Raw genomic sequence first — 144,179 nt, forward strand, 5'->3', positions numbered from 1 at the left:
TCCTTATACGAGATCCTTCACCTTTGTATGATAATAGGTTGCTTTGATCAAGGTTGAAAAATGATGTTGGGGGTGGGCTATGTTCGGCCGAAGTCAACAATGGGGGGAAAGAGAGAGTGCCAATTTTGTTGGTGATTTGTAAATGTGAAGGTCTAGACTTTAGATTAATTTATAAACCATAACCCTTTTAACCACAAGTTAATATGCCCCCTAGATATTAAGCAATAGGATTAAAATAAGCAAAAGAATGTGATGTGTGTTCCCTTGGGGGAATCATTTGGTTCATGGGGGGGGGGGGTGGGTTAATAGATGGTTTTCAACTAACTAGTTAAGTATTAGTTAGTTAATTAGGTAATTAAATTAATTATTAGAGTGTTATATATTATAACGGGTGTTAGGGTATTCGCGGACCCTAACTGGCTCAGAAAAAGAAAAACAATGTCAATGACAATATTTTTATGTCCCGGGTTAAGTCCGGTCGTTCGGTTGGATACTGATCCGTTAAAGTGCTTAATAAGCATTTAAAGTGTCTTTATTATTATTTCTAGTGACACAAAGAATTCCCGACACTTTGGAAAGTGTCTAGTATTATTTTCCCATGTTTTTGCACTTTACTAGTTAGCTAATAATGCTGAATTTTTGTTTTAAAGTGCAGGATTTTGTAATTAACACATGTTTTAGGCACATCCGGTCACCATAACTATCTCCTAGTGACGCAGTTCTACAACCCTCATTTCCCTACACTCTCTACTAGTGTAGTAAACTATTCCTGGCTCATACAGGCCTTAGAGGCAGTGTCTGCCTGGTGCTGGCTATGTCAGCACGTTTACTGGGTTATCCATTCATTGTGCTACTATGCTTTTGTGCATCAAGTTTGTCACTAAAGTTCTGTATGTAAATAATGGAGTGACAGTTAATAAAGTATGATGCAAGTTTGTGTATGTATCAGTATTCAAGTAGCAGTTTATCCACAATTTCAAGCAAGCACAGTAATTAAGCAGTAATTAAATATTAATTAAGTTGTACGGATACCTGATTTGGTGAGGGTTGTCACATTCTCCCCCCGTTAGAAAATTTTCGTCCCGAAATTTTATGTTCTGCTCCTAGATGCAGGAGTCTTGGGAAATGAGTGGGGGTACTTTTCTTTCATTCGGTCCTCACGCTCCCAGGTGTGTTCAGGACCATGTCTTGCATTCCATCTAACCATGACGAGCTTGACACTGCTCCGGCGGGTTTTGTTCACTTTCCAATCCGTAACCTCAACCGGTTCTTCGACAAAATGGAGCGTGTCGTCAATATGAATCTCGTCTGCGGGAATAACAATAGTATCTTGCGTTGGACTTTTCTTCAAATTTGATACATGAAATGTATCGTGAACACCATTCAGTTCGGCAGGTAAGTCCAGTTTGTATGCCACTAACCCTATCCTTTCTAGAATCTTGAATGGACCAATATACCGCGGATTCAACTTTCCACGCTTCCCAAAGCGTGCCACACTCTTCCAGGGTGATACCTTTAACAATACCATATCGCCTACCTCAAACTCTAGAGGTTTCCTTCTTCTATCCGCGTAGCATTTTTGTCGATCGCGAGCCGCCTTGATGCGATCTCGGATCTGTGCAATCTTATCTGTGGTTTCCTGGACCACATCAGGACCAACCATTTGTCTATTACCTGCATCAGACCAACAAAGCGGTAATCTGCACTTGCGGCCATATAGGGCTTCAAATGGTGTGGCACCAATACTGGTGTGGTAGCTGTTGTTGTATGAAAATTCGACCAAGGGTAAATGCTTATCCCAGCTACCGCCCAAATCCATAACACATGCTCTCAGCATATCTTCCAACGTTTGTATCGTTCGTTCGCTTTGCCCATCGGTCTGCGGGTGAAATGCAGTGCTCAGATTCAATTGCGAGCCAAAAGCTTCTTGGAAGGATTGCCAAATCCTTGATACGAACCTTCCGTCTCTATCAGAGATGATCGAGAGAGGCACTCCATGACGTGCAACAATTTCTCTCACGTAAATTTCAGCCAATTTGCTCGTGTTATCTTTCTCTCTGATAGGTAAGAAGTGTGCTGATTTCGTTAATCGGTCCACTATTACCCAAATAGTGTCATGACCTCTTGGCGTTCTTGGCAACTTTGTAATAAAGTCCATTGATATTTGTTCCCATTTCCACTTGGGAATCTCAGGTTGTTGTAGAAGTCCCGAAGGCTTCTGGTATTCAGCTTTAACTTTAGCACATGTTAAACATTTACTCACATAAACAGCAACGTCGCCTTTCATTCCAGGCCACCAATAATAATCTTTAAGATCTTGGTACATCTTATCCGCTCCTGGATGGATAGAGTACCGCGATTTGTGTGCCTCATCGAAAATAACTTTCCTCAAACCACCAAACAGAGGAACCCAAATCCTTTTCATAAAACATAACGTTCCTTCCTCGTTTGGCACTAATTGCTTCTCCATCCCACGGAGATATTCTTCTTCAAGGTTTCTTTCCTTAAGAGCTTCTTTCTGCGCGGCGCGAATGCGCAACGAAAGGTCTGTTTGAATAATCATCTCCAAAGCCCTAACCCTTATGGGCTTGATCCTCTCTTTTCGACTTAGGGCATTGGCGACTACATTCGCCTTCCCCGGATGGTACTTTATCTCGCAGTCGTAATTGTTTAACAACTCGACCCAACGTCTTTGTCTCATATTCAGCTCTTTCTGGTCGAATATGTGTTGTAGGCTCTTATGATCTGTGAAGATTGTACATTTCGTACCATATAGGTAATGTCTCCAGATCTTTAACGCAAATATCACTGCGCCTAGTTCTAAGTCATGCGTGGTATAGTTCTTTTCATGTGCTTTCAATTGGCGGGACGCGTAAGCTATAACTTTCTGGCGTTGCATGAACACGCAACCCAAACCTTGGCGTGAGGCGTCACAGTATACCATGAAATCCTCTGTACCCTCTGGTAATGCTAAGATTGGCGCATTGCAGAGCTTGTCTTTTAACAGCTGAAACGCTTCCTCCTATTTGATTCCCCAATCAAACTTCTTATCTTTCTGCGTGAGGAGTGTCAGTGGTTGAGCGATTTTTGAAAAATCCTCAATGAACCTTCGATAATACCCAGCCAAACCCAAGAATTGACGAATCTTGGTTGGCGTCTTTGGGGTTTCCCAATTCTTTATTGCCTCAATCTTTGTGGGGTCCACATGAATTCCATCTCCATTCACCACGTGTCCAAGGAATTGGACTTCGCGTAGCCAAAACTCGCACTTAGAGAATTTGGCGTACAGCTGTTCCTTCTTTAGCAACTCCAGAATGGCTCTTAAATGTTGTTCGTGTTCAGCCTTCGTCTTTGAAAAAATCAAAATATCGTCGATAAACACAATCACGAACTTATCGAGGTACGGCTTGCAAGCTCTGTTCATCAAATCCATAAAGACTGCAGGTGCGTTTGTCAACCCAAACGGCATAACTAGGAACTCGTAGTGTCCATAACGAGTCCTAAATGTTGTCTTCGGGATACTTTCCTCTTGTATCCTTAACTGATGGTAGCCTGATCGCAAATCGATCTTAGAGTAAAAGCTCGAGCCTTGCAGCTGGTCAAATAGATCATCGATCCTTGGCAGAGGATACCTATTCTTGATCGTCAGCTTATTCAACTCCCAGTAGTTGATGCACATTCGAAAACTACCATCCTTCTTCTTGACAAACAGGACCGGAGCTCCCCAAGGTGAGAAGCTTGGTCTGATGAATCATTTGTCTAGTAACTCTTGAAGTTGTGTCGACAATTCCTGCATCTCTGACGGTGCAAGTCTATAAGATGCCCTAGCTACAGGTGCGGCACATGGAACTAAGTCAATGTGAAACTCCACTTGTCTCTGGGGTGGCAATCCGGGCAAGTCTTCTGGGAAGACTTCCAGATATTCCCTCACGACAGGGATATCTTCGATCTTTGGTTCAGCAGCTTTCTTATCTACAATGTGTGCCTGGAAGGTAGCACATCCCTTCTGTAAACACTTACGGGCCTTCAGGCAGCTGATGGTTCTTAAAGGCGTATCTCGCTTTTCTCCATGAACCACAATTTTTTTGCCATCCTCGGCTGTGATGCGAATGACCTTTTCGTGACAAACAATTTCTGCCTTGTTACTCGATAACCAATCCATTCCTACTACCACGTCGAAGCTCCCCAGCTGGACTCGTAGTAGATCTAAAGCAAACTCACGCTCTCCCAACTCGATTACACAACCTCTGACCACTTCATTTGCTTCGACTAACTTCCCATTAGCCAGCTCAATTGAGTAGGGAATATCTAATTTACTAGCGGCTAACCCAAGCATATTCTTAAACTCTAACAACACGAAGCTATAATCGGCACCCGTATCAAATAAAACGGATGCAAAGCGTTGGTTTACAGGGAACGTACAAGTGACAACATTGGGATCCTGGCACGCTTCCCTCGCTTCGATATTGAAAACTCTTCCCCGTGCTTGGTTCAATTCTGGGCAGTTCCTCTTATAGTGCCCAATGTCACCACAGTTAAAACAACCCGGTCTCTGCCCGTTTCCACCTCCATTCCCAGCTTGATTGTGGTTTTGGTTTTAGTTCACAGTACCAGCTTGATTCACAATGTTCCCTCGGTTTCCATTTCCTCCATTGTTCCCTTGTGGGCGATTCCCATTACCACCACGATTATTGTTTCTATTTCCAAATTCTCCTTGTCCTCCCCGGCCAACAGTGGCCCAGCAGGTATCCTTCGAGTGACCAACCTTTCCACATGCTTCACATACTTTTGACCCACACCGGCCAGAATGGTGACGCTGGCAGGTGCTACACTTGGGATGTGTACCCACATATCCCTTTCCTTTCTTTCTAGTACCAGTTGTAGCTTGGACTGGTGCGCTTGGTTCTCCTTTCTTACCATCATTTTTCGTGCCTTGTTTGAAGTTCGAGAATTTTCTTTTATTACCCCCGGACGACTCTACGTGAGTCTCCTTCTTCTTTGGCTCATCATCAGAAAACTTGTTTAGGCGGATAGCCTCCTCCGTGAGATCTACGCTTAGATCGATCGCCTCAGTGATTGTTGCCGGCTTTGAAGAAGTCACCATACTTATGATTTGAGGAGCTAAACCCCAAATGAAGCGCTCAATCCGCTTGAATTCTGGTGTGACCATATAAGGTACCACATGTGACAGATCGTGAAACCTTTGAACATACTCTGCGATTTTCGGACCTTCCATCTTCAAATGCCAAAACTCAGTTTCCAACCTTTAAATTTCAGCGCGAGAGCAATACTTTCTACGCATGAGCTCTTTCAGCTCGTTCCATGTCATTGCGTAGGCTGCGACTTCACTAAGGGTTTGAACTTGTAAATGCCACCATGACAGAGCTCCGTCCAAGAATAGCCCCGAAATGTAGGTAACATGCTGGTCTGGAGCGCATTTGCTCATGCGGAGAACTGACTCTGTCTTTTCGGCCCAACGAACAAAAGCAACAGCACCTCCGGTGCCGTCAAAGTTTACAAGTTTGCAGTCTAGGAACTGCTTGTAGGTGCACCCTGCACATACGTTACAATATATGAATGGCATTAACAAACTTGCTAGAGATATCCAATTGAATCATGGTATGCCTTAATGACTTAGTATTAACATGAGGCGGATTGTTGTTGCCATTGTTGTTAGAATTACTCCCGCTAGTTCCTCCTTGAGAGGCTGCGTATTTCGCAATGGCGGCAGCGATGACCTGCTGAAGTTCTGCCTTGTTGGTAGGCATGCGTGCTTGGCGTCTCGGTGGCATCTTCTAAAAGATGGTTCACGTTGGTCAGGTCATAGTAAAGTGTACGTATATAACGATAATAGTAATACATAACATCTCATGTTAAAACAAACCAATCACATAACATCCCATGTTATAAATAAATCAATCACACAATATCCCATGTTATAAATAAATCAACCACATAACATCTCATGTTATAGAACATAAATAATCAATCAAACATCACATGTGATGAGAATACTGCGATTGCATTGCCATAAATCGAGACCATAATGTAAAGTGTACAAGTACGTAATGTATCATACAACATCAAGGACTAAGGGCTACATCACCCCAGTCCAAAATATCAAATCAGTGTCAACAATATCCAATATACATAACAACCAAAAGTCAGGATCAATATGCAGTCTCCCAAAAGCTGTGCAATCTGTGCAATCGCCGTCTTCTCAACAAAAGTCCATCCGTGTCGTACAATATAGCCCTACGCTAATGGCGGTGGAGGAGGGGGAAAATGGGAAAAGAACAAACAGTGCATGTGAAGCTAATCCTCCTCCATGGCTCGATGAGAACACAAAAGATATGCTAGCTGCTGCTCCTGAGTCCAAAAACGAGCAGCAGAATCGGGAGATAATGGACGAGGAGGGTGTGATATCGCAGGGTGATTCTGGCCCTGGCACTGGCATGGTGGTCGCTGTGCTCTCTCAAGATCCTGCACGTGACGTGTCAGTGCCTCCTGCTGGATCATGAACGACCTGAGATTATCCTCTACAGAATAACCCATGTGATAAGGATGATAAGGATCAGATGGTGGCATGATAGGCGGTGAAGTCCAGTGAAAAGGCTAACTAGCTGGAGCAAAGGATGGCACAGTAAACGGTGCAACAGGGGGAACAGCAGTGTGATGAGGGATCTGCGGTACAAACTGATCTCCTCCAGTCAGAAAAGGTGCATGGCCAAAAGATTGACGAGAAGAGCCCTCTCCAGGACGTGGCGGAGGGATCTCCTGGAGAAATGTGATAGGCAGGTCTGCGCGATGGGCATCAGTGGTGTGTGCAAGAAACAAAGGTGCACCAACAGGAACTGAAGCGGGTGCTGAAGCAGGTGTAACAGGTACCACAATAGGCGGGTAGTCATCATCATCATCTATCCACCCATTCCGGGTGTGCGCATAACGAGGGTCAACATGGGTAGCAAAAAGTGCATGATCAGGCTCTATAGGCACTGGGTCAGGAAGAGGAGCAATAACAGGATCAGTAGGAATATCAGCAATGTGAGGGGCCTAAATATGAGCATCAATAGCAGCATGATCATCCACCAACTATGGAGCAACAATAGGATGATCATCAACAGGTACATCAGCAATCAAAGGATCAACAGCGGGTACATCAGCATGAATAGGGTCATGCTCGAATGCGGGGTCTGGAGCAACTACTGGCTCGGGGGCCACAGCAGGCTCCGGATCGTCAAACTCCATCTCAAATTCTGCGGGATCAGCAAACATAGGGTCAACAGGAGCCACGGGATCCTCCATGGGCTGATCCAGGTGAATAAACTCAATCTCCTGGTCTGGATCAAAACCAGGTGGGAAAACGGGGTTAGAATCATCATCAATGTCATGATCGATCGCAAAACTCGGGGCAGGGGCTGGTGCAGCAAACGACGCCCTATCAGGGTCTGTATCATGCGAATAGTGTTGCGCGCCCTGCGCGTGTGATGATGCAGATGCCACAGACTCAAAGGAGTCTAGGACGAGTGAATGAACAGGTGACTCCTCAGAAGGAGCATCCGCGAGAAGTAAGAGATCGCCAGCAGCTATGTGGGCCTCGCCCTCAACATCATCCTCTAGTGGATCCTCGTCAAACAAGTCGACATCGTCGTCTGCGACTACGTCAAGGAGCATATCAAGAACAGGGTAAGAGGCAAGAGGTATAGGGGCAGGGATCACCACGAGCGGCAAATCCCCGGCAATAGGGCCATCAGCGGGCTCAGCAATGACATCGGGCAACGCGAATGGCTGAAAATCATCATCATCCGTGCTGGTGGTGTTCGAAGTGTGCACCTCGTGCTCTGATGGCTCTTTGTCGTCCGACACTATGGGCATAGGGTCAGTGGTGTCTGACTCTCCAGTGCCGGATGAAGGCATATTGTTTGTAACACAAACACACATATGCACAAATAATCAATCATATAGTAAAATAAGCACATTAGTCACCAATAAGCAATCAAATAGTTCTCTTAGTCCCACTAGCCTCCTAGCCTCCCAGAATGAGTCCCTAGTCCCACTAGTCAACTCTCCCAGCCTCCCAGACTGACTCCCTAGTCCCACTAGTCAACTTTCCCAGCCTCCCAGACTGACTCCCTAGTCCCACTAGACAATTCTCCCAGCCTCCCAGACTGACTCCGTAGTCCCACTAGACAATTCTCCCAGCCTCCCAGACTGAGCCTCAGCCTCCCAGACCGAGCCTCAGCCTCCCAGACCGAGCCATAACTAACAAATAAAATGTGCTCAACTTTTGTTTGTAAAAACGTTTTGGATCTGGACTTAGTGGATGCAATGTAAAAATGTTTTCGTGGGAGCCCTAGTGATCATAGTCTAGACTCGAGAAGGAATCCTAGTTCGCTATGATCAGAGCTCTGATACCAAGCTGTCACACCCTGGCTTTGCGGAAGCGTGGGTTAATTTGGTGTGACTTCTTAATACCATAGCTTAATCACAACAAAGCTATATGAATTTAAAACCATGCAGATCATCCATTAAATATTGTCTTAAAAACAAAATAACACAACATTGTCTTAAAGCGTTGACACATGCAATGGAAATTACAACCTAATAACATAAAAGCATTGTTTGAAAGACACGACCACAAACTTAAAATAAACACCGTTTAAGACTTGCGACTCGTCCAGGTAAAAGTCGCAATCCCTAAACGTGGATGATCCCGTAACTCTAATGCAGCGTGAAAACGTAACATACCGTGCCAGAATCCTTAGTTCCCTGAAATACATGTAAGTTGGAAAAATCAACAAAAATGTTGAGCGAGTTCATGTGTAGTGAGTAAGTAAAACCTTCGTAAGTATAAAAATCCCTGGTATGTAGTAAATAAGGAAAAAGAGATCACCAATGATTTGCAAGGCCATTGATATGTGTGAAGTGCAGTAGGAAGACTCAAACCTAGCAGATTTTTGCGTTGGGTACAAAGTCACCCCGAGGTCCGTTCTGATTGGCCTGGGGCTGGGCTCGCTACACCCAGATAAATCTACCGCTACTGTCCCTCGGTCCTACAATGAGGACTAATGGCCTTCAGTTCCCGCCTACCCACTCACATGATCTAAGTAGTAACCCTCCTTACGCTAGTCATACCATGTGTAAAAGTACTCATAATCATAGTAACATGTATTTCACCCCCGCAGTTTAGAAAACTGAAAACAGTTAAGAGAAAAGGGGGAGCATGAACTCACCTAAGTGCGTCTCTAAAAAGTATCTCCTAGACAATCTGCTGTGCGACGACCAACACGTACTAACTTCTATTAGACGGACGGCCGTGCCTTAGCTTAAGGTTTAAGTTTTTGGGAAATAGTTAGGCAACTATTTCGTAATTACACTTCGTAATTATTTGGTAAATATATACCTTCCCAAGGATGAGGGTTTTAATACATGCGTGTTTCTGTATCTTCAAAATATATTATTAAGTCTCACTTAAAATATATTTTAATTCTTTCTCCAGAATATAAATATTTTCCCAAAAATATTATATTTTATTACATATAATTTTCCCAAAATAATACTTTTGTCCAAAATACGCGTTTAAGAGTATTTTCTGAAAATACGTAAGTTACGGATAAAGATCGGGTGGTAATAATAATACCGTTGTAACTTAAATATTTATTGTGAGGGCGTTAGAATTATTTTGGAGTCGTTAATATTCAGTAATATTATTTTTACCCTAAAAATAATATTTACGTAGTTCACAAAATAATCATAAAAATTTACACAAGTGTTGTTATGAAAATATATGTTCTAAATATATATTTTAGCAAGTTTTATTTACCAAAATCCCACCTCCGACACTTGGTTATTTTTGTAATAAAAATCGTGGAGAAATTTATTTGGAAAAACAAGTTAAAAATATATTTTAAAGCACTTGTTATGAAAATAATTCTAAGTGTTATTTTCTGGAAAAATTTCGCCAGAGTTTCCTCTGTAACTGGAGGTGGCCACGCTTTCAAGCGTATCATTTTCTTTTATAAATTCAATCAACAATGTTCCCAACATCAACAAACGATGTTTCAACATCAACTAGTTAAAAAAATATACGTAAATCGCAAACATATGAACTTGTGGGTTATGTATAAAGGGCAATTGTCACCAAAATTTGCCACCGAAAAAAAAAGATAGCAAATTTAGGAACCGATTTCTCACCAAAATGAAAATTAAACGCGCTTATTATAATATGGTAGCTAAGTGGTGACAATTTTTGCCCTTTTTATTTTTGGTCACAAATTCATAAGAAAAATACAATTTTGGTGGCTAAAGCATGGCAAAATCATAGGTTTTAAAAGATATGATTGAATTGCCACCGTTTCAACGGTGATAAAATATGAAAATTAATTAACACTTTGAATGAGCGGGCAAATATTTCCGCTCTCCACGTTTTGGGGTTTTGAATAGTCTCAAAATTACTCGCTGATTCATATTCCACCTTCCTTTTCTCCCTTGCCTTCATTCACTTCCCAAACCCTAATTTCGTATCCCTCCCTCTAATTTCATTAGTCGTGTGGTTAGGGTTTTGTGTTTGCTTGTGACGGGGAAGGGGCGAACGATAGAGAGAAACGACACTCATGGCGGAAGCATAGGATGGAGAAACATTCCTTGAGGTTAATTTCTGATGAAATCAACGCCATCAAAGACATAGCCATTCCACCTTCTTGAGGTTAATTTCTGCACTAGGTTAATTAAATGAGTTGTTGATAATGAACTGTTATCTATTTTGTCCATGGCAATGATTGGATCTTTGGAGGTGGTGTCTTTTTGTACGTGTTCTATGAATTCATTCTAACATTGGATTCAAATCACAATTTTTGATGAATCTGAGAACACCGAGCTAATTATGATAGATTTGCAACAATGATGTATTGGTATAGAAGGGGGTATAAAAGTGGGGATATTGTAATTTTGTATCTTTGGTTGCAGGTTAGTGAGCATAAAAGTGGGGATACGATGTTGACCAGAAGAAAGTTTTAGTTTTCTTCTTTGGAACACAAGAAATGTGAGTTTACCTTTTGAAAGTTTGTTTTGTGGAATTGTGGTTTTTGAAAAAATTTGACGTTTTTTCGATTTCGTTACCGCTTATTTATAAAACGTTACGGCTTGGCAGATTTTCTAGATCCGCCACTGTGCTTCAGTGATGTGTATGGGAGCAATGGCGGGTGCCTATATTCTTACACTATTTTCGGTATAAACGCCGCTAGTCGTTATAAACTTTTGACTGATTTGCTTCATCATGTTTGACCGATTATTAAACTTTTTTGTTGCAGATAAAATATAGTGAAAGAGTAAGTGGTTTGATACTTGTTTACCCTCTATGCAGAGAGTAGCTTCTTGGAATGAATGGTTTTACAATAAGGTTAGTTCTTTCATTTTTTTTTTGTTTTCAATATAGTTATCACTTTTTTTTGAGCATTTAGAAAATGTTGAAACAAATCTATGATTTTGTAAACATATTCTTGATTTGGTTATGCACGGTCACAATGATCTAACCAAAGTTTTTATTCATAGTTCATGTCGAAATTGCTTCAATATTGCGTTATGTGTGACATGTTAAAGGAGTTATTGATTCACAGATACTTCAGTAAGGTATATATTATTCAAACTTTTTACCTTTGTAATACTTTCCCATACTCTAATGGGCCTACCTAATTCACTATATAACTTTGATCACAAAATTCTATGGGTTAAATCAGGCGGTCTGTGGTAGTCTAGAAGTCCCAGAATCAGAAATCGTTCGAGCATACAGGAAGGTTAGTTGTGAATTTGCGATACTACCTTAATTGGCCTCGGACATCTAATTTAGCTTCGATAACTAATAATAACAGGACGTATGACTTTCAAAAAAAAAATTTGCTACGCCAATTATAAAGTTTTTAGTTTATAATTGTCGGTCCCAAGCCCGGATAAAGGAGGAGGGTTTTGTTACTAAATATGCTGAAAATGATAATTTTGCAAAAGCGCCACCACTTCGTAGTTCGATTTGGGCCTCCGAAAACAGAGGAACGACACTTTATAGAAATCAGAGCAAGTTCAATTTATTTTTTACTATTTCAAAACGTTATTTATATATAAAGAATTTCCCACTCCCAATACTTATGAACTGTCATATATGCAAACTTACATTAACTGTGAATTAACTTAAACCTGTGCCGGAAGCGCCTGTAATAATACTAGTTTCGTTAATGATGACTTTTTGATTTTATTCAGTGGTTGTTGGTTGTTTTGTAGATTGAAAAGTTGAAATTGGTTATCAAGGAGTTCTTTAAGGAAAAGGATGAAGAAAAAGAAAGATTAAATGGAATTATTGTTGGGTTGTTGTAAAAGCAAAAGATAAGGTGGATATGGATACCATGCTCAATAGGATGTCATAAGTTGAAGCGATCACAGTTCGAAAATATGCTATAAACACTTGGTTTTGAGTGTTTTGATGTTTATTGTATTAGGATGGTTTTGAACAGAGATGTTCTATATACATTTTTGGGTTTGTAGTTTTATTGAGTGTTTTATATAATTGTAATTTTATCGAAACATACTTTTAATAAAAAAACAGGGAAATGAGAAATTTGTATGGTGTGTTTGAAAATAATCAATCCAAGTGGTTGCTAAATGGTAGCATATGTGTAATGCTACTGGCTAAATAGTTGCAACTAATTTTCAATGAAAACGGTGGCTAAATGGTATCAAAAATGGTGGCAAAACTTCAATGAAAGAGGTGGCTAAATGGTGACAATATAGGTGGCTAAATGGTAGCAAAATGATGACAAAAAATTCATCACAACGCGGTAGCAAAAAGACCCGGTAGTGTAGTGAACAAGTGGCGGTCGCAAATAATTTTGACGGTTTTTGTGGTGGCAAAAATTTGGTAGCAAAATATAAAAGTGGTGGCTATTTGGTGGCAATAGACCAATTGACACGGGTGTTTTTTCCACCGCATATTCGGTTGCAAAATGGTGGCAACAAGGCAAATGTGACTGTTTTGCAACCATAAGTGCGGTGGCAAAAGCTCTATTTTCTAGTTGTGATGAGGGTTTTAATACATGCGTGTTTCTGTATCTTCAAAATATATTATTAAGTCTCACTTAAAATATATTTTAATTCTTTCTCCAGAATATAAATATTTTCCCAAAAATATTATATTTTATTACATATAATTTTCCCAAAATAATACTTTTGTCCAAAATACGCGTTTAAGAGTATTTTCTGAAAATACGTAAGTTACGGATAAAGATCGGGTGGTAATAATAATACCGTTGTAACTTAAATATTTATTGTGAGGGCGTTAGAATTATTTTGGAGTCGTTAATATTCAGTAATATTATTTTTACCCTAAAAATAATATTTACGTAGTTCACAAAATAATCATAAAAATTTACACAAGTGTTGTTATGAAAATATATGTTCTAAATATATATTTTAGCAAGTTTTTTTTACCAAAATCCCACCTCCGACACTTGGTTATTTTTGTAATAAAAATCGTGGAGAAATTTATTTGGAAAAACAAGTTAAAAATATATTTTAAAGCACTTGTTATGAAAATAATTCTAAGTGTTATTTTCTGGAAAAATTTCGCCAGAGTTTCCTCTGTAACTGGAGGTGGCCACGCTTTCAAGCGTATCATTTTCTTTTATAAATTCAATCAACAATGTTCCCAACATCAACAAACGATGTTTCAACATCAACTAGTTAAAAAAATATACGTAAATCGCAAACATATGAACTTGTGGGTTATGTAAAAGTGTGTAGTAACTTCCCAATATTTTTAGTAGATCTTTCTATCCTTAAAAATAAAATCGGTTTCTTGAAATCTTTATTTTTAAAGAAAGTGGAAGTTCACAACTTCTTGGTCAAAAATTATAAAAATATTTCTTTGTTAAAACCTTTTGTTACATAAGTGTCTACACACTAGTTTGTTCACAAAAACACCTTTGTTTCAAGAAAGATCCGGCTTCTAAACATGATTTCATTTTACACTTGGTTCTTTGAAAATACCACTTGTAGATCCTTAGATCTACTAGTTTAGAACTCCATTTCATAAGAAAAATTGTTTTTACACAAGTTCATGTTTATGTTTGAAAGGGTTCGTCATCTAATAACTTTACGACTTAACATAAGGCTAGTTCATGTTTCATGAACATGATCTGGCGTGGTTTGATGACGATCCATTCCAACACTAGCAATCAACAACAATAAATAATCAAAACAAAACTAGTTTCAAAAGTTTTACACTAATATTCATCCATTAACCACCTTGTTCATCACTTTTAGTAGACTTTAAACTTTGATCTTATATGTTCGTAATTTTTATCCGATAAATTTCTTATTAACCACTTTAGATAAGCTTAAGAAGGTGTTTAGAATCACTTACTACTAGCTCATGGCTAGGGAAGAAATTAGACGAAAAATGGGTGGTTAATAGCGTTGTGGTGAGGTCCTTGGCAATCCGTAAGCACCGAGCCTCCTTATACGAGATCCTTCACCTTTGTATGATAATAGGTTGCTTTGATCAAGGTTGAAAAATGATGTTGGGGGTGGGCTATGTTCGGCCGAAGTCAACAATGGGGGGAAAGAGAGAGTGCCAATTTTGTTGGTGATTTGTAAATGTGAAGGTCTAGACTTTAGATTAATTTATAAACCATAACCCTTTTAACCACAAGTTAATATGCCCTCTAGATATTAAGCAATAGGATTAAAATAAGCAAAAGAATGTGATGTGTGTTCCCTTGGGGAATCGTTTGCTTCATGGGGGGTGGGTTAATAGTTGGTTTTCAACTAACTAGTTAAGTATTAGTTAGTTAATTAGGTAATTAAATTAATTATTAGAGTGTTATATATTATAACGGGTGTTAGGGTATTCGGGGACCCTAACTGGCTCAGAAAAAAGAAAAACAATGTCAATGACAATATTTTTATGTCCCGGGTTAAGTCCGGTCGTTCGGTTGGATACTGATCCGTTAAAGTGCTTCATAAGCATTTAAAGTGTCTTTGTTATTATTTCTAGTGACACAAAGAATTCCCGACACTTTGGAAAGTGTCTAGTATTATTTTCCCATGTTTTTGCACTTTACTAGTTAGCTAATAATGCTGAATTTTTGTTTTAAAGTGCAGGATTTTGTAATTAACACATGTTTTAGGCACATCCGGTCACTATAACTATCTCCTAGTGACGCAGTTCTACAACCCTCATTTACCTACACTTTCTACTAGTGTAGTAAACTATTCCTGGCTCATACAGGCCTTAGAGGCAGTATCTGCCTGATGCTGGCTATGTCAGCACGTTTACTGGGTTATCCGTTCATTGTGCTACTGTGCTTTTGTGCATCAAGTTTGTCACTAAAGTTCTGTATGTAAATAATGGAGTGACAGTTAATAAAGTATGATGCAAGTTTGTGTATGTATCAGTATTCAAGTAGCAGTTTATCCACAATTGCAAGCAAGCACAGTAATTAAGTAGTAATTAAATATTAATTAAGTCGTATGGATACCTGATTTGGTGAGGGTTGTCACACACGTACTCCTAATGGTTTCACCTTGGAAGGGGGTGATCCGATTCGGCAAGAAATGAAAGCTAGCGCCACGATACCTTGATCCCTTTAAGATTCTGGAAAGAATTGGCAAAGTGGCCTACCGACTCGAATTACCGGAGGAACTTCGCAACGTACATCCGAGTTGCCACGTCTCGAACCTCAAGAAATGCCTAGCCGAAGAAAACCTGCATGTTCCTCTCGAGGATTTGCAAGTTAACGAAACTCTACACTTTGTGGTAAAGCCAGTAGAAATCATGGATCGAGAGACCAAGAAACTCTGACGCTCTCGCATTCCTATAGTGAAGGTTCGCTGGGAAGGCAAACGCGGCGCCGAGTTCACTTGGGAACTCGAAAGTGATATGAAAGCTAAATACCCACATCTCTTCGTTACGCTTGCGCCTTAATTTCGGGACGAAATTTCCTAAAGTAGGGGAGGCTGTAACAACCCGACTTGCCGGGTCATTACTTGTATCTGTCTTTTCTTGCTTAATTACTTGTACTCTCTAGATTCCGATTATCGCTACGGGTTAACTAATTTAAACTATACTTTACAACGTGTTCACAACGTTGGAAGATATGGTCTAAAACATCAAAAGGGGTGTCAACATGTCTCGGTAAAAAATGTATCAATCAACTTCAACTTTGTATACAGTTCTTAAGCATCAATATCGGTCTCTCCTTCATACTTCATCTACGTTTACATTGTCTTCACCAACATTATTGTCACCCATGTTAGAACTAGAATTTTGAGTTTCTTTTGACAAAAACTTGTGTATTCGGTTTTGTTTTACTTCGTTCGCCTTTCTTTTCTTTTCCTCTTGCTTGTTCTTCTTACGTTTTTGATGGCCGGATAGGTGTTAGTATTTAGGAACGGGAGGCATAATTTCTAAATATAACCAAAAACATTCATTCAATCACACGAAGTCTAAACATACATAATACATTTAAAGTATTATACATCAATCAAAGTTACTAAACACTAGCATTTAGGGCCCTAAACATATGAAATTAGAATCACACAATAAGACTAAACGTTCTAAAATAAAAAAAATTATAAGAATTTTATACCTCAATCTCAAGAGTATCCACCCCACAGAACCCTGGATTCGCCCTTTGAAACACCTCCTGTGTCCATGATGATGATATCCTTGAACCTTGATTTCTCACTCGATGATGATGATGATGATGATGATGATGATGATGATGATGAAATCCCCTCCTCTGCTGCGAGCCTGCGATGATGATGAATCCCCCAAGTTTCGTCGTCTGATGTTTGATGATGACGATGAATGTGAATGTTGACAGTCGACGTTCTGTTTTCCCACAATTGGGGTATAATTTTTGAAAAACTGTTGTTTATTAGTTACTTGGTCCTGGGGCTGAGCTTGTTAGTTGAGTTTATAAAATTTTGGGCATTTTAAGCAGGCCCTTAATTATAAAACTTTTAATTGGTTTTTAAAATTCTTATACACACCCTTATTTATAAAAAATCTAGATCTTTTAAGATTGGACATTGAGTCTTTTAAGCAGACTCTTATTTAAAAAACTTTAATTGGATTTTAAAATTGTTTTACAAAGGCCTTTATTTATAAAAACATCCAGATTTGTTTTAATATATATATCTATATATATATATATATATATATATATATATATATATATATATATATGTATATTAAATATTTTTTCACTTATCTCATTTATTATCATCTTTGACTAATTAATTAGTCATAAAAACTATCATCCTTCACACTAATGTTTTTTTTACTACACACATCAAAAGTTACCCTACACCTTTCGAAATTTACCCTACACATGTTGAAATTTATCATACACAACTCGTAAATTTATCATATACACATTGTAATTTATCCTACACTCTAAATTATTTTATTATATTTTTTTGAAAAAATATATATTTTGAAAATAAGTTACAAATTTTAATGTAGTTAGCTATTAAAGAGAAATACTAGTAATTAATGATCTTTGTAGGTTTACCATATTACCCTTATAGTAACATTAAATACTTATATTAAATGAAGTAAAATGAAACATTCTTATTGGTTGAAATTTCTTTTTTTTTTCTTCTTTCAAAAAGTTTCTTCTCATTTGAACTCTCCACTATATATATATAGGACAAAGATCTGTTAGAAACCACCCTTTATTGCGAGAACCGCGAGAACCAATGTGAACACAACCAAAAATGCCTAAAAATAGGTAAAAAACAAATAAAAAATTTTTTTTTTAATATTTTTTATAAAAAAAATCGCTACTTTTAGTATAAAAAAAAATTTTTTTTTGGTTTTAACATAAAAAATATTAAAAAAAATTTTAGATTTTTTTTTATTTTTTTAGATTTTTTTTTAGATTTTTTAGGTTTTTGTGGGTTTAGTTTTTAGCATTTTAGCTTGTGGGGGGGGGGGGGGGTGTTTAGGTTTTTTTTTTTGGGGGGGGGGGGGGGGGTTAGGTTTTTTGGGGGTTTTTTGTTTTTAGCATTTAGCTTGGAGGGAGGGGGGTTAGGTTTTTTTACGGTTATTTTAGGTTTTTTAGCTATTTTAGGTTGTGTTCACATTGGTTCTCGCAATAAAGGTGGTTCTCGCATGAATCTTACCCTATATATATAATATATATATATATATATACATATATATATATATAATTTAAAAATTTTTCGAGCCCTGTATTGATTTGGGCCTTGAGCGCAGACCCACCTGCATTTGCTTGTAGCCGGATCCTGTTCTTCACATCTCTCATATGCACTCCACAAGTCAATATTTACTTGTATGTCATTCAGTATTAATACAATCCAAATTTAAGTAAAATGACTTGATAACACTAGCACTATATAAATTTCAATACCAACTTTATACACATAAGTAATTACATGTACAGGAGACTTTTTAACAACAGAAGCCATAATTTTACCTCAACATGATATTCCCCCATCGACCATATTAGTTTACATGTTGATAGTATTCCCCCAGACACGTTTACGGTACTCCCCGAGTGCCCAAAGTGGAAATATGTTTCTGTATTGTGCATAAAGCAGCAGGCAATTCTTCATGTAGACTCCCGTAATTTCCTGTGTAAATGATGTAATGACTAACTAAACATAATTTTTTTAACAAATTGGTTGGTGATATTATTTACTTTGGATTCATTTAATAGAGGTTACCTGTTGAGGAAAATCTCCATCATCCATTTGAGCGTTAATCAATAGCTTTGCCGCTTTGTGTAAAGGTGTTGGATCTCTTTCGACCTAGTGGTTTAGAAAAAAAAAATTAGTATATGGGTGCATCAGTGAATACTTAGAAGAAATATCATGGACACCAACATACTTGTTCAGCAAACATAAGACCAAGCATAGCCCAGGATGTTTGCACTAGATTTGTTCGGTTTCCTTCCAACGGTGTATATACCTTGAAAATTAGTAGAAACACAAAGGAGAAGTAGCAAAATTATTTAGTAGTATTTTACTTTTTCTTTGGATTAGTGCATATAGTCAAAACAAATGTGGGTTTTTATATATTCTTAGATGATACCACCATCATCATACTCTAACCGTTAAGAATAGAGAGACTGCTTTTAGTGAGACCCTCGGCTCGATAGTAGTTTTGCATCAAACCTTGGGCATAACGCACATAACACTCAGCAATTAAGAAAAAAGCCGATTAATGTATGTACTACTTGTCTTTCGGTTATCAACGCCATATGATGCATGATTAATTGATTTATTATCCACCTCTTTTAACGTTATTTTCACGAAATTAGTAAAATAACTTTAAAATTAGTGCACTTTGACTTTTGCCCCCCGGGCGCCCACACATATATACGTTATATGTGCATACCGCCAGCTGGGCGTTAACCAATATATATTGTTGATTGAACTTTTTGGTGAGTGATGGTAACCAAACAGACCTCAGTAGGGCAAGATATGTGACTTTCTCCCCAACCCCCTTCTTCATTCTGTGTAGAAAGTAAGAATTTGACGCCTTTCCGCACTGCTACGCTGTTTTCATATGTATTTCCGGTGGAACTTAAGCCCCTTAAGGCAAAAAATGTTCCATATATGAAGCATACACCCCAGTAACCATACCTATCAAGTCAACCAAGTGAGAAGAGATAAGCAAATATTAGACAAACAAACCACCACACGTCAAATCTAAACAAGCTAGCAAACATCCAGTAAATGCTGAGGATAGGCATACAATGTGTAGTCTAATGATCTCACTATAAGTGATCATTTGTTTATAGGGCCAAAAGTTAATCCTGTAATCCGGTCCCTTTTCTTAAAAAATAAATAGTATTCGCTTAGAATCTTAATACTTGGGAATATGATTACACATCTAAAAGGCATAAATCCTATTATTTAGATATAAAATTTGTGAGATTGTAAGTTTTGAGGAACTAGTGACCAGAGACAGAGAATTTAATTGGAATCGAACAAACTCAAACGCTAAAAGTATTGGGGCCCTTAAACGTGCTCCGAGCTACAACTTAATTTTTTTACAGTCGAGTTGCCCCTGGTTGTTTATTACCCCTTCAACATGTCGCTAGTTGTATAACCTTTCTCAAAGACTAGCTTTCTAAATAAACAAGAAATCATATCAGCTTAATTACCATGAACCATCATGCCATTGTGTCTCCTCAAGATATCGTACTCCATTTGAAATGGACAGTTCTATTTCTTCCTTTCTGTGTCTTGTATGGACACGTGTGAATTCTACCAGAGCTCCAATAATGGATGCTGTGGTTTCCACATGCCTAAATCAGCAAAATATTTAATTAAGTTAAATATTTTTAAATAAAAAAATTCTTACTTGTTATTTCTTTTCTGTTAATTATTTTTCATGCAAACATTTTTCTTTGTGTAGTTATTATTAAGCACAAACAAAAAATCAGCCATTCGATCCACACATTTTCTGAAAATTCCTATAAAAATGTGTCCATTAAAATTTAAAATGATGAGATGTGTCTAGCTCGCGCCATATCCGTGCTAAAATATGGTTTATCATGACCAGCCTGAACCAAGTTAACGCAAAAATTTGGGTATCTTGAGTCCAAAGATATAAAAAAAATTGTAAACCAAAAATGTATTAAAGCTTAATTTCTAATCTTTTTATTACTTAAAAGAATCAAAACCTTTCTGAAAGTATATAAAAATTATTTTTTTAAAGAACATTGTTAAAGCATGGAAACTTAAAATTATTTAAAAAAAAATACTTTTTAAATATTTAAAAACATATACTTAATAAAATTATTTTTTAAAACTTAAATTTATGAAAACTTTATATTTTTAGAACTATTTAGAAATACTTAATTTCAAAAGGTTAGTTTTAATATTTATATGACCAAGGGGTGTGGGGATCGTCCCCCGGCGCCGGGTCGTCCCCCTTGTCCCACCCCCCCCCCCCCCCCCCGGTCGTGTCGCAAGTGGCCCAATCCAGCCGTTGGAGACGAGCGTGAAGTTTGAAAAGTGGGCCCCATTCAACGGCTACTTTTATATATATATATATATATATATATATATATATATATATATATATATATATATATATATATATATATATATATATATATATAAAACCCTATCATTTTAGTAGTCAAGTTGGTCAATTTGGTGATTTTCCTTGTTATAAAGAAATCACTAACCAGAAGAGTTCTATGAAAAAGTGTTAGGAGATTTACTCTTTCTCAACAACAATATCTGCAAAAATCTCTGAAGGGTTAAGAAGCTGTAGAAATGGTTTTGGAATTGGTGGCTCCCAAACAGCAAATCCTCCACTTATAGGACTCTGAATGTAACCAAAGAAATGTTTTAATTGTGTGTTTGTGCTTATTAGCTTTTTTCACTGGAAATATATAAGTAAATATGTCATACCTGCATGTAAAGAAGCACATTCACTGCTTCATAGAGTCGGGCAGGCTCATCCTTGGCTCCAGCTATTTCTTTTGGCATGTGTGATAGTAAGAGTAGACACTATAGGCAAAGACAAATTATCGTCTATATAATATAAACCGAAACTTTAAATGTATATAGGATGTCCCAATTCGAACCACGTTATACCCTTAGTGCTTCCGATGTACAGTCTGAGACAGTCCATCCGTGATCTTGATCAGCGAAAGTCCATGAACCTTTGGTGAACTGTCGACACATTTTAGTAAAATCTCCAGAAGGATTGTCTTTCACCTACATATAGTTAAAGTAGTAAGTTAGAATTCCATTAGAGTTTGGATATTTAATCATGCATACTTTAAAGACAACCTGTGATTCTTTCAAGTAGAAGTGGGCCTTTTTGAGACAATCTCCGTATTCTTCTGCCATATTACTTGCGGTAATCGCTTGAACTGCAAGAGCACAATCCCACACTTGACTACCAAAACTGTGCATTGTCATTCCATCTTCTGCAATCCATAAGTAATCCGGTACTCTAGCTAGGTGATATTTGAACTCATCCCCATTTGGATTCTCTGCCCACCAACACATCATTTGTAGACTCTGTCCAAAAGGAGAATTTATGGTTATGGTTTTTAAGATAGCAATTCCCTTTTATTTCTTTCTTCTATTAGAAACGCTAGCTTACTTTTTCGACGCATCCTATGGTCATGTATCTCGTCTCTTCTGATTCATATCGCATTAGTTCAACAACTCTATTAATAGATCTCTCTCTAAATTTAGAAAACGGCCAATACTTGAGAACTGGCTCAGTAAGGTAGTGAAGACTGTGCCACAAAGCATCTTGAAGAAATGAATGTGGATAGTAGAAATCCTCCTGCAAACACAACACATACACCCTCACACCCGAAAGATGGTTCATGTTTTATCCATCTCGAACCATTAATAATTCAGATAGTAGAATAACTTTAACGGGTCAGAGAGGTTGTAAGATATTTTTCAGAAGTTTTAGGAACTAGCCATTAGTCAAGCTAGTTTCTAAGGGGGGTAGGGGTGGTCATCACTCATCACTCACTCACAACTTCCAATCAAGTTCCGCCATGTTATCAAGCATTATTCCATCACTCACAACCTTTTGTAGTGGAAATGCCAATCACTCACCACCACACCCAACAATTTACCCACAACCAACAATTTCCCTCAAACAATTAAAACAATCACGCGTTAAAAATATAACACGTTCTACGTTTGACGTGTGATCCATTGGAGTGGCGGTGGTGTTGTGTACAAGAGCACGCGTTATACAAATTCATCACGGACAAAAAGACAACCACCCCGGGTGGCCTAATGGATTTTTCTTTTATGTTAACTAGTCAGCACTAGTTTTTCTATTTAAGCATTGTAGATTTTTTCGCTTTTAGTCAATGCAATGAAATACATCTGTCTCAATTACTTGGTATATTACTTTTGAGTACTTAATCTATCGCATACTAACAGATAAAAGATATTGAGATAGAATATAATTCTTGGTTAGCTAGTGTATAGATCTATTGGCACATAGGAAAATTTCACCTTGATGTTCTAGGGTCAATTAAAGGTAATGATACATTGATACCAGCACCAACCTTACAGCAGTTATTCCGTTGTTTATTCCAGTTAATATCGTCAAAGGGTGTGGGGTGGATTTCTTTTCGCAAAGCCGAAACAAGCGGTGTTATTGGTCCTTGGATTCTTTTCCCATATAAATACGACATGGGCATGTAGGTTGTTCGACAGTAGCACCACATCTCAGCTGCATTAACCAAAAGGATAGAGAGACCGAAAACAATATGAATAGCATATGCAAACTGTTATTTTGGAAATATATATATAATTACCTGGATGAAAAGGGAATGAAGATGGGAAGAGCCAAAATTCTGGTGGCAACGGATTACAGCCCTCCCATTCGTATACTCCAAGAACCTACATATTGTAAATTGTTCCCAGTTGGACCAAAGTGCATATTGTATAGATTTTTGGAATTACAATACGATTGTGGAGTTAATACTTACCGAAAGATAAACCTTTCCCCAAGAGGGTATAGATGATGCACCTCCATGGTCAACTATCCACTTACGAGCTCTAGCGATTGCACCATCTCCATCTTCTTCTCCCTCTCCTAGTATTCGTAACGCTACATAACTCAACGCTGATCCGATCATTGTGCTGTGGCCTTGGATATAAAATCCCCATCCCCCATCATCATTCTGCAGTTATACAACACCTTCTTGTCTGTTAATAGGTACTTCATTTAGTTTTGCTCTTTGTTGGACTGCTAGAAAGTAAAATTTTAAAAGATACGGATTATGAAACCACAAATATATATATATATATATATATATATATATATATATATATATATATATATATATATATATATATATATATAGGGGAAGGTTCAAATGAAAACCACTAGTTATTGTGAAAACTAGAAAACTAACTAAAACCCACTAAAAAGGAGGGAGGGAAGACTTTTAATGAAGGAGGGGTAAAATTGGAACAAAAAATATATAACTTTTCAAACATTTCCCATTTCTCCATACGTTATCATTTTAAAACAAAAATGACACCATAAGATCACAAATTTTCTTATCTTTCATTCAAGTATATTCGAGCATATTTTTTATGACATAAAAAAAGATTTATGGTGTCGTCTTTTTTCAATACTATTATTATAGTAGTGCACATGTGCAATATAACATGTACTACAATGTGCATTACATGCTTAAAATAAGTTTTTTGATTCTAGTTTAGCTTTTAGGGTTAGTTTTTTTGGAGGTTTAGGATTAGGATTAGGTTTTTGGGTGTGGGGGGAGGGGGGTTTAGGTTTTTGGGGGGTGGGGGTGGGGGGTTAGGTTTTTTTCGGGTTTATGTTTAGGGTTTAGTTTTAGGTTTTCGGGAGGGTGGGGGGTGGGGGGTTTAGGTTTTTTTTTTTTTTTTTTTTTTTGGGGGGGGGGTTAGGCTTTTGGTGGGAGGGTGAATTTAGGTTTTGGGGGGGGGGGGGGGGAGGGGGGGGGTTTAGGTTTTTGGGGGGTGTCGGTGGGGGGTGGGTTAAGTGGTTTAGGCTTTCCGTATTAGTGCACATGTGCAGTACAACCAAAAAGTTTTTTTTTTTTTTTTTTTTTGAAATTTTTTTTCCATATATAAAAAGTAACGATTTTTCTAAAAAAATTGTAAAATAAATAAAAAAAAATTTTGTATGTTTTTTAGGTTTTTTTAGTCTTTTTTAGTTAGTTTTCGAGTTTTCACAATAAAAGTGGTTTTCATTTGAACCATCCCCTATATATATATATATATATATATATATATATATATATATATATATATATATATATATATATATATATATATATATATATATATATATATATATATATAACGTAAGTATCTATAGAAAACCCACTTTAATTTAGAAAACCCGGGAAACTCAAAGCTCCCGATGTTTTTTTTTGAAAAAATTTACACATGTTATATACATGTTTTTAAGGGTTTTGGGCAAAAAATTTTTGGCCAAAACCCTTAAAAACATGTATATAACATGTGTAAATTTTTTCGAAAAAAAATACATCGTGAGCTTTGAGTTTCCCGGGTTTTCTAAATTAAAGTGGGTTTTCTATACATCCTTCCCCTATATAATGTAACTATATATATATATATATATATATATAGGATGGATACAACCAGAAAATGTGCCCTTTAATAAGTATATCATAATTATGTATCTGTGAAGAGGATAGTATGAATGATTTCGAAAACCATGAGAAAAACACAATTTTCTTTCCAACTTTAAAAGAGTTGATCCATTAATTGAAGTTATATTTTATTTTTAAATCGTGTCGTTAATAACTTAAGATTTTCTTTTAATTTTTTATTATAACATTTTCAATCACAAGTAAATACAAATGTATTTAAATTAATACACTAAACCGTAAGCCATAGAAAGATATAAGTTTTATTTTCGTTATACGCTATTTTGGTAAAATAACACAATACGTACTCTAATGTAATCAAAGTTAGCTGGTATGGGAATATAATCTATCCACAAGTGTCGGTCAATCTAGCTCAATTTTTGTCTTAGCCTTCCGTACTCAAAACTATAAGACTACAAGGTATGGTGATGGACCATCCTTGGAGGATGATCCGTCACGTAGACGACACGTCACAGTCCTCCCAAGAATGGATCATCCTCTAAAACTAGAGGGCATGGGAGGATGGTCCTACTCATAGTCCTCCACCACTTTTATGTTTTTTTATTTTTTTTAATCTTCAACTTTTTTTTAACATTTAACAAATAAAGTAACAAAATATTTTCATTAATATTAAAAAAATATTACATAAACTTAAAAAAAAATTTAAACTTAAAAAAAATAAAGTAACAAAATATTTTTTATTTTTAATTAAAAAAAAACTAAACCAAAACCATTTGCAGCACACAGTATTAAAGGTTTACTTTTCTAAAACCAACCTACAACCTGCAACTAGCAAACACAGTATTAAAGTTTTTTACTTTTCTAAAAACAACCATTTGCACCACTTCTTCGATTTAGCAAACACCTGCAACTTTGATTATCAAACACAACCTGCAACTAGCCTCCATAACACCACCGTGACCTCCATCTTCACGCACCACTTCTTCGATTTAGCAAACACCTGCAACTTTGGTTATCAAACACAACCTGCAACTAGCCTCCATAACACCACCGTGACCTCCATCTTCACAACACCACCGTGCTCAGTCGTCTTCTCCATCGCCGACCACCGTATCTCCGACGACCTGCAACTGAACTTCAATCTCCAGTCTCCTGTCACACCTTCGTTTATACACATTTAAACGGCTACATTTGACTGGGGGCCCACCATAATTGGTTCGTCGCAAACGGCAAGATCTCGACGTTGAGGACGGGACGTGGGGGAGCGGCATGGTTTGACGGCCGTCGCCGTTCCTCGACGGGGTGGGGACGAACCCCATACCCCCTAGCCTAACAACCACGCACATTTCTTTCCTTAATTAGTTAAATGTATTTTACACAAAATAAATATTTAAAAAAAATGGGTATGATTGTTTGGGTTATGACCACACCATATAGAATGATGGATTTAAATGATAGATGAGAGTGGGGTAACATAACACTAACAAAAAGGGTAATGGTAGGGTCATGACATAGGCTACAAGCTTGTATGAAACAAAAAAAGTCAAACACAATCAAACTTGGCCAATAAATAATGCTCAAACAAAATCCATCACAACCAAAACATCCTTTTGTCAAATAGATTCATAAAAGTATAAAACAGCCAAATATTAAAAAGTTGGGCATTATAATTCTAGGAAACAATACTAAGGCATGTTCATTAACACTAGTAATCAATACAAATTAGTAAATTAGTACTATAAAGTACTACCACAAACCAAACTTTATATTTCCAGATTCTGATATATATATATATATACATCCCCATGGGGGAAAATATGAGCAATTGGAGTTTAGAATGATGTAAATACATACGAACCTGATGATTGTAGAAGTATCGTATCATCTCTTTCTTGTGTTCTTTAGTTAAGACCCTATTAATGGTACCACTAACGTATAAGGCTATTAGCTGCAAAGAAAAAACTTGTATCTTTAAGATTAGGTGAATATAGGGATAAACATAATAATCAATAACTAAGATAGGATGGGTAAGAGGTAGGTTTAGTATATGGAGGGGTGTATAAGGAGGGGTATCACCGCTATGGCTCAACCCCTCTTTGTAGTTTTTATTTTTTATTTTTTATTTTTTTCAAAATTTAACCCCAAACACCCTCTAAAACAAACAACTATGCGCCACGTGTCCTTTTCTTACAACACCTTTCTTAAGTTTAGGCGCTAAAACCAATTTAGTGTATCTTTGTCCTAAGCCCTTGTGTAATGGGGCGCTTTGGCCAAGCATGGCGCCCAAAAAACGCCCGGAACACCACCCCCCTAGGCGCCATGTTTCAGAAATTTGGGGGAGGCGAGAATATGTTCGCGGCGTGAGGGAGGAGTGAGGGAGGAAGGTTATTAAGCTTGGACCAATCAAAAAAAGGTTAATGTTTTTATAATTATTTAATAAAAACGAAAATTAATAATTAGGTATTGATGGGTAGGGACTTTATGACTACGGGCTTAAATGCATAACGCCCCATAACGCCCACCCGCACACGTGGCGCGCCACATGTCGCATAACGCCCCTAAAAGGGCTTTATGACTACACATGGCCTAAGACCGTGGGGTATGGTGGGGCTTGGGTTGGGGCTTGGGTTGAGCATTGGTTGACACGTGGAATGGGAAAAAAACCCACGCCCATGGGGTATGGTGGGGCTCGGGTTGGGGGCATGAGTTGACACATGACCATTGAGAGCCCGCCATGTCACCTTGCTAGCCCGCCCCACGCCCGGCTTCAAACCCACGCCAAAGGGGCCACGCCCCAAACCCAAACCCAAGCCCCAACCCAAGCCCCCGGGGTGGTGACTTGGGCGTTTTCCCCCAACCCACGCCCCAACCCAAGCCCCATACCCCATGGCGTAATGTTATTACCAGCACCTTTCATAAGTTTGGCCACTAAAACCAGTTCACTATATCTTAAGTTTGGGCGCTAAAACCAATTCCTTTTTTTACAACACCTTTCTCAAGTCATGGTACGATTAGTCGGTGTGAGTTTTGTCTTTTATGCAATTGCAGTCGTGCTTATCTTTGTTCTAATGTTATTACCAACTGGAAGCAAAAAAATGAGTTAATCACCTGGTTTGTAATTTTGATTTGTGTTTAATGTTCATGTTTATGCTTTCCTATCGCCTATTAATTTGTTCATATTTCACGTACAATTGTTAATCTGATGCATATGTTTATGGTTGTTCTTCACATCAAATATCTGATGATGTGCATTTCATTTGTTCTTTATGCTTGTTTATATTTTGTTGGGGAATTTCAGTTTGCCGGATGATCAGAGAGGCGTGATGTCACTCTCAGATCATATTATTTCGGTGGTTCACCCGAATAATTCAATCGGATACAACTCTGATTTTGAGAAAATGAACCAGTGTATATGTTTGTGGAAAATTGTCTGAACCAGAAAAATGTGACCAAGAAAACTGTCTACGAAAATGGGATTTTTGGGGGTGTAACTGCCTAGTGACAGTTATCTCTATTTTCAGACAAAATTGCCAAAAAACTGCCATTTTTATCATTTCGAATAAGTGACAAATTCCAGAAAATAAAATTTTCTGATGCAGTTTCATTAAGACAATTTAATGAAAATAAAATTTTTCCAAGCTGACCTGGGGCTCTGCCCCTTGGACCCCGCCAGGGGCTGCCGCCCCTTGGACCGTAGAGTACGAGCCGTACACTTCGAATTATAATAACTCAAACAAGCGTGCACTTCCGCACCTCCTAACTTGCTTGAGGTGTATTATTATTCGCTTTAATCACCAAGTCAATCCCCGATTACACTAAAATATCTAACATATTTTACCTGTATATGTGGTGATCAAAGCTAATGTATATTTTACATATACAACCAACACATGTTTATCTTATTTGATTTTTATACTTTTGGTTTTCTGCCGGCAAAGGCCGTGGACCTACTTAGTCGAGTTTAAAGAGTCATGCATAGTAATGTTATAACCCCGAAATCTACGGACGTAATTTTTAAAAGACTTAGTTTTCCTATTCAAAAAGGGGTACCGGCGCAGTTTGTTGCCCGTTTAACAACTATCTCGATGTAAATTCGTCATGGTATTGAAATCAACTGGTGTCTAATATAAAATTAGCGGCGCAGCTTGTTGCCCGTTTACCAACTATCTCCATATAAATTCGTCATGGTATTGAAATCGATTGGTGTCTAATATAAAACTAACAGAGCAATTCATATTTCCATTTATTTCTAGCTTTTATAACTCAGGTTTATATATTTCATATTTTATACCTCTATTATATTTCCATTTCATTTATCTATGCATCCATTTCATGTATTTATATCTTAATATCTTGTATTTATAGCTCAATTTCATGTATTTATAGCTCAAATTCTTTATTTTTAAACAAAAGTTTTAGCCAAATTTGGTTTTGTCTATTAATCGAAAATAAACGACAAAAAAAAAAAAAAAAAAAAAAAAAAAAAAAAAAAAAACCGTCAGTGTAACATAATAAACCAAATTGATTATTTGAAAACATATTAGTTAATAAAACATATTAGTTAATAAAATATCATACTTACAAGTGGAGGGGTGAAAAACATGGGACCAGCATTTTCAGCTGGCCAATGTCCGTCTTTAGCTTGGATTGCACGATGTAGTCTAACGCCTTTCTTTACCGCATTTGTAACTACTTCAAGATCCACTTGGTCGCCTTCACTTAGTCTCGTTGGAGGCATGCTTGTAAGATCAATTCCACTTTCTTTTTTAAGCTATGAGACACATAACATCATATCATTCATTGTCATCTTCAAATTTACCAAATTCTATTTAAGCATCGGAACAGTTGGTGAACGATGGTAAGTTCATAAGTTATTTTTTTATTTCAGATAACTTCTTAATGATATAGTAAGTTATAATTATACATAGATGACAATCATGACATACTCTTAAAAAGATGGGTTGATTTCTTAAAAAATAAATTATGTATATGATTGCATGAATTTTTTATTTTTTTTTTGAATGGCTAAACTTGCATGCCATGGGGATTGAACCCATGACCTCTACCTATTCTACACCTTACCTAACTCGCCAACATATGATTGCATGAATTACGTTAAATTCGACAAGGATCAATTTGATTGTACTCAATTTAATATTTATTGATTTAAATAATCTGCACAACGGTTTTCATCTTCATGGCCACTGATTGTCTCCACCACCTATTCGTTCTTGCCACCTACACGGACACTGCCTTCCCCACCACTCGCTGCCGATGCCTCCACCACCAACGCTAATACCGCGACAAGCATCGTCATCTCCACCACCGCCGTCACCTACATCTTTCAATCCATGCTGCCTACATCACGGCAGCCCCCTTACCACCTTGTCACCTAGTGGCGAAGTATAGAAGGGGCGGGGAGGGATGCCCGACCCCCCGAACTTTTCGCTCAGTAGTGTTATATATGTAGTTTCCGTATAGAAATTTTTGGGTATATACGATTTCGACCCCCTGGTTCTATAGAATTTTTTTGGTATATACGTTTTCGCCCCCTGTCATTCGGGTCAAGCTTCGCCACGGTTGTTACCATTACCCCCACCGTCACAAGCACCTCCAATATTCCCACTAACCAGCCACAACAAAGCAACTCATCTCATACTGACTTCAGTTTCACTAAAATCTATTGTGACCCAAACCAAAATGATGTCTTTATAAGAATACACGTTTTAACCCGAACTTATTTTACTCATAACTCATAATCACGCAAACCCATTCTGAGTCGCATCTGTTTTGACCTAACATCCGAACCTGCCCCACTCGCCCGGTTTGCCATGCTTATATTTATATAAGGTTGTTTATTGCCACAATAATTCTCGGAGATAACCGATGCCTCAACATTGTCCAAGATATGTGTATTCAGATGTTTATGATGGGTAAAGTTGTGTCAAAATGATTATGTCATATTATAACATGACAAAAACATAATGAATTCTTTTTGTTATAATGTTACATCGCTTTCAAACGTCTATACCACTAAATTTGAAGAACATTATTGTTTTTACACATAAAAAGCATCTATATATAACCGACGTAACTTCTAGCAAAAAACCATTATCTAGTTTACCTGTCGTCGCATTAGTAGATCACCACAAGCATGGAAGCCTCCATCTCGTCTGCTAACTTTGAAGTTCTCGCGCAACCTTTCGATTTCTTCTTTCTCCTCTAAGGTTCCAACATTGGGATTAAATTCCCAAAATTGTCTACCAACAAAGTTATTTGTACTATATAAATAGGGCCCATTCCCTTCAGCTATCTTTAACTCCCACATCCTCTTAAATCTGGTGAACAAGTATTGCAGTAAAAGAAAAAATTAAAATTCTCTCAAACTAAATGTTTGAAAGCGCATGCAGCTTTCTTTTCATGCACTCCACCAATTAAAGTTGTACATAACTACATAACTACATAGATAGTGTAAATAGAGAAATAAGCGACACAAACTAAAAAGATACAATGGCTGTTAGCATACTGTTCTGTGATAACGTTCGGCAGGCATAATTGCTAAACGGACAAAAAAATGGACCAGATGTAAGAATTGTATGCAGACAATGAGAGGGACCAAATGTAACAAAGTCATAGGTGACAAGTCCAACGCATAATCGATATTATTTGTGCATGAAAAGAAGGAAATTAATATTAATATATGGATTATTATATATGTATCCTAACTAAATTTGTTTTGCCGTTCAAGAAAAAAAAAAGTTACATCATCCAACTGGTCATTGAATGTTCATGAATAATTTACATTGGTTTGAATGTGTGTCGCCTGACATTTGCCAAACAAATGATTTGGGTTCGAAATTATTGGTCTTGCTTATCTCTCTCTCTCTTTTTTTTTTTTTTTTTTTTTTTTTTTTTTTTTTTTTTAAGAAGATGTGTAGTGAGAGAGGGAAGATAATGGTTCACTCTTGGATATTATCTTCCATGTGACGGTTGAGTTAGCTTTTGGTCATTATGGACCATTATTTTAAAACGAGTGTAGTGATATAATGCCCTATAATGCTCCTGCAATTATTATCCATTATTGTTTTTTGTTTTTTTTTAGTTAAAACTAATGTTTAAAATGGGTGTAATGACATGATTGGCAAAAGAATCTCACCAGACGATGAATGCACCGAGAAAAATTTGGAAAAAAAAAACGCCCTTGGGGGCGGTACAGGGGCGTTATGGGGCGTTTTTTTTAGAGGAGGACGCCAAAAAAACCCCACTACGGATGATCTAACAACCAACAAAAGCGTCTAATTGGTTCTCTGTTTTACTCGACTAAAGACATCAACTTTGTGTTTTTTTAAGGGTTATTAGATTTTATCACGCTCAACTGTTGTCTATTGGCCGCTGGCACCCCCAACTATCACTTTGACGCCCGTCACCCCCAACTTAACACTTAGTGTGTTCTGTCACCGCGTCGTTAACTGATCACTAACTTTTGATCCTGTTACTACACTTTTTGGGGTGTCATAGGGATCTTGGGAAGGTTTTAGGGATCTTAGAACACCCTCAAAAGTATAGTAACAGGATCAAAAGTTAGTGATATGGTGACAGGACACACTAAGTGTTAAGTTGGGAGTGACGGGAGTCAAAGTGATAGTTGAGGGTGACAGCGGCCAATGGCCAATAGTTAAGGGTGATAAAATCCAATAACCCTTTTTTTAACCCCAAAAGATTCATCACACATGTACGCTCTGATATTCATAAATGATTTTACACACATTATGTATTTTTCTTCCAACTTTTAAAATATTTTTTTCCATTTCTTATATACGGTTGCGATGTATTTATTTTTATATATGTTTCGATATGAATTTTAAGAAAAATGAGTAAAGGTTAGAAAAAAGATTACACTGTTTTTCTTGTGGTTTCTGCCAAGTTTTAGTGTTAGGTACTAAGAGTTTTTTTATTGTAAAATCAGGTATTAACGTTGTTGTGTTAAATGATGAAACTTAATATTGTGACAAATTAAGACATTAATGCCTGATTTTACAACAATAAACTCTTAGTATCTGAACATTGAAACTTGATAGAAAGCACAAAGACTAACGGTGTAATTTTTTCTAAAGGTTATTATAAAGTATTTGTTTTAAAAGTTATAATTTCATATCTTATCTATATTTTCTATAAAAGGAGAAATCCCAATAACATAAGAAAAGCTGATGTGTCAGTAGGAGAGGCTGTCCAACAAGGCTTTTCTTATGCCATTTTCACATCATAAACCTTAATATTAAAAGACTTTAAATTTCAAAGTTGGCCCACATTCAGCTTTTTCAAAGGTCTGCCCATATATACAAAAGGGCAAACCTCTGCCTTAAATTCAAAATCTGTATAAAATTCAAACCTCTACCTTAAACGTCTGCCTAAATTCAAAATCATGGCTCCAGATTCAAAATTTAAACATGGCTCCACATTCAAAATTCAAAATTCAAAATTCAAATCATATATTCTATTCTAATCCTATAAATAAGATGTAATTATCTGGCTCCACAATTAAATCTCTCTCGCTCATATCTGCGAGCGTATCTCTCTCTCTCTCTCTCAAATGCATCTTTCTCAGGATTCAGCCGCTAATCTCCGATTACACTTCTTTGTTTGAATGTTTGTTGATTCTGTTTACATGTTATCTGTAACGCCCCAAAAATGTTAGCAAGAAAATAAATATACAAAGTAAATAAAGAATGAAACTTGGTTAATGAAACATGACCAAATGGTAACTAATTAGGTGATAAAGTCTAACTTAAAACATATTATCAAAGTGGGAGGACTAAAGTGCAAATATTAAACAAATAGGGGTTTAATTAGTGAAGGAAAAGAAAAACACCATGTCTGGTGTTGGGATCGATCGAACAAGGGCAGGGAGAGGGTGAATAACCCTAAAACTCAAGAAAACAAGAATTGAAGCTAAAATCTCAAGGGAAATTCGATGCATGAGCCCTCCTTTGTGAAAATCTAACCCTAAGTATTGAAGTGGTAAGTCTAATTTGCTGAATTTGTGAATTATTGAAAAAGGGGTAAAACCCAATCTCGATTCCTTGTGTAATTTGTGATAAATCTGAGTTAAAACTTGCCTTTAGAACAAGAATCATGCTTGAATTTAGGATTGTATGAAAAATGTAGTGAAAACCCACTTTGTAAAGATTATGTTACTAGTAGGAGGTTCATAAGGAATATGATCATGTTTTAGATGATATGCGAAATTGTTGTGATGTTTGAATGCTAGATAAACTGAATTTAGAATGGGAATTATGTGAATTTAGAGGAAGGTGATTTTGTGTGATGATAAACTAGTAGGAACATGCTTAATAGACTTGTACCTTGAATCTTGAATGTGATGCCTACCAAGTGTTTGATGAAATGCATAAAAGATGAATGTATATGAAAATAGTAGAAAGAATTGATAAACTAAGTGAAAGAATGAATGTTCTAATGTAGGCGTGAAAGAAGAAGGTACAAGCACTAAGCAAGCGGAAGGAGCACAAGATCGAGGTATGCTTCGTGTCATACGAGTCTTTATTATATTTCCTATTTACATAAACATTCGTTGTAAAAGCTATTCTTATATAACGAGATCGACGATGTAGTAAGCAAGCGACAAATCCCTTGTGGATTTGGGTATGTCAATGAAAGTAGTGTTGAGTTATGCTAACCCAAATTTCATGGGTCAAATGTGTATGCTTAGCTCTCTACGAGAGTGTTTATGCTAAACCCAATTTCATGGGTTGAATGTGTATGCTTAGCTCTCTACGAGAGTGTTTATGCTAAACCCGATTTCATGGGTCGAATGAGTATGCTTAGCTCTCTACAAGAGTGTTTATGCTAAACCTAATTACACGGGTCGAATGCGTATGTCAAACTCTCTACGAGAGTGGTTATGCTTAACCCAATTATTGGGTTGTTGTATGCTTAAGAGTAAGAATGTTCTATGTGGTTAAAGCTAAATCGAAAGGTTATGATTTTCTATGAGATAACTAACTTATTAAATTTGTGAATGTTAATGTAGGTAAAGCACCTCTATAGGCGATTTGGAGTCATGGGACGAGCACATGTTCAAGCCTTAAAATACCAAACGCTTCCGCAACTCATATGCATACTTTTGGGTCCTTGTTTTGACACTTTATTAGACTTTGTTGAAATGTTTTAGATTTAAAAACTCGTTACTTTTGTTGGAATGGTTTTATGTAAATTGGGTCGTAGGTAAACGTTGTATGTTATGTAAAAACAGGGAGTATGTCCGTTTTACAAACGGGTCATGCCCAAATTTTGTAAAAATTTCTTTAAGCGTCAAAGTGGTATTTTAATTCTCCGAAAAATCTTGTTTATGTAGTTAATCTATTATTTTTGAAAAGCGGTCCTTACAAGTTGGTATCAGAGCCATGGTTTGAGGGATTCGAGCTTTTAACACGATGCTTGAACTCAAACCAATGGCTCGTTCGAAAGTGTGCTCGCTCCCGGATCGCCAATGAGGTAATAATGTATGATTTCGATAAATGCTAGTATATGATATGAGTTTAAGATGTAAGGTTAAGTTAAATATGTGAAGTAACAATTATGGGCATCAAAACAAGTAATTCCGGAACCCGGGCAGCTGGTACGGACCTGGAAATGGGTTAAAAGACAAAAAAAATAAAGTTGCAGCGAAATGATCAGGGGAAGGCCGTCGCCGACGCCCTGTAGGTCCGTCGCCGACGCCTTGTTTTGGCCGACGGCCTAAGTTCCTGTCTACGGACGTATTTACCCGACGCCCACTTTTAAGAGCCGTCGCCGACGGGCCACCCTGCCGTCGCCGACGGCTAGCGCGTGTCTGTTTCGCTAATTTGCCTTGTTTTTACCCATTCTAAGTCCCCGTATCAATTGAAAGCCTACTAAATTGCGATGAAAAGTCCACGAGGGACTTCATAAGTATGGGGAACCATAAATAGAAATTTTGAAGTGATGAACTTGAAATAATCGGAGGTGACGAGTCGAATAATATGAACGAAAAGTGAAAATTTTAAAAGGCAAATAAAATTCAACTAAGGGAAGGTGGATGAAATAAACTTGGAGTAATGAAATGTGACGTAATGAAAGCTTGTTAGTTGTGTTAAATATAAATGTGATGTTGTGTAGATGGCCGATGCAAGAAATATCAATGATGATAATGATAATAACAATGATGCGGCTAGACAAGAAGCATTCGAGAACAGAGTTACAGAAGTAGCGGAAGGGGTTATACAAGCCAATCTTCCACGGTTGGCTCAAGAAGTAGAAAGCCGAGTTCTAGGGGTTGTGGATGCTATGATGACTAATAAGTTCGAAGAGTTGAAGGAATTAATCGAAGGATCAAAGGGTAAAGGTAAGGAACGAAGGTGCACTTACAAGGATTTTATGGCATGCCATCCGATGACGTATGACGGTAAAATTGACCCAGTCGAGTGTCAAAGATGGGTCTCGAATATAGAGGCGGTGTTTATACGAAGCCGGTGCGATAAGGAAGACCAAGTGATGTTCGCTACCGGTTTACTAACCCATCAAGCGAAAGATTGGTGGGATGCGCACAGCAAGGAAATAGGCGAAGATAGGCTGCAAGCTATGACTTGGCAAGAGTTCAAGGGGCCCTTCATGAGATATCATTGTCCTCAGTCGGCGATCGACAAGATTCAGGAGGATTTCTTACGCCTCCGGCAGAAAAATGAATCAGTGAATGAAATAGCAAACAATTTTATGGATAAGATGAAGTTCTGTGGAGAATTGGTAACAACCGAAAGGATGAAGATAAATCGCTTCTATGGCGTGTTAAAAGCAGAAGTTAGAGAATTCATCACTCCCTCAAAATGTGAAACTCTCGAGGAGCTCATTGATTTAGCGCGGGATAGAGAGATCGAAATTAAAAGGCAAGAGGAGCGAGGTGAAAAGAGGCCGAGTGACAAAGGTGCAAGTTTTAGTCCATCCAAAAAGGGGAAGTTTCAGGATCAAGGAAGAAAGGGTAAGTCGAAAGGTGGGATTACGCCATGCAAGACGTGTGGAAAGCTCCATACCGGAGAGTGTTTGCTAGGTAAGAAGGGGTGCTTTAAATGCGGTAAGGAGGGGCATTCGTCCTATCAATGCCCGGACAACCCAAAGACTTGTTTCAACTGTTTCGAAAAAGGGCATATCAAGTTGGAATGTCCAAAGCTTCAACAAGGGTCAAAGAAAGAAGATAAGAAGCAAGAGGGTTCTAGGGCAAAGGGGAGAATGTATCAGATCACGTCTGAAGAAGCCAAGTCCCAACCAAATGTGGTTTCAGGTATTTTTCTAATAAATTCTATACCGGTTTACGTTTTGTTTGACACCGGAGCTACCATGTCGTTTATCTCTAGTGAACTTGTCCAACGTCCATCCTTTAAGATTGAACGAATGTCGATGCCCTTAGAAGTAGAGATAGCAGATAGCAAAAGTTTCTTGTTGCACGAAATATGTAAAAGTTGTAAATTGACCATTGAGAATGAGGAGTTTGCTATTGATCTTATCCCCATGATCTTGGGGGAATTCAAAGTAATAGTGGGTATGGATTGGATGTCTCAAAACCACGCGGAGATAAATTGTGAAACCAAAACCATACATCTCCGAGCCCCAAGTGGAAGACGATTAAATGTACAAGGCGAAAGAAAGATAGAAGCGAAGCTATGTACTCTCGTTCAAGCCACTAAGTACGTGCTCAATGGGAGTAGAGCATATTTAGCTTACGTAGTAAATACTCAACAAAGCTTCCCGAAGCTTGAAGATGTTGAAGTTGTGAACGAATTTCCGGATGTATTCCCGGAGGAATTGCCGGGACTCCCTCCCGAGCGAGAAGTGGAGTTCAATATCGAATTGAATCCGGATGCGCAACCAGTCGCGAAGGCTCCCTATAGATTAGCTCCCACGGAAATGCGGGAATTAATGACACAAATACAAGACCTCCTAGACAAAGGCTTTATACGCCCAAGTGTGTCGCCTTGGGGAGCGCCCGTCTTATTTGTTAAGAAGAAAGACGGGTCAATGCGCATGTGCATCGACTATAGGGAGTTAAATAAGCTAACCATAAAGAACCGCTACCCTTTACCTAGAATTGACGACCTTTTCGATCAGTTACAAGGGGCGAGTTGGTTCTCCAAGATAGATCTACGATCGGGGTACCATCAGGTTAGAGTACGAGGAGAAGACATTCCAAAGACCGCATTTAGAACCCGATACGGACATTATGAATTTTTAGTTATGTCCTTCGGGTTAACAAATGCGCCGGCGGCATTTATGGACCTTATGAACCGTGTATGCCGACCCATGTTGGATAGATCGGTAATTGTATTCATAGATGACATTTTGGTTTATTCACGAAGCAAAGACGAACATGCGGTACATTTGCGTGAAGTACTCGAAACTCTCCGTAAGGAGAAGCTCTACGCAAAATTTTCAAAGTGTGCCTTTTGGCTTAGGGAGGTACAGTTTCTGGGGCATGTGATAAATGCGGAGGGTGTTATGGTCGATCCTTCAAAGATCGATGCTGTAATGAAGTGGGTTCCTCCGAAAAACCCAACAGAGATAAGAAGTTTTCTGGGTCTTGCTGGATACTACCGGAGGTTCATACAAGATTTTTCCAAGATAGCCTTACCCTTAACAAAACTGACCAGAAAGAAAGAGAAGTTTGTATGGGAAAAAGAACAGGAGGAGGCTTTTCGAATGTTGAAAGAAAAACTATCAAGTCCCCCAATCCTAACGTTACCAGACGGAACCGAAGACCTGGTGGTCTATTCAGACGCTTCACACCAGGGATTGGGTTGTGTTCTAATGCAAAGAGGGAGAGTTATCGCTTATGCTTCGCGGCAATTGAAGCCTCATGAGATGAACTACCCCACACACGACTTGGAATTAGCGGCGGTAGTGTTTGCATTAAAAATTTGGAGGCATTATCTATATGGGGCAAAATGCACCATTTACTCGGACCACAAAAGCCTTAAATATTTCTTTGAACAAAGAGACCTAAATATGAGGCAGCGGAGGTGGTTGGAACTTATCAAAGATTATGATTGTGATATCCTCTACCATCCGGGGAGGGCAAATGTAGTAGCCGATGCATTAAGCCGTAAAGAGTATCCACCTCCCATAAAAGTGAAATCCATGAAGATGGTAGTTACGCCACGATTACTCGAGGCAATACGTGAATCCCAGATAAAGTCGCTCGGAGCGGAAGACCTGAAGAGGGAACGACTAAAAGGTGTGATCAATAATCTAGAAGAAAATTCGACCGGGCTTAAGACGCGGTTCGGCCGAATTTGGATTCCGCGATTCTGTGAAGTCAAAGCTGCCTTGCTCGACGAGGCACATAAGTCTCGATATTCGGTCCATCCCGGGGCTACAAAGATGTATCGGGATTTGAAAGCCAATTATTGGTGGCCGGGAATGAAGCGTGACATAGTTAAATACGTCGCGAAATGCTTAACATGCTCCCAAGTGAAAGTAGAACATCAAAAGCCGTATGGGAAATTACAACCTTTGGAGATACCGGTATGGAAGTGGGAGGAACTAACGATGGATTTGATAACCAAACTTCCTAAAACAAAGAAAGGGCATGATACAATATGGGTAATCGTAGACCGACTTACAAAAAGCGCTCACTTTTTACCCATCAAAGAAACTTACTCTTCCGAGAAAATGGCAGAAATTTATATGAACGAGATCATATCCCGTCATGGAGTGCCCGTGTCGATTGTCTCGGATCGGGACACTAGATTTACTTCTCGTTACTGGCGGAAGTTTCACGAGAGTGTGGGTACGAAGTTGCACATAAGTACCGCCTACCACCCTCAAACTGACGGCCAGTCAGAAAGAACCATTCAAACGCTCGTTGATATGTTGAGGGCGTGTGCCTTAGATTTTGGAGGAAGTTGGGACGACCAATTGCCCCTGGTCGAGTTTTCTTATAATAACAGTTACCATAGTGGTATTCAAATGGCACCGTACGAACTATTATACGGGAGAAAATGTAGGACTCCCATATGTTGGGGCGAAGTGGGACAAAGGGAGCTTGCACCAAGTGATTTAATAGCAATAACGAATGAAAAGATCGAAATGGTTAGAACCAGGTTGAAAGCAGCCCAAGATCGGCAAAAAGCTTATGCAGATAAGAGAAGGCGTCCTATCGAGTTCCAAGTTGGAGATTTTGTCTTGTTAAAGGTGTCCCCATGGAAGGGTATAATCCGTTTTCGCAAACGGGGAAAGCTAGGTCCTCGTTATATCGGGCCGTTCAAAATCTTAGCTCGGGTTGGAAGGGTTGCGTATCGACTAGAACTACCGCCTGCTCTAGACGGGATTCACCACACCTTCCACGTGTCACAATTGAGAAAGTGCCTTGCGGATGAGACAGCACTAGTATCTCTTGATGATATTGAGTTGGACGAAGGGTTAAATTATGTCGAAAGGCCCATAGCCGTTAAGGATTTCAAGGTGAAGAATCTCCGCAACAAAACTGTTAGACAAGTGTTGGTACAATGGCAGCACCGGAAGGGTTCGGATCTTACGTGGGAAGCAGAAGACGAGATAAGGAGGCACTATCCTTTTCTTTTCGGTATGACAATATTTAAATTATGATCAGGTTTCGGGGACGAAACCTCCTTTAAGGGGGGTAGACTTGTAACGCCCCAAAAATGTTAGCAAGAAAATAAATATACAAAGTAAATAAAGAATGAAACTTGGTTAATGAAACATGACCAAATGGTAACTAATTAGGTGATAAAGTCTAACTTAAAACATATTATCAAAGTGGGAGGACTAAAGTGCAAATATTAAACAAATAGGGGTTTAATTAGTGAAGGAAAAGAAAAACACCATGTCTGGTGTTGGGATCGATCGAACAAGGGCAGGGAGAGGGTGAATAACCCTAAAACTCAAGAAAACAAGAATTGAAGCTAAAATCTCAAGGGAAATTCGATGCATGAGCCCTCCTTTGTGAAAATCTAACCCTAAGTATTGAAGTGGTAAGTCTAATTTGCTGAATTATTGAAAAAGGGGTAAAACCCAATCTCGATTCCTTGTGTAATTTGTGATAAATCTGAGTTAAAACTTGCCTTTAGAACAAGAATCATGCTTGAATTTAGGATTGTATGAAAAATGTAGTGAAAACCCACTTTGTAAAGATTATGTTACTAGTAGGAGGTTCATAAGGAATATGATCATGTTTTAGATGATATGCGAAATTGTTGTGATGTTTGAATGCTAGATAAACTGAATTTAGAATGGGAATTATGTGAATTTAGAGGAAGGTGATTTTGTGTGATGATAAACTAGTAGGAACATGCTTAATAGACTTGTACCTTGAATCTTGAATGTGATGCCTACCAAGTGTTTGATGAAATGCATAAAAGATGAATGTATATGAAAATAGTAGAAAGAATTGATAAACTAAGTGAAAGAATGAATGTTCTAATGTAGGCGTGAAAGAAGAAGGTACAAGCACTAAGCAAGCGGAAGGAGCACAAGATCGAGGTATGCTTCATGTCATACGAGTCTTTATTATATTTCCTATTTACATAAACATTCGTTGTAAAAGCTATTCTTATATAACGAGATCGACGATGTAGTAAGCAAGCGACAAATCCCTTGTGGATTTGGGTATGTCAATGAAAGTAGTGTTGAGTTATGCTAACCCAAATTTCATGGGTCAAATGTGTATGCTTAGCTCTCTACGAGAGTGTTTATGCTAAACCCAATTTCATGGGTTGAATGTGTATGCTTAGCTCTCTACGAGAGTGTTTATGCTAAACCCGATTTCATGGGTCGAATGAGTATGTTTAGCTCTCTACAAGAGTGTTTATGCTAAACCTAATTACACGGGTCGAATGCGTATGTCAAACTCTCTACGAGAGTGGTTATGCTTAACCCAATTATTGGGTTGTTGTATGCTTAAGAGTAAGAATGTTCTATGTGGTTAAAGCTAAATCGAAAGGTTATGATTTTCTATGAGATAACTAACTTATTAAATTTGTGAATGTTAATGTAGGTAAAGCACCTCTATAGGCGATTTGGAGTCATGGGACGAGCACATGTTCAAGCCTTAAAATACCAAACGCTTCCGCAACTCATATGCATACTTTTGGGTCCTTGTTTTGACACTTTATTAGACTTTGTTGAAATGTTTTAGATTTAAAAACTCGTTACTTTTGTTGGAATGGTTTTATGTAAATTGGGTCGTAGGTAAACGTTATATGTTATGTAAAAACAGGGAGTATGTCCGTTTTACAAACGGGTCATGCCCAAATTTTGTAAAAATTTCTTTAAGCGTCAAAGTGGTATTTTAATTCTCCGAAAAATCTTGTTTATGTAGTTAATCTATTATTTTTGGAAAGCGGTCCTTACATTATCATTCCAGTATCATTGTTCCAACATCGTCGTTTTAATGAAGCTTCTCATCACACATCAACCTTTCAATATCGATGTTGCAGTATCATTGTTGCAACATCGTGAAAAGTTGCATGTGCTACCTTCTTTGATGAGAGAGTTGCATTGTTCGATTTTCGTTAAATCGAAAGTCAGGTTTTCTTGCGTCGGTAAGATTTTCTCCTTTTATAGAAAGTAGAGATTCGTGCAATATCGTGAAAAGTCAGATGTGCTAGAACAGGTGAGAGGAGACCTTTGCATTTTAGGTTTGTTTCTTATTTTGATTAACTGTTGATGATGTTGAGAGTTTTTATTGACGCTGACATTTTAGAATATATTAAGATGCATCTTGATATTATTAAAATGAACTACTACATAGAAAAATAGAAACTTAATGAAATATTTATAAAGTATTACATGCTAGAGTTAATACTTGCTAGGATTTCGTAGACTCTGGCCTTTCTCCATGTAGTTTCATGCTCTTTTTTGAATTTCAGGTCAGTAAGCATGTTGTAGATTTTCTGATCCTGGTTTAGAAGTTGTGTCAGAAACTCTTCTACATTCTTCTAGAACTCTGATGGAGGAGAGTGGAGGACTTCATCGAGCAATGCTATGATGTTCCAGGTTTTGTTGTAATTAGTGTCATTGATTATGTCGACTTTCCTGTTTAGTTCTTCGTCTGTTCTTTGTTCTTTGAGTGACCACATCGAGAATTGTGTTTTAACATCGCTGGTGTCTAACCAGTGGTAGAAGCTGAAGTTTGCCATGTAGATTTTTTGTTGGTTTTTCTGAATTGGAACAATTTTTGACAGAAAGTGATTTGTAGGACAATTTGTTGATGTTTTGAATCAAAAGTAATCATTGGTCTTTTATAGAGTTTAAAAACGCGTCTACATGGTAAATGAAGAGGTTAATTTTAATTGTGATAATCTGCTTTTGTTCTTTGAACTTCGAAATTTTGTCCCTTGGTTTTCTTGGTATTTAATTTTACAGTTTTCCCATAAAAGATAGGGTTTGAAAAGGTTTTTGCATCAAAAGACTGTTGTTTTGATTTATACATTAATATGTTTATATTAAATCTACACGTTTTCACTGTTAGATATTTCAGTATATAAACTCATAGTCACTTCACATGTTGGGATGCGAACGATCTTTTCGTGACAAACAATTTCTGCCTTGTTGCTTGATAACCAATCCATCCCTACTACCACGTCGAAGCTTCCCAACTTGACCGGTAGTAGATCCAAAGCAAACTCACGCTCTCCCAACTCGATTACACAACCTCTGACCACTTCATTGGCTTCTACCAACTTTCCATTCGCCAATTCGATTGAGTACGGGATATCTAATTTACTAGCGGCTAACCCAAGCATATTCTTAAATTCTAATGACACGAAGCTATAATCGGCACCAGTATCAAATAAAACGGATGCAAAGCGTTGGTTTATAGGGAACGTACCAGTAACAACATTAGGGTCCTGGCGCGCTTCCCTCGCTTCGATATTAAAGGCTCTTCCTCGTGCTTGGTTTAATTCCGGGCAGTATCTCTTAAAATGCCCAATGTCACCACAGTTGAAACAACCCATTCTTTGACCATTTCCTGCTCCGTTCCCAGCTTGATTGTTGTTTTGATTTCGGTTCACAGTACCCGCTTGATTCGCGTTGTTGCCTCGGTTTCCATTTCCTTCGTTATTTCCTTGTGCACGATTTCCATTAGCACCACGGTTATTGTTCTGATTACCAAAACCTCCTTGGCCACCCCGACCAGCATTAGCCCAGCTGTTATCCTTCAAATGTCCAGTTTTTCCACAAGCTTCGCATACTTTCGAACCACACCGGCCAGAATGGTGACGCTGGAAGGTGTTACACTTGGGGTGTGTACCCATATAACCTTTTCCTTTCTTCCCAGCACCGGTTGTAGCTTGAACCGGCGTGCTTGACTCTCCTTTCTTAACAACCCCGCTTGTTCCTTGTTTGAAATTCGAGAACTTCCTTTTATTCTCGCCAGATGACTCTACGTGGGTCTCCTTCTTCTTTGGCTCAACATTTGAAAACTTGTTTAAGCGGACGACTTCCTCAGTAAGAGCTACGCTCAGATCGATTGCCTCTGTGATTGTCGCAGGCTTTGAAGTAGTCACCATACTCATGATTTGAGGAGCTAAACCCCAAATGAAGCGCTCGATTCGCTTGAATTCCGGTGTAACCATATAAGGTACCACATGAGACAGGTCGTGAAACCTTTGAACGTACTTAGCGATTTTGGGTCCTTCCATCTTCAGATGCCAAAACTCAGTTTCCAACTTATGAATTTCAGCGCGAGAGCAATACTTTCTTCGCATAAGCTCTTTCAGCTCGTTCCATGTCATTGCATATGCAGCGGCTTCAACAAGGGTTTGTACTTGTAAATTCCACCAGGACAGGGCTCCGTCCAAGAATAGCCCAGAAATGTAAGTAACTTGTTGGTCTAGAGCGCACTTGCTCATTCGGAGAACAGACTCCGTCTTCTCGGCCCATCTGACAAAAGCAACGGCACCTCCGGTGCCATCAAAGTTTGCAGGCTTGCAGTCTAGGAACTGCTTGTAGGTGCACCCTCCACATACGTTAGAATATACAAATGGTATTAGCAAACTTGCTAGAGATATCCAAATGTATCGTGGTATGTCTTAATGACTTAATATTACCATGAGGCGGATTGTTATTGCCATGGTTTTGGGAGATATTCCCACTGGTTTCCGCCTGCGAATCAGCATATTGCGCAATGGCGGCAGCAATGACTTGTTGGAGTTCTACCTCGTTGGTAGGCATGCGTGTCTGGCGTCTTGGTGGCATCTTCTAAAGATGTGTTTACGTTGGTCAGGTCGTAATAAATAGAAGGATCATACGTATATAGTAACAATATCAACACATAACTTCTCATGTTATAAACAAACGAAACACATAACATCTCATGTTATAGAACATAAACAATAAATCATACATCACATATGATGAGAATACTGTGATTGCACTGTCATAAATCGAGACCACAATGTAAGGTTTACAAGTACACAACTGTATCATACAACATCCATGACTAAGGGCCACATCGCCCTAGTCGAAAACTATCAAATCAGTGTCAATACATCCAATATACATAAAAACAAAAGCCATAATCAAAATGCAGTCTCCCAAAAGTTGTGCAATCGCCATCTTCTCAACAAAAGTCTACCCGTGTCGTACAAAATGGCCCTAAGCTGATGGCGGTGGAGGAGGGGGAAAATGAGAAAAGAGCAAACGTCGCATGTGAAGCCAATCCTCCTCCATAGCTCGATGAGAGTGCAACAAGTAAGCTATCTGCTGCTCAGGAGTCCAAAAGCGAGCGGCAGAATCTGTTGAAAGTGGACGTGGAGGATGAGATACTGCAGGTGGAGTCTGGCACTGGCACGGGAGTTGCTGAGCTCTCTCAAGCTCCTGCACGCGACGGGTCAGTGCCTCCTGCTGTATCATGAAAGATCTGAGAATATCCTCTGTAGAGTAACCCATGTGATAAGGATGATAAGGATCAGATGGTGGCATGATGGGTGGCGAAGTCCAGAGGAACGGCTCACCAGCTGGAGCAAAGGATGGCATAGAAAACGGTGCAATAGGGGGAATCGCAGTATGATGAGAGATCTGTGGTACAAACTGATCTCCTCCAGTCATGAAAGGTATCTGACCAAACGGCTGACGGGATGAACCCTCCCCAGGACGTGGTGGGGGTATGTCCTGGAGAAATGTGATAGGCAAGTCGGTGCGGTGAGCATCAGCAGTAAGTGTGGGTAACAATGGTGCATCAATAGGAACTGAAGCAGGTGCTGAACAGGTGTAACAGGTACCACAAAAGGCGGTAGTCATCATCATCGTCTATCCACCCATTTAGGGTGTGCGCATATCGAGGATCATCATGGGTCGCGAAAGGTGCATGATCGGGCTGCACAGGCACGGGATCAGGAAAAGGGGCAACAAGAGGAGCAACAGGAATATCAGCGATATGAGGAGCATCAATAGCATGATCATCCTCCAACAGTGGAGCAATAATAGGATGATCGTCAATAGGTATATAAGCAATCAAAGGATCAATAGCGGGTACATCAGCATGAATAGGGTCATGCTCGAATGCGGGGCTGGAGCAACTACTGGCTCGGGGTCCACAGCAGGCTCCGGATCGTCAAACTCCATCTCAAAATCAGCGGGATCAGCAAACATAGGGTCAACAGGGGCTACGGGATCCTCCATGGGCTAATCTAAATGTATGAACTCAATGTCATGATCTGGGTCAAAACCGGGTGGGAAAACAGGATCCGAATCATCATCAATGTCATGACGAAACTCAAAGCTAGGGGCAGGGGCAGGTGCAGCGGATGATGCCATATCAGGGTCTGTGTCGTGCGAATGATGCTGCACTCCCTGCGCATGTGAAGGTGCAGATGCCACAGACTCAAAGGAGTCTGGGACAGGTGAATGGATGGGTGCCTCCTCCGCAGGAGCATCATCGAGAAGTAGGGGATCACCAGCAGCAATAAGGGCCTCGCCCTCCAAGTCATCCTCGAGTGGGTCCTCATCAAACAAGTCGACGTCGTCATCAGCGACTACGTCAAGGGGCATATCAACAATAGGTTAAGCGGCAAGGGGTACAGGGGCAGGGATCACCGCGAGCGGCAAATCCCCAGCGATAGGGCCATCAGCGGGCTCAGCAACGACATCGGGCAGCACAAATGGCTGGAAATCATCATCGTCCGTGCTGGTAGTATCTGAGGCATACACCTCGTGCTCTGATGAGACCATGTCGTCCGATCCTATAGGCATGGGGTCTGTGGTGTCCGACTCTCAAGTGCCGGATGAAGGCATGACGTTTGTAACACAAACACACATATGCACAAATAATCAATCATATAGTCAAATAAACATGTTAGTCATCAATAAGCAATCAAGAAATCTTCCTAGTCCCACTAGTCTAACCTCCCAGCCTCCCAGACTGCACCACCTAGTCCCACTAGATTAACCTCCCGGCCTCCCAGACTGACTCCCTAGTCCCACTAGACAATTCTCCCAGCCTCTCAGACTGACCTCCTAGTCCCACTAGACTACTCTCCCAACCTCTCAGACTGACTCCCTAGTCCAACTAGACTACTCCCTCAGCCTCCCAGACTGAGCCCCCTAGTCCCACTAGACCACTCCCTCAGCCTCCCAGACTGAGCCATAACTAACAACTAAAATGTGCTCAACTTTTGTTTGTAAAAGCGTTTTGTTCTCAGGATCTGGACATAGTGGATGCAATGTAAAAATGTTTTCGTGAGAGCCCTAGTGATCATAGTCTAGACTCGAGAAGGAATCCTAGTTCGCTATGATCAAAGCTCTGATACCAAGCTGTCACACCCTGGCTTTGCGGAAGCGTGGGTTTATATGGTGTGACTTCTTAATACCATAGCTTAATCACAACAAAGCTATATGAAAGTAAAACCATGCAGATCATCCATTGATTTAAGTTTTAGAATAAAAGTACCACAACATTGTCTTAGAGCGTTGACACATGCAACGGAAATTACAACCTAAAAATATAAAAACGTTGTTCAGAAGACATAACCACAAACATAAAACAGACGCAGTTTAAGAACTGTGACTCGTCCAGGTAAAAGCCACAACCCCTAAACTTGGATGATCCCATAACTCTAACGCAGCTTGAAAACGTAGCATACCGTGCCAGATCCTTAGTTCCCTGAAATACATGTAAGTTGGAAAAATCAACAAAAATGTTGAGCGAGTTCATGTGTAGTGAGTATGTAAAACCTTTCTAAGTATAAAACCCCTAGTATGTAGCAGATAAGGACATAAAGAGATCACCAATAGTTTGCAAGGCCATTGATATGTGTGAAGTGCAGTAGGAAGACTCAAACCTATCAGATTTTTGCGTCGGGCACCAAGTCACCCCGAGGTCCGTACTGTTGGGCCTGGGGCTGGGCTCACTACACCCAGATAGATCTACCACTATTGTCCCTCGGTCCTACACTAAGGATTAATCACCTCCAGTTCCCGCCTACCCACTCACATGATCTAAGTAGTAACCATCCTTACGCTAACCATACCATGTAAAAAGTATTCGTAATCATAGTAACATGTATTTCACCACCGGAGTATAAAAACTGAAAACAGTTAAGAGAAAAGGGGGACATGAACTCACCGTAGTGTGGCTCTAACTAGTAATCTCCCAGTCAACCTGCTGTGCGACGACCTACACGTACTAACTTTTATTAGACAGACGGCCGTGCCTTAGCTTAAGGTTTAAGTTTTTGGGAAATAGTTAGACAACTATTTCGTGTTTACACTTGTTAATCATGTATCAATTATACTCCTTCCCAAGGCTGGGGGTTTCAATACATGTGCGTTTTCTTGCAATTCCAAAAATATATTATTAAGTCACACTTAAAATATATTTTAATTCTATCTCCAAAATATAAATATTTTCCCAAAAATATTATATTTTATTCCATATAATTTTTCCCAAAATAATACTTTTGTCAAAATATGCATGTAAGAGTATTTTTCTGAAAATACGTAAGTTACATTTGAAGTTCGGGTGGTAACAATAATACCGGTGTAACTTAAATATTTATTGTGAAGGCGTTGGTATTATTTTGGAGTCGTTAATATTCGGTATGTTCCAGTAATATTATTTTTACTCTAAAAATAATATTTATATAGTTCACAAAATAATCATAAAATTACATAAGTGTTACTATGAAAAATATATATTCTAAATATATATTTAACAAGCTTTATTTATAAAAATCCCACCTCCGACACTTGGAGATTTTGTAATAAAAATTCATGGCGAAGGTTGTTTGGAAAAACAAGTTAAAAAGATATTTTTAAGCACTTGTCATGAAAATAATTCCAAGTGTTATTTTCTAGAAAAATTTCCTCTGTAACTGGAGGTGGCCACGCTTTCTAGCGTATCATTTTCTTTTCAAAATTCAATCAACAATTTTCCCAACATCATCAAACAATATTCAAACATTAAACTAGTCAAAAATATACATAAATCGCAACCACATGAACTTGTAAGTTGTGTAAAAGTATGTAGTAACTTTCCATCATTTTTAGTAGATCTTTCTACCTTTATAAATAAAATCGGTTTCTCGGACATCTCATTTTTAAAGAAAATTGAAGTTTACAACTTCTAGTCCAAGGATTACGAAAATATTTCTTTCTTAAAACTTTTTGTCACACAAGTGTCTACACACTTGTTTGTTCATAAAAATGTCTTTGTTGCAAGAAAGATCCAGCTTTTAAACATGGTTTCATTTTACGCTTGGTTCTTCGAAAATACCACTTGCAGATCCTTAGATCTACTAGCAGTACTAGAAAAAAGGGCAATTGTCACCAAAATTTGCCACCGAAAAAAAAAGATAGCAAATTTAGGAACCGATTTCTCACCAAAATGAAAATTAAACGCGCTTATTATAATATGGTAGCTAAGTGGTGACAATTTTTGCCCTTTTTATTTTTGGTCACAAATTCATAAGAAAAATACAATTTTGGTGGCTAAAGCATGGCAAAATCATAGGTTTTAAAAGATATGATTGAATTGTCACCGTTTCAACGGTGATAAAATATGAAAATTAATTAACACTTTGAATGAGCGGGCAAATATTTCCGCTCTCCACGTTTTGGGGTTTTGAATAGTCTCAAAATTACTCGCTGATTCATATTCCACCTTCCTTTTCTCCCTTGCCTTCATTCACTTCCCAAACCCTAATTTCGTATCCCTCCCTCTAATTTCATTAGTCGTGTGGTTAGGGTTTTGTGTTTGCTTGTGACGGGGAAGGGGCGAACGATAGAGAGAAACGACACTCATGGCGGAAGCATAGGATGGAGAAACATTCCTTGAGGTTAATTTCTGACGAAATCAACGCCATCAAAGACATAGCCATTCCACCTTCTTGAGGTTAATTTCTGCACTAGGTTAATTAAATGAGTTGTTGATAATGAACTGTTATCTATTTTGTCCATGGCAATGATTGGATCTTTGGAGGTGGTGTCTTTTTGTACGTGTTCTATGAATTCATTCTAACATTGGATTCAAATCACAATTTTTGATGAATCTGAGAACACCGAGCTAATTATGATAGATTGGCAACAATGATGTATTGGTATAGAAGGGGGTATAAAAGTGGGGATATTGTAATTTTGTATCTTTGGTTGCAGGTTAGTGAGCATAAAAGTGGGGATACGATGTTGACCAGAAGAAAGTTTTAGTTTTCTTCTTTGGAACACAAGAAATGTGAGTTTACCTTTTGAAAGTTTGTTTTGTGGAATTGTGGTTTTTGAAAAAATTTGACGTTTTTTCGATTTCGTTACCGCTTATTTATAAAACGTTACGGCTTGGCAGATTTTCTAGATCCGCCACTGTGCTTCAGTGATGTGTATGGGAGCAATGGCGGGTGCCTATATTTTTACACTATTTTCGGTATAAACGCCGCTAGTCGTTATAAACTTTTGACTGATTTGCTTCATCATGTTTGACCGATTATTAAACTTTTTTGTTGCAGATAAAATATAGTGAAAGAGTAAGTGGTTTGATACTTGTTTACCCTCTATGCAGAGAGTAGCTTCTTGGAATGAATGGTTTTACAATAAGGTTAGTTCTTTCATTTTTTTTTTGTTTTCAATATAGTTATCACTTTTTTTGAGCATTTAGAAAATGTTGAAACAAATCTATGATTTTATAAACATATTCTTGATTTGGTTATGCACGGTCACAATGATCTAACCAAAGTTTTTATTCATAGTTCATGTCGAAATTGCTTCAATATTGCGTTATGTGTGACATGTTAAAGGAGTTATTGATTCACAGATACTTCAGTAAGGTATATATTATTCAAACTTTTTACCTTTGTAATACTTTCCCATACTCTAATGGGCCTACCTAATTCACTATATAACTTTGATCACAAAATTCTATGGGTTAAATCAGGCGGTCTGTGGTAGTCTAGAAGTCCCAGAATCAGAAATCGTTCGAGCATACAGGAAGGTTAGTTGTGAATTTGCGATACTACCTTAATTGGCCTCGGACATCTAATTTAGCTTCGATAACTAATAATAACAGGACGTATGACTTTAAAAAAAAAAATTTGCTACGCCAATTATGAAGTTTTTAGTTTATAATTGTCGGTCCCAAGCCCGGATAAAGGAGGAGGGTTTTGTTACTAAATATGCTGAAAATGATAATTTTGCAAAAGCGCCACCACTTCGTAGTTCGATTTGGGCCTCCGAAAACAGAGGAACGACACTTTTTAGAAATCAGAGCAAGTTCAATTTATTTTTTACTATTTCAAAACGTTATTTATATATAAAGAATTTCCCACTCCCAATACTTATGAACTGTCATATATGCAAACTTACATTAACTGTGAATTAACTTAAACCTGTGCCGGAAGCGCCTGTAATAATACTAGTTTCGTTAATGATGACTTTTTGATTTTATTCAGTGGTTGTTGGTTGTTTTGTAGATTGAAAAGTTGAAATTGGTTATCAAGGAGTTCTTTAAGGAAAAGGATGAAGAAAAAGAAAGATTAAATGGAATTATTGTTGGGTTGTTGTAAAAGCAAAAGATAAGGTGGATATGGATACCATGCTCAATAGGATGTCATAAGTTGAAGCGATCACAGTTCGAAAATATGCTATAAACACTTGGTTTTGAGTGTTTTGATGTTTATTGTATTAGGATGGTTTTGAACAGAGATGTTCTATATACATTTTTGGGTTTGTAGTTTTATTGAGTGTTTTATATAATTGTAATTTTATCGAAACATACTTTTAATAAAAAAACAGGGAAATGAGAAATTTGTATGGTGTGTTTGAAAATAATCAATCCAAGTGGTTGCTAAATGGTAGCATATGTGTAATGCTACTGGCTAAATAGTTGCAACTAATTTTCAATGAAAACGGTGGCTAAATGGTATCAAAAATGGTGGCAAAACTTCAATGAAAGAGGTGGCTAAATGGTGACAATATAGGTGGCTAAATGGTAGCAAAATGATGACAAAAAATTCATCACAACGCGGTAGCAAAAAGACCCGGTAGTGTAGTGAACAAGTGGCGGTCGCAAATAATTTTGACGGTTTTTGTGGTGGCAAAAATTTGGTAGCAAAATATAAAAGTGGTGGCTATTTGGTGGCAATAGACCAATTGACACGGGTGTTTTTGCCACCGCATATTCGGTTGCAAAATGGTGGCAACAAGGCAAATGTGACTGTTTTGCAACCATAAGTGCGGTGGCAAAAGCTCTATTTTCTAGTAGTGTAGTATAGAACTCCATTTTACAAGAAAAACTATTTTTACACAAGTTCATATTTATGTTGTGGAAAGATTCGTCATCTTGCAACTTTCACATTTAACATATCACTAGTTCATGTTTCATGAACATGAACTAGCATGGTTAGACGACGATCCGTTCCACTACTAGCATTCAAGAACATAAAATAACCATAACAAAACACGATTCATGAGTTTTACACCATTAGTTTCTTTTTATCCACCATGTTCATTACACTTTCAAGACTTTAAACTTTGATCTTTAGTGTTTATAATATTTACCCGTAAATTCTCTTATTAACCACTTCAAACAAGATCGAGAGGGTGTTTAGAATCACTTACCACTAGCACAAGGCTAGGGAAGAATCTTGGCGAAAAATAGGTGGATAATAGCGTCGTAAAGAGGTCTTTGTGATTCCGCAAGCACCGAGCCTCCTTATATGTGATCCTTCACCTTTGTATGTATTTGGAATGCCTTGATCAAAACTTGAAAGTGAGTGGATGTGGGTGTGTGTGTTCGGCCGAGGATATCTTAGAGAGGGAGAGAAAGATGAAATTTTTGTTGGTTGGTTATGTGAATGTAATAATCCTATGGTGTTATTTATAATCCATCCACATTCATTAACCACTAGATATTATGTCTCCATGATATTAAGTATGGATTAATAAAATATTCAAAAAAAATTTGTGGGTGGTGTCCTCTTGGGACTGATTCGGTTCATGCGGGGGGGGGGGGGGGTAAATGGGTTGGTTTCCAACTTGATAGTTAGGTAACTAGTTAGTTTAATTAGGAGGTTTAACTAATTACTAGTGTGTGGTGTTTTGTACCGGGTGTTAGGGTATTCAGGGACCCTAACTGGCTCAGAAAAGGGAAAATAGTGTCATTGACAGTATTTTTATGTTCCGGGTAAAGTCTGGTTGTTTGGTTAGATACTGATCCGTTAAAGTGCTTAATAAGCATTTAAAGTGTCTTTAATATTATTTTTAGTGACACAAAGAATTCCCGACACTTTGGAAAGTGTCTAGTGTTATTTTCCCATGTTTGTGCACTTTACTAGTTAAATACAATGCTGAATTTTGTGAATAAAGTGCAGAATTTGTGTTTAAATCATATTTTTGGCACATCCGGTCACTATAACTATCACCTAGTGACGCAGTTCTACAACTGTAAGCAAGCACAGTAATTAAGCATGATGCATGGTTTTATATATATCAGAAATCATGTAGCAGTTTATTCACAACTGTAAGCAAGCACAGTAATTAAGCATCAATTAAATATTAATTAATTTGTACGGATACCTGGTTTGGTGAGGGTTGTCACATTCTCCCCCCGTTAGAAAAATTTCGTCCCGAAATTTTAAGTTCTGCTTCTAGTTGCAGGGGTCTTGGGAAATAAGTGGGGGGTACTTTTCTTTCATTCGATCCTCACATTCCCAGGTGTATTCAGGACCATGTCTTGCGTTCCATCGAACCTTCATGAGCCTGACACTGCTCCGGCGGGTTTTGTTCACCTTCCAATCTGTAACCTCAACGGGTTCTTCAACAAAATGGAGCGTGTGGTCAATATGAATCTCGTCGGCGGGAATGACAACAGTATCTTACGTTGGACTCTTCTTTAGATTTGATACATGAAATGTATCGTGAACACCATTCAGTTCGGCAGGTAAGTCCAGTTTGTACGCTACTAACCCAATTCTTTCCAGAATTCTGAATGGACCAATAAACCGCTGATTCAACTTTCCACGCTTCCCGAAGCGTGCCACACCCTTCCAGGGTGATACTTTCAACAAAACCATATCACCTACCTCAAACTCTAGAGGTTTCCTTCTTCGGTCCGCATAACATTTCTGACGATCGCGGGCCGCCTTGATGCGATCTCGGATCTGTGCAATCTTATCTGTGGTTTCCTGGACCACATCAGGACCAACCAATTGTTTATCACTTGCATCAGACCAACAAAGCGGTGATCTGCACTTGCGGCCATATAGAGCTTCAAATGGCGTGGCACCAATACTGGTGTGGTAGCTGTTGTTATATGAAAACTCGACCAATGGTAAATGCTTATCCCAGCTACCACCCAAATCCATAACACATGCTCTCAGCATATCCTCCAATGTCTGTATCGTTCGTTCTCTTTGTCCATCGGTCTGTGGGTGAAATGCAGTGCTCAGATTCAATTGCGAGCCAAAAGCTTCTTGGAAGGATTGCCAAATCCTTGATACGAACCTTCTGTCGCTATCAGAGATGATCGAGAGAGGCACTCCATGACGTGCAACGATTTCTCTCATGTAAATTTCAGCCAACTTACTCGTGTTATCCTTCTCTCTGATAGGTAAGAAGTGCGCTGATTTCGTTAGCCGGTCCACTATTACCCAAATAGTGTCATGACCCTTTGGCGTTCTTGGCAACTTCGTTATAAAATCCATGGAAATTTGTTCCCATTTCCACTTTGGAATCTCCGGTTGTTGCAGAAGTCCCGAAGGCTTCTGGTATTCCGCTTTAACCTTGGCGCACGTCAAACATTTGCTCACATAAACAGCAACGTCGCCTTTCATCCTAGGCCACCAATAGTATTCTTTAAGATCTTGGTACATCTTATCCGCTCCTGGATGGATAGAGTATCGTGATTTGTGAGCTTCATAAAAAATAACCCTTCTCAAACCACGAAACAGAGGAACCCAAATCCTTTTCATGAAGCATAACGTTCCTTCCTCGTTTGGTATTAACTACTTCTCCATCCCACGGAGATATTCTTATTCAATGTTTCTTTCCTTAAGTGCTTCTTTCTACGCGGCACGAATGCGCATAGAAAGATCTGTCTGAATAATCATCTCCAAAGCCTTAACCCTTATGGGCTTGATCCTCTCTTTTCGACTTAGGGCATCGGCGACTACATTCGCCTTCCCTGGATGGTACTTGATCTCGCAGTCGTAATCGTTCAACTACTCGACCCAACGTCTTTGTCTCATATTCAGCTCTTTCTGGTCGAATATGTGTTGCAGACTCTTATGATCTGTGAAGATTATACACTTTGTACCATATAAGTAGTGTCTCCAGATCTTCAATGCAAATACCACTGCGCCTAATTCCAAGTCATGTCTGGTATAATTCTTTTCATGTACCTTCAGCTGGCGCGATGCATAAGCTATAACCTTCTGGCGTTGCATCAACACGCAACCCAAGCCTTGACGCAAAGCGTCACAATATACCACAAAATCATCTGTATCCTCTGGTAGTGCTAAGATTGGCGCATTGCAGGGCTTGTCTTTTAACAGCTGAAATGCTTCTTCCTGTTTGATTCCCCAATCAAACTTCTTATCTTTCTGTGTGAGGAGTGTCAGTGGTTGAGCGATTTTTGAAAAATCCTCGATGAACCTTCGATAATACCCAGCCAAACCCAAGAATGGATGAATCTCGGTTGGCGTCTTTGGGGTTTCCCAATTCTTTATCGCCTCAATCTTGGTGGGGTCCACATGAATCCCATCCCAATTCACTACATGTCCAAGGAATTGGACTTAGCGCAACCAAAATTCGCACTTTGAAAATTTGGCATACAATTGTTCCTTCTTCAGCAACTCCAGAATGGCCCTTAAATGCTGTTCGTGTTCATTCTTCGTCTTTGAATAAATCAAAATATCATCGATAAACACAATCACGAACTTGTCAAGATATGGCTTGCAAACTCTATTCATCAAATCCATAAAGACTGCAGGTGCGTTTGTTAACCCAAACGGCATAACTAGGAACTCGTAGTGCCCATAACGAGTCCTAAAGGCTGTCTTCGGGATACTTTCCTCTTGTATCCTTAGCTGATGGTATCCTGATCGAAGATCGATCTTTGAATAAAAGCTTGAACCTTGCAGCTGGTCAAACAGATCATCAATCCTTGGTAGAGGATATCAATTCTTGACCGGTAGTAGATCCAAAGTAAACTCACGCTCTCCCAACTCGATTACACAACCTCTGATCACTTCATTGGCTTCTACCGACTTTCCATTCGCCAATTCGATTGAGTACGGGATATCTAATTTACTAACGGCTAACCCAAGCATATTCTTAAATTCTAATGACACGAAGCTATAATCGGCACCAGTATCAAATAAAACGGATGCAAAGCGCTGGTTTATAGGGAACGTACCAGTAACAACATTGGGTTCCTGGCGCGCTTCCCTCGCTTCGATATTAAAGACTCTTCCTCGTGCTTGGTTTAATTCCGAGCAGTTTCTCTTAAAATGCCCAATGTCACCACAGTTGAAACAACCCATTCTTTGACCATTTCCTGCTCCGTTCCCAGCTTGATTGTTGTTTTGATTTCGGTTCACAGTACCCGCTTGATTCGCGTTGTTGCCTCGGTTTCCATTTCCTTCGTTATTTCCTTGTGCACGATTTCCATTACCACCACGGTTATTGTTCCGATTACCAAAACCTCCTTGGCCACCCCGGCCAGCATTAGCCCAGCAGTTATCCTTCAAATGTCCAGTTTTTCCACAAGCTTCGCACACTTTCGAACCACACCGGCCAGAATGGTGACGCTGGCAGGTGTTACACTTGGGGTGTGTACCCATATAACCTTTTTCTTTCTTCCCAGCACCGGTTGTAGCTTGAACCGGCGTGCTTGACTCTCCTTTCTTAACAACCCCGCTTGTTCCTTGTTTGAAATTCGAGAACTTCCTTTTATTCTCGCCAGATGACTCTACGTGGGTCTCCTTCTTTGGCTCAACATTTGAAAACTTGTTTAAGCGGACGGCTTCCTCAGTAAGAGCTACGCTCAGATCGATTGCCTCTGTGATTGTCGCAGGCTTTGAAGTAGTCACCATACTCATGATTTGAGGAGCTAAACCCCAAATGAAGCGCTCGATTTGCTTGAATTCCGGTGTAATCATATAAGGTACCACATGAGACAGGTCGTGAAACCTTTGAACGTACTCCGCGATTTTGGGTCCTTCCACCTTCAGATGCCAAAACTCAGTTTCCAACTTTTGAATTTCAGCACGAGAGCAATACTTTCTTCGCATAAGCTCTTTTAGCTCGTTTCCATGTCATTGCATATGCAGCGGCTTCACCAAGGGTTTGTACTTGTAAATTCCACCAGGACAGGGCTTCGTCCAAGAATAGCCCAGAAATGTAAGTAACTTGTTGGTCTGGAGCGCACTTGCTCATTCGGAGAACAGACTCCGTCTTCTCGGCCCATCTGACAAAAGCAACGGCACCTCCGGTGCCATCATGGTTTACAGGCTTGCAGTCTAGGAACTGCTTGTAGGTGCACCCTGCACATACGTTAGAATATACAAATGGTATTAGCAAACTTGCTAGAGATATCCAAATGTATCGTGGTATGTCTTAATGACTTAATATTACCATGAGGCGGATTGTTATTGCCATGGTTTTGGGAGATATTCCCACTGGTTTCCGCCTGCGAAGCAGCATATTGCGCAATGGCGGCAGCAATGACTTGTTGGAGTTCTGCCTCGTTGGTAGGCATGCGTGCCTGGCGTCTTGGTGGCATCTTCTAAAAGATGTGTTTACGTTGGTCAGGTCGTAATAAATAGAAGGATCATACGTATATAGTAACAATATCAACACATAACATATCATGTTATAAACAAATCAAACACATAACATCTCATGTTATAGAACATAAAAATAAATCAAACATCACATATGATGAGAATACTACGATTGCACTGTCATAAATCAAGACCACAATGTAAGGTTTACAAGTACACAACTGTATCATACAACATCCATGACTAAGGGCCACATCGCCCTAGTCCAAAACTATCAAATTAGTGTCAATACATCCAATATACATAGTAACAAAAGTCATAATCAAAATGCAGTCTCCCGAAAGCTGTGCAATCTGTGCAATCAACGTCTTCTCAACAAAAGTCTACCCGTGTCGTACAAAATGGTCCTAAGCTGATGGCGGTGGAGGAGGGGGAAAATGAGAAAAAAGCAAATGTCGCATGTGAAGCCAATCCTCCTCAATAGCTCGATGAGAGCGCAACAAGTAAGCTATCTGCTGCTCAGGAGTCCAAAAGCGAGCAGCAGAATCTGGTGAAAGTGGACGTGGAGGATGAGATACTGCAGGTGGAGTCTGGCACTGGCACGGGAGTCGCTGAGCTCTCTCAAGCTCCTGCACGCGACGGGTCAGCGCCTCCTGCTGTATCATGAAAGATCCGAGAATATCCTCTGTAGAGTAACCCATGTGATAAGGATGATAAGGATCAGATGGTGGCATGATGGGTGGCGAAGGCTAGAGGAACGACTCACTAGCTGGAGCAAAGGATGGCATAGCAAACGGTGCAATAGGGGGAATCGCAGTATGATGAGAGATCTGTGGTACAAACTGATCTCCTCCAGTCATGAAAGGTATCTGACCAAACAGCTGACGGGATGAACCCTCCCCAGGACGTGGTGGGGGTATGTCCTGGAGAAATGTGATAGGCAAGTCGGTGCGGTGAGCATCAGCGGTAAGTGTGGGTAACAATGGTGCATCAATAGGAACTGAAGCAGGTTTAACAAGTACCACGAAAGGCGGGTAGTCATCATCATCGTCTATCCACCCATTTCAGGTGTGCGTATATCGAGGATCAACATGGGTCGTGAAAGGTGTATGATCGGGCTGCACAGGCACGGGATCAGGAAGAGGGGCAACAAGAGGAGCAGCAGGAATATCAGCGATATGAGGAGCATCAACAGCATGATTATCCTCCAACAGTGGAGCAATAATAGGATGATCGTCAACAGGTATATCAGCAATCAAAGGATCAACAGCGGGTACATCAGCATGAATAGGGTCATGCTCGAATGCGGGGTCTGGAGCAACTACTGGCTCGGGGGCCACAGCAGGCTCCGGATCGTCAAACTCCATCTCAAAATCAACGGGATCAGCAAACATAGGGTCAACAGGGGTACGGGATCCTCCATGGGCTGATCTAAATGTATGAACTCAATGTCATGATCTGGGTCAAAACCGGGTGGGAAACAGGATCCGAATCATCATCAATGTCATGACCAAACTCAAAGCTAGGGGCAGTGGCAGGGGCAGGTGCAGCGGATGATGCCATATCAGGGTCCGTGTCATGCGAATGATGCTGCACTCCCTGCGCATGTGAAGGTGCAGATGCCCCAGACCCAAAGGAGTCTGGGACAGGTGAATGGATGGGTGCCTCCTCCGCAGGAGCATCAGCGAGAAGTAGGGGATCACCAACAGCAATAAGGGCCTCGCCCTCCAAGTCATCCTCGAGTGGGTCCTCATCAAACAAGTCGACGTCGTCGTTAGCGACTACGTCAAGGGGCATATCAACAATAGGGTAAGCGGCTAGGGGTACAGGGGCAGGGATCACCGCGAGCGGCAAATCCCCAGCGATAGGGCCATCAGCGGGCTCAGCAACGACATCGGGCAGGGCAAATGGCTGGAAATCATCATCGTCCGTGCTGGTAGTATCTGAGGTATACACCTCGTGCTCTGATGAGACCATGTCGTCCGATACTATAGGCATGGGGTCTGTGGTGTCCGACTCTCTGGATGAAGGCATGACGTCTGTAACACAAACACACATATGCACAAATAATCAATCATATAGTCAAATAAACATGTTAGTCATCAATAAGCAATCAAGAAATCTTCCTAGTCCCACTAGTCTAACCTCCCAGCCTCCCAGACTGCACCTCCTAGTCCCACTAGATTAACCTCCCGGCCTCCTAGACTGACTCCCTAGTCCCACTAGACAATTCTCCCGGCCTCTCAGACTGACCCCCTAGTCCCACTAGACTACTCTCCCAGCCTCTCAGATTGACTCCCTAGTCCAACTAGACTACTCCCTCAGCCTCCCAGACTGAGCCCCCTAGTCCCACTAGACCACTCCCTCAGGATCTGGACATAGTGTGTCACACCCCGAAATTATCAGAGCATTGGCGTGACTGGACTGGTATCTTCATTGCATAGCAGAAGCAAATAATTTAAGTCTCTAAGTACTCGACTCTTCATGGTCATCCTATTCCAACTGCGTCTTGTCTTAGAAATGCAACCTGAGAAAGAACATGCAAAAAAAAAAAGTCAACATAAAGTTGAGCGAGTTCATAGTTTGTTTGTAAAAGCTCTGAAATAAATCTTTTGAGTTGTGAAAGATTTGAAATAAATCTTTGGAATAACCGGTTTTCGAAATGGTATTGAGAAAACGAATTTAAAAAATCATTTTCTTGTCCAGATTATATGAGGACTTTGTATTTGTAACGATCTATGATCGTAAAACTATGTATTTGTAAAGTATGTATAACCGTCAATGCCCACCCTGACTTTGACTCTATGCCCATATAATCCAATACTTTGAATTTGTATAAAACATGGTTTTTATTTTGTATAAATCAAGCATTTTGTAAGTGTGTACGATAAAAATCCCTGGTATGTAGCAAATAAGGAAAAAGAGATCACCAATGGTTTGCAAGGCCATTGATATGTGTGAAGTGCAAGTAGGAAGACTCAAACCTAGCGGATTTATGCGTTGGGCACAAAGTCACCCCGAGGTCCGTTTCTTGTTTGGCCTGGGGCTGGGCTCGCTACACCCAGATAGATCTACCGCTCTTGTCCCTCGGTCCTACCATGAGGATTTATGGCCCCATGTTGCTCCTACCCACTCACATGATCTAAGTAGTAAACCTCCTTACGCTAACCATACCATGTATAAAGTACTTGTAATCATAGTAACACATATTCCACCCCAGCCACCCTGGCTAAACCTCCCCAGCCACCCTGACTGAACCTCCCCAGCCACCCTGGCTGAACCTCCCCAACCACCCTGCCTGAACCTCCCCAGCCACCCTGGCTGAACCTCCCCAGCCACCCTGAATGACTCCCTAGTTATGAAAAATCATTCACATTTCGAAAATACGCATTTGTTTTGTAAAAACCGGTATATTTAGTATAAACCTTTCGTAAATCATTTGAGTTCCTCGAAATCTATTCGTGATATGATTTAGAAATACAAGTTTTGCGTTTGTTCAAAACTTTGTACGTTTCTGAAAACCGTGCATGTCTTTCCACCCCAAAAACATTTACAAAAAATGTAAAACAGTAAAAAGTGGGGGTTATGAACTCGCCTGAATATTCCTGTGCAAAGCTAGCTAAATACGACTTTGTGATGTCGTTTCCAAGACTTGACTCGCTAGTGTGCATTCTACAATATTCCTAACTTGGAATATCTAATAAGTTTCTAACCAAAAACGGCAATTACGTGTTACCGAGCTCCACCAAATCGTTAATCGAACGATTCGTTGGTACGTTGTTAACTTAAAAGCAACGAAGATGTTATACTTGTTAACTCGATTTGAGAAGTCGTATGTTGATATATAGGAATATTCGTATGAAAGTAATATATAATGAACTTGTATTATTTATCGCGCGTTGTATGAAAATTATCAAAATATGTGTATATGTCGTTTAGGCGTTTGTAATAAATATAAAAAAAATTATATTTATTTGGCGAGAGTATCATTGAGTTGCTTGTAGTTGGAAATAAATATAAAAACCATATTTATTTTGTAAAACGAATTCACGTTGTACGATGTTTGAAATAAATAGATAAGTTATATCTATTTTATAAAAGAATCGTCGTTTTTGTTCGAAATAAATATATAAACTATATTTATTTATTGTCGAAATAATTTCGGTATCGTTGTTTTCGTGTTGTTGCAAGTTGTTGATAAAGAAACTTTATATTTGTATCTCGTTTTATAAAAGTCGCTTTATAACAATAATCGTCGTTTTACAAACAAGACACGTTTTGTTTTATAATAAAAACTCGTTTTGTTTTACGGGTTTTCTCGAAAAACGGGCAGAGTTTCCTCTGTTTTTGGACGGCCCTGACAACTAAGTGTTGTTATTTTTATCAAGATTCAACAATTACTCAACCATTTTTGTGCATAGCCAGTTTGTATAAACGAAATAATAAATAAGACCAAGTTAATATTAACTAATAACTCATCGTTTTGTGCGGTTCGAGCTCGTTTTTCCACGCATGAAATAAGGAATAATCAATGAAAATTAATATTCATCCTAAATCTTTACCGAATCTCCGTGTCGTTTTCGCGGACCGAGTTGACCAGTTGACTTGCTGAGTTGACTCGTTGCGTTCACTGAGTTGACTCGAGTTGACTCGGTTTGACTGAGTCAAACTGAGTTGAACCACCCTTGACCGGAACACAAAACTGAGTCGTGACACGATCCAAAGTCATTGTCTGTTGTTAACCGGGTTTAACCAGAAACTGAATAAGAACCCGAACAACTCTTAAGCGAGCCGTGAACAACCACCACCACTGCCATGTCGTCACCGGTCACCGGTGGTCATCGTCGGCCACCACGACATCAACATTCATGCCTGAAACAACCAAGGGCCAAGAGACGCGCGGAAATTTACGATTCCAAAAGAAAAGAGGTGTAGACGGGTTATGGGTGCTTACCGGAGAATCTCGTTGGACCAACCGCCGTACCGTCGCCCTCGCTCTCCTCCGTTAACGCCGCTAACGCCGCCGCCTGCGGGGGCGCCGCTCCTTCTCCGGCATCCTCTCTCTCTCATATACTCTCTCTCCTCTGTTCTTGTCGCCTTTCGCCGTCGTCGGAAAATAAAGGTAGTCGGGGGGGAGTGTGGTGACTGTTGGTTTCCGAGGAGACGAGAGGGGGGGGCCTCACCCGACGGAAATGAACCGCCGGCCGCCGCTGGCTCCTCCCCTGTGGCTCACCGATTTAATTAACGGGAGGGATATGGAATGGGGTGTGGCTGGTTGGTGGTTGTTTAGGGTTTGAAGAGAATGAGAGCATGGATTTTGTGTGTATGTGTTTCTTGCAGGTATAATCGAGAGGGAGGCCAGACAGACTTCAAGTCTGTATTTTGTTTATTGTATGTAGTGTAATAGGGAGAGAGATGGTAAGGAGATGAGGGGGGTAAAGACAGACTTCAAGTCTGTTGTTGGTGTGGAATGAGAACAAAACTAATGTCCCCTATTTATAAGCAAGATGAATTTTTATTGTATTTTATGTACTCAATTTACGTTCAGGTTAGTGTTTATGAACTCTTGTGTAAATCTTGTGTGTATCAAACTTTAGAGACAAAAATCTATTAACTAGATTTTATAGAGATTATGGTAGATTTAGTAAATCTTGTTTAGATTATATAAATCTTGTATAGATTTTGCAAATCTTGATAAGATTCTAATATATCATGTGCAGGTCTAGGCTTGTGGGTGTTGGGTTTGGGCCCAGGGCCCACAAGCCCATCTCACGTGTAAGTGGCCCGTAATTCCTACAAGGCCCGATATCGCGACCTAAACTCCATAAGCATAAAAAATTCGTGTAACATCCATATTTGTCGGTGTCGTCAGTATTTTGTACGGCATCAGTTCGTTGTCGCTTAATATTCAGCAGATTTCCAGCAAATCACCATACGCGTACTGTAAAGTGGGATAAACGTTCCTAGGCACTCCAAAGGCCTAATTAAGTTAATATGCGTTGTAAACACTATTTATTATCGCATTAATCACTTGTTAATTACGTAATTAAGATCTGTAAATTACCGGTTGTCACATAGTGGATGCAATGTAAAAATGTTTTCGTGAGAGCCCTAGTGATCATAGTCTAGACTCGAGAAGGAATCCTAGTTCGCTATGATCAAAGCTCTGATACCAAGCTGTCACACCCTGGCTTTGCGAAAGCGTGGGTTTATTTGGTGTGACTTCTTAATACCATAGCTTAATCACAACAAAGCTATATGAAAGTAAAACCATGCAGATCATCCATTGATTTAAGTTTTAGAATAAAAGTACCACAACATTGTCTTAGAGCGTTGACACATGCAACGGAAATTACAACCTAAAACTATAAAAACATTGTTCAGAAGACATAACCACAACCCCTAAACTTCGATGATCCCATAACTCTAACGCAGCGTGAAAACGTAGCATACCGTGCCAGATCCTTAGTTCCCTGAAATACATGTAAGTTGGAAAAATCAACAAAAATGTTGAGCGAGTTCATGTGTAGTGAGTATGTAAAACCTTTGTAAGTATAAAATCCTTGGTGTGTAGCAGATAAGGAAATAAACAGATCACCAATGGTTTGCAAGGCCATTGATATGTGTGAACTGCAGTAGGAAGACTCAAACCTAGCAGATTTTTGTGTCGGGCACCAAGTCACCCCGAGGTCCGTACTGTTGGGCCTGGGCCTGGGCTCGCTACACCCAGATAGATCTACCACTATTGTCCCTCGGTCCTACACTGAGGATTAATGGCCTCCAGTTCCCGCCTACCCACTCACATGATCTAAGTAGTAACCATCCTTACGCCAACCATACCATGTAAAAAGTATTCGTAATCATAGTAACATGTATTTCACCCCCGGAGTATAAAAACTGAAAACAGTTAAGAGAAAAGGGGGACATAAACTCAGCGTAGTGCGGCTCTAACTAGTAATCTCCCAGTCAACCTGCTGTGCGACGACCTACACGTACTAACTTCTATTAGACGGACGGCCGTGCCTTAGCTTAAGGTTTAAGTTTTTGGGAAATAGTTAGGCAGCTATTTCGTGTTTACACTTGTTAATTATGTATCAATTATACTCCTTCCCAAGGCTGGGGGTTTCAATACATGTGCGTTTTCTGGCAATTCCAAAAATATATTATTAAGTCACACTTAAAATATATTTTAATTCTATCTCCAAAATATAAATATTTTTCCCAAAAATATTATATTTTTGTGACACCTGAGTCACTTCAACCATCAAACAAATACCAAACCAATGAAATATTGTGTTTCATACTTGGGATTTGTATAAATATGTGTATCATTTGCACATATCAATTTTTGTTCGATTTCGGGCTCTAAATCGCTTTCTGGAAGGTTATACGCGCACTGATGCGTAAATATAACTAGTTTAATGCAACAAACACTCTAGAATAGTGACATAGGCTTAACATACCTCAAATAACCTTTACACAACTTATAAATATGTTTTGGAAGGTTTGGTGTGCCGAAATCAAGTTAAGTCGCTTACAGGGACTAAAATTGACAAACTGCGAAAGTATGCCGATTCGTACTGTAACGAACATTCCGGAACATGATCATAAGTTAAACATACACTAAATATCCTTTACATAGCTTAGAAATAGGCTTTGACGGGTTCGGTATGATAAAATAAACTTATTTGATCAATAGAGACTAAAAGCGTCAAAAGTGCATAAGTTTGCATTTTCGCACATATCTTACGTCCTGAATACATCCGGACATCCAAAAATTTATGTAAGCATTAAAATACTTTATTTTAGTGTTTGGCATAAGAAAAATTCCATTCGTCGCGTAATTTGGATCGTTTTTGTGTTCATTACGATTTCCGTCGTAATTAACCGAACAACACAACCGTACGACAAAACGAACCGACATCCGAGATTTTTTTGAGCATATTTTAAGTTCCCTATACTTTAAGTTTATATTAGAGCCTTGAAATAGGGTTAACGGGGCTTAAAAGTGCAAAAAAAATCAAGTTTTACAAGTGAAGGGACCATTTTTGAAATTTCTGGCAGATACATTGAACTTGGTCCACTTTTGAGATTTGATGGTTTTAACCCATGGTTTTGCAATACCATGGGCTAATATTCAATGGTTTTTATTATACCATGGACTCATTCTAGGGGCTCCCATGGTTTTACAAAACCATGGGCACATGTGTACGGTTAAGATTAAAGCACATTATTCGACGAACGATCTTAACGGTTCCATGAAATCTATAAATACCCCTCCATTCTCATTTGCAAAACCGACATTTGAATCTGATTTTGGCCCTCTAAGTTGGAGTTCATACTTCATACCTGAGGGTAAATCGGATCAAATCTTGCGGGGACCTTCTGTAAGTATTCTTTCGTGCTTTTCTTTCGTTTTAGCGTTAAAGTCAAACTGTGTTTGACTTTCTGCATTGACCAGTTTATGGTCAATGCGAAGTTCGTTTGAACTTCATAACGTGAGCGTAATCACGATGGTTATAGTTCCTAGTGACTATACCCACTGATTACCACATTATCTAGGCTCAGTGACGGGTCGTAGTTTCGGCCAAAATGCGTATTCTTGCGTATTTTGTAACCAAACTACTTTTGGGTATCAAGACCCTTTGTATTGATACCAAACCTGTTTTTAAACTTTGTTAAACATGTTTTAACATGTTTAACTCGTCATTTTAGAATTGTGCTTGTCTAGGGTCGTAAAGGTAAGCAATCTAAACAATCGCTTATGCTTTCGAACCCGACCCATTTGGTCGATCATTAGGATCCGACCAAACACTTTAGGTGACCATAGTAGTATAGGGAATAACCTTCCGAGGTTATACCTTATGGTCACGTCGTTTAAGCAGTTGTATGATAGGTAGTTTATATGCCTTAGGAAAATTACTAAAATACCCTTTTTACACATAAATTCATTTTAAGCATATGTAACCTAAATTTTGACATTAAATCTGATTAAGTAACTATATTAGGCATGTTAAGGCATATTTTACTTGTCATAGGACTAGTTAAGCGGTCCGAACGCGTTTTACGCGAACGACGCGTTAAAGTAGCATAAGCTACCTAAACGGGTCGTAATGGGTCGTAAGCACTTAGGTTAGGTTTCATTTTAGTATGTGGGCTTTGTTTAACCATATCATATGAGTTCCAATACTCATTTGGTTTACGAAACCTCATACTATCCAATCCCCCGATTTAGGTCCGGTTATTTATGTAGTTATCTATATAGGGTGCCGTTTGATTCCGTGATCCCTCTAGCTTTTCTTGGTTGTTGTTCAAGACTTCTAAGCACCCTCAAGTGAGTACATAGTCCCCTCTTTTACTGTTTTTTCATACCTTTTGGGGTGAAACACATGTGCCTACTTGTTACTTTCGTGCTTTCCATGTTTTCATATCATATACTTGCTATGTTCATTAGTACACTATTAGTACATGATTTCATTATGTTTTTGCTATGTATGTCCATTGTGTGCATACTTAGTACATTGTTTTACATGACATTTTATGCTACGTATGTTCGTTTAGCGCATACTTAGTACATTGTTTTACATTACCTTTTCATGCTATGTATGTTCATCATACTTAGTACATTTGTTTTACATCACATGCTATGTATGTTCATCATACTTAGTACATTTGTTTTACATCACATGCTATGTATGTTCATTTGTTGCATACTTAGTACATTTACATCACTTCACATGCTTACATTTTGGTATGACATTTGGTTTGTTTAAATGGGACAATATACATTCATTAACATTGATCACGCCGTTCGTTAGTAGGTAATGGTACCATAGGAACTGACAACTCCCGTTCCTGACATCCTAGGTATGTTTGGATGAAACCAATGACCGAATTCGATATACATTTACACAGATAGACCTTTAAATTCGTTTAGGGGTTTATCGCCACAGTCGCAAGGCTTGAATGTATGCATTTTCACAACATCGCATAGATGTTTGTATCAGTATAGCATGCATTTCCACAAAACATCACTTTGATTTAAACCAAGTTTTACTTCAATACTTTGTTTTGTGCATTTTACCTATGGTTTAGTTGATGCATTTCACTAGCAATACATATCTTTTTGTTTACACATTACATGATTTACATTTGATACGTAAACATTTTTGACATTGGTTATACATTACATGATTTACATCTTGACATAAAGATTTTGACATATTATTCAATACATTTGGCAGTTGGTTTAAACATAGACATCTTACATTGGTGGTTTGTTTGGGTAAGTGATTTAAGTAACGAGGCGTGTGTAATATGATACAAGCATGGTGGATACGCCGCTGGTACTTCCTATATATAAGTGTTTGTATGATATTACATATCACAGCGTTGTTTAAATCATTTCAGATTAGACATATAACATATTTTTCACAAGACATTGTTTTACAAACAACTTATTTTATACAAACTCATTTTTACTTGGTTATTCATTTAACCTTACATTACTCTTTTACATATCATCTACCTTATCATCGCTTTTCAAATGATTTATAAAACAAAAACATTTTACAAGGATCATGACTGACTTTTGTTAAACAACTTTTTTTCTAAACTTAAGTCATGAATTCTAAATCAATAAAACCTATGTACTTGCCGGCATTTTTATGCTGACGTACCTATTTTCACATGTGTTTCTGGAGATGATGCATAGGATTGGTCAAGATACACATAGGTGGACTTGGGCCTTAGTGACAATAATAGACGCAAGACTAGTTAATTATGTTATACTTCTTTGTTTGTTAAGACATTGTAACTCATTTAATCATTAAAACAAAATTTCAATTTTTCCATGTGTTATGAAACAATGATTCTGTTACAACACTCCCCGACGATTCCGCCACGTTTTGTTGTTTTACGTGGTCGGGGTGTGACAGAAAAGTTGGTATCAGCGCTCATGGTTATAGGGAATTAGGTTATTAGTAATGCTTTGACCTAGTCTATAACCTTCCTAGGACCCTAACGCGAGTTTACTTGCGTTTAGTCATAAAACAATACCGTCACCTATCCTTAGGCGACAACCACAACAAGAACATAAATTTCAAAACCACTTTGAAATGCAATCATCTGTTCTAGGATGATTGATTATAAGGTTTTGAACCCTCTAAGTCTTCAAATCTCGTCAAAGTTTGCGTCTTATAATGTGAACACATGCAAACTGGAAGGGTGAACGCCTGTACTCTAAGTTTTCTGTCTAAGGCTAGAGTGTTCGTACAAATCCGCAGTATCGGACCAGTCACTCTTACCTGGGAACTCTTGGGGTGAGTGTTCACTTATAGGAAAGCATGTCTTCAGCAATACATTATTATGACCCGGTTGCTTTGATTTATCACCGTCTCATTTGTTTGCCTTAGGTAACAAACAAATGATCGCAATTCGTATGCATTGCCTTTTTGTTTGTTTATCCGATAACATTTCATTTGTTGCTTCCTATGTCTTTCATTTTCTTCTAGAATGTCTCTTCATCTCAACAATGGTCAAATGTCCGAGCAAACAGCTAAATTTGCCCAGCAAATAGGCGAAGTGATACTGAAGTCTGTGGATCTAAGCATTGCCATGTATCGTCTCAAAAATGGAGCCACTCAAGAGTCACCGAAGGAAGCAGAAGTCAGGCCTGCACCAAAATCAAGAAAGCGTAAGGCTTCAAAGAAACCCGCAGCAGTTACACCTAATCAAGCGGGACCTAGCTAGGTAGTGACGCCACCAGCTGGGAAGCCGTACTTGGGAGCTGCCCCATGGTGCAAGCGATGCAACCGTCATCATTTAAACCTCATACCCTGCTCCAAATGTACCTACTGTGGATGGTTGGGACATTTGATTAATAACATATGCCACTTTGCTATCCAAAATAAAGCTGTTGCAAACCTTGCTGCTACCCAACTCCAAGTCAACCCTACTCAAGCTCGTTTCCCGTTTGGTACTTGCTACAACTATGGTGAGACGAGCCATTTGAGGAACAAATGCCCGAAGATTGTCAATGCAAATCCAACCCTTAGATAAGCATTTGGCCGAGCAAAAGATGTTGTTGTCTTATGCCTTTGTTTCTTTTGTTTTCTTGTATTGTGAAAAAATCTGTTTTGTTCATAAATAAAAGTCGTTGTTTGCAATTCTGATATACAAATGTAGTTACATGTGTATATGGCATTTCCCTGTGATACCTACATCAAGGAACTATGCTCTTTACAAACTACTCTTGTGATTCTCCCTTTCAAGTGATCGCTCATGATTTCCTCGAAAATTTTAAGTACTCGTTTCATTCTAGGAGACAAAGTACAAGAAATAAAGCGAAATTTTGAGTAATCGTGCTTTTTGCGCATCTGTGCCTTTGAATCCTTGGTTAGATAACTAAGGCTATTTTCAAATCTCATACCCATTACGTTCTGATTTATTAACATGCATAACATAAGTTTTCAAAACAACCTTCATGATTTCAAAAACATTTTATATATAGTTCAAAAACATTTTTAATATAGTGTATTTACTTAACATATCAAATGCATGATTTCAAAAAAATTGCCTATATTTTCAAAAACAACCTTCATGAATTCAAAATGTTATTAATACAGTATAATTACTTATATCAAGTGCATGATTTCAAAAGCATCATTCATGTTTTCAAAAACCTTATACATAATTTCAAAATTCATCTCGCATGATTTTAAAACATTTTTATAAATATACCTACCTAATACACCTACTTTATGATTTCAAAAGTATTATATATAAGGTTTCCAAAAACACTGAACACATATTAGAACCCCATGCATAGTTTTCAAAGTATTTTCCTCATACATTGACTTAACCTTCAAATTCCGCTTCATATGTCACCTTGGCATATCTAGCATCTCAACTTGATAAGCATTTTTACTTCATGTTTTGACTTAAGCACATCCAGTGCAAGGTTTCAAAACATCTTCAATTCCCAAGATCCATATGGGATCTTTTTATCTTCACAATTAGATCCTTGTGGATAATTGTCATTCAAATCAGAATCCTTAATTGGATTCCTTGTGTACCTTAATTCGAACATTTCGGTTCCTTACAATCGAAATCGAATTTCCTCTTTAAGGTCTTTCTATCTTCATAGTTAGATTCTTGATAATGTTTAAAGTACCAAATGAAATCCACGGAATGGATTCCTAGTGTGCTTTAAATACTTGTGCGCAATTAGCAAAATGATAACAAATTTAAAATCAAGTTAAACAATTATGTGATTATGTGTTTATGCATTTTATGTTTTCTTTTATGCATTTTGTGTTTTTGTATACTCTGGATATTCGTTATCCAAATCCTCGTAGAACCTTTCATATCTTTATATGAGGGATTCGTAGTAGGATATTCAAAAAGGTACTACCTTAAATCCTTATTGGGCTTCTACATGATAGTCAAGACCCTTGGATTATATAGTACCATTCCATGATTCAAAAGAAACCCTTTGAGTGGTCTAGTCAAAAGATTGATTCAGAATCTGGTTAAGAATGACATGTGATGATATAAGCTGAAAAGACTCCTTGGTGGTCTAGAGATCATTTATTGACTCAATTAAAAAGGACCCCAGTATGGTCTAGTCACACTCATCACAGGTTTGTTCATTTGGTTTCCACTACACATTATAAAATACATTGTGCAAACTATGCAAGGAATTACTTAATTATGGACGCGTACATAATTATGAAATTCAGTGCACAGAAACCACGGTAAGACTTATTATGTGTAAGAACCGATAGTGACAACCATAACAAAATGTGAACAATGTAATAGAGGTACGATGGACGCACCAATAACACTTTATATACTTGTATATAAGTGTCCCTCTCACATTTTAAGCACGATGTTATTTAAAGTTACTAGAAGTTCAGGACTGTAACCAGTGTTGTTCGATCTTTTCAACCTCATATTTCAAGCTCTCACAAGTTTCCTCTAAGATAAATTTCGGGACGAAATTTCCTGAAGTAGGGGAGACTGTGACACTTGAGTCACTTCAACCATCAAACAAATACCAAACCAATGAAATATTGTGTTTCATACTTGGGATTTGTATAAATATGTGTATCATTTGCACATATCAATTCTTGTTCGATTTCGGGCTCTAAATCGCTTTCTGGAAGGTTATACGCGCACTGATGCGTAAATATAACCAGTTTAATGCAACAAACACTCCGGAATAGTGACATAGGCTTAACATACCTCAAATAACCTTTACACAACTTAGAAATAAGTTTTGGAAGGTTTGGTGTGCCGAAATCAAGTTAATTCGCTTACAGGGACTAAAATTGACAAACGGCGAAAGTATGCCGATTCGTACTGTAACGAACATTCCGGAACTTGATCATAAGTTAAAAATACCCTAAATATCCTTTACATAGCTTAGAAATAGGCTTTGACGGGTTCGGTATGCTAAAATAAACTCATTTGATCAATAGAGACTAAAAGCGTCAAAAGTGCATAAGTTTGCATTTTCGCACATATCTTACATCCTGAATACATCCGGACATCCAAAAATTTATGTAAGCATTAAAATATTTTATTTTAGTGTTTGGCATAAGAAAAATTCCATTCGTCGCGTAATTTGGATCGTTTTTGTGTTCATTACGATGTCCGTCGTAATTAACCGAACAACACAACCGTACGACCAAACCAACCGACATCCGAGATGTTTTTGAGCATATTTTAAGTTCCCTATACTTTAAGTTTATTTTAGAGCCTTGAAATGGGGTTAACGGGGCTTAAAAGTGCAAAAAAAATCAAGTTTTATAAGTGCAGGGACCATTTTTGAAATTTCTGGCAGATACATTGAACTTGGTCCACTTTTGAGATTTCATGGTTTTAACCCATGGTTTTGCAATACCATGGGCTAATATTCAATGGTTTTTATTATACCATGGACTCATTCTAGGGGCTCCCATGGTTTTACAAAACCATGGGCACATGTGTACGGTTAACATTAAAGCACGTTATTCGACGAACGATCTTAACGGTTCCATGAAATCTATAAATACCCCTCCATTCTCATTTCAAAAACCCACATTTGAATCTGATTTTGGCCCTCTAAGTTGGAGTTCATACTTCATACCTGAGGGTAAATCGGATCAAATCTTGCGAGGACCTTCTGTAAGTATTCTTTCGTGCTTTTCTTTCGTTTTAGCATTAAAGTCAAACTGTGTTTGACTTTCTGCATTGACCAGTTTATGGTCAATGCGAAGTTCGTTTGAACTTTATAACGTGAGCGTAATCACGATGGTTATAGTTCCTAGTGGCTATACCTACTGATTACCACGTTATCTAGGCTCAGTGACGAGTCGTAGTTTCGGCCAAAATGCGTATTCTTGTGTATTTTGTAACCAAACTACTTTTGGGTATCAAGACCCTTTGTCTTGATACCAAACCTGTTTTTAAACTTTGTTAAACATGTTTTAACATGTTTAACTCGTCATTTTAGAATTGTGCTTGTCTAGGGTCGTAAAGGTAAGCAATCTAAACAATCGCTTATGCTTTCGAACCCGACCCATTTGGTCGATCATTAGGATCCGACCAAACACTTTAGGTGACCATAGTAGTATAGGGAATAACCTTCCGAGGTTATACCTTATGGTCACGTCGTTTAAGCAGTTGTATGATAGGTAGTTTATATGCCTTAGGAAAATTACCAAAATACCCTTTTTACACATAAATTCATTTTAAGCATATGTAACCTAAATTTTGACATCTAAACTGATTAAGTAACTATATTAGGCATGTTAAGGCATATTTTACTTGTCATAGGACTAGTTAAGCGGTCCGAACGCGTTTTATGCGAACGACGCGTTAAAGTAGCATAAGCTACCTAAACGGGTCGTAATGGGTCGTAAGCACTTAGGTTAGGTTTCATTTTAGTATGTGGGCTTTGTTTAACCATATCATATGAGTTCCAATACTCATTTGGTTTACGAAACCTCATACTATCCAATCCCCCGATTTAGGTCCGGTTATTTATGTAGTTATCTATATAGGGTGCCGTTTGATTCCGTGATCCCTCTAGCTTTTCTTGGTTGTTGTTCAAGACTTCTAAGCACCCTCAAGTGAGTACATAGTCCCCTCTTTTACTGTTTTTTCATACCTTTTGGGGTGAAACACATGTGCCTACTTGTTACTTTCGTGCTTTCCATGTTTTCATATCATATACTTGCTATGTTCATTAGTACACTATTAGTACATGATTTCATTATGTTTTTGCTATGTATGTCCATTGTGTGCATACTTAGTACATTGTTTTACATGACATTTTATGCTACGTATGTTCGTTTAGCGCATACTTAGTACATTGTTTTACATTACCTTTTCATGCTATGTATGTTCATCATACTTAGTACATTTGTTTTACATCACATGCTATGTATGTTCATCATACTTAGTACATTTGTTTTACATCACATGCTATGTATGTTCATTTGTTGCATACTTAGTACATTTACATCACTTCACATGCTTACATTTTGGTATGACATTTGGTTTGTTTAAATGGGACAATATACATTCATTAACATTGATCACGCCGTTCGTTAGTAGGTAATGGTACCATAGGAACTGACAACTCCCGTTCCTGACATCCTAGGTATGTTTGGATGAAACCAATGACCGAATTCGATATACATTTACACAGATAGACCTTTAAATTCGTTTAGGGGTTTATCGCCACAGTCGCAAGGCTTGAATGTATGCATTTTCACAACACCGCATAGATGTTTGTATCAGTATAGCATGCATTTCCACAAAACATAACTTTGATTTAAACCAAGTTTTACTTCAATACTTTGTTTTGTGCATTTTACCTATGGTTTAGTTGATGCATTTCACTAGCTATACATATCTTTTTGGTTACACATTACATGATTTACATTTGACACATAAACATTTTTGACATTGGTTATACATTACATGATTTACATCTTGACATAAACATTTTGACATATTATTCAATACATTTGGCAATTGGTTTAAACATAGACATCTTACATTGGTGGTTTGTTTGGGTAAGTGATTTAAGTAACGAGGCGTGTGTAATATGATACAAGCATGGTGGATACGCCGCTGGTACTTCCTATATATAAGTGTTTGTATGATATTACATATCGCAGCGTTGTTTAAATCATTTCAGTTTAGACATATAACATATTTTTCACAAGATATTGTTTTACAAACAACTTATTTTATACAAACTCATTTTTACTTGGTTATTCATTTAACCTTACATTACTCTTTTACATATCATCTACCTTATCATCGCTTTTCAAATGATTTATAAAACAAAAACATTTTACAAGGATCATGACTGACTTTTGTTAAACAACTTTTTCTAAACTTATAAGTCATGAATTCTAAATCAATAAAACCTATGTACTCACCGGCATTTTTATGCTGACGTACCTATTTTCACATGTGTTTCTGGAGATGATGCATAGGATTGGTCAAGATACACATAGGTGGACTTGGGCCTTAGTGACAATAACAGACGCAAGACTAGTTAATTATGTTATACTTCTTTGTTTGTTAAGACATTGTAACTCATTTAATCACTAAAACAAAATTTCAATTTTTCCATGTGTTATGAAACAATGATTCTGTTACAACACTCCCCGACGATTCCGCCACGTTTTGTTGTTTTACGTGGTCGGGGTGTGACAATTTTATTCCATATAATTTTTCCCAAAATAATACTTTTGTCAAAATATGCATGTAAGAGTATTTTTCTGAAAATACGTAAGTTACATTTGAAGTTCGGGTGGTAATAATAATACCGGTGTAACTTAAATATTTTTTGTGAAGGCGTTGGTATTATTTTGGAGTCGTTAATATTCGGTACGTTCCAGTAATATTATTTTTACTCTAAAAATAATATTTATATAATTCACAAAATAATCATAAAATTACATAAGTTTTACTATGAAAAATAAATATTCTAAATATATATTTAACAAGCTTTATTTATAAAAATCCCACCTCCAACACTTGGTGATTTTGTAATAAAAATTCATGGCGAAGTTTGTTTGGAAAAACAAGTTAAAAAGATATTTTTAAGCACTTGTCATGAAAATAATTCTAAGTGTTATTTTCTGGAAAAATTTCGCCAGAGTTTCCTCTGTAACTGGAGGTGGCCACGCTTTCTAGCGTATCATTTTCTTTTCAAAATTCAATCAAAAATTTTCCCAACATCATCAAACAATATTCAAACATTAAACTAGTAAAAAATATACATAAATCGCAACCACATGAACTTGTAAGTTGTGTAAAAGTATGTAGTAACTTTCCATCATTTTTAGTAGATCTTTCTACCTTTATAAATAAAATCGGTTTCTCGGACATCTCATTTTTAAATAAAATGCAAGTTTACAACTTCTAGTCCAAGGATTACGAAAATATTTCTTTGTTAAAACTTTTTGTCACACAAGTGTCTACACACTTGTTTGTTCATAAAAATGTCTTTGTTGCAAGAAAGATCCAACTTTTAAACATGGTTTCATTTTACGCTTGGTTCTTCGAAAATACCACTTGTAGATCCTTAGATCTACTAGTTTAGAACTCCATTTTACAAGAAAAACTATTTTTACATAAGTTCATGTTTATGTTGTGGAAAGATTCGTCATCTTGCAACTTTCACATTTAACATATCACTAGTTCAAGTTCCATGAACAAGAACTAGCATGGTTAGACGATGATCCGTTCCACTACTAGCATTCAACAACATAAAATAACCTTAACAAAACACGATTCATGAGTTTTACACCATTATTTTCTTTTTATCCACCATGTTCATTACACTTTCAAGACTTTAAACTTTGATCTTTAGTGTTTATAATAGTTACCCATGTTGGTGCAGTCATCTGTCGTCTTCGTCTTATGTCGAGTCTCGGATTCGTTGCAGATCAGATTAGAGATAAAATATGAAAATATTGAAGGCTGGCCGTCTGAAGACAAGCTTCCGTTTGAAAGTTAAGTTGGCCGTTTGAATGTCTTCTGTTTGAGTGATGAGTGACCGTTTGAAGCATGTTTCAAACGGATAAGCTACTAGTATAAATATCATTCAAACGATGTCATTTGTAACGATTCGGAAATTTGATACCGAGGTGCTGCCGGTATTTCCTCTCATTGTAAACGTTGTTTATTGAATGAAAAAGAGGATTATAGTGATTTTCTAGCTGTTTTACAAGTTCATTTCTTAGTTTCCGCCTCTGAAACGAATTAGAGCTCTTCCGAACGACTCATTCAGGTCGCGAAACTGATCCTACAATTGGTATCAGAGCTCAGGACGAGGAGTTCTTGCCATATTCAGCTTGGAAATTTGATTTTCTACACCTTCTGTTCAAAGCCGATACTTTCCATGGTCAAAATTAGCTCAAAACTTCACACTGTGTTTGGAATTGATAACTGACAAAGACTTGAAAGTTTCAGATTGAAAATCGAAGTAAAATTGATAAAAATTGGTTGTCCGTTTGAAATCATTCGACAAAATGATGACGTCATGAGACCTTCCGTTTGAAACCTGCCCAGTCGTTTGAGCTGATCGTTTGAAAATTACATGACCGTTTGAAGTTTGGTTCCCATCGTTTGAAAACTGCTGTCCAATCGTTTGAAATTAGAACCTGTCGTTTGAAACCAGATCTGTCCGTTTGAAAGACATTCTGTCATTTGAAAAGTAATTCTGTCGTTTGAAATCACATCAGACCGTTTGAAAACCTCTTGACCGCTTGAGATAAGATCCTGTCGTTTGAGTTTTGTCTAACCGTTTAAAGTTGTGTTCGTTTGAGAAATTATTCTGTTTATCATGGATTCTGAGTTTTATAACGCTTTTGCAACACCGATGTCAGTGACTCAAAGTGCTATGATTGAAAATGAAACCGGAACATCTCAGAAACCACCCAAACTTATGGATATTGATGACTATAACGTGTGGTCTGAACGTTTTGGAAATTGGGTCGAGGCTTATCATCTAGATGCGTGGGAACACACTGAAGAGCCGTATGTTAAGCCCACAAAGAACGATGTTGTGAACGGTACTCCGTTAACATTTAGAGAGATGAGTACTGCAGATAAAAAGAAATATCGAGATGAGAAATTGATGGTGAGTCTGCTTCAGCAAGCGATAAAAGAAGATATTTTGATACTGCTTCAACATGATGGGACTGCACATTCGATTTGGACAGAGTTGGAAGCAAAGTTTACTGGAAGTGACGATATGCTTAGGAATAAGATGTCTCTCATGAAAAAGGAATTTGATTTATTTAGGGGATTGAAAAATGAAAGTACTAAGCAAATAATTGATAGATATTGTAACTTGGTGAGAAATATGACGAAACTTGGTGTTAAGAAAGATACTGATGAATTGATTGAAAAACTTGCAGATGCACTACCATATGAAACATGGGGAACATTTCTGATGATGCTGCGGTCAAACAAAACAGATTATAAAAAAATGACACTGGGAGATTTTATCAAGCATCTGGAAGCTCAGGAGATGGAGCAAAGGAAGATCGCTAGAATGAAAAACTATGATGGAGAACAGGATATCAGTTTATACTATAAAAGTGGTGCTACTGATTCTACAAAGTATTCTCCAAAGATTGAAACTGCTTACAGTGTTAAAGATTCTCCTGAGAAGAAGGCATCTCAAGGATCAAACAGCACAAGATTTTCATCATACGATCCTAATATCTCTGTAACAAAGAATGGTAGAAAACTTCAGTGTAACATTGTGTTAAGTCTTGAAAGTGATCAAGACTACACTGAAGAAATTGCAAAAAATCAAATGTCTTTGTTAGGGATGATTTTAGAGTCTTATAGTTGCTTTGTTGCAGGAAAGATCGGAAATCCAATGCTCACGAAAGAGGATTACGATCAAATCGATGCTGAGGAAATGGAATTGATGGATATCAAATGGTGTATGGCGAGTGTGATGAGACGTGCTGATAAGTTTAAACAAATTACAGGCCGTGATGATTTTCGTGATGCAAACGTTTCAGCTTTGGGTTTTGATAAATCTAAAGTTACGTGTTTTTGTTGCAGGGAGAAAGGGCATTTCAAGAGGGAGTGCAAAAATCGAGAAGCTACTGGAGCCCAGAATCCTTTTGGAAACAACGACTATCACAAGAAGGCAATCTTTCATCAAATCACACCACCAGCACAGCAACATGCACAAACAGCTAATGGGAGAGATGTGGTTGATAGAAAGGCATGTGTTGTTAGTCAGGGAAAATATGATAATTTTACCTGGGAAAAGTATCTTCCGAAAGACAGCAAAGTGTGTTTGGTTGAACAAGATGATGAAAAGTTGGCTGAAGGTTTTACCTGGGATGATTTTTGTCCGGATCAAGATCTCATGGCCAAAGAGATGTCCAAAAACATTTCTCATGCTTTCTTTTCTAATGCTTATGATTTGAAATGTGCAGAAAGGTGCAGAAAAATCATGGAAGCTGCTGAAGAAAGACGAAGGAAGAACAAAGAAGAGGAAGAAGAGGAAGAACGATTAAAAGCTGAAGCTAAAGCTGAGAGAAGGAGAAGAGCTGAATTCTTACAACCATACAGGACCGTCAACGAGGTTCCTGAATTTGAAGTAAAAATTGATGCAGAACAAGTTGAAGTTTCAGAAAAGTGTATGAACTGTGATTCACTGATCAAGCAGATCAATGAGTTATTGCACAATATCAACAGGTTGAAAGAATCGTATGATACGATGAACAGAGAGATCAACAAGTATACAGATTCGAGTGGTGAACAAGCTGAGGCAATGAATACACTGAAGATTGCGAACCTTAGACAGCTTGATGATGCGAATTTTCACATAAAGAAATGTGCTGATCTGGAGTTGGAGCTAGCAACACAAAAGATTGAAACTGAGAAAGTTAAGAAGTTATTAGATAGTTACTCATGTTCTACTTTTGTTGTTGACATGATTTATCCAGTTGTGAAAGATTTGAAGACGTTTGAAGAAGTGAAGACATCTGAAGAAGAAAAATCCGTGACAAAAGATGAAGAAAAGTTGAAGAATTCTGGTAAGAAATCAAGTGTGGTCTACAATAGATGTCCGCCCCCGGTCGAAAATGGATATTCACCTCGAAATCCAAATTCTGAAAGAGTCAATAAGGCAATCAATTTACAATGGGAGTCTGGGTTGTCGGATAACTTGCCAGAAAGTATTGATGTTACGTATACGTCATCAGACACTGATCATGAGTCAAAGTTGATAAAAAGTGTGGTAGATCAGGTGTTAGACAAAGATGACAGTGAGGAGTCAAAACCGGAGTCCAAACCCGAGTCAAAGTCTGGGTCAAATATGTCAAAGCCGACAAATAAAAAGGACAAACGGGTTTATGATAACGAGTTTTTACTTTCGAAATCTAATTTGAATGATGAATCGGTCAAAGTGGCATATACTTTGAAAGGTTCTGACAAATTATATTCTGACGAGAGTTTTCCAATAAGAAGTGTCAGACTTGAAATGATTCAAAAGGTTTTCAAAATAACAGAAATTAATATTTCTGAAATAAAAGATTTAAATCTTTCCGAAAAACCTAAACAATACACTTCAAGAGTTCAACAAAGAATTAACAAGAAAATGGGTTACCATTGTGGTTATAATTTCCAAAAGAAATCAAACCATAATCGTTATTTCAAAAAGAAAGGTCTTGGTTTTGTTCCACCGAAAACTATAAAAATGAAAAAGTTTATAAACCAAAAACTGTGTTTGTTTCAGGGAAAACGTCAGAGGATGAGAAAGAACAATCATTCAGAAAGCAGACGAATCAGGAATTCCTTGCCAAGAAGCAAGACGAATTGAAGAAAAATAATGTTTCAAAGAAAATTGAAAAGAGAACCTGTTTTCAGTGTAAAGCTGTTGGTCATGTTGCTAAGGATTGTCCGAAGACATTCAGACCAAAACAGGAAGTCTCTGGTAAATTGAAAGAGAAAGTTGTCGATAACACTGAACTTTCAACCCGAAAATTCACAGGCTTTGAAAATTCAATTTTTGAAAAAGGAGAATGTTCAAAGAGTGTTTTGAAAAGAAAAGAAAATGTAATAAATCAAAAATGGGTTGTTAAAGGTTCAGGTTACAGTTCTGGTAATGAATCTGATTCCACAAAATCAGAGGAGCCGTGTGTTGTGAAGGACATTGAAAGAAAAGTTCCAATTATGAATGATGAAAATTTTCCACCGTTGCGTGTTGAAAATTTTATGAAGAAAGTTGGAAAAGTCGAGATTTCAAATCAATTTTATTCTGACAAGAAGAAATTTGATGTTGAAAAGACTTTCAACAGAAATGTGAAACGTACTTTTGGCAACATGGTCAATGGTAAGGCCAAAGGTGTTGAAGAATTTTACGCTGCCAAAAGAGGAGTTCATAGGTCCGTTAAAAGTAACGATGAAGAAGATGTTGTTACACCCAAGGAAGGTCAGGCTTGGGTGGATCTATTTTTTAAAGAGTAAAAACCTGACTTGCCGGAGATCCCAAGTTGGTATCGTGGATCATGAATCGGCATCTTTCTTAATCTGTGTTTAAGGTATTGCAGGACTTGCCGGAACTCCCAGGTTTGTAAGCGAGGAGTAGGAATCGGCACCTTGAGAATTCAGCCAACAGATGGTAATTGGTTGAAAAACAGGTTTGAGTTGTATGGTTGTGATTGTTATAAGTGGTTCAGAATTTGAACTAGGTTGATCTTACAAGTGGTTAAATCAAGGTCATTAAATTGAACTTGAATTAACTATCATTCACAAGATTGGAAAGACAATATGATGAACCACAACCCCGAACTTGTTATTGATAAATCTACAAGTGATAAAATCAATCAAACTTATTTTCCGGAAAAACCATTCTGATTAAAACAAACTTAAGTGTTTTGAAATCATTATGGGAAAATAGTTTGTTGTGAGGGGGAGTTCTGATTGTTTAAGCCAAACGGATGGAGAATTGAAGCGATTTGTTATCAGTTGTCATGTTCTGTATAGTGTGTTTTCAATTTTCATTAGATGTATTTGAATTTTAAGGGGAGTAAGAATTTTTAGAAAATCCAAAAACATCAGAAAATTTGAAAAAGACAAAAACATGATAAAACTGAAAAATGAGTTTTTGTTGCATAAAAGAGGAAATGATAGTACATCAGTGGACTATCACGACACGCTAAAGAAATGTATAGTCAAAAATGTGATAAACAATCTTACTGTGGATGTGTCAGTAGGTTTTCGCACATTTAGTAAACTGTAACGAGATATAAACCTAAAATCAAACTTGCTTATTCTGTGGGTTAACAAAACTGCTTGGATATATAGGTAACCCCTGAAATCTTGTTTGAAAGGTCCCGTATTCTGAGATACTAGGTATTTATACTCAGTGATATCTGGGGTATTATCCTGGGACTTCTGCTGTATGGAAATACTGACCTAGTCCCCGGATAATGCTTTCTGTAAAAAGCTTTGAAATATAAGCTCGCCCTCAGCAAGCTGATAAAACAATAAAATTGATGGTCGCTGCTGTTGTAACAAAAGATCCTCTAAAGGGGACCACCAAAAGTCGAAGCCGTCATCTCTCTGCGTATACGGAAGTATCGACCTGAGCTCTCACGGCCCTCGCACATAACCCCTTTACAGATATCAGCTGTGGTATACTCACCTGTAAGACTGAATATTGGGATCTGGATACGGGAGTATATTCGAGTAGTGGGACACACGGATAAGTTTAAGTATCTAAGACACTAATTGCATATCTCGAAACAGTTGAAATCTGTGTGAAAATTTAAGAGGACAAATATACTGACAATCTAGGTAAATTGTTTAGAACTTAAGATGTAATCAAGCTTAACGGTGTTTGTGATATGTCTCAAAATCTGATATGATCCTCTTGCACGAACTGACAAAAATATTGTCTGTAAATATTTCGTTTCTGCATTTACTTATATTCAAAAATTCAAAAAGATTTTTGGTGTGTTTTAGCATAAATTTTGAAAAATTCAAAAAGATTTTCGACAACTGATATTGAAAAGCAGATTTTCAAAATTCCGAGTGCTAAACATGATGAGCAATATTTGAGGGGGAGTGTTTGTTTGGAATTTAATGTTTTCATAATCTAACCCTAAAATGGTTCATCTGGTTGGAAGATCTGTAATTGTTTTGATAAAGAGTCTGAATAGTGCGAGTGTTTACATTTGAAATATGTATGTTAGAGAAATTTTACTTTGAGGTAGAGTTTTTGCAGGATAGGATGAAAAGTTGTTAATCGAAAAGCCAGACAACGATCCTAAAGCTGATGATGCTGATGATCTGAAGAAATGCCAGTATATCGCAAGGGGGAGTCTGAAGACCTGCAAGATTAGACTGAGAGTGAAGCTCAGAGACAGATTAAGATTAAAGATTGTGAAGACTCGACACTTAAGACTCGTCATCATCCGAGGGGGAGTCTGTTGGTGCAGTCATCTGTCGTCTTCGTCTTATGTCGAGTCTCGGATTCGTTGCAGATCAGATTAGAGATAAAATATGAAAATATTGAAGGCTGGCCGTTTGAAGACAAGCTTCCGTTTGAATGTTAAGTTGGCCGTTTGAATGTCTTCCGTTTGAGTGATGAGTGACCGTTTGAAGCATGTTTCAAACGGATAAGCTACTAGTATAAATATCATTCAAACGATGTCATTTGTAACGATTCGGAAATTTGATACCGAGGTGCTGCCGGTATTTCCTCTCATTGTAAACGTTGTTTATTGAATGAAAAAGAGGATTAAAGTGATTTTCTAGCTGTTTTACAAGTTCGTTTCTTAGTTTCCGCCTCTGAAACGAATTAGAGATCTTCCGAACGACTCATTCAGTTCGCGAAACCGATCCTACATCCCATTAAATCTCTTATTAACCACTTCAAACAAGATTGAGAGGGTGTTTAGAATCACTTACAACTAGCTCAAGGCTAGCGAAGAATCTTGGCGAAAAATTGGTGGATAATAGCGTCGTAGAGAGGTCCTTGTGATTCCGCAAGCACCGAGCCTCCTTATATGTGATCCTTCACCTTTGTATGTATTTGGAATGCCTTGATCAAAACTTGAAAGTGAGTGGATGTGGGTGTGTGTGTTCGGCCGAGGATATCTTAGAGAGGGAGAGAAAGACGAAATTTTTCTTGGTTGGTTATGTGAATGTAATAATCCTATGGTGTTATTTATAATCCATCCACACTCATTAACCACTAGATATTATGTCTCCATGATATTAAGCATGGATTAATAAAATATTCAAAAAAAGTTGTGGGTGGTGTCCTCTTGGGACCGATTCGGTTCATGGTGGGGGGGGGGGGGTAAATGGGTTGGTTTCCAACTTGATAGTTAGGTAACTAGTTAGTTTAATTAGGAGGTTTAACTAATTACTAGTGTGTGGTGTTTTGTACCGGGTGTTAGGGTATTCAGGGACCCTAACTGGCTCAGAAAAGGGAAAATAGTGTCATTGACAATATTTTTATGTTCCGGGTAAAGTCCGGTTGTTTGGTTGGATACTGATCCGTTAAAGTGCTTAATAAGCAATTAAAGTGTCTTTAATATTATTTTTAGTGACACAAACAATTCCCGACACTTTGGAAAGTGTCTAGTGTTATTTTCCCATGTTTGTGCACTTTACTAGTTAAATACAATGCTGAATTTTGTGAATAAAGTGCAGAATTTGTGTTTAAATCATATTTTTGGCACATCCGGTCACTATAACTATCACCTAGTGACGCAGTTCTACAATCCTCACTTCCCTACACTTCCTACTAGTGTAGTAAACTATTCCCGGCTCATACTGGCCTTAGAGACAGTGTCTGTCTAATGCTGGCTATATCAGCATGTTTAATGGGTTATCCATTCATTGTACTACTGTGCTTTTATGCATCAAGTTTGTCACTGTAGTTCTGTTTGTAAATAATGGAGTGACAGTTAATAAAGTATGATGCATGGTTTTATATATATCAGAAATCATGTAGCAGTTTATTCACAACTGTAAGCAAGCACAGTAATTAAGCATCAATTAAATATTAATTAATTTGTACGGATACCTGGTTTGGTGAGGGTTGTCATACAAACAACTTTATGATAAAACTAAAGATGATCATCCATTAAATAAAAAATATCACAAACAACATTGTCGTGAAAACATAGACTTCAAATCCGAATTACAAACCATGCAAATTGTTTTAGAGTTCCATAAGGACTCGACCAAAAGACTTTAAATAAACCCAGGCTTTGAAAGATGTGTCTTATCTAGGATAAGACACATTATCCAAACCCTTAGACTATGGATGACACCTTTTATTCTCATCATCACTTTAAACCTCCAAACGCCCGCCAGATCCACATTTAATTCCCTGAAATACATGTAGTTTGAAAACATCAACAAAAGTTGAGCGAGTTCATGTGTTTGTATGTGTGCACGAATAAACCTTTGAAATCATTGTAAGTATGTATGTTTATAAACCCTGGTATGAAAGCAAACCAGGAAAACAAAGAACAGATCGATTAATGGTTTGCAAGGCCATTAATATGTGTGACGTGATGCAGGAAGGCTCAAACCTAGCAGATTTTGCACCGGGCTTCCGACTGTAAGACATAGTCACCTCATGGGCCAAACCCTGGTCCACATGAGCGGGGCTCGCTACACCCAAATAGATCTATCACTCATGTCCCTCGGTCCTACTACGAGGATTGATGGTCTTAATCGTTGTACCCACCACTCACATGATCTAGCAGTACCTTTCCTTAGCTAACCATACCACATATAAATGTTTGTAAACAGTTTGTAACATGTACTTCACCCCCGAAGTTATAAAACTGAAAATAGTTAAAAGAAAAGGGAGACATGAACTCACAGTCTTGCGTTCTTCATAGCCAACGGTAACTCAAAGCTTCTTCTGGTGTACATGACTACCTACACGTACTAAGGACTATTAGACGAGCGGGTCGCGCCTTGACTTTGTATTAGTTAGTGTCTTTGAGATACGTTTCTTTGTGTCTTTAATATTATTCCAAATTGTAAAATTATTTGTTAAAATAATAAATATTTTAACTTAAATTATATTTATTAAGTTTTGGAATAATTGTTAAAATAATATATTTTAACTTGTTACCTTTATGTATTTATTCATGTATATCCTTCCCAAGGATGGGAGTATTTGTATTCGTATTCTTATACTTGTATACTTTTGCAAAGTATTGGAGTCGTATCCCGGAGTGTATCTATACGTACGAAAATACGTATTTCCTTGTAATTGATAAGTATTCTTATGCTTAATTTTGTATTAATTTTTCTGGAATAATATCTCTAGTAAAAAAATACATTAATATATATTTCCAAAATATGTATTTTAAGAAATATTACTTAGAAACATTGTTTATAATTTTTCCTTTGGCAAAAATATTTGCAAACTTCATACAAGACTCTAAAATAATATATTTTCAAGTCTAACATAGAAAATATATATGAACCCATTTTTCATCAAAAAATAATATGTTTCAAGTTTACTTAAGAAAATACATTTTCTCCCAAAAATAATGTATTTCATGTTTGTTTGAGAAAATATATATATTTCTTTCAAAAATAATACATCCTCTAATAATTTCAAGAAAAATATATATATATTTTTATTTTCCAAAAATAATATATTTTTCACCTTGCCAAAAATATGATATATTTTGTAATAATTGTAAAAATTATATTTTTGTTTTCTTGGCGTCCAAAATACTTATTACCAAAATATACTCATTGAATAAATTTCAGGAATATTTTTGTTAGTTATATTCCTTTGTTCGGTTTCTCTCTTATTTTGGGTATAATTTGTATATTCATATTCTTGGGATTTTGGTAATATTTTGGTTTGTAATTTTTGGTATTTTGATGTGTTATATTATATCAAGTCCTAAAATAATATAACTAATACACATAATATACAAATAACCACACACATGGTGACTTCTAAATATATATTTTGCTAAATACATATTTATTCACTTTTATTTACAAAAACCAACCTCCAATATTTATAATTTTTGTAACAAAAATTATGGCAAATTTTACATGAAAAATCATGGTTTGAAATACACTTGTAAATATTTGTTTAAAAATATTTTTCTAAGTGTTTAATTTTTAGAAAACTTTTCTCATAGTTTCCCCTAAAAATGGAGGTTTCCATGCCTTCAAGGCATATCATTTTCTTTTGTAAATCAACACAATCAATCAACAATAAATCTATACTTACCAATTTTGCCAAAATCAAGCATAACTACTACTTCATGAACTTGAAAATTTACAAAAATGTGTAGTAACTTACTAGTGTGTTTAGTTAGCTTAGTTACCCTTTAAAGTATGGTTATTTCTTTAAAAACATCATTTTTAAAGAAGTTGGTTCTTTACAACTTATAATCACATTTTCTAAAAATGTTTCTTCTTGGATTTTTCTTGTTAAATACATGATCCCACACTTGTTTAACCTTTAAAAACATGGTTGATTTCTTTGAGAACCAAGATTAAGTAAACTTTGTATCTTTAACTTGATTTCTTGAAAATCATCTTTGAAATCTTAGATCTACAAGACTTTACACTTACTTTAATCATCACCTAACAAGAAAACAATTTATTCTTTCAAGTTCATGTCTTTCATGAGGATGATCTATTAATCTTTAACATTTTCATCCTCTCATCTTGCTAGACTATGTTTTTAATCATCATCTAGCAAGATCATATGATGATCTACATCATAAACATAAACAATCAATCATCAAGTATCACAACAACACTAAATAATATGATTTCTTTAAGATTTTAAGCTTATGTTCATGTTTCATGTTTAAGTTTCTTAGTGTTCTTCAAGATTAACATCTTGTATCATCTTTTAACCAACAAAATATGATGTAAAATGAAGAGTCTAGTGTTCTTACCACTAGCTCAAGGCTAGGGATGATCAAGAGAAGAAAAGAAGTGGATAAAAGCAATTGGTGAAGGTCCTTCAACTTCCAAAAGCTCCAAGCTTCCGTGTGCACCTTCTAACACCCTTGTATGTATGTAGATTGAATGAAAGTTGGAAGATGATGATGGTTATACTTGTTGTTATTCTCGGCCGAACCCAAAAAGAGAGGAAGGAGTAGTGTGTGTGTTGTGTGATGTTGATGAAATGAAGCTTATGTTCCAAGGGTTAACTCTTATAATCTTCCAACACTTAGTTTCCATTGGTTTATATGTCTAACATGAAGAAACATGATCCATTTAATTAATCAAATAAAATCTTGATGTGGGGCCTTGTGTTGGCCGTTTACTAGTGGGGCAGGGGGGGGTATAGGCTTAGGTTTAACTAACTAGTTAGTTAATAGTTAGATTTCAAGTATTTGGTTAGGTGTATTAGTTACAAGATGTTATGTTGTGTGTTATGATGTTCGGGAACCATAACTAGCTTGGTAATGTTAAAACAATGCTTCTAGTGAAAATTTGGTGTTTCGGGTAGTGTCCGGTTGTTCGGTTGGTTACCGGTTCGTTAAGGTGCTAAACTATGCAGTTTAGTGTGCTTTATTTTACCTTTTGTGACAGTTTTGATTCCCGAAACTTAGGAAAGTATTCAGGACCATTTAACCACATTTCTGCATGATGTTAGTGTGTTTAAGTGCTGAATTTGCTGATTATCTGCAGAATTCTGCAGTTTATGTGAGTTTTAGGCACTTTTCGGCACTTAAACTATCTCTAGGAAATCAGTTTTGGGATCCTTACTTTCCTACACACTATACTAGTGTAATACTTGGATTCTGACTCATTCTGTGTCTCAATACAGTGTCTGTCTACATACTGAACTCCGTCAGCATTTTTCTGGTTTGTCTGATAACTGTGCTAACTGTGTTTCGTGCATCATTTGAGTCAATAAAGTTCTCATGCAATAATGATATGACATTAAGCCATATGTGATGCACATGTGTGTATCATAGCAGAAATCAGAAAGCAATTCTAGTCATTAATTGTCATTCAGCACAGTCATTAATCACTAATCATGGTTTAATAGTTGTACTGATACCTGGAATTTTGACAGTTGTCACATTCTCCCCCTGTTAAGAAAATTTTGTCCCGAAATTTTAAGCTTTACTACTAGCTGCAAGGGAGTTGGAGAACAAATGCGGGTATTTTGCTTTCATGCGGTCTTCACGCTCCCAAGTAAACTCTGGGCCATGACGTGCATTCCATCGAACCTTGACGAGTTTAACACTACTCCTCCGAGTCTTGTTAACCTTCCAATCAGTAATCTCAACGGGTTCTTCGGTAAAGTGGAATGCGTCGTCAATGTGAACTTCATCAGCAGGGATGACCACTGTTTCTTGTGTTGGACTTTTCTTCGTATTACATACATGAAATGTATCATGAACACCATTATTTCTGCTGGTAACTCCAACTTGTATGCTACAGAACCAACTCTTTCCAAAATTCTGAACGGTCCGATATAACGTGGGTTTAACTTACCACGCTTCGCAAAGTGTGCCACAACTTTCCAAGGTGAAACTTTCAACAAAACCATATCACCCACTTCGAAATCCAAAGGTTTACGTCTTTGGTCCGCATAGCTCTTCTGATGATCACGAGCCACCTTGATGCGCTCTCGGATCTGCATGATCTTATCAGTTGTCTCTTGGACCAGTTCGGGAACAACCAGCTGTCTATCACCTGCATCTGCTGTGACACCTATGCTCTGTAATCAATGTACAATGTAAAACAATGTTGATTATTAATAAAACAATGTGCTTTGATGTTATTATATATGTTTTTGTGTTATTATGTGTGTATTTTCTGTTTGGTAAGTTTTCAATTCGATTCGATTCCGATTCCAAGCTCTAAATCTCTTTTTGGAAGGTTACATGCGCACCGATGCGTAAATATAACCAGTTTAATGCAACAAACACTCTGGAATAGTGACATTGGCTTAACATACCTTATATAACCTCCACATAACTTAGAAATAAGTTTTGGATGGTTTGGTGTGTTAAAATCAACTTTGTTCAATCGCAGGGACTATTTGTGTCAAACTGCAAAACTATACCGATTTTTGTAGTAACGAACATTCCAAAACTTGATCATAAGTTAAACATACCCTAAATAACCTTTACATAGCTTAGAAATAGGCTTTGAGGGGTTTGGTATGCTAAAATAAACATTATTGATCAATAGGGACTAAAAGCTTCAAAAAGTGCATAAGTTTGCATTTTCGCGCATATCTTACGTTCTGAATACATCCGGACATCAAAAAAAAAATTATGTAAGCATTAAAATATTTTATTTTAGTTTTTGGCATGATAAAATTCCATTCGTCGCTTAATTTGGATCGTTTTTGCGTTCGTTACGACTTCCGTCGTAATTAAGCGAATAACGCAACCGTACGACCAAACGAACCGACATCCGAGATGTTTTTGAGCATATTTTAAGTTCCCTATACTTTAACTTTATTTTAGAGCCTTGAAATGGGGTTAACGGGGCTTAAAAGTGCCAAAAAATCAAGTTTTACAAGTGTAGGGACCATTTTTGAAATTTATGGCAGATTCAATGAACCTAGTCCATTTTGAAGTCTGATGGTTTTCACCCATGGTTTTGCAAAACCATGGGCTGGTATTCAATGAACATAGTCCATATTAGAGGCTCCCATGGTTTTAGAAAACCATGGGCACACATGTAAGGTCCAGATCAAAGCTCAGTTTTCGACGAACGATCTTAACGGTTCTAGAAATCCTATATATACCCCATCCATTTCACTTCAAAACCCACAATTTAAAATCTGATTTATGCTCTTTAAGTAGAAGTATATGCTCCCTACCTGACAGAAAAATCGGAATTAAATCTTGCGGGGACCTTCTGTAAGTGTTCTTTCGTTCTTTTCATTCGTTTTAGCGTTAAAGTCAAACTGCGTTTGACTTTCTGCATTGATCAATTTATGTTCAATGTGAAGTTCGTTTAAACTTCATAACATGAGTGTAATCACGATGGTTATAGCCGCTAGTGACTATACCTACTGATTACCACGTAATCTAGGCTCATTGACGAGTCGTAGTTTCGGCCAAAATACTCATTTACGTGTATTTTGTAACCAAACTACTCTTAGGTATCAAAACCGTTTGTTTTGATACCAAACTAGTTTTCTAATTTAGTTAAGCATGTTTTAACATGTTTAGCTCGTCACTTTTTAGTTTAGTGCTTGTGTAGAGTCGTAAGTCAAGCGCACTAAACACCCGCTTAGACTTTCGAACACAACCCGTTTGGTCGATCGTTAGGATCCGACCAAACCTATTTAGTGACCATAATAGCATAGGGAATAACCTTCCGAGGTTATGCCTTATGGTCACCTAGGTTTAATTAGTCGCATGATAGGTAGTTTATATACCCTTGGTAAATTACCAAAATACCCTTTTCATACATAATTGGTAATTAAGCATATGTAACCTAAACTTTGGTCACGTAACTGATTATGTAACATAATTAAACATGTATGGGAATATAATACTTGTCATAGTACTAATTAGACGTCTCGAATGCGCATTGCGCGCACGACGCGTTAAAGTAGCGTAAGCTACCCTAATGGGTCGCAATGGGTCGAAAGCACTTTGGTTAGGTTCCGATTTAGGATGTAGGCTTTGTTCAACCATATCACATGAGTTCCAACACTCAATTGGTTTACAATGCCTCATTCTATCCGATCTTCCGATTTAGGTGTCTATTGTTGACTAGTGATTCGATTACTAGGTGTTGTTTGATTTCTCTGGTTTGCTCGAGTTTGTTGAAGTTCTATTGATTGAGGATACTTTGCACTCCATGTGAGTACGTAGTTCCCCTATTTTACTGTTTTCAAATTGTTTTGGGGTGATTCATATGTACGAAATGTTTTCAAGGTTTAAACGATGATTTCAAAAACGATTAAAACGATTTTTAATAAACTAATAACGATTTCAATAATGTGAACAAAACTTGATGGTTGTAGTTACATAACAAATGACATTCATTAATTTTGGCCCAACCGACCATTATTAGGTTATGGTACCATAGGATCTGACAAATCCCGTTACTTTACTACACCCATGGTTATGTGTGGGGGTTGTGGGTAGCGACTGAATCTGATGTTTGTTAACTTACCCTTTGGTGGTTTGTTAATTCGAGAAACGAGAAGCGAGGTGATCGAGTCACGAAGGTTTGAATGTTATTAGCGAGGCAACCACAAATAGTTTTTCACAATTAAAACGAGGACGATTTAAATGATTTGAACGAGTTAACGATTTGGAAACGATTTGGAAAATGATTTTAACAAGTTAAACGATTTGGGTAAACGATTGGTTTTTGGTTAGTGTTTAGATAACAGGACGGGTGTGATATGGTGAAAACATGGTGGATACGCCGCTGGTACTTCCTATATATAAGTGTTTTCAACATATTACATACCGTGGCGTTATTTAGTTCACTTGGGTAAACAATTTTGGAACGATATCACACTAACGAGGTTTTCGAAATAATATAAACCATACGAGTTTTTAACGAGTTTTTACAAGATGTTTTACAAGTTGGTTTTCTTAAACAAATGTTTTTGGGGTTAAGAAGCATGGCTACGAGGTTTTATAAACTATAACCCACTTGATTTGAGTTGGTTAATTATGTTGCAATACATTTTTCAAAACAAGGTTTGTATTTTGACTCTTGTAGTCTAATAAAGTACTACAACATATAAATAAGCCATGATTCAGATACTATTATAAAACCTATGTACTCGCCAGCATTTCTTTGCTGACTAAGTTTTTACATATGTTTCAGGTGTTAATGCTTGATTGATTTCTAGGATGCATGCATCACGTAGGATCTGGACAAGGCCTTAGTGACATATTAACTAAGATAGTCAATAAGAAACTTGTTTGTTCTGTGTGTTAAGTTAATGTAATGTTCAATTTTATCAATAAAACAAAACTATTTTATATCCATGGTTGTGAAACAATAACTTCTGTTGCAACACTCCCCGACGTTTCCGCCACGGTTTGTTGTCCTACGTGGTCGGGGTGTGACAGAAGAAGTTGGTATCAGAGCCAATGGTTATAAGGAACTAGGTTATTAGTAATGCTTTGACCTAGACTATAACTTTTAGGACCCTAACGCAAGTTTCTTTGCGTTTAGATTTTTAAAACAATATCGTCACCTATCCTTAAGTGATAACCACAACGTGAACACAAAATTCGAATCCGCTTTGAAAACTAATCATCTGTTCTAGGATGATTGATTACTAGGTTTTGAACCCTTCGTTATAAGGTTTCGAACCCTTTAAGTTTTCAAAATCTCGTCAAAGTTTGGGTCTAAATAGTGTGAACACGTGCAAACTGGAAGAGTGGGTGCCTGTACCCTGGGTCTTCTGTCTAAGGCTAGAGTGTTCGTACAAATCCACAGTATTGGACCAGTCACTCTTACCTAGGAACTCTTGGGGTGAGTGTCCACTTATAGGCGAGCATGTCTTCGCGGTACATTATTTTTGACCCATTTACTTTGCTTAGTCTTTGCGTGTCGTTTGTTTGTTCAAGGTAACGAGCAAATGATCGCCTCTCTTGTGTTTTACCGGTGCCTCTTGAGTTTTTCCAATTGTCGATCCCGCTCATGGAGGAGCATTCAATCTGCATGCAAATGAGGCTCGAGCTAACCACCTCATTGTTAATGGTACCATTCTGATGAATGGTACGTTTCTTGTTAACAATCGACCTGCATCTATTCTTTTTTATTCTGGTGCCGATCGAAGTTTTGTTTCGTTATCTTTTGAACCTTTGCTTGCGATACCTAGAACTAAATTGAGGAAACCCTTATCTGTCGAAGTTGCTACTGGTAAACCTCTTGTCCTCGACTCTGTTATTCGAGATTGTCAGTTGAACCTTGATAACCATCTTTTTCCAATTGACCTCATGCCGATGCAACTTGGGAGCTTCGACATTATCGTTGGAATGGATTGGTTAACTAAACACCACGCTGAGGTGGTTTGTTTCGATAAGATTGTCCGTATTCCTTTCTCTTCTGGCGATATTCTGGAGGTTCGTGGCGAGAAACCTTCAGGTGGATTGAAGCTTATGTCATGCATGGAAGCCCAAAGGTATTTGCGAAAAGGATATGTTGCCTTCCTGGCACATGTCACCAAGGAGAAAAGCAAGAGTAAGAGTATTCAGGATATTCCGATTGTTCGGGATTATCCAGAGGTGTTTCCTGATGAACTGCCTAGTTTGCCTCCAGTTCGTCAAGTCGAGTTTCATATTGACCTTGTACCCAATGCCAACCCGATTGCGAAAGCACCTTATCGTCTTGCACCGTCGGAGATGCAAGAGTTATCGAAACAGCTTCAAGAGTTATCTGATAAAGGATTCATCCGTCCGAGCTTTTCGCCTTGGGGAGCTCCTGTCCTCTTCGTGAAAAAGAAAGATGGATCTTTTCGAGTGTGTATCGATTATCGTGAGCTGAATAAGCTCACCATCAAGAATCGTTATGCCCTACCTCGAATAAATGATCTCTTCGACCAGCTACAAGGTGCTTCATGCTTTTCCAAAATCGATCTGCGTTCTGGGTATCATCAACTTCGTGTTCTCGAAGAAGATATTCCCAAAACTGCTTTCCGCACAAGATATGGCCATTACGAGTTCACTGTCATGCCATTTGGTTTGACAAATGCTCCAGCCATCTTCATGGAATTAATGAATAGGGTCTGTAAACCTTATTTAGACAAGTTCATTATAGTGTTCATCGACGATATTCTCGTTTATTCGAAGACTCAAGCTGATCACGAGCAACACCTTCGCTTAACATTGGAACTCCTTAAGAAAGAACAACTTTTCGTTAAATTCTCCAAGTGTGAATTCTGGCTTAAGGAAGTTCAGTTTCTGGGTCATATAGTCAACGAGCAGGGTATTCATGTGGATCCATCCAAGATTGTTGCTATTAAGGATTGGAGTACGCCGACGACACCTACAGAGATTCGATCTTTTCTTGGTCTTGCTGGTTATTATCGTCGATTCATTTCTAACTTCTCGAAGATTGCGGTTCCACTCACTGCTTTGACTCAGAAGAATAAGCCTTTTGAGTGGGGACCCAAGCAAGAAGAAGCGTTCCAAACGCTGAAGCAGAAGTTATGTAACGCTCCTGTTCTATCTCTGCCCGAGGGAAGCGATGATTTCGTTGTCTATTGCGATGCGTCCAACTTAGGCCTTGGTTGCATCCTCATGCAACGAGGTAAAGTTATTGCATATGCATCAAGACAGCTGAAAATTCAAGAGAAGAACTATATGACTCATGATCTTGAGTTAGGAGCTGTGATTTTCGTGCTTAAAATCTGAAGACACTACCTCTATGGAACGAAGTGTATGGTTTTCACAGACCACAAAAGTCTCCAGCATATTCTTAATCAGAAAGAGCTGAACATGAGGCAACGACGTTGGGTCGAGCTCTTAAGCAATTACGATTGCAAAATTCGTTACCATCCTGGTAAGGCGAATGTCGTAGCCGATGCGCTTAGTCGAAAAGAGCGAGCCAAGCTTCACTCTGTCCAAGCTCTATCCGATATCCAATCTCGTGTCCTTCAAGCTCAACGATCCTGTGTGATCAAGGGTTTATTGAAAGATGAGCTACCGCTTCAACTTGAGCTTAAGCTCGAAGAGAAAGGCGATGGTTTACTCTACTTCAAGGATCGTTTGTGGATTCCGAAACAAGACGATCTTTGCACCCTAGTGATGGACGAATCTCACAAGTCACGATATTCTATACATCCTGGTGCTGATTAAATGTATAAGGATCTTCGTACTAAGTTCTGGTGGCCTGGTATGAAGAAAGATGTTGCCTTGTATGTATCGAAATGCCTAACTTATCTCAAAGTCAAGGCTGAATATCAACGACCTTCTGGTTTGCTTGTACAACTAGAGATACCGGTTTGGAAGTGGGAGAGCCTTGCGATGGATCTCATCACTAAGTTACCGCGTACATCTAAAGGTCATGATGCTATTTGGGTTGTTATCGATCGATTAACAAAATCAGCTCATTTTATTCCAATTCGCGAGGATCTATCTGCTGATAAACTTGCAAAGATTTATGTTGATGAGATAGTATCTCAACATGGTGTTCCTTTGGATATTATTTCTGATCGTGATGCTCGATTTTCATCTCATTTCTGGAAGACCATGCAATCTGCTTTGGGAACCCAACTAAATCTAAGCACTGCTTATCATCCCCAAACAGATGGTCAATCTGAAAGGACGATTCAAACTTTGGAGGATATGCTTAGAGCATGCGTGATAGACTTTGGTGGTAATTGGGATTCTCATCTGCCATTGATCGAGTTCTCTTACAACAATGGTTATCATGCTAACATTAAAATGGCACCATTCGAAGCCCTCTACGGTCGAAAATGTCGTTCACCTGTCTGTTGGAACAAGACCGGTGAAGCTCAGCTTACTGGACCTGAGCTCGTTCTGGAAACAACAGACAAAATCAAGAAAATCCATGATAATCTTGTGACAGCTCGAAGCCGTCAAAAGAGTTATGCGGATATGCGACGCAAGCCCTTAGAATTTCAAGTCGGAGATCGCGTCCTACTTAAGGTTTCACCTTGGAAAGGAGTCGTGAGATTTGGAAAGAAAGGAAAGCTTGCACCTCGATATGTGGGACCATTCAAGATTGTTGAAAGAATTGGGAAGGTTGCCTATCGACTAGAGCTGCCTCCAGAGCTTGATAATATTCATCCGACTTTTCACGTGTCCAATTTGCGAAAGTGTTTAGCTGACGCTGATCTTCACGTTCCTCTCGACGAAATCCGAATCGATGAAACGATGCACTTTGTCGAGAAACCCATGGAGATAGTGGACCGTACATACAAACAGTTGAAGAACAAACGGATTCATTTGGTCAAAGTTCGTTGGGAGTCCAAACGTGACCCAGAATTTACTTGGGAACGTAAGGACCAAATGATGACGAAATATCCGCATTTGTTTTCACAAGCTTCCTCTAGTTAAAATTTCGGGACGAAATTTCCTGAAGTAGGGGAGACTGTGACAACTGCGCTCTGTAATCAATGTACAATGTAAAACAATGTTGATTATTAATAAAACAATGTGCTTTGGTGTTATTATATATGTTTTTGTGTTATTATGTGTGTATTTTGTGTTTCGTAAGTTTTCAATTCGATTCGATTCTGATTTCAAGCTCTAAATCGCTTTCTGGAAGGTTACATGCGCACCGATGCGTAAATATAACCAGTTTAACGCAACAAACACTCCGGAATAGTGACTTAACATACCTTAAATAACCTCCACATAACTTAGAAATAAGTTTTGGATGGTTTGGTGTGTTAAAATCAACTTTGTTCGATCGTAGGGACTATTTGTGTCAAACTGCGAAACTATACCGATTTGTAGAGTAACGAAATTCCAGAACTTGATCATAAGTTAAACATACCCTAAATAACCTTTACATAGCTTAGAAATAGGCTTTGAGGGGTTTGGTATGCTAAAATAAACTTTATTGATCAATAGGGACTAAAAGCGTCAAAAAGTGCATAAGTTTGCATTTTCGCGCATATCTTACGTTCTGAATACATCCGGACATCCAAAAAAAATTTATGGAAGCATTAAAATATTTTATTTTAGTGTTTGGCATGATAAAATTCCATTCGTCGCTTAATTTGGATCGTTTTTGCGTTCGTTACGACTTCCGTCGTAATTAAGCGAATAACGCAACCGTACGACCAAACGAACCGACATCCGAGATGTTTTTGAGCATATTTTAAGTTCCCTATACTTTAACTTTATTTTAGAGCCTTGAAATGGGGTTAACGAGTCTTAAAAGTGCCAAAAAAATTCAAGTTTTACAAGTGTAGGGACCATTTTTGAAATTTCTGGCAGATTCAATGAACCTAGTCCTTTTTGAAGTGTGATGGTTTTCACCCATGGTTTTGCAAAACCATGGGCTGGTATTCAATGAACATAGTCCATATTAGGGGCTCCATGGTTTTAGAAAACCATGGGCACACATGTAAGGTCCAGATCAAAGCTCAGTTTTCGAGGAACGATCTTAACGGTTCTAGAAATCCTATATATACCCCATCCATTTCACTTCAAAACCCAGAATTTGAAATCTGATTTATGCTCTCTAAGTGGAAGTATATGCTTCCTACCTGAGAAAAAAATCGGAATCAAATCTTGCGGGGACCTTCTGTAAGAGTTCTTTCGTTCTTTTCATTCGTTTTAGCGTTAAAGTCAAACTGCGTTTGACTTTCTGCATTGACCAATTTATGGTCAATGTGAAGTTCATTTAAACTTCATAACGTGCGTGTAATAACGATGGTTATAGCCCCTAGTGGCTATACCTACTGATTACCACGTTATCTAGGCTCAGTGACGAGTCGTAGTTTCGGCCAAAATACACATTTACGCGTATTTTGTAACCAAACTACTCTTAGGTATCAAAACCATTTGTTTTGATACCAAACTTGTTTTCTAATTTAGTTAAGCATGCTTTAACATGTTTAGCTCGTCACTTTTTAGTTTAGTGCTTGTGTAGAGTCGTAAGTCAAGCGGACTAAACACCCGCTTAGACTTTCGAACACAACCCGTTTGGTCGATCGTTTGGATCCGACCAAACCTGTTTAGTGACCATAATAGCATTGGGAATAACCTTCCGAGGTTATGCCTTATGGTCACCTAGGTTTAATTAGTCGCATGATAGGTAGTTTATATGCCCTTGGTAAATTACCAAAATACCCTTTTCATACATAATTGGTAATTAAGCATATGTAACCTAAACTTTGGTCACGTAACTGATTATGTAACATAATTAAACATGTATGGGCATATAATACTTGTCATAGTACTAATTAGACATCTCGAATGCGCATTGCGCGCACGACGCGTTAAAGTAGTGTAAGCTACCCTAATGGGTCGCAATTTCGTCGAAAGCACTTAGGTTAGGTTCCGATTTAGGATGTAGGCTTTGTTAAACCATATCACATGAGTTCCAACACTCAATTGGTTTACAATGCCTCATTCTATCCGATCTTCCGATTTAGGTGTCTATTGTTGACTAGTGATTCGATTACTAGGTGTTGTTTGATTTCTCTGGTTTGCTCGAGTTTGTCGAAGTTCTATTGATTGAGGATACTTTACACTCCATATGAGTACATAGTTCCCCTATTTTACTATTTTCAAATTGTTTTGGGGTGATTCATATGTATGAAATGTTTTCAAGGTTTAAACGATGATTTCAAAAACGATTAAAACGATTTTTACTAAACTAATAACGATTTCAATAATGTGAACATAACTTGATGGTTGTAGTTACATAACAAATGACATTCATTAATTTTGGCCCAACCGACCAGTATTAGGTTATGGTACCATAGGATCTGACAAATCCCGTTACTTTACAACACCCATGGTTATGTGTGGGGGTTGTGGGTAGCGACTGAATCTGATGTTTGTTAACGTACCCTTTGGTGGTTTGTTAATTCGAGAAACGAGAAGCGAGGTGATCGAGTCACGAAGGTTTGAATGTTATTAGCGAGGCAACCACAAATAGTTTTTCACAATTAAAACGAGGACGATTTAAACGATTTGAACGAGTTAACGATTTGGAAACGATTTGGAAAACGATTTTAACAAGTTAAACGATTTGGGTAAACGATTGGTTTTTGGTTAGTGTTTAGATAACGAGACGGGTGTGATATGGTGAAAACATGGTGGATACGCCGCTGGTACTTCCTATATATAAATGTTTTCAACATATTACATACCGTGGCGTTATTTAGTTCACTTGGGTAAACGATTTTGGAACGATATCACACAAACGAGGTTTTCAAAATAATATAAACCATACGAGTTTTTAACGAGTTTTTACAAGATGTTTTACAAGTTGGTTTTCTAAAACAAATGTTTTTGGGGTTAAGAAGCATGGCTACGAGGTTTTATAAACTATAACCCACTTGATTTGAGTTGGTTAATTATGTTGCAATACATTTTTCAAAACAAGGTTTGTATTTTGACTCTTGTAGTCTAATAAAGTACTACAACATATAAATAGCTTCTGTTGCAACACTCCCTGACGTTTCCGCCACGGTTTGTTGTCCTACGTGTCGGAGTGTGACATCTGCTCAGCATAATGGTGATCAACACTTGCATCCATAGAGAGCCTCGAATGGTGTGGCCTGGATGCTTGTATGGTAGTTGTTGTTATAGGAGAACTCAACCAAAGGTAGGTGAGTGTCCCAACTGCCACCCAAGTCCATTGCGCAAGCAAGTAAAATGTCCTCTAGCGTCTGAATCGTTCTCTCACTTTGACCGTCCGTCTGTGGATGAAAAGTTGTACTCAGATTCAGCTGAGAACCAAACGCTTCTTGAAAGGATTGCCAAATCCTTGACACAAATCTTCCATCTCTATCTGATATAATTGAGATAGGCACCCCATGATATGCGACTATCTCCCTCAGGTACAACTCAGCTAGCTTACCTGTGTTATCATTTTCTCTGATTGGCAAAAAGTGAGCAGACTTTGTCAAACGGTCCACGATTACCCAAGTCATATCATGACCTCTGGGAGTCTTGGGTAACTTCGTTATGAAATCCATTGAGATTGCTTCCATTTCCACATGGGTATCTCAGGTTGCTGCAGAAGACCTGAAGGCTTCTGATAATCGGCCTTCACTTTGGCACAGGTCAAACACTTCCCAACATAAGTAGCAACATCACCCTTAAGTCTTGGACACCAGTAATAATCTTTCAAATCTTGGTACATCTTGTCCGATCCTAGATGGATCGAGTACCTTGATTTATGAGCTTCATAAAAAATAACATCTCTAAGACCACCAAAGAGCGGAACCCAAATTCGTCCCATAAAATACAAGGTTCCTTCCTCGTTGGGTACCAATCTTTTCTCCATCCCACGGAGATATTCAGCCTTTAAATTTTCTTTCTTAAGAGCTTCTCTCTGTGCGCATGAATACGCAACGAGAGGTCTGTCTGAACAATCATCTCCAAAGCCCTAACCCTTATGGGCTTAATCCTTTCTTTTCGACTCAAGGCGTCTACCACCACATTCGCCTTTCCTGGATGATATTTGATTTCGCAATCATAATCATTTAACAACTCAACCCAACGTCGCTGTCTCATATTAAGCTCTTTCTGATCGAATATGTGCTGAAGGCTCTTGTGATCTGTAAATATTGTACACCGAGTACCATACAGATAATGTCGCCATATCTTCAAAGCAAACACCACAGCGCCTAACTCTAAATCGTGCGTGGTGTAATTCTTCTCATGAACCTTTAATTGGCGCGAAGCATAAGCGAAAGCCTTCTGTCGCTGCATTAGCACACAGCCCAATCCCTGATGCGAGGCGTCACAGTATACCACGAATTCGTCGGTGCCTTCGGGTAGGGATAAAATAGGTGCATCGCAAAGCTTATTCTTAAGCAGTTGAAATGCTTCTTCTTGTTTGTCTGCCCATTCATACTTCTTGTCCTTTTGAGTAAGGGAGGTCAGCGGTTGAGCAATCTTCGAGAAATCCTCAACGAATTTGCGATAGTACCCTGCTAAACCAAGAAACTAGAGGATCTCGGTCGACGTCTTCAGAGTTTCCCAATTCTTAATCGCCTCGATCTTGGTGGGATCCACATGAATACCATCCTCGTTTACCACGTGACCGAGGAACTGCACTTCGCGTAACCAAAACTCGCACTTCAAGAACTTATCATACAGTTTCTCCTTCTTTAGCAGCTCTAAGATGGCTCTAAGGTGTTGCTCATGGTCTTCTTTTTCCGCGAATAGATCAAAATATCATTGATAAATACAATCACGAATTTATGGAGATATGGCTTGCAAACTTCGTTCATCAAGTCCATAAATACTGCCGGTGAATTCGTCAACCCAAACGGCATCACTAGAAATTCGTAATGTCCATAACGAGTTCTGAAGGTTGTCTTCGGTATACTCTCTTCTTGAATCTGCAGCTTGTCACACCCTGGCTTTGCGGAAGCGTGGGTTATTTGGTGTGACTTCTTAATACCATAGCAACAATCATAACAATGCTATATCATAAAAACATGAGATATTCGTCCATTAATAAAGTTTAGAAAAACACCATTTTATACTCGTCTTGAAACAACAATCACAAAATAAGTTACAAACCTTGACTTGATTTAATTGAGTTCATAAAGACTTAGCAAAAGACTTTAAACAATACTAGGTTTAGAGTTATGTAACCCGTCCAGGAAGAGGTTACACCTTCTAAACCATATAACTCTGGATGACTTCTTTATTCAAACGCAGCTTGAATTATATGTATACCGTGCCAGATCCATTAGTTTCCTGAAATACATGTAGTTTGAAAAATCAACATAAAGTTGTGCGAGTTCACGTGTAAGTGAGTAGGTATAAACCCTTGTAAAAATGTCTGTATGTATGAAAATCCCTGGTATGTAGCAATTAAGGAAAAAGAGATCACCATTGGGTTGCAAAGCCAATGATATGTGTGAAGTGCTGTAGGAAGACTCAACCTTGCAGATTTTTGCGTCGGGCTCAAAGTCACCACCTGGTTCATTCAGCGGACTCAAGGGTTGGGCTCGCTACACCCAGATAGATCTACTGCTAATGACCCTCGCTCCTACATTGAGGATTAATGGCCTCTAGTTTCAGCCTACCCACTCACATGATCTAAGTAGTAACCCTCCTTATGCTAACCATACCGCGTAAAAAGTATTCGTAATCATTGTAACATGTATTTCACCCCCGAAGTATAAAAACCGAAAACAGTTAAGAGAAAAGGGGGACATGAACTCACAGTATTGCGTCTTCGTACTCGTAACCCAAATCTCCGCGGAAAACACGACTACCTACAATGGTCTAATGTCTATTAGACAAACGGGTAGTGCCTTGTCTTTGTATTGGTGTTTTTGGGTTACGTTTCTGGTATTGTTCCAAGTTATAATTGTTTTTAAGGTTTTGAAATAATAGTTAGACAACTATTTTAGAGTTATACTTCTCAAGTATTGTATATGCGCATTACCTTCCCAAGGATGGGGGTAATTTATACTTGTATACTCGTATTCTTAAAATAACATATGTACCTGTATATCCTGCCAAGTAATGGCATCGTATTTCGATGTTATTGTTCCTAATAAAAATATGTTAATATATTCCCAAAAATAACATATTTCCGTTTCCACAGTTTCCAAAGTAATATTTTACCAAAATATACGTATACGTTATAATTCCGAAAAAATATATTTTGAAGTCTCACTTGAAAATATATTTTAAATCACTTGTCTAAAATGTTCTGATTCCAAAATATACATATTTTTCCCAAAAATATTACATTTTACTTCATACAATTTCCCAAAATAATACTTTGTCAAAATACACCATTAAGAGTATTTTCCAAAAATACGTGCGTTACATTTTAGAGTTCGCGTTTTAAAAACAATACCGATGTAACTTAAATATTTATTTGTGAGGGCGTTGGTATTATTTTGGAGTCGTGTTTTCATGATATATCAAGTAATATTATTTTTACCCTAAAAATAATATATCTTTAGTTCCCAAGTTTTTGCACTTTACTAGTTAAATAAAATGCTGAATTTTGTAATAAAATGCAGAATTTTTGTAGTTAAAGCATGTTTTAGGCACATCCGGTCACTATAACTAACACCTAGTGACGCAGTTTTACAATCCTTACCTCCCTACACTCCCTACTGGTGTAGTAATCTATTCCCGGCTCATACTGGCCTCAGAGACAATGTCTGTCTAGTGCTGGCAATGTCAGCATGTTCATTGGGCTATCCGCTCAGTGTGCTAACTGTGCTTTGTGCATCAAGTTTGTCACTATTGCCTGTGTAATGAATGGAGTGACAGTAATAAAATGTGATGCATGAGTATGTATGTATTAGTAAACAGTAAGCAATTAAATCAACAGTTGTAATCAGCACAGTCATTAAGCACAAATTAAATATAAATTAATTGTACAGATACTTGTAATTTAGGGTTGTCACACAGCTGGTGATAACCTGATCGAAGATCGATCTTGGAGTAGTAACTCGAACCCTGAAGTTGATCGAATAAATCATCAATCCTCGGCAAAGGATACCGATTCTTGATGGTTAACTTGTTCAGCTCTCGATAGTCAATGCACATACAAAGACTACTGTCCTTCTTCTTGATGAACAGAACTAGAGCTCCCCAAGGAGAGAAGCTTGGTAAAATGAATCCCTTGTCCAGTAGCTCCTGAAGCTGCATCGACAACTCTTGCGTCTCAGAAGGCGCAAGTCGGTAAGGTGCCTTGGCTACAGGAGCGGCGCCTGGAACCAAGTCAATATAGAATTCAACTTGTTGTTGGGGCGGTAATCCTAGCAAGTCTTCGCGGAAGACTTCAGGATATTCCCTCACCACCGGGATATCTTCGAGCTTCGGTCCTTCGGCTTCTTTATCAATGACGTGAGCCAAGAAGGCAACACATCCTTTACGCAAAGACTTCCGTGCCTTCAAACAACTAATAATCCGTAGAGGCGTGTCCTGCTTCTCCCCGTGAACCACGATCGTCTCTTCGTTCGCCAATCGGATACGGATAATCTTCTCATGACATACGATCTCAGCTCGGTTACTCGACAGCCAATCCATCCCAACCACTACGTCGAAACTCCCCAACTCAACTAGCAGAAGATCTATCGAAAACTCCCGCTCTCCAAGCTCTATCACACAGCCTCTAATCACTTCACTAGATTCTACTAGCTTCCCATTAGCTAGTTCTATCGAGTTTGGAATATCTAACTTACTAGCAACTAACCCAAGTATATTCTTAAACTCTAGAGATACGAAGCTATAGTCGGCACCAGTATCAAATAGCACAGATGCAAAATGTTGATTAATAGGGAACGTACCAGTGACTACGTTCGGATCCTGACGAGCTTCCCTAGCTCCAATGTTGAATACTCTTCCCTGGGCTTGATTATTCTTTGGGCAATCCCGCTTGAAGTGCCCTACATCGCCACAGCCAAAACAACCTTGACCGCGACCATTCCCATTTCCGCCTTGATTGTTGTTATTATTCCCTCCGCGGTTTCCATTTCCAGCTTGATTTCCATTTCCATTCCGGTTTACCTCCCTGATTATTTATATTCCCATCACCGTTTCCACCACAGTTGCCATTGCCATTTCCATTTCCATTTCCTCTCTGACCACCATTCCCACGACCATTTCTAGCCCAGTACGTCTCCTTAGAATGACCATTCTTTCCACAGGTTTCACATTTCCTAAACCTACACTGGTCGGCATGATGAAACGGACATACATCACATTTGGGCAAAGTACCCATGTATCCTTTCCCTTTGTTCTCAAAACTTGCATCACCAGTCCTGACCTCGGCTGGTGGGTTAGCATCTCTACGCTTGTTAGTATCGCTATTGTTTCCTTAAGTGACCTTCTTGAAATTTGAGAACTTCCTCGTGTTCTCTCTAGACGACTCGACATGAGTCTCTTTCTTCTTTCCCTCAGAAATCGAAAACTTGCCCAATCTGATCGCTTCCTCAGTCAAAGCCACACTCAAATCAATGGCTTCAGTGATCGTTGGAGGCTTGGAAGCAGTCACCATGCTCAGTATTTGGCGTGCCAATCCCCAAATGAAACGTTCGACTTGCTTAAACTCTGGTTCTACCATGTTGGGGACAACATGAGACAAATCATGGAATCTCTGCACGTACTCAGCTATCTTGGGACCTTCCATTTTCAGATTCCAAAACTCGGTTTCCAACTTCTGAATTTCAGGCCTTGAACAGTACTTCTTATGCATCAGCTCTTTCAACTCGTCCCAAGTCATAGCATACGTTGCAGCCTCACCTCGGGTCTGAACCTGAAGGTTCCACCACGACAGGGCTCCATCTAGGAGTAGTCTAGAAATTTAAGTGACTTGATGCTCCGGCACACACTTACTCATTCGCAGCACAGAATCCGTCTTCTCAGCCCATCTTACAAACGCTACGGCACCTCCAGTACCGTCAAAAATTCAGAGGCTTGCAGTCAAGGAACTGCTTGTAAGTACAACTTGTACAAGCAACATCATTCACAGAAAGCATTAGCAAACGCACATGGAAATGTCCAAACGTATTGTAATGTGTCTTAAGTGACTTAAACATTACCGTTAGGTGGGTTATTACCTAAGGTGCCTCCGCTGTGTTCGGAGCGTAGGGCCTCATGTTGTGCGATTGCCTGTAAAATTCGTTCTTGCAATTCTGCCTCGGTTGTGGGCAACTGAGTGCCCCTTCGAGGAGGCATCTTCTAAAACAAGATTGTATAGGTCAGGTCTTAATCGTATAATAAATAGTACGTATACACAATAGTGTTTATCATAGCAAGTAAGCATGTAACATCACAATTATAACACGAACATGTAAATCATCAACGTATTTAATGAGAACATGACGATTGAGCTTTCATTAATCATCTACCATAAAGTATTGTTACATGTTTTACAAATGTATCATATCAAAAGGAACACAGGGTCACACTACCCTTGTCCAACCAGTCTATCAGTCTATAACAGTAATACAGTCAAAAGGTGATCTCCAAAAGGCTTCACAAGCTCAGCTCAATAGTGGTGCTCTCATCAAAAGCTATGCAACCTACATAAAACCAAAAACCAACAATGCTGATGGTGGTGGGGGAGGAGGAGGTGGAGGAAAGAAAAGCAAGCTGCGCACATGCGCAAGCTCCTCCTCAAGCTCATAGACATGACGCAACAGATAACTGATCTGCTGCTCGACGATGAGAAATCGAGCATCAAACTCTGGGAAAGGAGTAAGTGGAGCAGGGGGATGCAAAAATGGAGATGGTGATGAACGAGGGGGAACAAAAGCAGGCTGACAAGGACATGGTAAAGGGCGCAAAGTCATCTCAAGCTCCAAAATCCTACGACTCATAATCTCAAACTGAAGCTGAAGTGATAAAAGTAGCTCATCCCGTGTATAACCAACAAAATGAGAGGGATGGTAGGGATCCGAAATCGGCATGGTGTACGGTGGGAACCATCGGACTGGCTTATCGAGTGGCGAAGAAGTGAAAGGAGCAAAAGGTGCAGACTGAGGGATATGTGAAAAAGTTGCTGAAACATGCGGGTCATGACTAGGCTGCTGGCCTGAAGTACCTTCCCTTGGACGGGGTGCGGGTATGTCCTGCAAGAAAACTATTGGTAAATCAACACGATGAACATCAGACTCCACAGGGTGAAAAGGAGCAACATCAGCGGGTGCAGGTGGAGGAATAAGTGGGTCAATAACAGGAGGGTCAATGGGTGCAGGAACTGGGTCAGGTATGAGGGGTGCAATATCACGTATGCCAAAAGGAACAAGGTCATGAGCAGGTAAGGGCTCTGTGACAACTGCCAAATTTGCATGCATCCGTACAATTAATTAATCTTGATTAGTGCTTAATGACTGTGCTAAATTATATTTAACTGCTTTCTGATTACTGCAACATACTTACATGTGCATCATATATTACATAATGACACATCATTATTACATGCAAACTTTATTGTCATATATGATGCACAAAGCACAGTTAGCACAGTTAGCGGATAACTCAGAAAAATGCTGACGATGTTCAGTACTTAGACAAATAGTGTTTTGAGACCTCGTATGGGCCAGAGACAAGGTACTACACTAGCATAGTGTGTAGGAAAGTGAGGACCACAAAACTGCTTTACTAGGTGATAGTTTAAGTGCCGGAAAGTGCCTAAAACCCATTCAAAGTGCTGAATTCAGCATATTTCAGCAAAATTCAGCAATTTAATAAGCTAGTAACATGCAAAAATATGACTAAATGGTCCTGAATGCTTTCCTAAGTGTCGGGAATTAAAAGTGTCACAAAAGGGTACTTAAAGAACACTAAACGGAATACTTTGACACTTTAACGAACCGGTATCTAACCGAACAACCGGACACTACCCAAAACGCTGAAATTATACTAGAAGCATTGTTTTAATGTTTCTAAGCTAGTTATGATCCCTGAACACCTTAACACACTATATAACACCTAATACACATGAACACTAAACTTTACACTTGAAAACTAACAAGATTAACCAACTTATCATTCAACACTAACCAAGACCCCCCCCCCCATGGTGGACGGTCACCTAAGTGGCCCCACCTTTGATCTTGTGAGATCTTCTCTTGATCTCCATAATCTCCCTTTGATTTACTTGAGATCTTGTAGTGTACTTATGAAACACCTTAACCATTGGATAAATATAAGAAGACCATATGCTCTCATCTCTCACACATTTCACCTTCTTCCCTCTTCTCCCTCCATGCTCACGGCTCAACACCCTTATCCCACCACCACCATTTTCATTCCACTAACAAGCAATCTAAGGTGATATTAAGGTGTAAAAAGATAAGTTAAGAACCTTGGAGCTTTCGGAAGTTGAAGGACCTTCACCGTTTGCTTTTATCCACTTCATTTATCCTCTTGATCATCCCTAGCCTTGTGCTAGTGGTAAGAACACTAAACCTTCTATTTTACTTCTATTTTAAATGGTTAAAAGATGTTACAAGATGAATAACTTGAAGAACACTAAAGAACTTGATCATGAAACTTTAACATAAACTATTTAACATATGAATACTTGTTGATTTGTGTTTATTTGCTTCTTGATGATTGATGATTTGTGTTAGTGATGTTAGACATCATAAGGAACCTACTAGATTGTGATTAAACACATGATCTAGTAAGATAAGGTGGTGATCTTGTGAAAGGCCAAGATCATCATGCTTATGTTTCCATGAACTTGAAAGAATATATTGCTTTCTTGAAAAATAATAATCAAAGTGAGTTAATAATCATAAAGATCAAAAAAATTTATGAATGGTTTTCCAAAAGAACCAAGCTTGAAATATGAGTTTTAATAGATCTTGGTTCTTACATAAACAAACACTATTTTTAATGATTAAACCAGTGTAGAAACACTTGTGTAACAAGAAGGGTACATAAAGAAACATTTTTAGAAAATGTGTTTTGAAGTTGTAAACATCTAAATCGTTCAAGAATGATGTTTTTATAAAAACGACCACACTTTAAAGGGTAACTAAACTCACTAAACACACCACCAAGTTACTACAAGTTTTTATGAAAGTTCAAGTTCATGATTGTTATATAAGTTACATAATTTTGACAAATTGGTAAGTATAAGTTGTTTAAGGATGATTGTTGATTGTTTGTGGTGATTTTGAAAAGAAAATGATATGCTTTGATAGCATGGACACCTCCATTTTTAGGGGAAACTATGGCAAAATTTTCTAAAAATATAAACACTTAGAAAAATATTTTCTAAACAAATATTAACAAGTGTGTTTTAACTATGATTTTCAATATAAACTTTGCCATATATTTTGTTAAAAAAATACAAATATTGGAGGTTGGTTTTTATAAGTAAAAATGGATAAATATGTATTTAGAATATATATTTTCATTAAAGACACATTGTATGTGATTATTTGTATACTTGGTGTAATAGTTATATTATTTTAGGATTTAAAGTAATATAACTTGACAAAATACCAAGAATTTACAATCCAAAATAATACCAAAAATCACAAGGAATAAATATATAAGTTACACACTTAATATTGTGAAATCGAACGCAAGAACGTAACTTACAAAATATTCCGAAAAATGCCGTTATAAGTATATTTTTGGTAAATAACATTTTGGATACAAAAGAAATGAAAATATGATTTTCATTATTATTACAAAGTATATCATATTTTTGACGAGAAGAAAATATATTATTTTTGGGGAAGTAAAAATATATTTTCTTGGAATTTTTAGAAGAAATATGATTTTTGGGAAAAATACATATTTTCTAGGATAAACTTGGAATACATTATGTTGGATAAAAATAAGTTTATATTTTCTAAGTGAGACTTGAAAATATATTGTCTTGGAAATATATTGGCTATTTATTAAGAAAATACGTACACACCGGAGTACGACACCAATACGTGGAAAAATATACAAATACAAATACGAATATACCCATCCTTGGGAAGGGAATACGGATACAAATACTTGAGAAGTATAGTTATAAGATATTGTTTAACAAATATTCCAAAAAATTAATATAATGTAAAGTTAAAATATTTATTATTTTAACAAGTATTTATAACTTGGAATAATATCAGAAACGTAACTCAAAAGCACTAATCAATACTAAGACAAGGCACGACCCGCTCGTCTAACGGACCATAGTACGCATGTAGGTATTCGTGCGTTCTAGAGGAAGCTTTGAGTTACATCGGATACACGGAACGCAAAACTGTGAGTTCATGTCCCCCTTTTCTTTTAACTGTTTTCAGTTTTATAACTTCGGGGGTGATATACATATTACAACTATTTACAAACGTTAATATTTGGTATGGTTAGCTAAGGAAGGGTACTGCTAGATCATATGAATGGGTAGGGCGATTAAGGCCATCACTCCTCGTTGTAGGACCGAGGGGCATGAGTGATAGATCTATTTGGGTGTAGCGAGCCCCACCCGTGAGTCCGTCGAGTGGACCATGTGGTGACTATGTCTCACAGCCGGAGGCCCGGTGCAAGTCTGCTAGGTTTGAGTCTTCCTGCATCACTTCACAAATATCAATGGCGTTGCAAACCATTGGTGATCTGTTTTTCCTTATTGCTTTCATACCGGGACTTATAAACTTAAATTCATACTTACAACGATTTCAAAGGTTTATACATACACACAAATAAACACATGAACTCGCTCACCTTTTGTTGATGTTTTCAAACTACATGTATTTCAGGGAATTAGTAAGTGGATCTGGCGGGCGTTGGAGGTTTTTATGTTGCGTTAGGAATAAAGATGTCATCCATGGTCTTTGAGTTTGGTCAGTGTGTCTTATTCCTGGACGAGACACGTCTTCCAAACCTTGGTGTTACTCAATATATTTTGATGAGTCCTTAGTGAACTCATATACAATTTGTATGGTTTGTAAAACTTTAATTTGAAGTCTACGTTTCAAAACAATGCTGTTATATTTTAAACTTATTTAATGGATGACGAATCTATGGTTTTATCATATAGTTGTTGTTATGATTGAATGCAATGGTATTAAGAAAGTCACACCATAATCACGCTTCCGCAAAAGTCAGGGTGTGACAGGCTCAGGATCAGCAGGTGCAACATCGCGCTGATCAACAGGAACAAAATCTGGTTCAAGACCAGGCTCGAGGTCCTGTGGAGGAGATGGTGTAGTTGACATGGCCGTATCATCATCAGAATCAGTGGCATAGCGTCGTAGCCCAACTGCCTGCAAGGCGGAAGACGTCCCAAACTCAAAGGAATGAGACAGAGTGCAAACTAGTTTTAGAGGAAATCTCAATAACAGGGATCCCAAGAAGTGGAATAGCAACAATGTCCTCATCTAGCTCTCCATCACCATGGGCATCGTCAGGAGGACCATCAACAAACAGATCAAAGTCATCATCAAACAGATCATCAAAAGGCCAATCCTCAGGAGGGATGACCACTAAAGGAACAGGAGCGAGGATCGGTGCCACGATATGCTCACTCGTATCACAAAATCATGTATCCTTACAATTCCTTTCCATTATTCCAAGTCTCCCAGACTAAATAACAATGCAACCTTACTATCGTGTTTCGTGTCTTTCCGTTTGTAAAAAATGTTTGTTCCATGGATCTGGGCATTTCGTGTATGCAATGAAAACATGTTGTAAAAATATTTTCGTGAGAGCCCTAAGGATTGTAGTCTATACTCGAGAAAGAATCCTAGTTCGCTACAACCGAAGCTCTGATACCAAACTATCACACCCTGACTTTTGCGGAAGCGTGATTATGTGTGACTTGCTTAATATCATTGCATTCAACCATAACAAACAACTATATGATAAAACTAAAGATGATCATCCATTAAATAAGTTTAAAATATCACAAACAACATTGTCTTGAAAACATAGACTTCAAATCCGAATTACAAACCATGCAAATTGTTTTAGAGTTCCATAAGGACTCAACCAAAAGACTTTAAATAAACCCAGTATCACCCCCCGACCACGTTAAAACAACAAACCGTGGCGGAAACGTCGGGGAGTGTTGCAACAGAATTATTGTTCCACAACCATGGTAACCAAATGTTTCGTTTTATTGATTCATTAAGTAATGTACATTGTCTTTAAACCAAAACAAACGAACTACACATTGTTTATAACTGTTTTTAAGTCACTAAGGCCTCGTCCAGGTCCTATGTGATACAAGCTTCCTAGCAAGCAACATCAAGTAATACCACCTGAAACATATGTAAAAATAAAGTCAGCAAAGAAATGCTGGCGAGTACATAGGTTTTATGGGAGTATCGGATTCATGGCTCGTTTATATGTTGCAGTACCTCGTTAGACTACAAGAGTCAAAATACAAACCTCGTTTTGAAAAGTGTATTGCAACATAATTAACCAACTCAAATCAAGATGGTTATAGTATATAAAATCTCGTAGCCATGACTCTTAACCCAAAAACATTTGTTTTAGTATAACAACTTGTAAACATCTCGTAAAAACTCGTTAATAAAACTCGTATGGTTTATATCGTTTCAAAAACCTCGTTATGTGACATCGTTTCAAAATCGTTTCCCCAGTGAACTAAATAATGACACACAATGTAATATGACAGAAGCACTTATATATAAGATGTACCAGCGACGTATCTACCATGATTCTATCATACTACACCCGTCCCATTATCTAATCACTACCCAAAACCAATCCTTTATCCAAATCGTTTATCTCGTTGAAGTCTTCTCAAATCGTTTAACTCGTATCAAAATCGTATTCGTTTTAATAGTGAAACTACTTTTGGTCGTCTCGCTAATAACATTCAAACAATCGTGACTCGTCTACCTCATTTCTCGTATTAACAAACCACCAAAGGGTAAGTTAATAATCACAGATTCGGTCGTTACCTACATAACCCCCACACATAACCATGGGTGTAGTCTGATAACGGGATTTGTCAGATCCTATGGTACCATAACCTAATACCGGTCGGCTTGATCAATGCAAATGAATGTCATTCGTTATGAAATTACAACCAATAAGCTCGTTCACTTTATTGAAATCATTATTAGTTTAGTATAAACCATCTTAATCGTTTTTGAAATTATCGTTTAAACCTTGAAATCGTTTTTACTTATGAATCACCCCAAAACAATTGAAAACAGTAAAATAGGGGAAGTATGTACTCACATTGAAGTGCAAGGTATCCTCAATCTAAAGAACTCAACAAGCTCAATCAAACCAAGGAAACTCAAGCAGCACCTAATAATCGAATCACTAGTCAAACAATAGACACCTAAATCGGAAGATCAGACAGAATGAGGTCTTGTAAACCAAATGAGTGTTGGAACTCATGTGATATGGTTTAACAAAGCCTGCATTCTAAATCGGAACCTAACCTAAGTGCTTTCGACCTGCTATGACCCGTTTAGGTAGCTTACGCTACTTAAACGCGTCGTTTGCGTAAACGCGCGTTCGAGACGTCTAACTAGTCCTATGACAAGTATTATATGCCTAAACATGTTTAAATAGGTTGCATAATCAGTTTAGGTGACAAAAGTTAGGTTACATATGCTTAAAGTTCAATTATGCATGAAAAGGGCATTTTGGTAATTTACCTATCATTCAACTACTTAAACGCGGTGACCATAAGGTATAACCTCGGAAGGTTTTTCCCTATGCAACTATGGTCACTAACCATGCTTGGTCGGATCCTAATGATCGACCAAATGGGTCGAGTTCGAAAGTCTAAGACCGCTCGACTTACGACTCTAAACAAGCACTAACTAAAAGTGACGAGCTAAACATGTCAAAACATGTTTAACCTACTGATTTGGTATCAAAACAAAGTGTTTTGATACCTAAAAGTAGTTCCGTTGCAAAATGAGTGCTAAAACGCATTTTGACCGAAACATTGACTCATCACTACACCTAGTTAACGTGGTAATCAGCGGGTATAATCACTAAGGATTATAACCAACGTGATTACAATCACGTTGCAAAGTTCAACTGAACTTCGCGTTGACCATAGACTGGTCAAACTGAAAGTCGAACAATATTTGACTTTCAAACTAGGAAAACAATAAAAAGAATGAAAGAATGCTCACTATGGGTCCTTGCTATCTTTTCTACAAAGAAAAAGCTTCCCAAATCAGATAAGAATGCTCCCAAAGCAGATAGGAGAGGAGAAATGAGGGAATGAGCAAGGAACAGGTGAGAAATGGATGGATATATATAGTTTTTCGCAAACCGTTAGGATCATTTCTTCGCAAAGAGGGAATGATCTAGGCCATACAATTGTCAAAAAATGATTGGGGGACTTGTTCTCCACACAAACCAGCCCATAGCATGAAAAACCAGGGATTAAAACAATTGGAACAAGTGGAATGGACCAGATTCAATGTTTCTGCATTTCTGCTGATCTGGGACTGCTTACGGACCGTAAGCACATGCCCATACAGTCCGTAAGGGACCCGCAGACCAACACTTTCATAAAATGACAATTTAGCCCCTGAACTTGCAAAAGTTGCATTTTGGCTCATTTTTGACACGTTTAAGCCCCGTTAACCTCATTTCAAGGCTCTAAAATGAGGTTAAAGTATAGAGAACTTAAAATGTGCTCAAAAAAATCTCGGATGTTGACTCGTTTGCTCGTACGATCGCGTTGTTCGGTTAATTACGACGGAAGTCGTAACATACGCAAAAACGATCCAAATTAAGCGACGAATGGAATTTTATCATGCCAATCACTAAAATAAATTATTTTAATGATTACATAAATTTTTGGATGTCTGGATATATTCAGAACGTAAGATATGCGCGAAAATGCAAACTTGTGCACTTTTTGACGCTTTTAGTCCCTGAATGACCAATAAGTTTATTTTAGCATACCGAACCCCTCAAAGCCTATTTATAAGCTATGTAAAGGATATTTAGGGTATGTTTAACTTATGATCAAGTTCCGAAATGTTCGTTACTATACAAATCGGTATAGTTTCGCAGTTTGACACAAATAGTCCCTGCGATCGAACAAACTTGTTTTCGACACACCAAACCATCCAAAACTTTTTTCTAAGTCATGTGAAGGTTATTTAAGGTATGTTAAGCCTATTTCACTATCCCGGAGTGTTTGTCGCGTTTAACTGACTGCGTTAATGCACCAGTTTGTGTATAACCTTCTAGAAAGCGATTTAAAGCTTGAAATCGAATCAAATCGAATTGTAAAATCACCAAACACATAAAACACATATAATAACACCAAAGCACATTGTTTTATTGATAATTAACATTGTTTTGCGTTGTTCATCGATTAAAGAGCACAGTTTTCACAGTCTCTTCTACTTTAGGAAATTTCGTCCCGAAATTTTAACTAAAGGAAACTTGTGAGAACAATTGCGGATATTTCGCCTTCATTTGGTCCTCACGTTCCCAAGTAAACTCTGGGCCACGTTTGGATTCCCAGCGAACCTTGACCAATCAAATCCGTTTGTTCTTCAACTGTTTGAATGTACGATCCACTATCTCCACAGGTTTCTCGACAAAGTGCATCGTTTCATCGATTCGGATTTCGTCGAGAGGAATGTGAAGATCAGCGTCAGCTAAACACTTTCGCAAATTGGACAATTGAAAAGTCGGATGAGTATTTCCAAGCTCTGGAGGTAGCTCTAGTTGATAGGCAACCTTCCCAACCCTTTCAACAATCTTAAATGGTCCAACGTATCGTGGTGCAAGTTTTCCATTCTTTCCAAATCTCACCACTCCCTTCCAAGGTGACACCTTGAGTTGGACATGGTCTCCGACTTGAAATTCTAAGGGCTTGCGTCGCATATCCGCATAACTCTTTTGACGGCTTCTAGCTGTCACAAGATTATCGCGAATTTTCTTGATTTTGTCTGTTGTTTCAAGAACGAGCTCAGGTCCAGTAAGCTGAACTTCACCGACCTCATTCTAGCAGACATGTGAACGACATTTTCGACCGTAAAGAGCTTCGAACGGTGCCATATTAATGCTAGCATGATAACTATTGTTGTAAGAGAACTCGATCAATGGCAGATGAGAATCCCAATTACCACCAAAGTCTATCACGCATGCTCTAAGCATATCCTCCAAAGTTTGAATCGTCCTATCAGATTCTCCATCCGTTTGGGGATGATAAGCAGTGCTTAGATTTAGTTGGGTTCCCATAGCAGATTGCATGGTTCTCCAAAAATGAGATGAAAATCGAGCATCACGATCGGAAATGATATCCAAAGGAACACCATGTCGTGATACAATCTCATCAACATAAATCTTTGCAAGTTTATCAGTAGATAGATCCTCGCGAATTGCAATAAAATGAGATGACTTCGTTAATCGATCGATGACAACCCAAATAGCATCGTGACCTTTAGATGTACGCGGTAATTTAGTGATGAGATCCATAGCAATGTTCTCCCACTTCCAAACTGGTATTTCTGGTTGTACAAGCAAACCAGAAGGTCGTTGATGTTCAGCCTTGACTTTGAGACAAGTTAGGCATTTCGATACATACAAGGCAACATCTTTCTTCATACCAGGCCACCAAAACTTAGTACGAAGATCCTTGTACATTTTATCAGCACCAGGATGGATAGAATATCGAGACTTATGAGATTCGTCCATCACTAAAGTGCGAAGATCGTCTTGTTTCGGAATCCATAAACGATCCTTGAAATAAAGCAAACCATCATCTTTTGCTTTGAGCTTAAGCTCAAGCTGATGTGGTAATTCTTTACCTATCAAATATTGTGTAACACAAAATTGCTGAGCTTGAAGAACACGAGTTTGAAGATCAGATAGAGTTTGAACAAAATGAAGCTTGACTCGCTCCTTTCGACTAAGCGCATCAGCTACGACATTCGCTTTACCAGGATGGTAGCGAATCTCGCAATCATAGTCACTCAAGAGTTCGACCCAACGTCGTTGCCTCATGTTTAACTCCTTCTGATTAAGAATATGCTGGAGACTTTTGTGGTCTGTGAAAACCACACACTTCGTGCCATTAAGATAGTGTCTCTAGATTTTTAGAGCAAAAACTACAGCTCCTAACTCAAGATCATGAGTCGTGTAGTTCTTCTCGTGAACTTTCAATTGTCTAGATGCATATGCTATAACTTTACCTCGTTGCATAAGAACACAACCAAGGCCTAAGTTGGACGCATCGCAGTAGACAACGAAATCATCGTTTCCCTCGGGTAAAGATAGAACATGAGCATCACATAGCTTCTGTTTTAGCGTTTGGAACGCTTCTTCTTGCTTGTGTCCCCACTCAAAAGGCTTATTCTTCTGAGTCAAAGCAGTGAGAAGAACCGCAATCTTCGAGAAATTTGAAATAAACCGTCGATAATACCCAGCAAGTCCGAGAAAAGAACGAACTTCTGTGGGTGTCGTCGGTGTGTTCCAATCCTTAATTGCAACAATTTTGGATGGATCCACATGAATACCCTGCTTGTTGACAATATGTCCCAAAAATTGAACTTCCTTAAGCCAGAATTCACACTTGGAGAATTTAGCAAAAAGTTGTTCCCTCTTCAGGAGTTGCAAAGTTAAACGAAGGTGTTGCTCGTGATCGGCTCGAGACTTCGAATAAATAAGAATATCGTCGATGAACACAATGATGAACTTGTCTAAATAAGGTTTACAGACCCTATTCATTAAGTCCATGAAAATAGCTGGAGCATTCGTCAGACCAAAAGGCATGACAGTAAACTCATAGTGTCCATATCTCGTGCGGAAGGCAGTTTTGGGAATATCTTCTTCGAATACACTAAGCTGATGATACCCAGAACCCAGATCGATCTTAGAAAAACAGGTAGCACCTTGCAGCTGATCAAAGAGATCATCGATTCGAGGTAGGGATATCGATTCTTGATTGTAAGCTTATTAAGCTCACGATAATCGATAGACATTCGAAAAGATCCATCTTTCTTTTTCACAAAGAGGACAGGAGCTCCCCAAGGTGAATAACTCGGTCGGATGAATCCTTTATCGGATAACTCTTGAAGCTGTTTCGATAATTCTTGCATCTCAGACGGTTCAAGACGATAAGGTGCTTTTGCAATCGGGTTAGCATTGGGTACAAGATCAATATGACACTCGACTTGACGAACTGGAGGCAAACCAGACAGTTCATCAGGAAAAACCTCTGGATAATCCCGAACAATCGGAATATCCTGAATACTCTTATTCTTGCCTTTCTCCTCGGTGACATGTGCCAGGAAAGCAACATATCCCTTTCGTAAGTACCTTTGGGCTTTTGTGCACGACATAAGTTTTAATCCACCAGATGGTTTCTCGCCACGAACCTCTAGGACATCACCAGACGAAAGGGGAATACGAATGATCTTATTGAAACAAACAACCTCGGCATGATGTTTGGTTAACCAATCCATCCCCACGATGATGTCAAAACTCCCAAGTTGCATTGGCGTGAGGTCGATAGGGAAAAGATGGTTATCGAGATTCAATTGACAACCACGAATGACAGAATCGAGTACGAGAGGTTTACCAGTAGCAACTTCGACAGATAAGGGTTTCCTCAGTTTAGTTCTAGGCATCGTAAGTAAAGGCTCAAAGGATAACGAAACAAAACTCCTATCGGCACCAGAATCGAAAAGGACAGACACAAGTTGATTGTTAACAAGAAACGTACCGTTAACAACCTCGTTGTCCGCCCTCGCCTCATTCGCATTTAGATTGAATGCCTGTCCACGAGCGGGATTCACATTGGCGTTCGCGTTGACATTCGGATTCGCATTCGCATTTACCAATCTCGGGCAATTGTTGCGGAAATGACCCATTTTTCCGCAATTAAAACACGAACTAGGTGGGAATCTTGCAACATTCCCTTGAGCTTGTGCTGGAACCTGAGCAGCCTGATTTTGACCAAAACGACAAATGTTGGCCAAATGCCCAAGTCTACCACACGTAGCACACTGTTTACAGGCCTGTTGGGCAACATGGTGACCATTACATCGAGTATAGTGAGGTGTAGTACCAGCATATGCTTTCTTTGCAGGAGGTTGAGTCGGTGGGTTCTGAGGGTTCTGATTGGTGACAGCAAAATTTTGAGCACCCTTTCGCTTCCTCGACTTCTTCGACGACTCACCTTTCTTACCCTTACCCTTTTCCTTGTCAGAATCGGTTGACTTCTTTTTATCACCCTTGCGGGTAAGTTTACACTTCCTGACTTGAGACTCAGTCAGGGTAGCAGACAACTCGATCGCATGACGAACGGTAGTAGGATTAACGCCAGTTACGATGTCCTGAATGGAATCGGGTAAACCATCGATATACCTCTCGATTGCTTTCTCCAGAGGGGTAACCATAGTAGGACACAACAAACTGAGCTCCTCAAATCGATCCGTATAAGCACGGTGTTCTCCCTCGTCTTGTTTCAAGTCGTCAAATTTTTGTTCCAAAACTCAAATCTCGTGACGGGGACAGAACTCTCTCATCATGAGAGCTCGGAGCTCTTCCCAAGTTTGTGCTAGTGCCACTTCGGCACCCCTATCACGCATCACTCCGTTCCACCACGTAAGAGCTCACTTCTCGAACACACTAGATGCAAACTCAACTTTGTGCGCATTCGGACACTGCACATGTCTGAATGTGCTCTCGATACTCTCAAACCACTGCAGGAGTGCGGTTGCTCCTTGTGACCCAGAAAACTTAAGCAGCTTCGCAGAATTGAAATTCTTGAAATTACACTGAGCATTATTGTTGTTATTATTGTTGTTATTGTATATCTCATGGATTTGGGTCACAATGCCTGGAAGCACAGTAGCCATTTGCTGAGAGACAACGGCTGTGACTTCCTCAACAGTAAAAGATTGAGCATCACGTCGAGGAGGCATTGTCTAACAAGGAAACATGAGAAACGAGTGAGGTCGACAGTTGGAAAAACAAAAGGGGCATTAAAAACATCAACAAAACACAAGGAAGGCGATCATTTGTTCGTTACGTTGAACAAACAAACGACACGCAGTAACAAATCAAAGTAAATGGGTCAGTATAATGTATCGCGAAGACATGCTAGCCTATAAGTGAACACTCACCCCAAGAGTTCACAGGTAAGAGTGACTGGTCCGATACTGCGGATTTGTACGAACACTCTAGCCTTAGACAGAAAACTCAGGGTGCAGGCATTTACTCTTCCAGTTTGCACGTGTTCACATTATTTAGACCCAAACTTTGACGAGATTTTGAAAACTCAAAAGGGTTCAAAACCTTATAACAGAAGGTTCAAAACCTAGTAATCAATCATCCAAGGATAGATGATTACTTTTCGAATCGGATTCGTTATTGTGTTCTCATTGTGGTTATCACCTAAGGATAGGTGACGGTATTGTTTTAAAAATCTAAACACAAGTAAACTTGTGTTAGGGTCCTAGAAAGTTATAGTCTAGGTCAAAGCATCACTAATAAACTAATTCCCTATAACCATTGGCTCTGATACCAACTCTTCTGTCACACCCCAACCACGTTAAAACAACAAACCGTGGCGGAAACGTCGGGGACTGTTGCAACAGAATTATTGTTCCACAACCATGGTAACCAAATGTTTCATTTTATTGATTCATTAAGTAATGTACATTGTCTTTAAACCAAAACAAACAAACTACACATTGTTTATAACTGTTTTTAAGTCATTAAGGCCTCGTCCAGGTCCTATGTGACACAAGCTTCCTAGCAAGCAATATCAAGCAATACCACCTGAAACATATGTAAAAATAAAGTCAGCAAAGAAATGCTGGCGAGTACATAGGTTTTATGGGAGTATCGGATTCATGGCTCGTTTATATGTTGCAGTACCTCGTTAGACTACAAGAGTCAAAATACAAACCTCGTTTTGAAAAGTGTATTGCAACATAATTAACCAACTCAAATCAAGATGGTTATAGTATATAAAATCTCATAGCCATGACTCTTAACCCAAAAACATTTGTTTTAGTATAACAACTTGTAAACATCTCGTAAAAACTCGTTAATAAAACTCGTATGGTTTATATCGTTTCAAAAACCTCGTTATGTGACATCGTATCAAAATCGTTTCCCCAGCGAACTAAATAATGACACGCAATGTAATATGATAGAAGCACTTATATATAAGATGTACCATTGGCGTATCTACCATGATTCTATCATACTACACCCGTCCCATTATCTAATCACTACCCAAAACCAATCGTTTATCCAAATCGTCTATCTCGTTGAAGTCGTCTCAAATCGTTTAACTCGTCTCAAAATCGTATTCGTTTTAATAGTGAAACTACTTTTGGTCGTCTCGCTAATAGCATTCAAACCTTCGTGACTCGTCTACCTCGTTTCTCGTATTAACAAACCACCAAAGGGTAAGTTAATAATCACAGATTCGGTCGTTACCTACATAACCCCCACACATAACCATGGGTGTAGTCTGATAACGGGATTTGTCAGATCCTATGGTACCATAACTTAATACTGGTCGGCTTGATCAATGCTAATGAATGTCATTCGTTATGTAATTACATCCAACAAGTTCGTTCACTTTATTGAAATCGTTATTAGTTTAGTATAAACCATCTTAATCGTTTTTGAAATTATCGTTTAAACCTTGAAATCGTTTTTACATATGAATCACCCCAAAACAATTGAAAACAGTAAAATAGGGGAACTATGTACTCACATTGAAGTGCAAGGTATCCTCAATCTAAAGAACTGAACAAGCTCAATCAAACCAAGGAAACTCAAGCAGCACCTAATAATCGAATCACTAGTCAAACAATAGACACCTAAATCGGAAGATCGGACAGAATGAGGTCTTGTAAACCAAATGAGTATTGGAACTCATGTGATATGGTTAAACAAAGCCTGCATTCTAAATCGGAACCTAACCTAAGTGCTTTCGACCCGCTATGACCTGTTTAGGTAGCTTACGCTACTTTAACACGTCGTTTGCGTAAACGCGCGTTCGAGACGTTTAACTAGTCCTATGACAAGTATTATATGCCTAAACATGTTTAAATAGGTTGCATAATCATTTTAGGTGACAAAAGTTAGGTTACATATGCTTAAAGTTCAATTATGCATGAAAAGGGCATTTTGGTAATTTACCTAAGGCATATGATCCACCTATCATTCAACTACTTAAACTCGGTGACCATAAGGTATAACCTCGGAAGGTTATTCCCTATGCAACTATGGTCACTAACCATGCTTGGTCGGATCCTAATGATCGACCAAATAGGTCGAGTTCGAAAGTCTAAGCGGTGGTTTAGACCGCTCGACTTACGACTCTAAACAAGCACTAACTAAAAGTGACGAGCTAAACATTTCAAAACATGTTTAACCTACTGATTTGGTATCAAAACAAAGTGTTTTGATACCTAAAAGTAGTTCCGTTGCAAAATGCGTGCTAAAACGCATTTTGACCGAAACTTTGACTCATCACTACACCTAGTTAACGTGGTAATCAGCGGGTATAATCACTAAGGATTATAACCAACGTGATTACAATCACGTTGCAAAGTTCAACCGAACTTTGCGTTGACCATAGACTGTTCAAACTGAAAGTCAAACAATATTTGACTTTCAAACTAGGAAAAAAATAAAAAGAATGAAAGAATGCTCACTATGGGTCCTTGCTATCTTTTCTACAAAGAAAAAGCTTCCCAAATCAGATAAGAATGCTCCCAAAGCAGATAAAAGAGGAGAAAAGAGGGAATAAGCAAGGAACAAGTAAGAAATGGGTGGCTATATATAGTTTTTCGTAAACCGTTAGGATCATTTCTTAGCAAAGAGGGAATGGTCTAGGCCATACAGTTGTCAAAGAATGATTGGGGGAGTTGTTCTCCACACAAACCAGCCCATAGCATGAAAAACCAGGGATTAAAACAATTGGAACAAGTGGAATGGACCAGATTCAATGTTTCTGCATTTCTGCTGATCTGGGGACTGCTTACGGACCGTAAGCACATGCCCATACAGTCCGTAAGGGACCTTCAGACCAGCACTTTCATAACATGACAATTTAGCCCTTGAACTTGCAAAACTTGCATTTGGCTCATTTTTGACACATTTAAGCCCCGTTAACCTCATTTCAAGGCTTTAAAATGAAGTTAAGTATAGAGAACTTAAAATGTGCTCAAAAACATCTCGGATGTCGGCTGGTTTGGTCGTACGATCGCGTTGTTCGGTTAATTATGACGGAAGTCGTAACATACGCAAAAACGATCCAAATCAAGCGATGAATGGAATTTTATCATGCCAATCACTAAAAAAAATATTTTAATGATTACATAAATTTTTGGATGTCCGGATGTATTCAGAACGTAAGATATGTGCGAAAATGGAAACTTGTGCACTTTTTGACACTTTTAGTCCCTGAATGACCAATAAGTTTATTTTAGCATACCGAACCCCTCAAAGCCTATTTATAAGCTATGTAAAGGATATTTAGGGTATGTTTAACTTATGATCAAGTTTCGGAATGTTCGTTACTATACAAATCGGTATAGTTTCGCAGTTTGACACAAATAGTCCCTGCGATCGAACAAACTTGTTTTCGACACACCAAACCATCCAAAACTTATTTCTAAGTTATGTGAAGGTTATTTAAGGTATGTTAAGCCTATTTCAATATCCCGGAGTGTTTGTCGTGTTTAACTGACTGCGTTTACGCACCAGTTTGCGTATAACCTTCTAGAAAGCGATTTAAAGCTTGAAATCGAATCGAATCGAATTGTAAAATCACCAAACACATAAAACACATATAATAACACCAAAGCACATTGTTTTATTAATAATTAACATTGTTTTGTGTTGTTCATCGATTAAAGAGCACAGTTGTCACACCCAGGCTTTGAGAGATCTGTCTTATCTAGGATAAGACACATTATCCAAACCCTTAGACTATGGATGACACCTTTTATTCTCAACATCACTTGAAACCTCCAAACCCCCGCCAAATCCACATTTAATTCCCTGAAATACGTGTAGTTTGAAAACATCAACAAAAGTTGAGCGAGTTCATGTGTTTGTATGTGTGCACGAATAAACCTTTGGAATCATTGTAAGCATGTATGTTTGTAAACCCTGGTATGAAAGCAAACAAGGAAAACAAAGAACTGATCGATTAATGGTTTGCAAGGCCATTAATATGTGTGACGTGATGCAGGAAGGCTCAAACCTAGCAGATTTTGCACCGGGCTTCCGGCTGTAAGACATAGTCACCTCATGGGCCAAACCCTGGTCCATATGGGCGGGGCTCGCTACACCCAAATAGATCTATCACTCATGTCCTTCGGTCCTACTACGAGGATTAATGGTCTTAAACGTTGTACCCACCACTCACATGATCTAGCAGTACCTTTCCTTAGCTAACCATACCACATATAAACGTTTGTAAACAGTTTGTAACATGTACTTCACCCCCGAATTTATAAAACTGAAAACAGTTAAAAGAAAAGGGAGACATGAACCCACAGTTTTGCGTTCTTCGTAGCCAACGGTAACTCAAAGCTTCTTCTAGTGTACACGACTACCTACGCGTACTAAGGACTATTAGACGAGCGGGCCGTGCCTTGACTTTGTATTAGTTAGTGTCTTTGAGTTACGTTTCTTTGTGTCTTTAATATTATTCCAAATTGTATAATTATTTGTTAAAATAATAAATATTTTAACTTAAGTTATATTTATTAAGTTTTGGAATAATTGTTAAAATAATATATTTTAACTTGTTACCTTCATGTATTTATGCATGTATATCATTCCCACGGATGGGTGTATTTATATTCGTATTCTTATACTTGTATACTTTTGCCAAGTATTGGAGTCGTATCCCGGAGTGTATCTATACGTACGAAAATACGTATTTCCTTGTAATAGTTAAGTATTCTTATACTTAATTTTGTATTAATTTTTCTAGAATAATATCTCTAGCAAAAAAAAATACATTAATATATATTTCAAAAATATATATTTTAAGAAATATTACTTAGAAAATTTGTTTTTAATTCTTCCTTTGGCAAAAATATTTGTAAATTTCATACAAGTCTCAAAAATAATATATTTTCAAGTCTAACTTAGAAAATATATATGAACCCGTTTTTCATCCAAAAATAATATGTTTCAAGTTTACTTAAGAAAATACATTTTCTCCCAAAAATAATGTATTTCATGTTTGTTTGAGAAAATATATATATTTCTTTCAAAAATAATACATCCTCTAATAATTTAAAGAAAAAATATATATTTTTTTATTTGCTAAAAATAATATATTTTCCCCTTGTAAAAAATATGATATATTTTGTAATAATTGTAAAAATCATATTTTTGTTTTCTTGGTGTCCAAAATACTTATTACCAAAATATACTCATTGAATAAATTTCCAAGAAAATTTTCGTGAGTTATATTCCTTTGTTCGGTTTCTCTCATATTTTGGGTATAATTTGTATATTCATATTCTTGGGATTTTGGTAATATTTTGGTTTGTAATTTTTGGTATTTTGATGTGTTATATTATTTCAAGTCCTAAAATAATATAACTAATACACATAATATACAAATAATCACACACATGGTGACTTCTAAATATATATTTTCCTAAATACATATTTAGTCACTTTTATTTACAAAAACCAACCTCCAATATTTATAATTTTTGTAACAAAAATTATGGCAAATTTTACATGAAAATTCATGGTTTGAAATACACTTGTAAATATTTGTTTAAAAATTTCTAAGTGTTTAATTTTTAGAAAAATTTTGCCATAGTTTCCCCTAAAAATAGAGGTTTCCATGCCTTCAAGGCATATCATTTTCTTTTGTAAATCAACACAATCAATCAACAATAAATCTATACTTACCAATTTTGCCAAAATCAAGCATAACTACTACTTCATGAACCTGAAAATTTACAAAAATGTGTAGTAACTTACTAGTGTGTTTAGTAAGCTTAGTTACCATTTAAAGTGTCGTTGTTTCTTTAGAAACATCATTTTTAAAGAAGTTAGTTCTTTACAACTTATAATCACATTTTCTAAAAATGTTTCTTCTTGGATTTTTCTTGTTAAATACATGATCCTACACTTGTTTAACCTTTAAAAACATGGTTGATTTCTTTGAGAACCAAGATTAAGTAAACTTCGTATCTTTAACTTGATTTCTTGAAAAATCATCTTTGAAATCTTAGATCTACAAGACTTTACACTTACTTTAATCATCACCTAACAAGAAAACAATTTATTCTTTCAAGTTCATGTCCTTCATGAGGATGAACTATTAATCTCTAACATTTTCATCCTCTCGTCTTGCTAGATTATGTTTTTAATCATCATCTAGCAAGATCATATGATGATCTACATGATAAACATAAACAATCAATCATCAAGTATCACAACAACACTAAACAACATGATTTCTTTAAGATTTTAAGCTTATGTTCATGTTTCATGTTCAAGTTTCTTAGTGTTCTTCAAGATTAACATCATGTATCATCTTTTAACCAACAAAATATGATGTAAAATGAAGAGTTTAGTGTTCTTACCACTAGCTCAAGGCTTGGGATGATCAAGAGAAGAAAAGAAGTGGATAAAAGCAATTGGTGAAGGTCCTTCAACTTCCAAAAGCTCCAAGATTCCTTGTGCACCTTCTAACACCCTTGTATGTATGTAGATTGAATGAAGGTTGGAGGATGATGATGGTTATGCTTGTTGTTGTTCTCGGCTGAACCCAAGAAGAGAGGAAGGAGTAGTGTGTGTGTTGTGTGATGTTGATGAAATGAAGCTTATGTTCCAAAGGTTAACTCTTATAATCTTCCAACACTTAGTTTCCATTGGTTTATTTGTCTAACATGAAGAAACATGATCCATTTAATTAATCAAATAAAATCTTGATGTGGGGCCATGTGTTAGCCGTTTACTAGGTTTGGGGGGGGGGGTATAGGCTTAGCTCTAACTAAATAGTTAGTTAATAGTTAGATTTCAAGTATTTGGTTAGGTGTATTAGTTACTAGATGTTATGTTGTGTGTTATGATGTTCGGGAATCATAACTAGCTTGGTAATGTTAAAACAATGCTTCTAGTGAAAATTTGGTGTTTTGGGTAGTGTCCGGTTGTTCGGTTGGTTACCGGTTCGTTAAGGTGCTAAACTATGCAGTTTAGTGTGCTTTATGTTACCTTTTGTGACAGTTTTGATTCCCGACACTTAGGAAAGCATTCAGGACCATTTAACCACATTTCTGCATGATGTTAGTGTGTTTAAATGCTGAATTTGCTGATTTTCTGCAGAATTCTGCAGTTTATGTGAGTTTTAGGCACTTTTCGGCACTTAAACTATCTCTAGGAAAGCAGTTTTGTGATCCTTACTTTCCTACACACTATACTAGTGTAATACTTGGTTTCTGGCTCATTCTGTGTCTCAATACAGTGTCTGTCTACGTACTGAACTTCGTTAGCATTTTTCTGATTTGTCTAATAATTGTGCTAACTGTGTTTCGTGCATCATTTGAGTCAATAAAGTTCTCATGCAATAATGATATGACATTAAGCCATATATGATGAACATGTATGTATCATAGAAGAAATCAGAAAGCAATTCTAGTCATTAATTGTAATTCAGCACAGTCATTAATCACTAATCATAGTTTAATAGTTGTACGGATACCTGGAATTTTGACAGTTGTCAGAATGGCGATGCTGAAGGACATACATCGAGAGGTTCAGCAATCGATGGAGTTAAAGCTAAAGTTTCTTAATTCTTATTGTTATTGTTAGATTTGAACTTTAATGTTGTTCAGTATGTTATGTAATTATTGGACTTTTAATGTCATGAATAATTGAATAAATTTTAATCTTATGAATCTATGTTGCATTTTAGTTTTACTTATTTAGTGTTTGAGTTTGATTTAGATTATGTTGATGTTGAATTGTGTCTGAACATCTGTTTGGTAAGTCAACAGAAGTTTAATAGTATCAAGGGTTGGTTTGATGGTGAACAAATAATGTTGATGTTGAATGTGTCTAAACATCTATTCGGTAAGTGAACAGAGGTTTAATAGTTTCAAGGGTTGGTTTGGCGGTGAACAAATTATGTTGATGTTGAATTATGTCGGAACATCTGTTTGGTAAGTCAACAGAGGTTTAATAGTATCAAGGGTTGGTTTGATGGTGAACAGATTATGTTGATGTTGAATTATGTCTGAACATTTGTTTGGTAAGTCAACAGAGGTTTAATAGTTTCAAGGGTTGGTTTGATGGTGAACAGATGAGTGCAAAGATAAAACAAATGTCTAGAATTTGATCATTGATAGTAGTTTTTTGAAGAATCTGTGCTCCTGCAAATTACAGAGAGTCAATATTTGGAGTTGTAAAAGGTCTGTTGTAATTAAACTTTGGTAAAAGAGAACATCTGCTGATGATGAAACAACTGTGTATGCTAACGACTGTTGATTTACCATTGTTGACTAAATCAATAAATTTTAATAGTATTAATCTTTGTTGTCGCCTTTTCATTTTAATTATTTCAGTCATTCCTAAGTATTATTATATAAATTTGTTTTTCAGTAACAATTTTTTGGAAAAATTTACCGTATATTTTGGTGTTCTAAAAGGTGTGTTGTAGCTAAAGTCTGACAAAAGAGAGCATCTGCTGATGAATAAATGTCTGAAGATGCAAAGGTATGCTATGCGTCAACAGATGTTAACGAACAATAGACAATATTCAATCTTAAAATGCTTAACAGAGGATTGGATACTAACAGTGGTTGGGCTAATGATGAATAAGTATTATTATATAACGTCTGCTATAAGTATTATTATTATTATTATTATTATTATTATTATTATTATTATTATTATTATTATATAATTTTGTTTATCAATAACAGTTTTTTGGAAGAATTCAACACGTCCTCCACCCTGTCTATGGCCAGTATACTTTGATCCTCCACATTTATCGAAGATTCCTTTTGCACTCTCACCTGCTGCTATTACACCTTTCCCAGGTTTTGATGCTTGTTTCTTTACTGCCGAGCAGCAGATCAGTTAACTACATCGACGTATATTCAAGCTCGAGAGGAGTTCGCGCATGTTAACAGTTTGCTTTTCTTTCCTCCTCCACCTCAGTCACTAGTATAGCTAGTTTTGGTTTTATGTGGATTGCATTACTTTTGGGAAAAGACACTACTAATGAGCCGAGATTGTGGAGACTTTTGAAGACTACTTTTGACCACGTGATTTTGATACACTTATTGGGCGAGGGTAAGGTGACCCTATAAGGTGATACATTTTGTAAGACAATGCAATTGTGGTCGGAGAAAAATGAAAGCCCAATCATCATTAAACATGCGATAATACTTTGTGACCAATGACCAATGAAAGCTCAGTCGCTATGTCTTCGGTAAGCACGTTGTTGATCTATATGTGTGTGCTATAATTCTAATGCTACGTGCTTGCTTGCTATGCTCTCATTAAACATAATTACCAAATTACTTGGTTATGCTATAATTATGCTATTGCTTGATCGGTTGATATGATAATCTATTATGTGTATGTACATATGACCTCTAAACAACTATATGCACTCCCTGAACAAATAAGGCCTGTCCTATCCGATCTTCTTCTTAGAAGATGTCGATACAAGGAAACGTCGATACCAACAACCCTCTGCCAACAACAGCAGCAGAACTACAAGAGCGCATCTCACAGGCCATTGCACAGCTCGAGGCCCTTCGCCCCAAACGCGGCAGAGGTACCCCAAGAAATAACCCACCCAACGGCTGCACCTACAAGCAGTTCTTGAACCACAAACCTCGAGAATTCGACGGCACTGAGGGTGCCTTAGCCTTCGTGCGTTGGGTTGAGAAGACAGATTATGTTTCGCGACTAAGTAAATGCACCCCCGAACATCAGGTCACGTACGTAGCTGGACTGTTTATAGATGGAGCTCTGTCATGGTGTGTCACACCCCGACCACGTAGGACAACAAACCGTGGCGGAAACATCGGGGAGTGTTGCAACAGAATTATCGTTTCATAACCATGGATACAAAAAGTGTTTCGTTTTATTGATAATATTAAACATTAACATTGAAACATAAGTAAAAACATAGTCAGCAAATAAATGCTGGCGAGTACATAGGTTTTATAAGAGTATCAGAATCATGGCTTCGTTTACATGTTGCAGTACTTTATTAGACTACAAGAGTCAAAATACAAACCTCGTTTTGAAAAGTGTATTGCAACATAGTTAACCAACTCAAATCAAGTTGATTATAGTTTATAAAATCTCGTAGCCATGATTCAAAATCGTTTACCCAAGTGAACTAAATAACGCCACGGTATGTAATATGATGAAAACACTTATATATAGGAAGTACCAGCGGTGTATCCACCATGCTTTCATCACATTACACCCGTCTTGTTATCTAAACACTAACCAAACACCAATCGTTTATCCAATTCGTTTAACTTGTTCAAAATCGTTTTCAAAATCGTTAACTCGTTTAAAATCGCTTAAATCATCTTCGTTTTAAATTGTGAAAACTATATATGGTTGTCTCGCTAACAACATTCAAACCTTCGTGACTCGACCACCTCGCTTCTCGCTTCTCGCTTCTCGAGTTAACAAACCACCAAAGGGTAAGTTAACAAACTTCAGAGTCAGTCGTTACCCACAACCCCCACACATAACCATGGGTGTAGTAAAATAACGGGATTTATCAGATCCTATGGTACCATAACCTAATACTAGTTGGCTTGATCAATGCTAATGAATGTCATTTGTTATGTAACTACAACCAACAAGTTTGTTCACTTTATTGAAATCGTTATTAGTTTTGTATAAACCATCTTAATTGTTTTTGAAAAACCATCGTTTAATCCTTGAAATCATTTTGTACATATGAATCACCCCAAAACAATTGAAAACAGCAAAATAGGGGAACTATGTACTCATATGAAGTGCAAAGTATCCTCAATCAATAGAACTTCAATCAAACTCAAGCAAACCAGAGAAACCAAGTAGCACCTAGTAATCGAACCACTAGTCAAACAATAGACGTCTAAATCGGACGATCGGATAGAATGAAGTCTTGTAAACCAAATGAGTGTTGGAACTCATGTGATATGGTTTAACAAAGGCTACATCCTAAATTGAAACCTAACCTAAGTGCTTTCGACCCATTGCGACCCATTAAGGTAGCTTATGCTACTTTAACCCGCCGCGCACGCGAATGCGCGTTTGAGACGTCTAACTAGTCCTATGACAAGTATTATATTGCAAAACATGTTTAATTATGTTACAAAATCAGTTACGTGACAAAAGTTTAGATTACATATGCTTAATTACCAATTATGTACGAAAAGGGTATTTTGGTAATTTACCAAAGGCATATAAACTTCTTATCATGCGACTAATTAAACCTAAGTGACCATAAGGTATAACCTCGGAAGGTTATTCCCTATACAACTATGGTCACTAAACAGGTTTGGTCAGATCCTAATGATCGACCAAACGGGTCGTGTTCGAAAGTCCAAGCAGGTGTTTAGTCTGCTTGACTTACGATTCTACACAAACGGTTTTGATATCAAAACAAACGGTTTTGATACCCAAGAGTAGTTTGGTTACAGAATACGTGAGAAAACGCATTTTGGCCGAAACTACGACTCGTCACTGAGCCTAGATAATGTGGTAATCAGTAGGTATAGTCACTAGGGACTATAACCATCGTGATTACGCTCACGTTATGAAGTTCAAACAAACTTCGCATTGACCATAAACTGGTTAAAGAAGAAAGTCAAACGCAGTTTGACTTTAATGATAAAAACGAATGAAAAGAACGAAAGAATACTTACAAAAGGTCCTCGCAAGCTCTTGATCCGATTTACTCTCAGGTATGAAGCATAAACTTCAACTTAGAGAGCCAAAATCAGATCAAGTGTGCTTTGGGAGGAAGTGAGGGGGGTATTTATAGGAATTCAAGAACCGTAAGGATCGTTTCTCGAAGATTGAGCTTCGATTTAAGCCGTACAAGTGGGCACATGGTATTTGGATACCATGGGCTCTTGAAAACCATCAAATTTGGCCCATAGATTGATCTAAACCATGTCCAAAAACCCTGCAAACCAGCTGCTATTTCTGAAAACCAGTTTTGCAGAACTAGGTAACTCACGTGGCCCGCGTAGCCACACATATAACCTTACGCGGCCCGCCTGGGCTGACTTTCCAGAATTTTCAGTTTAGTCCCTGAACTTGAGAAACATGCATTTCGGCCCATTTTTGACACGTTTAAGCCCCATTAACCTCATTTCAAGGCTCTAAAATGAAGTTAAAGTATAGGGAACTCAAAAGATGCTCAAAAATATCTCGGGTGTCGGTTCGTTTGGTCGTACGATCGCTTTATTCGCTTAATTACGACGGAAGTCGTAACGAACGCAAAAACGATCCAAATCAAGAGACGAATGGATTTTTATTATGCCAAACACTAAAATAAAATATTTTAATGCTTACATGAACTTTTGGATGTCTGGATATATTCAGAACGAAAGATATGCGCGAAAATGCAAACTTGTGCACTTGTTGACGCTTTTAGTCCATATTGATCACTATAGTTTATTTTAGCATACCGAACCCTTCAAAGCCTATTTATAAGCTATGTAAAGGTTACTTAGGGTATGTTTAACTCATGATCAAGTTCCGGAATGTTCGTTACTATACAAATCGGTATAGTTTCGCAGTTTGACACAAATAGTCCCTGCGATCGAACAAACTTGATTTCAACACACCAAACCATCCAAAACTTATTTCTAAGTTATGTGGAGGTTATTTAAGGTATGTTAAGCCTATTTCACTATTCTAGAGTGTTCATTGCATTAAACTGATTATATTTACGCATCAGATCGCGTATAACCTTCCAGAAAGCGATTTAAAGCTTGAAATCGGATTTGAATTAAATTGAAAAATCACCAACACAAATATACACATAATAACATCAAAACATATATAATAACACCAAAGCACATTGTTTTATTAATAATCAACATTGTTTTACATTGAACCACGACTATAGAACACAGTTGTCACAGTCTCGTCTACTTCAGGAAATTTCATCCCGAAATTTTATTTAGAGGAAGCTTGTGAAAATAAATGCGGATATTTTGCCTTCATCTGGTCCTCACGTTCCTAAGTAAACTCCGGTCCACGATCTCCACGGGTTTCTCGAAAAAGTGCATCATTTCTTCGATTCGGATCCCGTCGAGAGGAATGTGAAGATCAGCGTTAGCTAAGCACTTTCGCAGATTGGACACTTGAAAAGTCGGATGAATATTTCCAAGCTCTCGAGGTAGCTCTAGTCGATAGGCAACCTTCCCAATTCTTTCCACAATCTTAAATGGTCCCACATATCGAGGTGCAAGTTTTCCTTTCTTTCCAAATCTCACAACTCCTTTCCAAGGTGAAACCTTGAGTAGGACACGATCTCCAACTTGAAATTCTAAGGGCTTGCGTCGCATATCCGCATAACTCTTTTGACGGCTTCGAGCTGTCACAAGATTATCGCGGATTTTCTTGATTTTGTCTGTTGTTTCCAGAACGAGCTCAGGTCCAGTAAGCTGAGCTTCACCGGTCTCGTTCAAACGGACAGGTGAACGACATTTTCGACTGTAGAGAGCTTCGAATGGCGCTATATTAATACTAGCATGATGACTATTGTTGTAAGAGAACTCGATCAATGGCAGATGAGAATCCCAATTACCACCAAAGTCTATCACGCATGCTCTAAGCATATCCTCTAAGGTTTGAATCGTTCGCTTAGATTGACCATCTGTTTAGGGATGATAAGCAGTGCTTAGATTCAGTTAGGTTCCCAAAGCAGATTGCATGGTCTTCCAGAAATGAGATGTAAACCGAGCATCACGATCAGAAATGATATCCAAGGGAACACCATGTCGTGATACAATCTCATCAACATAAATCTTTGCAAGTTTATCAGCAGATAGATCCTCGCGAATCGGAATAAAATGAGCTGATTTCATTAATCGATCGATAACAACCCAAATAGCATCTGAACCTTTAGACGTACGCGGTAACTTAGTGATGAGGTCCATCGCAATGTTCTCCCACTTCCAAACCAGTATCTCTGGTTGTACAAGCAAACCAAAAGGTCGTTGATGTTCAGCCTTGACTTTGAGACAAGTCAGGCATTTTGATACATACAAGGCCACATCCTTCTTCATACCAGGCCACCAGAACTTAATACGAAGATCCTTGTACATTTTATCAGCACCAGGATGGATAGAATATCGAGACTTATGAGATTCGTCCATTACCAAGGTGCGAAGATCGTCTTGTTTCAGAATCCACAAACGATCCTTGAAGTAGAGCAAACCATCGTCTTTCCTTTCGAGTTTAAGCTCAAGCTGACGTGGCAATTCCTCACCTATCAAATTTTGTGAAACACAAAACTGCTGAGCTTGAAGAACACGAGTTTGAAGATCAGATAGCGTTTGAACAGAATGAAGCTTGATTCGCTCCTTTCGACTAAGCGCATCGACTACGACAGTCGCCTTACCAGGATGGTAGCGAATCTCGCAATCGCTCAAGAGCTCGACCCAACGTCGTAGCCTCATGTTCACCTCCTTCTAATTAAGAATATGCTGGAGACTTTTGTGGTCTATGAAAACCACACACTTCGTTCCATAGAGGTAGTGTCTCCAGATTTTAAGCGCGAAAACCACAACACCTAACTCAAGATCATGAGTCGTATAGTTCTTCTCGTGAATTTTCAGCTGTCTAGATGCATATGCAATAACTTTATCTCGTTGTATGAGGACGCAACCAAGGCCTAAGTTGGACGCATCGCAATAGAAAACGAAATCATTGCTTCCCTCGGGTAGAGATAGAACAGGAGCAATACATAAATTCTTCTTCAGCGTTTGGAACGCTTCTTCTTGCTTGGGTCCCCACTCAAAAGGCTTATTCTTCTGAGTTAAAGCTGTGACAACTGTGCTCTGTAATCGATGTACGATATAAAACAATGTTGATTATTAATAAAACAATGTGCTTTGGTGTTATTATATTTGCTTTGGTGTTATTTTGTGTGTATTTATGTTTGGTGATTTTACAATTCGATTCAATTCCAATTTCAAGCTCTAAATCGCTTTCCGGAGGGTTATATGCGCACTGATGCGTAAATATAACCAGTTTAATGCAACAAACACTCCGGAATAGTGAAATAGGCTTAACATATCTTAAATAACCTGTAGGATCGATCTCCGACCTAAATGAGTCGTTCGGAAGAGCTCAAATTCGTTTCAGCGGCGGAAACAAAGAAACGAACGTATACACAGCTTGTATTACACTTTAATCCTCTTTTATATTGATATAACAGCAATTACAGTAAGAGGAAATACCGGCAGCACCTCGGTATCAGTTTCGAACAACGTTACAAATGAAATGACAAAGTATCCTATTTATACTAGTTTGGAACCGCTCGAAATGACAATCCATAAAGGCGATCCTACACTAAACCGTAAAGGCGGTTCCACATGTTGTCTTAAACGCGAACTGACAAGCTGATCATAAAAGCGGTTCCACATAATCTCATAAAAGCGATCTCCACATGCTTTTGTCATCTTGAGAGTTTATCATTCATTGAACCTTCATGTCATTTGTCTTTTATCAAACTCTTGAACGAACCATTGGTTTGATGTTTGGTGAAATCTCATTGGACCAAATATTGGTCCTATCACCATCAAAGAACACAATATATCCATTTCTTAAATGACTTTTGTCGTTTGTTGGCTTTTTGACATATGATGAAATCACATGTGATGTTATCAAGATGATGTCACATGTGATGTCATGTCTGACCAGATCCGCAACGAGACCGATACTCGACATTAGACGTAGTCGACAGATGACTGCACCAACAGACTCCCCCTCAGATGTTGACGAGTCTTAAGTGTCGAGTCTTCAACGACTTCAGTCTTTAACAGTGAAAGCATCTTCAACTCTTACTCTTCTCTTCTCATCATCATCATCAGACTCTTCACGCACAATCTTTACTTGGATGTCCCCTTTCGATATGCTGGGATCGCAGTCTGGCTTGATGAAATCACAAAGACTTCAGGTATCGGAACCTGGTCTTCAAAACCTGCACATCCTCTACCCAAAAATAAATCTCCCGATGATAATATGAAAATATCTAATGAATCATTCGCAGACAGAATACAATCACAGAATGATTTTACAAATTGAAGAACCACTTGGAGATATATATATCATTTTTGTTTTCAAACACCAACACACTCTCCCAAACCATCTGTTCGACATGTTTAGCACCTGGAATTTTGAATATCAACTTTTCAATATTAGTTGTCGAAAATCTTTTTGACTTTTTCAAAACTTTATGCTAAAACACACTAAAATCTTTTTGGATTTTTTTTACACAAGAGAATTAAAATGCAATAAAGAAAATTTACAGACGCTATTTTTGTGAGCTTGTGTAAGAGGATCATATCAGCTAGTGAGACAAATCACCAACACCGTTAAGCTTTGATATCATTGTAAGTTCTAAACAATTTACCTAGATTGTCAGTATACTGGTCCACTTAAATTTTCACACAAAGTTCAACTGTTCCGAGATACGATATTAATGTTTTAAGCACTTAAACTTATCCGTGTGTCCCACTATTTGAATATACTCCCGTATCCAGATCCCAATATTCAGTCTTACAGGTGAGTATACCACAGCTGATATCTGTAAGGGGTTAGATGCGAAACCGTGAGAGCTCAGGTCAGAACTTCCGTTCAGCAGAGAGATGACGGCTCGACTTTTGGTGGGTCCCCTTTAGAGGATCTTTTTTACAACAGCAATGACTATCAATTTTATTGTTTCATCGATTTGCTGAGGGCGGCGCTTTTTCAAGCATTTGCAGAAAGTATTATCCGGGGACTAGGTCAGTACTTCCATACAGCAGAAGTCCCGGGATAATACCCCATATATCACTGAGCATAAAGACCTAGTATCTCAGAATAAGGGACCTTTCAAACAAGATTTCAGGGGTTACCTATATATCCAAGTTTGTGTTAACCTACAGAACAAGCAAGTTTGAAATTTATGTTTATATCTCGTCACAGTTTATTAAATGTGCAAAAATCTACTGACATATCCACAGTAAGATTGTTTAACACTTTTAAACTTTCCAATTCTTTAGCATGTTGTGATAGTCCACTGATGTACTATCATTTCCTCTTTTTCACAACAAACTCTTTTTTGGATTTTATCATGTTTTTGTCTTTTTCAAATTTTCTAATGTTTTTGGATTTTCAGAAATTTTCTACTCCCCCTAAAATGCAAACACATTAACGAAAATTGAAAACAAACTATACAGAAACATGACAACCGATAACAAATCGCATCAATTCGCCATTCACTTTGGCATAAACAATCTGAACTCCCCCTATCAACAAACTATTTTCTCATTTAGATTTCAAAACACTTAAGTTTGTTTTAATCAAAATGATTTTTTCGGAAAATAAGTTTGGTTGATTTTACCACTTGTAGGTATATCAATACTAAATTCGGGGATGTGGTTCATCATCTTGTCTATCTTTTACCCATAAGTAGTAAATCAAGTACAACTTAATGTCCCTGATTTACCATTTGCAATCAAGCAATCTCTAAACCAATTGTAAAAATAACCACTTGTAGGAATGTTACGTCTACATCACCATTTTACCAATCAGGATGCCGATTCCTGCTTCGCACTTACCAACCTGGAAGCTCCGGCATAGTCCTCTCACCTGTAAACATTCAAACACTATTCAAAATCTTTCAAACAAACTTTTCAAACACTAGAAAGATGCCGATTCCTGATTCACGATTACCAACTTGGGATCTCCGGCAAGTCCGGTGTATTACTCAAACATAATGTCCACCCAAGCCTCACCAGCCTTGGGTGACTTTGGAACACATCTGTCCCACCAACATTTTGATTTATAAAACTCTTTAGCACCTTTTACCTTTTTATCAACCATCTTCCCAAAAATATGTTTGACTTTCCCGTTGAAAGCCTTATCAACATCAAATTCTCCTTTATCAGCGAAGAATTGATTTGAAATCTCTACCTTTCCAACTTTCTTCATCAAATTTTCTTTTGACAGTTTCGGAAAATTCTCATCGTTCACCACTTGAACGGAATTCACAATCTTTTTATCAACCAATGACTCCTCTGATTTTATGGAATCAGATTCATTGTCAGAATTACCCTCAGATTTAACAACCCATTTTTGTTTACTTAAATCACCTCTTCTTTTGTAAAACCTTTTTGAACTTTCTCCTTCCTCAGAAGTAGAATTTTCAAACTTCTTAACCATGTTTACAGATTGTTCTTTCTTATCAGCACAAGTCTTTCTCCAAACAGAGTTAGAAGAAACTCCCTGTTTTTGGTAGTTGGACTTGGGGCAATTCCATGCTATGTGCCCGACTTCTTGGCATTTGAAACAGGTTCTTCTATCAACTCTTTGAGCAGATTTTCTCACATTCTTCTTCACTTCAGCAAGAAACTCTTGATTCGACTGTTTCCAGAACGGTTTCTTCTGCTCATCTTTAGAATTCCCTCCTGAAACAAAGTTTGTTTTTGGTTTATAAGTTTTCTGATTTTTATGATTTTCTGAATAATTGAATCCAAGACCTTTCTTTTTGAGATTACCATTATGGTTTTGATTCTTTCGATAACCTGAACCATAATCATAACCCTTTTTCTTGTTCAATCTCTGTTGAACTCTTGAAGTGTACTTTTTAGGTTTTTCAGCAAGATTTACATCTTTTATTTCAGAAATATTAATTTCTGTTAATTTGAAAACCTGTTTGATCATTTCAGTTTTGACACTTCTTATTGGGAATTCCTCATCAGAATATAATTTGTCTGAATCATTCAATGTATACGCTACTTTGATTGATTCATCATTCAAATTAGATTGTGATAACAGGAATTCTTTATTGTAAACCCTGTTAACCGGTGAACTCGGACTCTTTTCTGACAAACTCGAACTTTCAGACTTAAACTCCTGTTTTGACTCTTCATCTGTATCCAACACCTGATCGACAACTCTCTTAACTAACTCGGACTCATGATCAGTGTCAGACGCTGTGAACGTAACATCAATATTGTCTGGTAATTCATCAGTGATTTCAGACTTTAATTTGATGTTTAGAGCCTTGTCTACTTGTTCCTCGTTTGGTTTTCTGGGGGAATAACTTTCATAGATAGGAGGCGGACATCTGTTATACTTGACACTTGGTTTCTTACCAGTATCCTCTTCTTTTCCTTTCTTCTTGAAAGCTTCTAGACCTGCGACAGTAGGATAAACCCGATCAATCAGATAATCACAAGTAGTATAACTCAAAAGTAATCGGTTGATCCTTTCACTCTCGATTTTCTCAAGTTCCAACTCCTTCTTCAAGTTAGCCCAATCTTCGATATAATCATTAATGACGCTTTGCTTTGTCATCAAAGTAGCACTCATCTTGTCATTTGATTTTTCAAATTCTGCATTTGCTCTTTTCAAACTGTCAACTGTTCTGTTCAATACGTCGTATGACTCTTTAACGTACTTCACATCTGACAGTAAATCTTCCTTCAATTTCTCCAACTCAGCAAACTTTTTGTCTTTCTCATCACATTCTTTGCAAGATTCGGAACACTTCTCGCAAGGCTTAGCAACTTCAATTACCTTTTCAACTATCTTTTCGACTTCGACAGTCTTCTCAACTTCTACAATTTTCTCCACTACTTTTTCTACTTCAACAATCTTCTCTATTGTAATTTCAGCAGTGGCTTCATCTTTTGTTTCTACAGCTTCAGTCTTCGCCTTTTCATCAGCGAGTAACTTTGCTGCTTCTAGCTCTCTCTGCAATCGAGCAATCTTTTTTTGATTCAGCATCTCAACTTTATCTGCATAGAAAAAATTAAAACTGTCAGGATCAATGCTTTTTCTACATTTGTTAAGATACTCTTCCTCATCATCCGTATCAACATCACTTCCAAGATCTGGAAATATCGGAATTCTTTTCTGACAAACTTCATTTTCATCCAGAATCCTGGTAACAAGTGCCACATTGGATTTTGTTTCACTAGGCATATACTTGTCCCAGCTAAATCCCTGTGCAACAACCTCATCATTCTGATCAATTATCCCATAATAAGCTTTCCTGTTGGCTTCTTCAATCATTCTCCCATGAGCAGTTTGCGGTTCCTTTTGTTGAGGTTTTTGATCGATTTGATGAAAAATCGATTTCTGATAATAATTGCTCTTCTCTTGACTTCCAGTTGACTCTTGGTTATTACATTCCCGTTTAAAGTGACCTTTTCCTTTACATCGGAAACAGGTAACTTTTGATTTGTCAAAACCAAGAGGAGAAGCAGCCATTCCTCGGAACTCGTCTCTACCAGTAATCTGTTGAAACTTTTCAGCTCTTCTGCATGCACTTGCTAAGCACCACTTCACATCCATCAGCTCAAGCTCTTCTGCATCGATTTGGTCGTAATCTTCTTTTGTAAGCATCGGATTACCAATCCTTCCGGCAATCAGACTTTCATACGACTCTAACATGGCGACAAGAGATGCCATGTGTTGCTTTGCTACCTCGGGAGAAAGAGGTTGACCATTTTGGACGTTCAGTGTCACATTGCACTGCAGATTTGAAGTATTTTGCTTTTGAGGGCTAGATGTGTTGTGATTTGGATCAAAGCTTGAGAATGATGAAGTAGATCCACCACTTTGAGTTGTAGTACTTGCATTTGGACTAACAGAACCATCAGCACTGAATGCGGTACTAATCTTTGGACTTTGATTAATCGTCGGAGTGGTCTCAAACTTGTTTCCCCGATAATATAGACTGACATCTTGCTTTGCATTTGGATTTGTCATGATAGCTGTCTTTTGAATATCCAGCTCCTGCTCTTCGATTTTCTGAATAAACTGAGCCAAATTCATGTTCTCGGATTTTCTCATAAGTTTCACAACCATCAAATATGTTCCCCACTTGTTTTGTGGTAACGCCTCAGCCAGTTTGTCAACCCACTCATCATCATCTTTCTCAATTTTCAACCTACCCATTTCTAAAACCAAATGACAATATCTATCTATAGTCTGCTTGGTTGTTTCATGATCAAATGCAGTAAACATATCAAACGATTTCTTTAATAATGCCTTTTTGTTTTTGATCATATCAGCACTCCCTCTGAATTTCTGAATCAATGCTTCCCAAATGGATTTGGCTGATCCATTATGTTGAAGTAAAACGAAGATATCTTCTTTAACTGCTTGCTGAAGGATGCTGATCATCATTTTCTCACTAGTGTACTTCAACTTATCAGCTTCAGTAAAATCATCGAAACCTTTTTCCAAGCCACGTTCATTCTTTGGTTTCTCGTAATCTCTCAGTAAAGAACACCATGCTTCAAATCTGTAAGCTTGGACCCAATTCTCAAATCGGTTCTTCCAACCCTGAAAATCTTCAATATACATGAGCTTCGGTGGTTTTTGATGAGTGCCCGTCTCATTCTCATTATACAACGCTTCAGCAGGAGTTACAGGGGCAACGGGTGTCGCGAACGCATTGTAGAACTCTTCAGCCATTTTTCAAAGCGCAAATGATGCTTCGGGAAATACCTCGGTATCAGATCTGAAAACTGTTACAAATGAATTGACAAAGTACCTATATATACTAGTTGGGAACCGCTCATATGACAGTCCATAAAGGCGGTTCCAACAGATGCCGAAAAGGCGATTCCACATGTGACTAAAAAGCGGTTTGACACGCATGCCGTATATGCGATTCCAACAGTTAATCATCTTCATGTCTCCATATTGCATTTGACTTTTTGTCTTTAGTGAACTTTGATTTAATTGGGCCTTGGGTTGGCAGCATACCATTGGACCTACTAATGGTCCAATCAACACCAACTTGTATTTGATTTTTGTTTCATTAGAATGATAATATATAAACGGCCACATTTATTTCTTGCATCATGACATCACTTGTGATGTCACCTAGTGATGTCACTCGTGATGTCATGCCTGACCGGATCCGCAACGAGACCGATACTCGACATTAGACGTAGTCGACAGATGACTGCACCAACATAACCTCCACATAACTTAGAAATAAGTTCTGGATGGTTTGGTGTGTTAAAATCAACTTTGTTCGATCGCAGGGACTATTTGTGTCAAACTGCGAAACTATACCGATTTGTAGAGTAAGGAACACTCCGGAACTTGATCATAAGTTAAACATACCCTAAATAACCTTTACATAGCTTAGAAATAGGCTTTGAGGGGTTTGGTATGATAAAATAAACTTTATGCTCATTCAGGAACTAAAAGCGACAAAAAGTGCATAAGTTTGCGTTTTCGCGCATAACTTACGTTCTGAATACATTCGGACATCCAAAAATTTATGTAAGCATTAAAATATTTTATTTTAGTGTTTGGCATGATAAAATTCCATTCGTCGCTTAATTTGGATCGTTTTTGCGTTCGTTACAACTTCCGTCGTAATTAAGCGAATAACGCAACCGTACGACCAAACGAACCGACATCCGAGATGTTTTTGAGCATATTTTAAGTTCCCTATACTTTAACTTATTTTAGATTCTTGAAATGGGGTTAACGGGGCTTAAAAGTGCCAAAAAATCAAGTTTTACAAGTGTAGGGACCATTTTTGAAATTTCTGGCAGATTCAATGAACCTATTCCATTTTGAAGTGTTGATGGTTTTCATCCATGGTTTTGCAAAACCATGGGCTGGTATTCAATGAACATAGTCCACATTAGGGGCTCCCATGGTTTTAGAAAACCATGGGCACACATGTAAGGTCTAGATCAAAGCTCACTTTTCGAGGAACGATCTTAACGGTTCTAGAAATCCTATATATACCCCATCCATTTCACTTCAAAACCCACAATTTGAAATCTGATTTATGCTCTCTAAGTGGAAGTATATGCTTCCTACCTGAGAGAAAAATCGGAATCAAATCTTGCGGGGACCTTCTGTAAGCGTTCTTTCGTTCTTTTCATTCGTTTTAGCATTAAAGTCAAACTGCGTTTGACTTTCTGCATTGACCAGTTTATGGTCAATGTGAAGTTCGTTTGAACTTCATAACGTGAGCGTAATCACGATGGTTATAGTCCCTAGTGACTATACCTACACGTTATCTAGGCTCAGTGACGAGTCGTAGTTTCGGCCAAAATACACATTTACGCGTATTTTGTAACCAAACAACTCTAGGATATCAAAACTGTTTGTTTTGATATCAAAACCTGTTTTCTAACTTAACTAAACATGTTTTAGCATGTTTAGCTCGTCATTTTTTAGTCTAGTGCTTGTGTAGAGTCGTAAGTCAAGCGGACTAAACACCCGCTTAGACTTTCGAACACGACCCGTTTGGTCGATCATTAGGATCCAACCAAACATGGTTAGTGACCATAGTTGCATGGGGATTAACCTTCCAAGGTTATACCTTATGGTTACCTAGTTTAGGTAGTTGTATGATAAGTAGATTATATGCCTTAGATAAATTACCAAAATACCCTTTTCATGTATAATTGGTAATTAAGCTTATG

General features: G+C 38.0%; 4 protein-coding genes and 1 long non-coding RNA gene across 5 annotated transcripts; 3 read left to right on the top strand and 2 right to left on the bottom strand.

Annotated features, from left to right (window-relative positions):
• The first annotated feature begins 11,169 nt into the window (after nucleotides 1-11,169).
• LOC110944630 (pollen-specific protein SF21-like) lies at nucleotides 11,170-12,570 on the top strand. Its single transcript, XM_022186285.2, has 5 exons — nucleotides 11,170-11,227; nucleotides 11,310-11,398; nucleotides 11,551-11,628; nucleotides 11,736-11,792; nucleotides 12,271-12,570. The coding sequence occupies exons 2-5, from the start codon at nucleotides 11,357-11,359 to the stop codon at nucleotides 12,361-12,363; spliced, it is 270 nt and encodes an 89-aa protein (XP_022041977.1). The 5' UTR covers nucleotides 11,170-11,227; nucleotides 11,310-11,356; the 3' UTR covers nucleotides 12,364-12,570.
• A 5,818-nt stretch (nucleotides 12,571-18,388) lies between these two features.
• On the bottom strand, nucleotides 18,389-31,541 carry LOC110937860 (dammarenediol II synthase). The gene is made up of 16 exons (XM_022180339.2): nucleotides 31,276-31,541; nucleotides 29,734-29,922; nucleotides 27,010-27,099; nucleotides 23,514-23,708; nucleotides 23,340-23,424; nucleotides 23,088-23,254; nucleotides 22,151-22,339; nucleotides 21,832-22,065; nucleotides 21,634-21,756; nucleotides 21,448-21,546; nucleotides 21,255-21,361; nucleotides 20,187-20,330; nucleotides 19,485-19,662; nucleotides 18,905-18,985; nucleotides 18,742-18,825; nucleotides 18,389-18,648 (listed from the first exon to the last, which is right to left on the bottom strand). Exons 1-16 carry the CDS (start codon nucleotides 31,477-31,479, stop codon nucleotides 18,526-18,528), a joined length of 2,292 nt encoding a protein of 763 aa, XP_022036031.1. The 5' UTR covers nucleotides 31,480-31,541; the 3' UTR covers nucleotides 18,389-18,525.
• Nucleotides 31,542-34,518: 2,977 nt separating this feature from the next.
• On the top strand, nucleotides 34,519-42,340 carry LOC110935490. Its single transcript, XR_002589129.2, has 3 exons — nucleotides 34,519-34,685; nucleotides 41,622-41,675; nucleotides 42,190-42,340. It is a non-coding gene; the product is annotated as an uncharacterized LOC110935490 (long non-coding RNA).
• An 8,792-nt stretch (nucleotides 42,341-51,132) lies between these two features.
• On the top strand, nucleotides 51,133-52,393 carry LOC110935477 (pollen-specific protein SF21-like). The gene is made up of 4 exons (XM_022177864.2): nucleotides 51,133-51,222; nucleotides 51,374-51,451; nucleotides 51,559-51,615; nucleotides 52,094-52,393. The coding sequence occupies exons 1-4, from the start codon at nucleotides 51,181-51,183 to the stop codon at nucleotides 52,184-52,186; spliced, it is 270 nt and encodes an 89-aa protein (XP_022033556.1). The 5' UTR covers nucleotides 51,133-51,180; the 3' UTR covers nucleotides 52,187-52,393.
• A 54,706-nt stretch (nucleotides 52,394-107,099) lies between these two features.
• LOC110937765 (proline-, glutamic acid- and leucine-rich protein 1-like) lies at nucleotides 107,100-107,873 on the bottom strand. The gene has a single exon (XM_022180249.1). The coding sequence runs from the start codon at nucleotides 107,871-107,873 to the stop codon at nucleotides 107,100-107,102; it is 774 nt and encodes a 257-aa protein (XP_022035941.1).
• Nucleotides 107,874-144,179: the final 36,306 nt, after the last annotated feature.

Source organism: Helianthus annuus, chromosome 1, assembly GCF_002127325.2.
Source record: "Helianthus annuus cultivar XRQ/B chromosome 1, HanXRQr2.0-SUNRISE, whole genome shotgun sequence".
Taxonomy (NCBI): Eukaryota; Viridiplantae; Streptophyta; class Magnoliopsida; order Asterales; family Asteraceae; genus Helianthus; species Helianthus annuus.

Bases quoted from the DNA above. Each gene is read 5' to 3' on its own strand.
- LOC110944630 (XM_022186285.2), top strand. From the start codon at position 11,357: ATGCAGAGAGTAGCTTCTTGGAATGAATGGTTTTACAATAAG. The intron at 11,399-11,550 runs GTTAGTTCTTTC...TTTTATTCATAG, and splicing joins ATGAATGGTTTTACAATAAG to TTCATGTCGAAATTGCTTCA. The intron at 11,629-11,735 runs GTATATATTATT...GGGTTAAATCAG, and splicing joins TTCACAGATACTTCAGTAAG to GCGGTCTGTGGTAGTCTAGA.
- LOC110937860 (XM_022180339.2), bottom strand. From the start codon at position 31,479: ATGTGGGAGTTAAAGATAGCTGAAGGGAATGGGCCCTATTTATATAGT. The intron at 27,100-29,733 runs GTAAGTATGATA...TTTTCTTTGCAG, and splicing joins TGTTTTTCACCCCTCCACTT to CTAATAGCCTTATACGTTAG. The intron at 18,986-19,484 runs GTCTGTTTGGTT...CTAATTTTCAAG, and splicing joins ACATATCTTGCCCTACTGAG to GTATATACACCGTTGGAAGG.
- LOC110937765 (XM_022180249.1), bottom strand. From the start codon at position 107,873: ATGCATGCAAATTTGGCAGTTGTCACAGAGCCCTTACCTGCTCATGAC.
- LOC110935477 (XM_022177864.2), top strand. From the start codon at position 51,181: ATGCAGAGAGTAGCTTCTTGGAATGAATGGTTTTACAATAAG. The intron at 51,223-51,373 runs GTTAGTTCTTTC...TTTTATTCATAG, and splicing joins ATGAATGGTTTTACAATAAG to TTCATGTCGAAATTGCTTCA. The intron at 51,452-51,558 runs GTATATATTATT...GGGTTAAATCAG, and splicing joins TTCACAGATACTTCAGTAAG to GCGGTCTGTGGTAGTCTAGA.